At 42.9% G+C, this 142,490-nt stretch overlaps 9 protein-coding genes across 17 annotated transcripts; 4 read left to right on the top strand and 5 right to left on the bottom strand.

Moving 5' to 3' along the window:
* Nucleotides 1-3,969: 3,969 nt before the first annotated feature.
* On the bottom strand, nt 3,970-40,564 carry rai14 (retinoic acid induced 14). 4 transcript variants are annotated; one of them, XM_056432762.1, is made up of 21 exons: nt 40,334-40,564; nt 39,026-39,107; nt 19,960-20,090; nt 18,588-18,676; nt 18,320-18,384; nt 18,132-18,189; nt 17,499-17,569; nt 13,920-14,026; nt 13,530-13,714; nt 12,739-12,764; nt 12,260-12,346; nt 11,344-11,433; nt 10,461-10,598; nt 9,921-10,022; nt 8,401-9,123; nt 7,622-8,097; nt 7,165-7,333; nt 6,903-7,070; nt 6,570-6,740; nt 6,386-6,451; nt 3,970-5,889 (listed from the first exon to the last, which is right to left on the bottom strand). In XM_056432762.1, the coding sequence occupies exons 2-21, from the start codon at nt 39,059-39,061 to the stop codon at nt 5,803-5,805; spliced, it is 3,045 nt and encodes a 1,014-aa protein (XP_056288737.1). In that variant the 5' UTR covers nt 39,062-39,107; nt 40,334-40,564; the 3' UTR covers nt 3,970-5,802. The 4 variants fall into 4 exon arrangements, with proteins under 4 accessions (XP_056288737.1, XP_056288738.1, XP_056288739.1 ...); XM_056432763.1 differs by lacking the exon at nt 12,260-12,346; XM_056432764.1 differs by lacking the exon at nt 11,344-11,433.
* Nucleotides 40,565-41,873: 1,309 nt separating this feature from the next.
* scarb2c (scavenger receptor class B, member 2c) lies at nt 41,874-50,676 on the top strand. Of its 3 annotated transcripts, XM_056432935.1 has the most exons (13): nt 42,043-42,117; nt 42,599-42,708; nt 42,800-42,957; nt 44,264-44,408; nt 45,096-45,287; nt 45,479-45,570; nt 46,007-46,126; nt 46,927-47,105; nt 47,217-47,335; nt 48,003-48,076; nt 48,512-48,563; nt 48,719-48,871; nt 49,401-50,676. In XM_056432935.1, the coding sequence occupies exons 2-13, from the start codon at nt 42,658-42,660 to the stop codon at nt 49,437-49,439; spliced, it is 1,374 nt and encodes a 457-aa protein (XP_056288910.1). In that variant the 5' UTR covers nt 42,043-42,117; nt 42,599-42,657; the 3' UTR covers nt 49,440-50,676. The 3 variants fall into 3 exon arrangements, with proteins under 3 accessions (XP_056288909.1, XP_056288908.1, XP_056288910.1); XM_056432934.1 differs by lacking the exon at nt 42,599-42,708 and having other exon boundaries at nt 41,874-42,117; nt 48,719-48,862; XM_056432933.1 differs by lacking the exon at nt 42,599-42,708 and having other exon boundaries at nt 41,875-42,117.
* Nucleotides 50,677-52,009: 1,333 nt separating this feature from the next.
* LOC130205437 (liver-expressed antimicrobial peptide 2) lies at nt 52,010-54,096 on the top strand. The gene is made up of 3 exons (XM_056432810.1): nt 52,010-53,091; nt 53,257-53,396; nt 53,740-54,096. The coding sequence occupies exons 1-3, from the start codon at nt 53,026-53,028 to the stop codon at nt 53,804-53,806; spliced, it is 273 nt and encodes a 90-aa protein (XP_056288785.1). The 5' UTR covers nt 52,010-53,025; the 3' UTR covers nt 53,807-54,096.
* Nucleotides 54,097-58,067: 3,971 nt separating this feature from the next.
* LOC130205820 (AP-4 complex accessory subunit RUSC2) lies at nt 58,068-66,301 on the top strand. Its single transcript, XM_056433372.1, has 9 exons — nt 58,068-59,324; nt 59,828-60,107; nt 60,251-61,246; nt 62,331-62,407; nt 62,539-62,713; nt 62,841-62,946; nt 63,051-63,097; nt 63,609-64,236; nt 64,371-66,301. The coding sequence occupies exons 1-9, from the start codon at nt 58,068-58,070 to the stop codon at nt 64,489-64,491; spliced, it is 3,687 nt and encodes a 1,228-aa protein (XP_056289347.1). The 3' UTR covers nt 64,492-66,301.
* Nucleotides 66,302-66,321: 20 nt separating this feature from the next.
* cimip2b (ciliary microtubule inner protein 2B) lies at nt 66,322-69,228 on the bottom strand. The gene is made up of 6 exons (XM_056433373.1): nt 68,994-69,228; nt 68,382-68,590; nt 67,631-67,785; nt 67,088-67,214; nt 66,712-66,924; nt 66,322-66,593 (listed from the first exon to the last, which is right to left on the bottom strand). The coding sequence occupies exons 1-6, from the start codon at nt 69,101-69,103 to the stop codon at nt 66,505-66,507; spliced, it is 903 nt and encodes a 300-aa protein (XP_056289348.1). The 5' UTR covers nt 69,104-69,228; the 3' UTR covers nt 66,322-66,504.
* Nucleotides 69,229-70,932: 1,704 nt separating this feature from the next.
* Nucleotides 70,933-74,638, top strand: si:dkey-106l3.7 (uncharacterized). Its single transcript, XM_056432945.1, has 6 exons — nt 70,933-71,604; nt 72,958-73,119; nt 73,302-73,476; nt 73,639-73,715; nt 73,869-73,963; nt 74,195-74,638. The coding sequence occupies exons 1-6, from the start codon at nt 70,978-70,980 to the stop codon at nt 74,265-74,267; spliced, it is 1,209 nt and encodes a 402-aa protein (XP_056288920.1). The 5' UTR covers nt 70,933-70,977; the 3' UTR covers nt 74,268-74,638.
* Nucleotides 74,639-75,245: 607 nt separating this feature from the next.
* Nucleotides 75,246-82,941, bottom strand: rnf208 (ring finger protein 208). Of its 2 annotated transcripts, none has more exons than XM_056432581.1 (2): nt 82,392-82,941; nt 75,246-77,396 (listed from the first exon to the last, which is right to left on the bottom strand). In XM_056432581.1, the coding sequence occupies exon 2, from the start codon at nt 76,381-76,383 to the stop codon at nt 75,604-75,606; it is 780 nt and encodes a 259-aa protein (XP_056288556.1). In that variant the 5' UTR covers nt 76,384-77,396; nt 82,392-82,941; the 3' UTR covers nt 75,246-75,603. The 2 variants fall into 2 exon arrangements, with proteins under 2 accessions (XP_056288556.1, XP_056288557.1); XM_056432582.1 differs by lacking the exon at nt 82,392-82,941 and adding an exon at nt 77,600-77,695.
* Nucleotides 82,942-88,126: 5,185 nt separating this feature from the next.
* Nucleotides 88,127-94,457, bottom strand: slc5a1 (solute carrier family 5 member 1). Its single transcript, XM_056432463.1, has 14 exons — nt 94,386-94,457; nt 94,078-94,182; nt 93,814-93,873; nt 93,601-93,705; nt 93,394-93,499; nt 92,883-92,963; nt 92,545-92,753; nt 91,882-92,017; nt 91,635-91,742; nt 91,391-91,541; nt 91,142-91,310; nt 88,715-88,930; nt 88,492-88,597; nt 88,127-88,409 (listed from the first exon to the last, which is right to left on the bottom strand). The coding sequence occupies exons 1-14, from the start codon at nt 94,452-94,454 to the stop codon at nt 88,195-88,197; spliced, it is 1,836 nt and encodes a 611-aa protein (XP_056288438.1). The 5' UTR covers nt 94,455-94,457; the 3' UTR covers nt 88,127-88,194.
* Nucleotides 94,458-99,956: 5,499 nt separating this feature from the next.
* On the bottom strand, nt 99,957-103,465 carry LOC130205341 (uncharacterized). 3 transcript variants are annotated; one of them, XM_056432643.1, is made up of 8 exons: nt 103,356-103,465; nt 103,203-103,257; nt 102,635-102,777; nt 102,168-102,296; nt 101,873-101,968; nt 101,307-101,392; nt 100,987-101,038; nt 99,957-100,320 (listed from the first exon to the last, which is right to left on the bottom strand). In XM_056432643.1, the coding sequence occupies exons 4-8, from the start codon at nt 102,207-102,209 to the stop codon at nt 100,039-100,041; spliced, it is 558 nt and encodes a 185-aa protein (XP_056288618.1). In that variant the 5' UTR covers nt 102,210-102,296; nt 102,635-102,777; nt 103,203-103,257; nt 103,356-103,465; the 3' UTR covers nt 99,957-100,038. The 3 variants fall into 3 exon arrangements, with proteins under 3 accessions (XP_056288618.1, XP_056288617.1, XP_056288616.1); XM_056432642.1 differs by having other exon boundaries at nt 103,180-103,257; XM_056432641.1 differs by lacking the exons at nt 102,635-102,777; nt 103,203-103,257; nt 103,356-103,465 and having other exon boundaries at nt 102,168-102,620.
* Nucleotides 103,466-142,490: the final 39,025 nt, after the last annotated feature.

A 142,490-nucleotide genomic window follows, 5' to 3' on the forward strand; every position in this document is an offset into this window, starting at 1 on the left:
GGCAGGACTTCTGAGAGCAAAAGCTGAGTGGACATTTAGGAAAGACAGAGTGTTGACATGGAAGATGGTGTGCCTAACCCAACAGGAAGATAAAACATTGCCTCAGATTTGTTTTCAATTCACCCAGTATTTGAAACTCAAAGTGTAGACTTCTTACTTAGATTCTGGAGGTTAGTAAAAGCATGCACAGAGAACAAGAACAGGATCTGCTCCTTAGATCCCATTCTATGTATGTAAAGTATGGAGGCTATGTATTGGAATAAATTAAAGTAAACAATAAAAATAAAAATAAAAAGTGACCTAGTAAGGTGTTGGACCACCACGAGCCACCTGAACAGCTTCAAATGCTTCCTTTGCATCCTACATATCTGTGTACTGGAGGAATAAAACACCATTTTAATAAAGATGTTCCTTCATTTGGGATTTGATGATGATGTTGGTGGCGAGTCCGTCTGTGTCCGGCTCAAATATCTCAGAGGAGTTCAATAAAGTTGAGATTCTGGTGAATATGAAGGCCCCCATTCACATACTTGCCATACTCATATACACACACATATACACACACACGCATATACTAATTTTATATTATTTTACCATTACTGTTTACCCTAAATGTATACTATTTATCCAACTTGGACTATGTATCTCTGTTTATTTTTTATACTATATACAATCAGCCTTGTGAAAGGGAGGCTGTTATCCAAGATTTCCATTGGCTATACCTTCTCTGATACTGTTGAGCATATGACGACCAATAAGGAATAAACGATCACATTTGGTCAAAGGCTGCCACCTAGAGGTCATGTCGCACCTGCTCAGTCTTAAAGTGTCCATGCACTTCACACACGTGTCACACAGCAATTCACATACCTGAGTGAACACAAAATACAGTTTCTAAATGATCATTACATTTATTGAAGGAAAACGTAATCCAACATCCTCCTGTGAAAAAGTAATTGCCCTCTTAGATACTCATTAAACCAATGGATACAACATAATTGAAAACTGGATTCAATTAAACTTGACAGTCATGCTTAATTACTGCCAACCTTGCGTAATCTTAACATAATTTGGAACTTAACCAGCAATGGGAAGTTAGCTAAAGGGTCTAAACGAGCAGCACACAATCAAAATAGATATCTTGCTCTGGAAAGAGTTACGAAGCTATTTCTAAGCGGCTTCCAAAGGGACTCCAGCAAACCATCAACTCCGGTTCCCCCCACCATCATAAAGACATGCACCGCAGCCTCACCCCGGTTCGTATGGATGTGAATGAATGTTGGTGGTGGTCGGAGGGGCCGTATGGGCGCTGAATGGCAGCCACGCTTCTGTCAGTCTGCCCCAGGGCAGCTGTGGCTTCTGATGTAGCCAATTACCACCACCGGTATGACTGGGTAAGGGGCGGTTTTTCCTACAGGCGGTATAGGCGGCCGCCTAGGGCGCCATTCAGAGGGGGGCGCAAAAAAATGCGCCTTTTTGCTGGGCAGTTTTTTTTGCACCCCCATCTATATCTCCAACCAATATTTTGACGGCAATGACAGCCAGCAAACAACAACAAAACATTAAAGCTGCAAGCAGCGTCGAACGGGTCCTCGCTCATCTGCGCCGGCCGGAGACTCCGACCGGGGTGAGGCTGAGAGGAGCAGACTCTCCTCTCCGCTCCTCTCCGCTCCGCTCCTCTCCGCTCCTCTCCGCTCCTCTCCGCTCCTCTCCGCTCCTCTCCGCTCCTCTCCGCTCCTCTCCGCTCCTCTCCGCTCCTCTCCGCTCCTCTCCGCTCCTCTCCGCTCCTCTCCGCTCCTCTCCGGAGACTCCGACCGGGGTGAGGCTGAGAAGAGAAGAGAGGAGAGGAGCGGAGACTCTCCGCTCCTCTCCGCTCCTCTCCTCTCCGCTCCTCTCCGCTCCTCTCCGCTCCTCTCCGCTCCTCTCCGCTCCTCTCCGCTCTTCTCCGCTCCTCTCCGCTCCTCTCCGCTCCTCTCCGCTCCGAAGACTCCGAAGACTCCGACCGGGGTGAGGCTGAGAAGAGAAGAGAGGAGACTCTCCGCTCCGCTCCGCTCCTCTCCGCTCCTCTCCGCTCCGCTCCTCTCCGCTCCGGAGACTCCGACCGGGGTGAGGCTGAGAAGAGGAGAGGAGCGGAGACTCTCCGCTCCGCTCCTCTCCGCTCCTCTCCGCTCCTCTCCGCTCCGCTCCTCTCTGATCTCCGCTCCTCTCCGCTCCTCTCCTCTCCGCTCCTCTCCGCTCCTCTCCGCTCCTCTCCGCTCCTCTCCGCTCCTCTCCGCTCCTCTCCGCTCCGCTCCTCTCTGATCTCCGCTCCTCTCCGCTCCTCTCCTCTCCGCTCCTCTCCGCTCCTCTCCTCTCTTCTCCTCTCTTCTCTTCTGCTGAAAATCACTGCGATATACAAACTCTGTTTCGCTGCTCCGTGACGTCACGACTACGAGCGACGTCACCGCATCAAAGCGCAGACTGTTTCCATGGTGACTCAATGACGTCACGGAGAATGTATTGTCCGAGAGCGCGCGATTAACATCCGCCAGCTAAATCTGCCAGTAGGTGGCGCTTTGAGTCTGTGAACATATTCATGCATCATGTGTCCCTTCGTGAAGTGTAGACCACGTCATGTAAATTCAATGTAAAAAAAAAAAGTGATGAAAAAAGGCGGTCACATTATTTTGGGCACCACGAGGGAGTAAATGTGCACCGTTGATCAGGGGGGCGTAGCCGGAGCGTAGTTCAGCACAGATGTGACATTTTCTCAGGGATTTTGTTCTTTATTTAATGTTTGTTCATTGTTGCGATCGTTGTTCTGTTTATTTGAAAGAAATTCAGTCTTGCAGGGCAAAATAGCGTTTGAAAGTTGAAATTCCGTTTTCGTGCAAAATCTTTTTAAATTTTTTTTTCTGGGGGGGGTGGGCGCCACGAGTGAAGCTCGCCTAGGGCGCCAAATGTGCTAGGGCCGCCCCTGTGTGTGTGTGTGTGTATGACTACTGGACTCTGGACTGTAAAGCGACTTCGGGTGTTTTGAGAAGCGCTATATATATAAAATAAAATGAAAAAAAAACGAAAAAAACAATGAGAGGCATTTTCTGCAAATGGAGAACAATTAGAAGAGTTGTGAACCTTCCCAGTGGGGGCCAGCCCACAAAACAAATCCTCCAGGAGTGCATTGACGACAGGAACCCAGACAAACATCGAAGGAACTGCAGGCCGTGCTCGTCGCCCTCAATGTCAGCGTACATTATTCCACCATCAGAAAAAGACTTGGCAGAAAACACAATGATGAACCTCCAGGCCTTTTGGGATGATGTCCTGTTGACTGATGAGTCAAAAGAAAAACTTTTGGCCCACAATAAGAACGTCCTACTTAAAGTCAAACATGGTGCTGGAGGTGTGATGCTGTAGGACCTGGTCCACGCACACGCTACGAGTCCACCTCCGCATGGCTCAAACGACACACAATGAATGTTGGAGTGGCCGAATAACAACGTGAAACCAGCTGAGATGCCGTGGCAGGACGTTGACCAGGTGCTTCATTCATGAAAACCCTCCAATGGGGCTGAATTAAAGCAATTATGCAGAGAAAGGTTTTCCAAAATTCCTCCACAGCCACGCGAAAGACTGAGTTTGGTCTCAGCTGTTGCTGCTTGAGGTGGTACTGAGTTATGTTTAACGGAGCAATTACCTTTTCCACATGGGTGATAACGGTGTTGGATTACTTTTCATTTAATAATTGAAAATGAATATCAAAACAATATTTTGTGTGTATTCAGATCTGTTCTTTAAGGCATTGGGCTGGCAGACTATTATAATGGTATTATGCATGACACAATGACACATTCCAACCAGGCTATGATGAAATAATAATAATCTTTAAAAAGGTTTAAAATTAAGTAGTTAGCTTTCCTAAACATGAGTTAATTTTCACACGTTTTGATAAACAAGAGATGGGAAACATAAAACAGACACACACCGGTACAGGTTTTTGAAAATGTATTAATGTGGGCAACAAAGCAGTTGGCAAACAAGTATTTGTTTCATGTCACTTCAAAAACAACCAACAAGAGAGTTGTGTGTTCATATTACCTTTTGTGTAACAAAACATGTCAGTCAAGGCCTAGAAAGAACGAGTCAAGTGATTTATGATATTATACAACCTGTGAAATAAAGCAAGCGCTCTACTTAGGGTATAAGAAAGCTCAGTCAATCATGTCCAGTAAAAAAAGTTCCTGAGTGAGAAACAAGGCTGAGTTTGTCCGTCATATACACATGAATGTAATCTAACGTTTAACAGCATTACCGTCGGTGTGTTCTCAAAGTCCTAAACACTGATCAGATAAGGATGATATCTACGTGCGTATGGCTCTCGTATGAAGGCGAAGGAGTGTGATGTGAGAACAGTTCAGAAGACACGATCAAAGAAATGCATTTGAACCGTTTCCTGCACAGTGTTTATCCGTACCTACAACGAAAAACTGAAAAGAGTATCACAAATAGTAAGATGGAAAACATTCCCGTTAATGTTAATAAATTAATAAAGAAGCCTGGTGAAATTGGCATAGGTGACAATTGAGAATTGCTGATATCTCAAAAGATAATTCTCAGTTGAAATGACTGCAGAGCCAGAAAGATGCTGCGTGACAGCAGCATCAACCATTTGCTCTCAGCCAACAGTTTGCATGCTTCTCATGGAGGAAGAGGAAGATTAGACGAGGACACACATATTGAGCCCGTACTGTTGGGCATTCGTTACAAATGAAATGTTTTCTGATTACAGTAGACAATCAGATTCAACCCTAATATGTAAAATATGAATAATAATAGGAAAATAGACTAATTCAGGTGTCAGAAGACAAAATAGTGCGTTTTTATACTTATAATTAACTGTGTTCACACAAAAACAAGGCCATCGTATATGAAATATCCGATATCAAACCTCTTCAATTGAGTACAGAACTTTAGAAAACATGGCATGTAATACAATTTAGTAAAGTACTTTTTTTTTTTATGTTGTGCGAATATGAAAATAGCAATACAAACAGTCTCGTGCATTTTCTTCAAAGAAGTGCGGCCAAAAAAACCGAAACATTTCTTTGTGATTTTTGGGCTGGTGATGAGCAAAGTCACATGCATCGTTCAGAGAGCACCAATAATTTACACTGAAAATGTTGACAACCATGAAACCTTTCGACAACAAGTTAAATAATACGAACACAGTTGTATCATAAAACGGATACGACCAACCGCAGTGCCACGTGAGTCTTTTATTCCTCCGAGCGCACATTGTAACCAAAACCAACCACATGAAGCGTACGGTTTTCCGTGGACTGATTAGTACGCACACACACTGTACGTGTATGTTTATGTCAGAGTACACATATGTTTGCATTATCGCGCCGGTCCAACTGCATGTGGTCTAAGGTTACTGCACATTGACAGTGTCGTGTCAACGTGCACTTACTGAGATTACACGATGGGCTCGAACCGCTTGGTTCTCTCATTCATCTGAATTGTCAACTGGCTGATGTACATCATCTTAATGCTGGGCTGTATGAAAATAGCATTTTCCATCACAAGATTGATGATATTAGTCGCTCAAAATGACATTAGCAAAGGCAATGAACATGGTTGTAAACCTATTCCTCAGCAACAGATACTCAAGGTTTATCCAGAGGCCCCAGATGTTGGCCTGGCTCGCAATCACCGCGAGCAAAGTGTGCATTCGGAGGGGAGGACGAGTGGCGACGGTGGCGGTTCATTTCACGTTCGTCCACAGCGGGCTCTCGGGGGGGAAACCGGGCCCCGGGTGTCTTAGCAGGCCTCCTTGGCTTGGCTTGGCATCTGGCACATCATCAGGATCTGCTTCAAGGCTTTCTGGACATCCTCGTCCATCTGACCCTGAAAGAGCACAGCACCGGTTCAGTTAACCAACTAAAAGAATAGATACACCAAAAGTAAAAACCAAGTTACTAAGGGATTTAAAAAGTGCAACCGCATCTATATATGAAAAAACATTATTTCTCAAATCCGACACTTTGGACCTTAAACAGGTTTCAGTGGAAGTACTTCCACATACGCTGTAAAATATTTTAAAACTAATTTCCCCGTCTCTGCCTCCATCCCAATTTGATGTCTGTAAAGACATTATTTTTCAAAACTGTGGCTAATTAAACCAAAACTACGTCCATGCATAGCTACCACAAGTGGTAAGTGAGAAATAACATGTTTCCTCATGCTGAGGTGAACCGTTTGGTTGTTCCCTACAATGTGATACAAGAAGATGGAAATGAGGTGTTGCGTATGAGTTTGTTAAAAAGGGGAAACATTCCTTTCAAAGTGTCATTGAAAACCTCCCTTGCAGGCTTTCAGTAACAACTACTGGATGGACTTATACCTGGACAGCGTAGAGGAGGTGCATCCTGTAGACGGACACGATCTCATGGTGCTGCTTCTTTGACTCCTACAAAGAAAACATCAGGTAAACACAACGAGCTTTCACCTTTACATTTAAGAATTCAAACTACTTTCAAAATGGTTATTGCGTGTTCCATCTCGACGACATGTTGACCAAATCTTACAGCGAGCTGATACTGTAGTTGTTTGATCTGTTGCTGCATCGTCTCAATCTGCTGAGTCAGCTGCTGGTGTTGCTGCTGTCTCTTGGAGGGAGAACCAGAGCTGTAGGAGAGCTGTGATAGGCTGTTTAAGGCATCCTTCAGCTTCCCCACTTCCCGCGACAGGTCATCTATCTGATGGGGGAAATCATAAAACATGCATTTCAAGAAACCAATGAACTTTGTAGAATAAACCACAAGGTCCTGATAAGACTGTCCCGAGTGTTTCCAGAGTAGAACGCTGGAGAGACACGACTGAAATGTGACTTCTGCACTGGCAAACAGAGTCGCCCTTACCCTCTTGTTTTTCTCTCTCTCTGAGGCGACGTGGTTCTCCACCAGCTGTTTGAGCTGACACACAGCATCCAGGGACTCAGCCAGCCGAGTGGTCAGCGTCTGGTTCTCCTTCTCCCTCGACATCACCACCTCCTGCAGAGACTCCCGCTCGGCCCGATTCTCCCGTGCCTGATGGATGGAATACGAGTGTGCAGAGGTATGTTTTAAGGAATACAGGGTGTGGACGAATAACAATCCATCACTGTTTGAAGTCTCATCTCACCATCTGCCATGCGTTCGCAGCCTCCAGAGCCATCTCGTCCTGCTTTCTGAGGGCCCCCTGGAGGAGCTGCGTCAGGTGGCTCACCTCGCCCTCCAGCTGCTCTTGGGTCGTCTCGTGCTCAGCGCGGGAGACAGAATCATCTGGGCTGACATCTTTCTCTGCTGTAAGCCTGATGTGGAATAGACACAAGAAAGTCGTGGTGACCGTGAGAACTAAAGTAGAAGAAACAATCTTCATATAAAATGGCCTTTTATCCCCCACACACTGAACTACTTATGGAGTAAAAAGTACAACATTTTCTTCTGGAATGTCACATAAAATGCTTAATAGGCACCTCATGATTGTACATTGTTAAAGTTAATGCACTTAAACTATTTCATGAGCCCCACCTCCACATCAAGATGTCATCTCAAGTACAAGCAGAACAAAAAAGATGTGTCGACCACATGTTCCTCACCTGCTCTGAAGAGCCTCCACCTGCAAGATTTTCTGGTGTAGCTGCTCTTGCAGTGTCTCCAACTGGCTCTCCAACTCTTTGATGGCATTCCCCAGGGATGACATCACCTGCGTGTGGTCGGCGAGGTCCACAGAGCTCTGTGCCTGAGCCTCTGCTTCCTGCTTCAGCAGTGAGATCTCTCCCCGAGCCGCCGAATGCTTCTTCTCCGTCTCGGCGAGCACCGTCTGCAGCTCCTCCACCTTGCCGCTCAGCACCTGGACCTGCTGCTGTTGTTGCTCTGAGGAGGCAGATGAGGCTCCACTGCTCTCCGCCAGCTGCTTCTGCGCAGCACTTAGCTGACTTTTGGTTTCGCTAAAGGAGTGTGAGAGTTCCAGCAAGCGGCGCTGCAGCCCAGCAATGACCTCACTCAGCTCAGCCTTCATCTCTTCAAAGTCTTTGGCTGCTGCTTCCACTGGCACGGTGCCCCTCAGAGCCTCCTGAGCAACAAGACGGGACGAATGTTACTCATTTGAAAAGGAAGTGATGTACGGCAACGTAGAATACAATAAAGAATCATTTGGAGATAATTAATAGATAAATCAATGTGGAAGCGATATCATCTGTTCCATTTCTATGTATTCAGAGTCCTTTACCAATTTAGTGTTGCACTCACAACAGACAATTTGGGCTTTTTTTATGAGCATTCCCCGAGACCTGTAAACAGACTTTGATGTGTACAATCTTGGAGTTTCCCTTTGAGTCACACAGAAGTTCAGAGAGAAAAAGAGGCCTATATTCACCTGGAGTATCCTAATCTCCTCGTGTGCCTCCTTGTGCAGCTCCTCAATCTGTGCAATCTTCTGTTCTTTCTCCTTGACACTCCATCTTTCCTCCTCCACCCTCCTCAGGGCCTCCTCCAGCTGTCTGATGCGTTGAGCTGCGTTCTCCTGCTCGGATCCCGATTGGACGAGCAGCGCCCTCAGCTGTTTTACTTCATGTTCAAGTGCGGATGATGTACTTCTCTGGACCTCCTGTTTCTCCATTAGCTCACCTCCTCCCCTTTCCATCTGCACCCTCAAATCCTCCACCTCCTCCACAGCTTGGTGGTATCTCTCTTGAGAGTCTGTCAGCTTCGCCTGAAGCTCCGCGAGACTCTCCATCAACTCTTCCTCTCTTCCTTTCTCCCTCGCGCTCTCATCCTCTTCTCTTTCTCTCTCTCTGCCCCGCTCAGGTTTCAGCTGGGCATGAAGCGAGCGGTTTTCCTTTCTGGTTTCTAGCAGTTTGACTTGAATGCTCTCTAGCGCCTGTCTCAACAGTATGATCTCCTCTTGGCTCCCTCCTCTCCCTCCTTCAGCCTCTTCTTCCTCTCCTCTGGCAGAAACACCGCTTGGACCGTCTTCCCTTTCCTCCTGTGGCAGGGATTCAAACTCATCCTGCGTGGAGTGGAAGGAGGAGTTGGAAGCCATGCTGTTTGGACGACTGCTGTCCTTCAAGTCTTCGCTCACTTGGCGGGATGCCTGTCTCTGTGAGGTGAAGGAGTCAACACATGTAAATCTCACTAATAAAGTACAGTATGAGTTAAAGGGTGGTGACTGTCATTACACGGCGAGGAATCGAGGCAAAGAAAAGCAGCACATTCTCACACTCAGTTTTGCATTGTTGCTCAAATTAATGATGTAAAAGATTACTCGATAATCAAAACTGTTGCAAACAAATGTTCACCGAATCAAATCACCAATAAGTCTTTAAATGCTAGTCTTGTTTTAAGTTAGACTGACTTGAAAATACACTACCGTTCAAAAGTTTGGGGTCACTTAGAAATGTCTTTATTTTTCAAAGAAAAGCACTGTTTTTTCAATAAATTAATCAAAAATACACTCTATACATTGTTAATGTGGTAAATGACTATTCTAGGTGGAAACGTCTGGTTTCTAATGAAATATCTCCATAGGTGTATCGAGGCCCATTTCCATCAACTTTCACTCCAGGCTCAAGCACTGGTCTCGCACAGAAGGGGTGGGGTGGGGTGTGTGTGTGGGGGGGGGGGGGGTAGGGTTCTCTGATACATACACATGTACATACATAAATACATGGTGAACTAATCTTACATTAGGTTGTTCAGCTGTAGTAAGACGGCATTGAAGGCCTAGGTAGAAAATGCACGGCCCGCCACTGCTTGTAATATCCAAATACAAACAGAACTTTAAAAAGTACTGTGTGAGCGGTTTGCTGTAGTTTAGCTTCTTCTATCCAGTGCCCTTACCCCGTCTGTCCATGCATTGGTTTATGGCTCATGAGCGTGACTGGATGAGTTACATACCTTGTGTTTGCTTTTAAGTTGCTGGTTCTCCAAAGTTAGAGCAGTAATTTTGGCTTGCAGAGCAGAAAACAGCGCTGCAGATGCTGTAAAACTGCGCTCGACCTGTCAACACATACGTTCACATGAAGAGGCACCCAGAGACAGAAAAGCAACGTTAAGGACCACTAGCTACCGACTGAAAAATAAAAACGAGTCGTGACACGTCTGAAGCTTAGGTTAGACCTCCTTCAAGAATGCCCAAGGTGAAAAGATTCAGCAGTACACAGCTGTGTGTTGTCTGAGTATTGTGTTACACTCACAAAAGCAATGTTGATTCAAGAACCAGAAATACTTTTAGGAGAAGAAAAGCTATGAATTAATCAAAATAAGTCAAATATCTATATTTCTAGCCCAAGGTTATCTTAATCAAAATAAAGACATTTTACTTTAGAAGATTCATCGACAATATGTCTATTCACCAATAATTATAGTCAGCGCATGAGCTCTGCTTTTCAAACTAAAAGTCTGACATCATTTACTGCTCTTCTGTAATTAAGTCACCTTTTTTTCCAGTTGGGGCCCCGTCGCCGTCTGCTCCCCCGACTGCTTCAGGTCTTCGATGGTATCCAGCAACATGCTTCTCTCCTCATGGAGCTTTTCAACCTCCTCTCTGAGTGTCGTTTCTTTAACCTCATCCTCCTTTGAAATGAGGAAAGAGGAGGAGTAGCGGGACAGAGGAGTGGGAGGAGAGCAGAGAAAAAGATGGTCAAGGAAAGAGAGTAAAGGTGAGAGAAGGGAGGAGGAGGGAAAGGGTGTGAAGGTTGAAGGCAAGAATTTAGCTAATGGCACATGATATTTACTGTAATACAAATCATAAGATAATTAGCAACAGAACGTCTCCGTCTGGAGTTAAAATGTGAGAATGTTGCATATTTGTCATCTTTGCATGTTTTCAATCAACATTCACACCTGAGGAATAATTGTGCAAGCCTTTCTTGAACAATACATCTTTTCATTTACACAATATTAATATATTTTTAGGGTCGGGAGTAGTTATCTATTATTTTGTCGGATTCTCTTGTAGGAAGTTAACCAACATATACATGTATCATATTGTATCATGTAGTAAAGCCTTTTAATATTGTTTTCAAACTTATCATATAAATTGAAGTTACTAGATACTATGCTGAATTTGTATGGATTCTCAGAGTCTCCTTATTCTCATTATATTACCACCGAGTTTGGGAATTATAGAATATTTTTATAATTATATTTTTTTCTTTTTTACTATCTTTACATATTGATTTTATTAAATTAGACTATTGTGGGCTAAATAAACCGTGTTGTTGATTAAACAACACCTTATGGAATAAGGTATGCCATACCTCTGATTGGTGTTATTATATTAGTTATGTTGACTGTTTATTTATATGCTTTATTTTACCTTGAAGTTGAATTTTTTTGGAGTGTCACTTGTGTCGGATCCAGAGGTCCCAGCAACAATAATGGCCGAAGGGGAAGGGGGTCTGGAGCTCTGAAGATTGGGTAAAGTTGATTAGTTTCTCATATAAAATGTTGTTATGATTTGGCCGGATTCAAATGTCAAGATGTGTTCTTGAGCAGCTTGAAAAACAAATGTGCAATGTGTTCAAGATTAAAAACATTAGTGTCCCGTTACAACAATTAGGTGTCCTTGATGTTTTGTATGAAGAACCGTTTTAAATCCTCAACTCTCGAATACAAAGGGCAGATTAGTATATAAATCAAATGAAAATACTACATGATATTAAAGCTTTGTTATCCTTCGGTAAACCATCTTATGAGAGACGGGCTGGCGGAGAGCACAGAAACATAACAGATAATATGATGTACGAGTAGCCAGGCACGATAACTCATTGTCTTGGATGATACATTGTCCCAGAAATAATTGCAGTAAAATATATTAGTCATTTAAAATAATGTATTGCTACTAATATAATAGCACACTAATGAAATTTAAATATTTAAAATATCGTCGTTAAATAATAAATAAAACCACACAACTAAACCATTAATAAGTTGGACTCTTAAATGTCCAATGTCTGTGTAATGCCCGAGTCTGATCATGGAAAGGGAAATCCCTGCTGAATATCATGGCATTATGTTTGTTGAAATGTCAGTGACATTCTTTTGCAAAAAATCATCCATGCAAACACAATATCTATAGTACGATAAGCCAGTGACGTAATTATTGTGACAGGCCTACAGACCAAACCCATACAGGCCTGACTACTTATTGTAAGAGTATACTGCAGACATGCATTAATATGAAGAGTGGCATACTGACACAAGCAGACAGATACATAGAGACATGCGTTTACCTGCGGTGGGCTAATAGGAGGTGGAGGTGCTTTTCGTTTTTTTGGGGTTGTGATCCGTTCATCACTTAGTTTAGCTACTTGATCATGCTGAGGAGCCAGCAAAGAGACAAGAGAAGAACGGCAAAGGAAAGAGAGAAGGAGGAGGGATTCAGTGCTCGTTAGTAAGAGGAGGGTCAATCAATGAGAGCTACAGTAAAACTTTTTGTTTTCCCAAAATAGCAAATATGAGATGTTCTAGAAGCTGAATTTGATATTGACATATAAGAAAAGCTGATATAAACGACCATTTTGTGTTGTCGCTACACAAAATAGATTTGATGATATTTGGGTTTTTTTTCACTATGAATGACATTATAGTACTAAAACCTAATTTAGACTCCATTAATAATTGATGGTTGTTTTAAATCCAGATGTTTTTGTAACTTTAATTGCCTATTTGTTAGGGCCAAAAGTCTTTTTATTTTTAATCTGTGTGTTACCTGAGGACTTCTCGGAGACTTTGCATCTGTGAAACAAAAAAAAGGAAGACATGAGGAACTGACAAACTTAGCAGAATCAAGTAGAAGGGATAATTATAGCTCTCCCTTTAGATACTTCACATTTCCTGCGACATGTGACGTTGCTTTCATTGACAGAAGCTTACACCAAGCATGGACAAGAGATCCCCTCCAGGTGGCAGTGTTGACTTTGAAACCAGAGCAGCACACATCTCTGCCACCCAGAGGTGGTGCAGTTGTGTGCATGTGTGTGTATTGGAAGGAAAACAGCTGGTCATCACAAGATCAACCATTAAAAAAGTGAGATCCACTAAGACGCAATGTAAGTCAATGCAACATCCTTAAAGGTTCTCTGTACGATATTCAGAGCATTAATATAGCATTAAAATACTATTTGCTGTGTAGTGGAGTAATGTCTACCTAATCAGAGACATCCCTCTCCTTCTGGGTGTTGCAATCCAAGCTTCCGTGTGCTTTGCTTCCGTAGCCGAGCCGGCTCTCTGTGCCTGTTCGTGCATGTGAGCGTTGTCCTGGAGGTGTTGCCCCCAACCTCCAGTCCCCCTTCAGGTAATCAATGTTTCGTCAGCACTTTCTCTGTAGTTTGCGCCGCTCGCTGTGAGCCACAGGCTCGCTTTCGACATGTTGAGAGCCGTGCGGTGGCAACAGATATGCTGCGAGTGTCGAATTTAGCACCGAAGTAAGTTACAAAACGTGCGTATAAGGCACAGAAAAAGTCCCAATAATGTAAATACACATCAATATGTGCTTCTTACCAGAGGCCTGCTGTCTGTTTAGGGCAGCATTGAGGGCAGTTTTGACCTCAGAGTTCTCCAGCAGCTTGGTGTAGTGTACGACATCATGGCCTTGTGAATCTAGAGCCGACAGATCTGCTCCTCGCTGAACCAGGACTTCAACAACAGAACCGGCGTTTGCCTCGCTAGCCAGCATCAAGGCCGTCCTGTAATGGAACACATATGGATTACCAATGCAACATCCATAGCCATCATCCAAAACGGGGCTTTAAAGTGCTGATTTCACACGGCTCTCGATATTAAGCTGAGTGCTCACTGCAGAGCAGATGCAATGAGAGCTCAGATGCACGACGAGGCACCGGTGGCTGCACCGGCATTACTGAATGTTCAGTGCGTCTCGACTGTTTGTACCTGCCACTGTTGTCAGAAGTGTTGATTTCAGCACCGCAGTCCAGCAGAGTGCTGCACACCTCAGCATGAGCATGTTTGGCTGACAACAGCAATGGGGTGAGCCCGTCCTTTGGAACCAACACACATTATACACATTAGATATGACTGAAATCATCCTGTGGAGGGACTACAAACCAGCATAACACACACCTACATAGCTTATCTCTTGTGACATCAGGACATGGGCCTGGACATGAAGTATGGAAAGTGTTTGTGGGGTGAGAGAACTCTCAGATCCATGTGAAAAAGGAGTGGATGTCTCTTAAATGAATTCCCCAGCAGATAAACCAAAAGCCAAAGTTGTTCCATTTCCTGGAGAGGCTGAGGTTTTTCCGAAAATCCCCCCAAAAACATAGATTTGCAGTTCGAAATGAGGGGGCTGACTCAGTAGAGTTTATTACCCGGTGTGGGAAACTGAGGCAGCATGTAATGCAAAGTAATCCACATATTTTGAAAGATTATAACCCCAAGCACGACATTTAACCAAACCGTAAACATCTATCCAAAGCATTTGATTGGCTGGGCCTGTGGAGGGCGTGTGTACAGCCTGGAAGGAGCTGCTGCCACATCATCTTCACGAAGATGACATTATAACTCAATTATTTAACTGTAAAAATAGACATTCCCGCAATTAATTTGTATTCAACAAAAAAGGGGGTAGAAAATCCACTATAAAAGAGCAAAAGACTGTCAAGAAACATGAAAGTGTGTCAGCATAGCAGTGTGTTTTGTATTACTCGGCTGCTGCTGCAACACACCACAGAGAACACAGCTATGTTGTGGCTCCTCTGAGCTCAGCTGAAGACTTTAACAGCCCTGTGTCTGCTCTGCTCCGTCTGGGTTTCTACTGAACAGTTGCTTTTCTGGAGTCTAAAACACAGAAATATGTTTTTCAGGGCAGGGTAATAGATGTAGTGCCTGTGTGGATTAAAGCGAGAACACAGGTGTATACATGTTCGTCTGCACTTGGGTTATGTTGGCAACTTGTTGCCGTCTTGTCAGTTAAAAAGGCAGAATACCAAATATGGGCAACACGGTAAGGAGTTGGTGAAGCTGACGTAGAGCTGCCTGCAACCACGGCTAAGTGTGATCACTTGAGAGGCCTGTCAGTCAAAGAAAAGGCACACAAACATGCCCGTGTCTGCTTAACACACACACACACACACCTTTATAATAAAATCAACTCTGTGTTGAATGCTGCTCCATTTGGACTCAGATACTGCACATACACCAGCACGTCTGTGCTTTTCACAGCCTTGTGAATGAACATGTCATAAGTGAATGAACATGTCGTAAGCACAACATGTGACAGTCTTTTTTTTTGTAATGAAAAATGACATGCGAATGTAACTGAAAGTGTCCGTTGTGCTAGCTCCATCACTCGATGTGCTGCTGAACCAGTAGGCTGTGGGATACTGTGAACCCAACCTCTATCGCATGTGACCCTGTAACGAGAAGCAATGTCTATTTGTGACCCCTCCTCATGTTGCTCATGTCGGTGAACCATTGAAACAAAAAGTTAATCGGATTCGTTTAAATAATAACGGCGGCTTGAAGAGATAAGACTGTTTAAGTATATTTGTTTTCCCTATTCTGTCTCGGTCCTCACTGCTATGTTGGGAGTCATTTCTAAAAGCTCCATCCGAATACCATACGCTTATATTTCAGTACTGGGGAAAGTAATCAATCCCCAAACTACTTCCTAGTTTGTGCATGTCCACATACAGCCTCGTCATTCAGTCACGTAGAAGTATTAAAGCTATGATTCACAATCCGACGACAGCACACTGCAAACCGTTATTAACAAACTATGACATCAACTCCCACTGAGCTTGACTTCAATTACGTCGTTCTCTCTGAGCTACATGACCGCCAACATTTTGAATAGTGCCCTGCTTTCCCTGTGTACTACGACTTGAATTCGGTCGTATTTATTCAACACTCTTTTGGTAGAGCTAGAAGGATATTGTGCAGTGCAATAAATTGGCCAATATTAGCTGACTGCTGATACATTTAACATAAATTACTCTTGCTGGACATAACTTTATGGGCTCCATATCATCCTTAAAGTATTGTTAGGACTATACTTTGTAGATCTTCAGCTATATAACTCATGTTCCTTCTGTAGTCTTCCACTCAAATCAAACACATCCATGCCGAACCGTCAGCAGGCCACGTCTGTGAATTGTGTCAAAGCCGACTTTCTTTGAAGCAAGAGAGAAATCGATTTATTTCCAACTGAAAACATGAGGAAGCATTTTCACTTCATAGTATCACTGTCTCCGAACAGAATTTAAATTTACATTTACTTGATTTTCTCTAAACATTCTTTGTTCAGCATATAAGATAGATAAGATAAGATAAGATATATACTTTATTAATCCCCAAGGGGAAATTAGTTCTCTGCATTTAACCCATCCTTAGTTATTAAGGAGCAGTGGGCTGCAGTGATGCGCCCGGGAAGCAACTGGCTGGAGAAGCAAATCGTGGCGAGTTGTCTGCGTAAGAACACATAAATATACGCTTTGATGACCACGTTTGGGGTGAAATGCGACGTTAGGGTTTCCTAATGGGACAGACAATGCAGCATTTTGCATAACAAGTTTTTGGATTGATTCGGAAGCAATAGTTATAGATCACATGTAAATGTCAAAGAGAACCTAAAAAGCCTTGTTGCTCTAATTACAACAGGATTTCATAAACATTATACTTTAAAATCCTGACAGCCAGGGGTTCAAAGTGGGGGCATAAACAATGTCCAAAAGCCACAACTTGTCAAAGGCTTTACAATCTTGAGGAGGAAATACATGGACATATTTTAGAAATAAACACAACATCTTAAAGACCACTCTGTGTGTGTTTATCTCCTTGAGGCCAGCTGTGCAATGATAATAAAAAAAGGGAAATAAATGGGCTACACATTCTCCTCTCCATTTCTTTTCCCCCTCTTTCTATTACACGCACACAAAATATCACACTCACACACCCCAGTTGTGTGAAAACCACAGGCATGGAGCGTCACTGCAATGGAGACCACATGTCTGCGGCTTGAGAGCAGAGTGCCCAAAGTACACTGACCCCCTGCCTCACATACACACATGCACATACAATGTGCATTAATCAATCATTAAACGGAGAAGGACCAACAAGAGGAAACGTCAGCTAATGAGGATGCTTCATATTATAGATGTTCAGCTGGGAGCGACAAGACAATTCAAAACAATATTGTTTCACGTCTCTAAACACACATTAATAAGGGCATAAAGGGACGCAGACCAAACTATCACAGGGAGATAAGATATTGGACAGTAATGTATTCATTATATTGCAAACACAGGACCAATAGACAGCTAAGTATTTAAGAACAGGGATCAACCTTTCGAGAGGAAATTGTTCTCTGGAAATAACACAGTAGAAAATGATATGAATGACACTAAATGGAGCGTTTCTGTGGTTGTTATCCTGAGCCCCCGCACAACCCTGCCAGGAAAATTAAGTCTGAGAAAGAAAGAAAGTGGGAGTAATAATCTAAATACATACGGCATCTTTCAGGTTGATGGGACTTTTCTGTTCACACAGCAGTTGGACGGTCTGGACGTTCCCACTGGCAGCTGTGGATTAAAAAGAGTGAGAAAGGCCGTCATGGAGGAGCATTTATATATATCTTTTAATGTTATTCCTTTATTTTGGCACGGCAATGGTGATTAGTAAATAGTTTGTGTTAAATACTGGCTATGGTACCTTGTGTACAACAATTCAATGCTACAAAAAAGGTGTTTAGAGATAGCAGGGTGGTCTAGATAAGTTAGGATTTAGTTTAGAGAGAAATGCATCTCATCTGCTGCACTATCTCACTTCCAAAAGACCAAACATGATTGGACAACAACAAAAAACAGATCATGGTAGTTTTACTGCTGCAAACACGACACTCGTGAAAGTGGCTGCATCCCTAACACAGTGTTCGGTTTGAATAAAAACCTGCAAGAGTTTTATGGGAACTTCTGACTGACATTCAAATCACGTAATTCCAAATATTGTAGCAAATTTCATCTGAATAAAATCAGAGCTTTAAGTTAATCTCACAAGACATTTTCCCACGTTCTTGTCAAAGCAGACTAATCTCTGATAAAAGCACTTCTGTTTGATTAACCCTCGGGGCCGTGAGACACTGACCAGCGTGATGCAGAGCAGCCTTTCCTGAGCCGTCGACAGCATCGATAGGACATTTACTCTGGAGGGAAGACAGAAACATTTCATTAGACGCGTAGTCACTGAGGCACATTACTAAATGCACTTAAATACACTTTTTTTGGTGCAATACATGTTCCGTCATACAGCAATTTTAAGCCTCCTTAGCTTACCTGAATGAGCTTCTTGCAGCACTCGGTGTGATTGTTTTTGGCAGCCAGGTGTAACGGATTGGAACCTGAACAGCATCAAGAAAGACCGTAGTTAAGAACTTCACGAGGCCAAAGACCTCTGTGACTAATAGAATGAAATGAAAAAGGAAACAACCTCAAGAAAGCATCTTTAAAAATGCAGTAAAAGTACAGGATGTATTCAACAAATTATTGCATTCATCAATCCCCCATGTGTCCTATCGTTATTGTATACAACTACAGAACGTACCTGCAGCGTCAGTGATTGACAGGTCAGCTCCATGGGACAGGATGACAGACAGGCAGTCTGCCAGTCCTCGTGCAGCCGCCACATGAAGACTGGAGACAAACCCCAAGATAAGAACAACAACATCATCACATGTCATCACATCCCAACCGCAGATATGTTTGTACCATAGTCCTTTTACATATTTGAAGGCTTTCAAAGTAACATAACACATCTCATTTGGGAGAACTCCAACTTGAAAATGGCTTCCTTGCACACGCTCATACAGCAGACCGTAAAACCACACATCTTAGTTAATTTGTGCTTTGGTGTGCAGTGGACGATCAATACGACCCCTTTCCAGCTCAGCAAGCAGAATGGAAAAAACACTCCACATGCCCAGCATTCCCTTGGTGTGTGTGACCCACATGCCTTTCAATCAGGTGTTATCACCATAGCGATACTGTTGACTCCTCCTTTATGCATCCTGAAAAGATTAGAGCGTTGAGATCCGACCACATTTATCGTGATTTACAAAAGCTGTGAGGATGCATATGTTTCTGTTGATGAAACAAAACAAATGGTGATTGTTTGAGCGTGTGAGAATCGTTTCTCCTTGCATTTGTTCTTGTGTTTTGTGTCCCTGGCTCCGCGTGAGCCGCTCAACACATTGAGGTTAGCGGGTGTTGTGTTTCAGGGGGAAAGAAAGGAGGTCAAATATTAACACTGAGCCACTGTGTTATCAACAATCTTAACTGGTGAGGCAACGCGCGTCATGGCCTCTGCAGAAACGATCTGGCTCTCAAAACCCTGAATGTCAGGGAGGCTGAATGAATGGTTGAACATTTCAAGACATTTCAGGAAATACAAAAAACAGCTGTGTTTTTAGAGTGGCCATTCATTTTGAACATTGTGCTGTGGAGCGGTAGAGTCGTGACATAAGCCCAAGACGTGGGACTTTGAGCATGTGCTGCCTCCATATGCAACTCTAAGGACACAGAAATCATCAAGACTGGATAATGTTTGCCTCAAATGTATTACGCCCATTTTTATCTCACCTCAATCACACTATTTCTTATCACATATTTGTTATTAAAGTGTGAGCCAAGTCCCAGAGTGTGCCTGAAAACCTGCACAGTCTGATAGTCAGACACCAGGCTGCAAACTGGAGAGACTGGACATTTCCTTCCACACAGATCTTGGGTCTGCAGCGCCGTCAGTGAAGCGGATGTGAATAAAACGTGCTTCTCTTTTTGGATTGCGGCCGCTTTCCCCGAGCGTCCTACAAAAGCCACTGCAGACGATCGTCTCTGTGCTAAAAAGTAAATTCCCTTGATTGCTACATCTGCACCACATTTTCTTTTATAATTAAGTAGATAATAGTTCGGATGCTTACGCCGATTTGCCATCGCCGTCCAGCTTTACAGCGCTGGAACCTTTCTTGGCAAGAAGTGATGCCACCTTCTCCGCCTCGCCGTGCTCCACCGCAGCAAGCAGGCGCTCGTCGTTTTTGTTCCACTCATTGACCTGGAGGGGATGATTTGTAAAAAAAAACACAAATCATTGTCATCATCTAACGCAGAAAACTTTGAGAGTTGTCCACAACAGGAAAAAACTTTGATTATTAAAACACATTTCTAACTAGAACGGGCACTCGGTAGAGCGCATACCTTCGCATATCACAAGATCGGGCATTGCATTATGAACATTTTGGCATTAGTTGCATGCCAATTGGATAAAAATTGACCGCGCTATGGTAAAAAGAAGATTTTGACCTTTTCATGACCTTGACCTTTGACCCGATCGATCCCAAAATCTAATCAAATGGTCCCCGGATAATAACCAATCATCCCACCAAATTTCATGCGATTCGGTTTAATACTTTTTTAGTTATGCGAGTAACACGCATACAAATAAATAAATAAATACACGGCGATCAAAACATAACCTTCCGCATTTTCAATGCGAAGGTAATAACCGTGTAAAAAGGACAATGGACGCAAATTGTAATCATCAACAATAAGGAATACACAAACGAGGAAAGAAGAAGCTACTCATTTGAAGGAACATGCGTGTAAAAAAATTTTTGTTAAAAAACAGAGCATGTTCATGAATAAGTTTCATTAACTTGTTAATAGAGTAAGGAGGAGAACAAAACATGTGCATCCCGAGCATGCTAGCAGCACAAGTTCATTATCCGCTCTCCCTGAGGCGTGCATATAAGGATGCAGCACATTATTATATTTGACCCCATCCCCTACTGACCTACACCTGATAAGGGCGCTGAACTCTCCGAAATACTTGTGGTGGCAAACTGTACTCTATTTTCAGAGCGCAACACGCCGACATAGCAATACATGGTGCAAATAGCCGCCGTGGCAAACACCCAAATGCAAACACTGCAATACATTTAGCACAGCTGGTGGAAAATTGCTGAGCTATAAAAATCCCTTCCATCACTGAAACAGCTACGATGACCTTAGCCAGTCATTAATGTGGACCAGTGAGGAAAATAAAAAATACTTATTTGCTGGTGTTTTAAATAATAATTCAATAAAAAAATATTCTTGCTTATTTAAGCAAGGAGCTCTGGAAAATGTTTTCAGCTTTGTGATCCAAAGCTTCAATGCACTAAAGCAGGAGGTGATGCTATTTAGGAGGAGGTGTAAGATGAGAAAGTTCTCCGACAGAAATAACAGATTGGATATAAAAACACTCAACACAGTGACAGACATGTGAATAAGATATATGGATCCACCAGGTGCCTCTCCATGTCTGTGATGAGCATACCTCACCAAGTGTTTTAGAGTTACTACGAAATAAATGCCGGATCGGGAAAAACCTTGCTTTATAACACAGTGGTAAGAATGTCAGTAACACACCGGGAAATTTGAAACCGGTCGGGACCAAATCATTCCCAAAAGCTACAGCCTTCCACTGGCTGCAAGTCAAAGTGGAACAGAGAAGAAGAAAGTGTGTCTTTCCGTATATATGATTGATGTGAAGTGGAACATGAGACAGCAGGAGATCGCTTAAGCTATAAAAGAACACATCCGACATGGTGCCGTGGTCAGGATTCAGCGGTTTCACGGAGATGAGCTGGATTTATCTCCAGATAGACAGATAGATTTAGAGGTGGATAGATTTAGAGATGGATAGATGGATGGATGGATCTACTTTATTCATCACCATGGGGGGATTTGTTTGTGACAGCAGCAAACAAGATTACAGAGTAAACATTTTTTTAAAGTATGAAGAATTCTCTATATACACACACACACACACACAATACAATAAAATAGCAGAGCAGAACATATTCAATTCAAGACAATTAAATAATGATGTATACAGTGTATATAATGTATAAACAGTGCAATAGAAGTATATATGGTGAAATAGAATAGGTATTAAAGTAACAAACTAAACGACCAAAGCGGTGCTACGGTTTTTCATATGTAATTGAAAGGAGGATCTGGCCAGAGGGGATATATTATAAAGTCGTATTGCAGTTGGCAGGAATGTTCTCCTGTATCTGTCCTTCTCCAGGTCTCATGCTTTTCATATAGCCAGTCATGTGTTATCCAAGCGGCATGCAGGGCACTGAAGCGAGCAAATACTCAAGATAGTTATACTTTCAAGATGGAGAAAGATGAAAATATACAACTGAGACATAGCTGAAGAAAACTGTGAAGCAATATGAATGTCATTGAATGTGTTTGAACTCTAATCTGTCCTTCTGTCCACATGACATCTCTTGCACCTGTCCATCCTGGAGAGGGATCCTCCTCTGTTGCTCTGCTGAAGGTTTCTTCCCTATTTTCTCCCAGTGAAAGGTGGTTTGGGAGTTCTTCCTGATCCGATGTGAGGTTCTGGGACAGGGAAGTCGATGTGTACAGATTGTAAAGCACTCTGAGACAAATTTATAATTTGTGAAAATGGGCTATACAAATAAACTGAATTGAATGGAATTGAACCCTTCTTCTGTTGTCCGAGTTTTCACCAAAAAAAATGTTTTACATGCAAATGAAACTTGGAGAGTTGTTTGTTAATATTGTTCAACAAGTTACGAAGTAGTTCTCTTCTTATCATGTTGTGTGGGCGTCAGGAAGGGTGTAACTTGGTGCAGTAATCGAGCCTTTATGATCCGAAAACAGCAGCAAAACAAACCCACTCCTCTCCGCGACGTATTGAAGAACGGGAGCAGTCACAGATGGTGAGATGTCACTTATTAAGAGTTAATTCAGACTTGTCTCTGTACCTTTTCATAAAAATGTAACTGTACATGTGGATGTATTGCAGCCTTGCCTGTTCCAGGTTCTATTGTGCAGTATGAGTTACTGAACATGCTGATCTCTGGGAGATTTTTAAAACCCATGAATTATTCTTTCCCCCATGGCGTTTGACGTCAAAACATTTTCCACTCAAGTAGCAAATATTTAAATCCGACTATGAAATGATTTTCAGAGTTGCTTAACCAGAGTGGCATATCACACAAAATAAATGATATTTGTGCAATGCCAAAGTGGAAGTGTATTCACTTTAAATGCTGGGGAAATGTCTCAAAGAGCAAATATACAGGCTTTCAAATGCACCATGCCATGAAATCACGACCAGTGTTTATCCTTAAGATGCACCAACCCCTAATTTACAGAAAACCCAGAGGGGACCGAGCAGAGTTTCCCGGATTGATGGTTAACCACGCAAACCTGTCCAACCTAGAAGGGCAGTGAGAGGAGCAACCCGGCAATTAGTACCTTAGAGTTTGATTCACGGGGACAGAAAACAAGAAAAAAAAGGTTTTAGCTAATGCAGCGTTTTTTAAACTTAATTCCAGGGATCAGTTCTGTATATTCTCTTGGTTCAGGGCTTTCTGCCATCATTAACAACACTGCCAGACAGTTCTCTATATATTTGCTTCAGTAAAAATGTGTTTATGCTGTGGTTGGTTGTCAGTTGTTTTGAATCAAGACACTACAGCCCACTACCCAGTGTCTACCTTACAGGGAAAGGTTGCTCAGCTATTGGAAAGCTTCATGGATAAGCTCATTCAGGAACAATGTTCCCCGTATGACACAAAATACAGAACAGTTAGTGTGTCAGAGCTCCCCACAACAGCATCTACCTCTGGTGAAAAAACAGTTTCTCTGAAAGTATGCAACTCTACAAAAGCTTTTACCCGAGCAGTTACCTCGACTGAACCTCCACTGTGTCTACAGAGTAGAGTCAACACTGTCAACCAGAAATATCTACTGTTTCTGCCGTTACTACCATCACATGTATTATTACCCCAAAGGGGTTTTTTATGACAGAGAAACCAGTTTCACAACAACTTGCACAACATTGTTTACTTTAAATGTTTCACACATCTGTGTCTCAGAAGTGCACGTTCTCCCGTGTTCATGATTCACTTCAGTGGTTTCATATTGAGCAGAACTTCCTCTTTGTACACTGAAGCATCTCGCTGGTCACGCTCAAACTCATTTTCTGTGTTTTGATCTATCGGTTTGCTACAGCTCTATAAATATATATTCTGTAATTCAGCTGTAAACGGTTTGTGGGTCGGTCTTATTTTGATTCTTAGTCACTGTAAAAGAAAGACTGTAAAAGAAACATCTCTATCCGTAAACTGCCTGGTATTCGCAGCGAATGCTCCCGTCATGGTTTCATTAACAAGAACTGCATGTGGGAGAAAAACTGGAACGGTCTTTGACGCTTTACCAACCAGCACTAATCGAAAACATTCCAGGGGAAACCCTGATGATCCTGCCTCATGGCTTCTGTGATTTTAAAAAGGCTGAACAAAAAATGAGGCGTGACATTGATGGCACTAGACGAGCGGACATCGTAATGGACAGGTTTAAGTGGAGCGGAATGCACTGCTCCAGTTCGGCCCCACACAAGTTTCAAGTTTCAAGTTTCAAGTTTCAAGTTTTTATTGTCACATCCCCTTTTATACAAGTATAATCAAAAGAATAAGAATGAGAATAAACTATACAATATCCACACACAAAAAAGAAGAAAGTATTAACAATATATATATAAAACAGTGTAATAGAATATACATCATGACAATATATATATATAAAACAATGTAATAAAATATACACTTTTTTGAGACTATATATATATATATGTATATACATACAATATATATATACAATATATATATATATAAACAATGTAATAAAATATACACAGATATTCACAGAATAAGTTCTGGTGTATTGTGTGAATGAGGGTCTCAGTCCTTGTTCAGCAGCCTGATGGCCTGACTGAAGAAGCACTTGATACTGCGGTATCGCCTGCCTGACGGTAGAAGGGTGAACAGTTCAGCATCCGTTTGGCCCTGGCCACGCACCGCTTGGTGTATATGTCCAGGATGGAGCAACGATGTACTGTGCCGACCGCACCACCCTCTGTAGTGCCCTGTGCAGTTCCCGTACAGACGGTGATGCAACCTGTCAGAACACTCTCGATGGTACTGGTGTAGAATGTTCTGAGGATAAATACAGGCGTTGTTGGGCCCTTTCACCACGTGAGTGGTGGTCCATGTGAGGTCCTCCTCTACTGCAACTCCGTCTATGGAGATGGGGTGTGCTCTCTCCGCTTCCTGTAGTCCACGATCAGCTCCTTGGCTGTTCTCCTGGCCCCACTGTACCAGTGATCCAACCTCCTCCCTGTAGGCTGTCTCGTCTGTAAGGGTGATCAGCCCCAACACTAGCAAACTTGATGATGACGTTGGAGCTGTGCATGGAGAGGGCTCAACACGCATCCCTGAGGTGGTACCGCCATCCTCACCACCGACAGGAAGTCCAGTATCCAGCTGCACATGGTAGAGTGCAGGCCTAGACCTCTGAGCTTGGTGTCGAACAATAGTGTTGAACGCTGAGCTGTAGTCCACAACCAGCATTCGCACACAACAGTTCCTCCCCTCCAGGTGGGAAAGGGCGGTGTGAAGTGCCATGGCAAATGGTGTCATCGCAGGGAGGCTGATGAAATAATCATGTGCTGGCAGAGGTGGTGCAGAATCAGCACAGTCCTCGGCTCCAGCAAGAAAGAAAAAAGGTATCTTCATGTCAACAATTTTAACAATACACTACCGTTCAAAAGTTTAGGGTCATCCAGACAATTTTGTGTCTTCCGTGAAAACTCGCTTTTATTTATCAAATGAATTGAAAATTGAATAGAAAATATAGTCAAGACATTGACAAGGTTAGAAATAATGATTAATATTTGAAGTATAAATTTTGTTCTTCAAACTTCAAGCTCAAAGGAAGGCCAGTTGTATCGCTTATATCACCAGCATAACTGTTTTCAGCTGTGCTAACATAATTGCACAAGGGTTTTCTAATCAGATATTAGTCTTCTAAGGCGATTAGCAAACACAATGTACCATTAGAACACTGGAGTGATAGTTGATGGAAATGGGCCTCTATACACCTATGGAGATATTTCATTAGAAACCAGACGTTTCCACCTAGAATAGTCATTTACCACATTAACAATGTAGAGAGTGTATTTCTGATTAATGTTATCTTTATTGAAAAAACAGTGCTTTTCTTTGAAAAATAAAGACATTTCTAAGTGACCCCAAACTTTTGAACGGTAGTGTATATTCATACATTTTTTAAGCAAAAGCAACAAAACAAAAAAAAGACAAACACTACCTAGTTCCTAGTTTACAGTTGTGAGAATATGGTGCCTCTTTTGGTCTTATGCGAGTGTTCATTGAAGATCTGAGGGTTTTAGATTGTTAGCAACACTTGCATTCACTTGGAGTCGTGTTTCTGATCACCAAAGGAGAGTCCAATATTCACTCTTTCAACTCCGTTTTTGTCTCTACCAACCCCCCGAGGGACATATCAGTCTATTGAGCTGCTGAATGCTCCACCTTGTTTACTGGCCACTATCCAGGCAACATCGATGTTGGACGTTGTATGATAATCTGTAGGTATGGATGGATTAAGAAACCACGGAACTACGGATCGTATCATATCAATACAAAGTTAATAACAGAGACTTCACGCAAAGGTTCTGGCTAGGGCCCCTGAGCTCATGGGCCCCTGGTGCGCCGGTGTAATCCATCCCTCAGTAGGACTATTACATGAATGACTTAAGCCTAGCATATACCGCTCCGCGATCGTGTCATATCATCATATTCATATCAATACAATGTGGCCTGGGCCCGTAGGCCTGTTGTTAATCCATCCCTGTCTGTAGGTCCTCCATTCTGGTGATCGGGCCCTATAATAATAGTTAATTCATGAACCAACTTCCTTTTTTTTGGCGTGAACAAGTCTTCAAGTCTTGAGCTCTGCTGTTCCTCGAGTCTGTTCTGCCTCTACCTGGTTGTCACGATTTTATACCATACCTGCCATAAATATCATGATACTGATACAATACAATAAAAACAGTATACCATAAATAAGACACTGGTATATTTATCTATAATAGTAATAAATAAAATATCTGTATGGTTCACTTTTTACCAACTTTTTCAACACTTAACAAATGGCAGTAATATTAGTATGAGCCTACAAGATATTCATGAAACTACATGGAGCCATCAACCAGATGATACAGAGTTCATCAGGATGAGCAGCTATAGAGTTACAGAACAGACTGAACTTAAACATTTCACTTCTGGCATCTTTTTATTTTTATTTTTAAAGCCGACAATTCCGCCACTTAACGCCTCCTGCCGCGCGCGCCAAGTGTGCAGATTGGCCGAGACGCTGACCGTCCCATCAAAGATGTTCTATTGCGAAGAGCACACTCATTTTCTCCGTGTCCCACTCCAATCTCAAACGCGCCGCCGCCAATTGACCGCCTACCCCAAAACTGTTTTCAAACGCGAATTTTTCGCGAAAGGTGAGGGATTCTCATGCCTGACTATCTATCTGTGTCTGTCTGCTGTTTGCTGCTGAGCAGGTACAGTGTACTGATTGTACTGTGGGCTTTGTTCTTCAGCTGAACAGATGAATCATGAACTGACAATCACTATAAAAGCTCAGTAAAGCAAAAAAAAACAGGTCAGATGCAGATGATCATTCTCTAAGTTCACCACTAGGAGCGACCCCCTTCACATAGAAGAAACACTGTTACTATAAAATACTGATCACAGCCACTTTCATGAGAACAACGGATAGTTGTAGTCCCCTGATGATGTTAAATCTGGACACAGAGCAAATGACTTCAAATACTGTTCAAACACCACAGATTCAACAACGTCTAAACCAGTGTCCAACACATTAACTCTCAATGACTTTGTTTGGACATCATCAGCTGGTATTGACGACTGTTGGCTTAGCCTACATTGGCTTGCACTAGACAGCATGGGTTTAGCCCACATTGGTTTGCACCAGCAATAATTCATGGGTCACTAATCCTGTGATTATAAACCAGTAAGACCACCGTTGTTCTGTGTACCACCAGGAAGGGAAAAGGATCTTACTTCCTCCAGTACTCCCCGACTCTGTCTGTCCCTCTCGTTCCGTTTCTTGTGCCGTGATAAGTGTGTTTACAGTGGGATCAGGGTGCGGACGGTAGTGTGTGTTGTCTCTCGGTATTTAGCCTGACAGTCATTAAAAACACACACAGAGCCGGCTGATAACACTAAGTGTTTCCTGTTTGTCCAGGCGTGCGGTTCGCTGCAAGGAGAAGAGAACAAGGAGCAAGAAAGCTGAAGAAGTGAGGAAAAGAGAAAGCAATTGATCAATTGAGACCTGCCGAGGCAAAAAGAACCGGAGACATTGGCCTGGAATGAATCATCATCAGTGTATACAATCTGCATGTTGCAGTCATATTCTAATGAGCCATTGTCCCTGCGTTCCCATCTCCCTCGAATGTCTCACATGTGTTCATTTGTATCCATTTGAAAAGCCTTGAAAACACATTATGGAATCACACCCTCAAACATCCAGTCATTACTTGAGTTTTAGAATTAATTGCAAAGAAAACCGATGCCCGTCAAGAGCGTGTGACCGTTTGTTGACCCAATGGTTTTTGCACAAATACGCTCGTGGGTGTTTTTTTTCTGCCTCTCTGAACTCCCTCAGTTCTCTGAAGGAAAAACAAACTCAGATCGGAAAGAAGCGATTCCTCCATCACTTTCTGTATGTTTGTACAGTTCAGCCGCTCAGAGCAGGTGGAGTTTAAGTGAAAAAACGTTTACTTTAGAAGACCTTTAGTTTTTCCTTCCAAAACAGGGAAAGAACATGTTTATTTGGTCTACAGATAAAAAGGTGTTTGTTCATCTTTGATTTTCTGGGGAGTCCCTTTTGCCTTCACTAAGTGGAGAATACGGCTATTTCAATGCAGCTGCTTATTTACACATTTTAAACTAAGTTAAGACGATAAGCAAAGGGCACAGCAGGCCCTGTATTATTACTTGCCAATGAACTGCATTTCCCAGGAAATCTAAAGATTAGAAACATGTGGGATGTTGTTTGAGGGTAATTTGATCCAACGGTGGCAGCAGGAGATGAAAAATAACCATCACAATTTTCATTGTGATCAGAGTAGTAATTGTGAGGAAGTCTTCCTCTGGACTGAAGTGTGGAACTGACCACAGACCAACTGGGCTTGGTTGGGAAACAAAAAACAAAAATGAAGACATAAAGAGAGAAAGAGAGAAGATACGAGAAGGAGAGGTGGCACAGAGAGGAAGTATTATTGCTGAAGAAAATACACAGAGATTGATTTCCTAAAATGGTTAAGCATGGAGAGGAAATAGGGAAAGGAAATGGAAAGCGGAAAAGGAAATGCACAAAGCAGCAGAAGATTATTAGGATAGAAATGCAGAGAAACTTTCATGAAGGCCTTTTTTTATTATTGGTTATCAGACATGACCACACAGCAGCATCCCCGAATCCAATTCACACACTAATACAAATAATGAAGTTGTCCGTGGGATTACATACAGAGATGGAGGGAGAAAAGTAGGTTAGCTGGGAGGTAAGATGAACTAACGACAGACAGACTCAACTCCGGAGGGAAATAACATATGTACAAGTTACGAGACTCTACTTTGTTTCAGAGACAGAAGAGGGCAGTACGAACAGGAAGCAGAGGAGAGTGAACCATGTTCAGGACAAAAAGGAAAGATTGACACGTGTACAATATCTCTGGCCTTTGATCAGCAGTGGCTGTTAACTTCAAACCGTTATCTGCAACAAAGCTCAAACAATACATCCTTTCTCTCGGGCCACAGCTGAAACTGCTTACTGCCCTCTGTGCACACGCACACACTCCTGCCCCTTCATACTCTCTCACCCCGAGCCCCGACACACACACACACACAAGAGTTAGGAGACAGATCTGTTAAACAAAGACCAGATGGTTGCTCTCATGATGAACGATTTTGCCATTAATTTCACAAGACTGTCAATCCTGGACCACACGTAATGAAATACATTTAAATCATCAGAACTTTGTTTTCATTTGGCAATGTTTTTTTTTTTCGATTGTCGGCAATTGTCTTGGAACCTCCTTCTCCCCATAAGAATCTATTTTACGCTCAAACTGGAGAACGTTGGTGGAGTTGGTATATTGTCCGTGTATGAACGCCGGCACGATACAGAGATATTTATACTTTTGTATTCTTCCTTGACAAAACCTGGCAGCTACATTAGCAACAATGCAACTCAACAAACAACAGTTGGATACACGATGCTGGTGTGTTGTGCTATTTTTCACATGAAGTTGTACTCTCCACGATCTCTAAAGCGATCTCTTAAAACATCAATAGAGTTCCCCTTGAGAAACACGATTAAATAATAATAAATAATAAATAAATAGCTCCCTTGTTAACACTTAAAGTCTGCCAAGACTGCTTCTTTACACCTTTTTGGTCAACACCAGAGACTGCCAAGGAGAAGGTCATGCCCATTAGTTTGCAAACAATATGCCAAGAAATAAATTGAATATAATTCGACATCGTTTGTCCCAGTTACATTTTTTTGTTATACTTTCCTCCATTGAGTAAATGCCTAATGAAGTCTTGTTGAGGCTCTCAGATACAAGAACTATGAAAACAAATACGCACTGTATTCATGCTTCACACTATTTAAGAATAAGACTGTTCGGTCCTCAAGTCTATATATATATTTTAATTGATTTTAAAAAATGATAAAAAGATACTTTGTATTGCTTTAACAGTCTCTCTCTCTCCCTCTCCCTCTCTCCCTCCCTCTCTCTCTCTCTCTCTCTCCCTCCCTCTCCCTCTCTCCCTCCCTCTCTCTCTCTCTCTCTGCTGTACAACTGATGACTTGGCAGCATCACTAAGACTTCAGAGAAAGGAAAACAAAACTGTCAGCATGTCATCCTTCAGCCCTCTTCAATTCACTTCAGTGTCAGAGCTTGAGAATACTCCCATTAGTGGGCATTTCCTTTTGACCTTTTCTCATTACCTCTTGTTTGACTGCTTTTACTTGTGCTCCTCTCGTAAACAACTGGCGTAGTTACAGGAAAACCCCGAGGCCACCGTGACTCTGGGAGTTGTGAAGACACGAGCCCGACTGCACGGACACCATCTTACTGCTCGACCTCTTTACAGACGCACTTTGACACCGCTCTTTTCATTGAATACATTTCACGCAGAAGTCCGGCATTAAACATGTGTGGGTGCAAGCAGACCTCCAGTAAAAAAAGACTTCCTCTAGACACAAATAGCCTTTCCTGCCCTATAAATAAACACTGTTGGACTTGGAAAGTAACCGACCTCATTACACGTGAGGTCTGCTCATGAAGCCAGTGGAGTCGGGCAACAATATAGTGAAACCTCTGTCAGTGGACACAGAGTCAAAGTAGAGTCAAATGAATATACACACACACACACACACACAGTGTCACTGATCCAGGGACACGCCTTTGTGAAAACAGTGACCGTCGGCCTCCTCTACTTTAAAGTTGTATCCATAAAACTGCCTGTCACTCTTCCATGAATTAAATCACAAGACAGAACTAAAAACACACAATCATCTGCGAGCAGAAACAGCCCTTGGAAGTACCCCACAAATCAAGAGATGCAATGGCCTCTCATGAAGGAAAGTTCCCATGGGTTTTTTTCAGGTGAACTGAGTCTCACCCTCCCGCCATCCATCTCCGAGCATGAATATTGTTCCAGTTGTTCGGCGCAGGCCAAACTAAACAACCCGCCTCGGGGCGGGGGAGCCGGACTGACCTCGGCGCTCATATAGGGTTTCTTTCCACCTTACTTTCATCCCAACTCTCTTCTCCGTTATCGAGTTCTTCATTATTCCTTTAACTCCGTCTCCAAGTTGCTATTATTCTTGACAACTCCTCCCAATTTTCTACAACCTTGTAACTGAACTCTCCTCATCCACCTTATCTGCTTTTGTGCATCTCTCCGATGCCGTCATCATCATCATCATCATCATCATGGATTAGTTACATCTCACACCATTTCTTCATCTACATGACGTACAGATGCATATTTTCCTAAGAACTCTAAACTCACACTGATAAATATATATTCAAATGTATAATTACCATATATACAGATGCTTACATGAAGCAGCGGCCGAGGACCTTGCAACATGTCATCACACCCACATCAGTAAACAAACAAGTCCATGCACAAACACACACCCACACACACCCACACACAGATGAGCGTACGGACGCATGCACAGACACCAGGATCTCGCCCGTCTGCTTTTACCACGCTCAGAGCTTCATGTATTTGCTGACGAGCAGGTTTCCCGACTGTCTTTCTGAATGTACACACACACACCGGCAATAAGGAATACACATGATCCCATGGGCAGTTCCTGCTTCAAATGCATCCATGTTTAAACAGGTTGGGAGCCATTTCCCTCAGCCTTTCCCAGGATTCAATTAAACTCCTGTAAGTGTGTGAATTCATTTTTCATTTAGAAACCCGTGGGATCAAAATCGATAGTGAAACGTTAACGACCACAGTGGCTAGTGAGACAGCACCAGTAGAAACCCAGAGGCTGGACTCTTCAGCGAGACCCGATCCATGTTATAAGGAGTCAAAAATAACATTTGGCAGGATGACATTTACTTTCTGCTAATGCCAAGATTGACATATTGAACTTGTGACAACAGCTGCTGTAATACCTCTGAATGTGCCATGAAAAGCAGTGGAGAAGCTTAATAATTAGGAATGTAACCAGTCGTCATGTAATGTCACATGGTGCTGAGATGATTAAATAAGGTATTTGGTTCACACAAGCTTAAGAGATTTGAATGTTTTGTTTTACTACTTTGTCAGTAGATACCCCTCTTGAGGTTATGAAGCTTTAATAATGTGTCTTTCAAAAGGCATGTAGCTCATAAAGTGGCTAAATGAGACTAAAAAACAGCACCACGCCGACTGGTCCGCCTCCACTGCCTTGTGCTTGTACTCGCGCTCATGCGACCGTGGTGCAGTTTGATACGGCCCCGTTTTTATTTCTGATGATTGCATTCATGTTTCAAAATTCCTAAAAGTCTTATTTTGAAGATTTATTTGTGGAACAAAAATGTGTACGTATCATAAGCGTGTGTTGGCCACAGATCTTATTTTCTGCAATACTCCAATGGAAAGATCCCATTGGCTTTTTGTCTCGAGAGCCAGTGCTTCATGGGATGGCCTACACCACTGTGTCCTCCCTGCTCCCCTCCCACCACTGTTGTCTTGTCAATACAATGTTGAAGGGAATTATTACTCAGCACAAATTTCCCACAGACCAAGATGATTTCTCCAAAAGTCTTGTTTTCTTCGACCAACCGTCCAAAACTCAGAAGATGTTCAGTTTACAATTATATGCAATTACCAAATGGAGAAACACAGCACATCTTCCCATTGGAGAAGCTGGATCTATACAATGTTTGTAATTTAGAAACAATTAAACAATGAATCAATCATCAAACTGGTAAATATATGTTCTGACTGACTGACCTATCAAGAACTGAATTGTTTCAGCTTCATTTCTGTTCATGTCATGGGTCTGTACAACAGACACACACCCTTCCTCCACCTCCTCTCCCAGAGTGATGCTGGGCGGTCCCTGAGGTGTCACCGTCACTACCCAATACTGTTTCACTACACCCAATCATTCCATGACAAACCAGACAGGGCCAAACAAAACACAGCCAGGTAGCCGGGCTTCAGTTTAAAGGAACCTTCTCCCCCTCCTGTCCTGATTTGTGTTCATCTTGGTTCAACCAACTTTGTTTTGAAAAGCACTTTATGAATAAAGTATATAGTTATCACTGTATAATTAAAAGGATGCTACATTATTGTGCTAATATATAATTATTGTTAATTTGTGACAGTATGGTTTCAACTTTAATGGAAAAAGTAGGTTGCAATATGTGTTGCCCAATGTGCTAAGAAATATAGTTTAATGTTTTCAACCACAAGTGAAAAGTCAAAACAAATTGTTAAATGTCTTCAGATGATCTTCATGTGATTTTGTTTGCAGTGTTGCTCCAGTTGACACAGCATACACATTTCATAACTCATAACAAGGACTTTGTTCCTCCAGTGTGCGTCTAGCTTCCTTTAGATTATATTCATTTAAATAATTGCCAACAATTAAAAACAAAAGGCCAATGTGCAGTTTAGTTTCCAGTGTTGTGTAGCTCAGATTAATTGACGCCATGAAACAGCTGTGTTGAGAGAGGAGACGGAATAATCCACACTTCAATTAGACGCAGGGAGACCGGAGGCGAAGGGACGGGTGTGTGTGTCTGCCCATATGCTGTGGATACCCGTCTATGCACATGGATGTGAAAGTGTGTGTGTGAAAGCCTGGAGTAATCCTGCTTAGTCTAGCGACTGGGTGGCAGGTTTATGTAGTGAGCCAGTATGAGGGGCTGGGTGAGGGTTTAATACCAGAACCACTCTGAACAACATCCGACACACGTACTAACGAGCACAGATTGTGTGTGTGTGCGTGAGAGCAATGCGCTTGGGGGATGGTCGTAGATGGCTGAGAGTAAGATAACTGTGTCAACAAATTAACTCATTTAGAGCAACTCCGCTTAAAACAGCAGGGACACGGTCGTTAATGTGGTCTCAAAGGGGCCACGCACATTACAACATCTAATTAAGGTTTCTCAAACTAATTACACATGACTGTTTTTACGACGGTGAAGGTTGTTTTAAGAAAGTTATTATGTTGGTAGAGGGATTTTCTACATTATAAAATGGGCTTTTCGTTGTTTTACAGTACTTCATGTGAAGGATTACTGAGAGTACTATTTAGGGCTGGTTATCAAACCTACAGAACTTCTTCCTGTTCTTCTTCGCTTCTCAACCAAAATGGGTCCTTAACATTAAGCATTGAAAAGGACCGAAAGCTAGAATTGAACTTTCTGATTTTTAGTCTTAACAATGTATTATTTGATGAGATTGTTCCTAATTTAAATCAACATTTTGACACAATTGTTGTACAGCTGAAGTTACTTCCAACAAAACCCCTCAACGCACTAAATCTTTGTATTCCAACCCAACATTTAACAAATGAGGCCGAGTTTGAACCCAACAGAGAGAAACATCCACATTAACATTATTGTTCCAGGTCACAGCAAAACCTCTCTGACAGCTGATTGTTCAGACATGGCTGAAGCAAAAAGCCTGCAAGTCTCCCAGTGGCTGATCTCCAACCCCATTCCCAGAAACCAGATTACAGCGTCTGCTTGTCTTAAACACTGTGCACACACAGACACACACACACACTCATGATACCGACAAATGGGTTCAGCTGAAATGATCCACAAAAGAAACCCAAATTGTCAGGGATGTATTCCAAATACATATTCCGGCTGACAGACAGACAGAAACAACACTCAAACGCAGACACAGAGTCTGGCAGACAGACAAACATTTCAGAACACACAAAGACTTGCAATAATTCCTCTGATTCACTTTGACCTTGCATAACTACAAAACCTGCTGATAACGAAACAATGGTGGTACTTTAGCGACTGGCATGCAAAGAATTTTGACAGATTGAATGTGGAAAAAGTCCCACCACAACACAGCCATAATGACCCCAGTGCAGACATATTTTTTTTATTACTATTGCTGTATAATCTGAGAACATCTCTCATTTGGTTCTTAGCCAATACTTTCTGTACAGTTAGAAGATAGTTTACATGGTATTTCTAAGGCCAAGCATAGATGTGTATAACAATCAAATATGCTGGAAGGTCAAGCAAGTATTACAAATTTAAGAGAGGCCTGAGAAAGATCTGTTTTTGAATGAGAAAAAAAATAATAGCGATCAAGTGAGTAAGATTGCGTCGGTTAGAGGTTGAGTCGTTCATTAGCTAGTGTTAATGACACTATGGTTTGGATACATATGCTTCATCTCTTTCTTAGTAACTGTAGTCCTAACTGTATATTGAGTTTATCATCCAAACCCCAAGATATCATGTATGACTCTACCACTGCATCAAATCGAAACTTCTAGATGTTTTTTGCATACATCAGTTACACATTTTCCTGCAGCTCAGTGTTCAAATTCAGAATCGTATTAAATTGTGAACCATCACCACTTAGTTTAAAACTTACATAATCAAGGCCATAGCATCCAGCTCAACAATTAGTCCTTCAACCGCCTGTTTCACATTGAAGTGAGAGCACTTTTATTGTCTTCCAGGGCTCATGTTGTACAGAAGGTGAGTAAAGGTTTGGCTGCCTGTTGCATTATGGTCCCTGAGCTGGAGGTGGGTCCCCAAAGGGAAGCATTTAGAACAGATTCCATTACACACTATTTGGAAATGTCTTTACTTCATAGTTCAGCAATGTACAAAGACATTATGTTTCTGTTATTTTGTTTAAAAAAAGGAAAAGGAAAAGCCTGTTTTGGGTTTGGGGGTAACATTCCTGAGAAATCGGTCACTGAAACAGACAGAGCCTAAAATAGAACCACAGACATATTTGCTTTCTATTATGGTTGTTCAGAGTTTCTATAAAAAGCAATGGAATGACGATTGGCTCAGAGTATTAACATGCTGGCCTGTAAAGCATTTTTCCTGCCAATCTTTATGATTCATTTTAATTAGCATGTGTGCGCTACAGTACGGACATCATTTTACCAAAGTTTCCTCCACATCCAAAACGAATGTGTACTTCACTGTTACTTTTTTTTTTTTTTTAAGAATGATCTTTGGAAATTGAGAAGACTAAATCATCCAAACTTTGAATATAATTGGTAGATATGCTTTTAATTTGAAATAAACATGCTTTTGCAGTCAGACTTTATGAAGTTACTTTCCCTATAGCAAAAACAATAATGCCTCATTACGGTCATTTTATTATATGAGCGTTCAGCTCGAATTCAAGAGAGCTGGTGCATCAATTAAAATGTAAGCGTTTGTATACAGATCAATTGTTTCCTTTCCCCAAACAGTATCATATCAACGCACAAATACAAAAACAGGGACTCATCAAAAACCATAGATGAACCGTGGAAGTAATGAGACATCAAAGCTATCAATGTGTGTGGGTGTGAGGTTTGCAAAGACACGCACGACTGCGATTGAATTCAGTCGCGTTTCTAAGCAACATGCACATCCACTGCTCTTCCCTTTCTTCTCTCATGCCGCCTACGACTGGCTATTTCAGTGGCGACCAGCATTCCACTCCAAACGCATCCATCTCAAACACGTTGCAACTCTCACTGCAACAACGCTGGTTTCGACAGGTAAACACCAAGAAAAGGGTGAGACGGCGACCGTCCACGTTACGCACTCAGGAGGAACTCCTGTGACCTTGCTGCCCAATTCTGGACTCAACATTGTCTCGAACAATGGACTCTATTGTACTCCCCCACATAGCTGAGTGAATTTGCAATAACTTACTAATATTAGGCTGTAGATCCATGTAAAATGTATATATATTTGTGTGTGTATTCCTGATAAATAGTTGCAATTCTACATGTGGATGTTATTCAGGATGATCTCTTCAAAAGCAGAGGTACTGCTCTCCACACATACTTGCACTAGTTATGCCTTGCAGTATATTGTGGCTGTAATTGAGTAAACGCAGGGGTGTACTCCACCTAATTCTTCCTCTGCTGGACGGTATCTCTCTCAACAGAGCATGACATTTAACCAGCGCTCAGCATCCTGCCCTGCCACACACTCCTAATCTCATGGAAACTGTCCACATAAACCAAGTATCTCATTTAGTAGGCATTCTTCTCTCAATTCGCCAACATCTCTACTTCTGACACTCCCTCATCCCATAAAACATATCCCTCCAGCTTTTTCCTGTCTGGCATTTGACTCTGTGTCATTACAGTCACTGTGACAACAGATGAGTCAGACGCTGTGGAGACGCCTCACTTCCTGTCAGTGTCGAGTATCTTAGACTGTGACCAATTAATGACTGAACCGACGTTGAGTAATTACTCCCTAAAGACTGATTGAAAGGGTTTTTTCTATTTCTTGGGAGTTTTTCCTGATCTGATGTGAGGTCCTGGGACAGGGATGTCGTATGTGTCTGGATTATAAAGCCCTCTGAGACAAATTTGTGATATTGGGCTGTACAAAATAAACTGAATTTAATTGAATTAATTCACAGTCAGTAGGATGAAATCCTCATCTGGAGCAATGCAGAGTCAAAGTATCTCAGGAAAAATGGCATCACATGTGAATCACCTTCCAATGAGACTCAACATGTCTGTATAAAAGGTCTGTGTCATCTCACTGATGTAACACCCTGTTCCGTTTCTCCTGTGTTCTCTGTCTCCTCTGTGTCTTCTCTGTCTTAATTGTTTAATTCCCTGCACCTGCCCTCAGCCACTCTTGTCTCGTTACTGTCTGATATCGTACACCTGTTTCCCCCCCTATATATTTGTCAGTCTTTCCCTTGTCTCCTGTCGGATTGTCGTCTATAGTTCCGTGTCCTTTTCCTGTCGTCCGGTCCGTGATCCTGGTTCTGCCTGTTTGACCCTGCCTGCCCTGAACCTGGATTCTCTACCTTTGCTTTTTTTTTGTAAACTGTTTTGCCTCATTAAAGAGTGCCCTTTTTGTTATTCATATTGCGTCCAGCCTGTCTCTCTGTGCCTGAGCCTCACCCAGTAACAAGAACCTGACAGCTGACACCATTGATCATAGTTTATCAAGCTCATAATTCTGTTTTTATATCCTAAAACTCTCATGGCACACGCAACCAGAGCTGATAAGTTGTCATTTAAATTGAGCATGGCATACTGTTTACAAGAGCGTGGGGGAAGCTCTAAATGGATTGCACAGACCTTGTGATTACAATCTATGCATTTTATTTTCCCAGCTTATTTATTGTTCCAAAATAGCTAAATGTCAACAAGCAGTGGGGTGCTGCTGACCCAAGGTTGAGAAAGTCTGCCATAAATCATCCGCAACTGCTCAAGGCATACATACACAGACTCTGACTCAGTCATGCAGACGTACGTATGTGCACACATGGTTGCATGAACAAGGGTTGCAGTACTTACATCAGTTTTCCTAAACTTTGCTTTGAGGCTCTTCATGTTCAGTCCGGTCCATGCAGTCACACACTCAATCACTCAGTCAAGGCTGTGAATAAAAGAGAGAGATGTTTAAACTCCACCGAAGTGATGTCTGCCTCCATTATACATGGGATGTTGGGTTTCAGAAAGACTAAACTACATGATTTATGTGACTATATCCACACAAGTTACAGTTAATATGAGGTTTAAATGTGCAGCAGGGACTTACAGTCTCAGTAAATCAACAGTTGGATACCGTCAAAAGCAAACGTGTACAATGTTTTCATAATGGGTTTGAAGATCACAGCCCTCTCTATTTAATCTGGAACAAATTTGAAGCACTTTTACATTCAACGATTCCTTTGCAATGGGCAGTTTTGGGAATGCACTCTGCGTAACACATGCACTTCTAAGTTAAAGCCAATATTGGGAATGGTATATGTCCCTGTACTGTTTTTAAATGACCACAGAACCAGTGGGGATGTCTGGTGTCTGTATTTTTGGGCCACAACTGCCTTTAGCAATTTCCCTTTTGGCATGTCTGAAGTGACCTCATCAGTGATTTACTCCCAACATATCAAAATAGCATTCCAGTCAATATTAAAATAATATATGCACTCACACATGTTTTGCAGACACATTAGAAAGAGATATTCCGATTTGAAAGAGTATGGTTGTATTGTCGGTGGGTGCATGAAGGACAGCCATGTATTGGCTCCTCTGGCAGCATTCAAGCCAACGAGATTTCCATATTACATGCAAAATATTCATATTCTGTAAAATAAGCGGCCCATCAAAGACAAATGGGCTAAAAACAGCGGTAAGAAGTGGCGGTGGACAGCGATCACATCAGAGGCGGATTTAATAAATGTGAAACTAATGTGTTGTCTCGCGTTTAGAAAGCAAACTTAACGACTGAATCAAATGTCAAACTATCAACTAGCCCCACGAATTAAGTCAACTACCAATAAACAATTCAGAGCACAGCGTATCAAGAAGCTACTTGTGCATGCTGTACACCTCAAACAATGGAAGTTATGCGAATGCATGCACAAACATGGGTAAGGCTGCAACTCGATTCGTACAAAAAGTATCGAATGCGCGCGACTTGCATCATTGTGCACAAACAATCGGATTTGGCACTTTGTACCAGGAGCTTCACGCGTTTTATTTTTGACAACGAAGGCTTACAAACAGTTAGTTACGTGGCTTTCTTTTTTTTAAACGGCGAGCCATCATTTCGACCAACAACTAATGTTACTTACGTGATATGAAATTACTGGACACACTTACCCCCGGTTACGAGTTGCAGGCGAGCTGGACACATAAAAGAAACTGACACACAACCGCGTTTTGTGCCCAAAACAGAGCGGCTACGGAACCGGTGAGAAAAAACAGCGAGCCGTTGTTGTCGAGCAGCAGGAGGAGGACGCATAAAGGAGGAGAAAACAGTGCGCCCCGACACACTGGCCCGGCTCGGCCCGCATACATTAACGGTTGTTCCCTTACTCCTGCCTGTCTCTCGCTTTCGGGACTCAACTCATAGGCTCTTGCCCGGTTTAGGAAAGTGACGTCACTCCCCCTGTGCTCTCGTGACCGCGGCGAGCGAGCACTCTTCTTTTCTCCATTGTGTCCCATTCACGTTCTGGTTAAAGGGGTAGGGATTTCCCACACAACTCACACAGGCACAGCTACAAGACAGGGAATTTGAACATAATAGAACAAATACGTCGTATTATTTTACTGACATATCTTTGTTGGGGGGTCAATTCACCGCAATGTGTGTTTCAGATTTTGGACCAGACCCCTAATCTCCCATGAGCCATTAACTTCAAACTTCCAAGCTCCAACACGTTTGTTCATACTTGTCCCATAATGCAGCTCCGGCTTCACAATAATGCACACAGGATCCTACTCAGCTTCTTTTTTTAAGGCTATGCAGCCTCCTCACGGTGTGAGAACTGGTCTCTACGTGTACATCTGTGTGTCATCTCTAAGGTTGAGAAACTAAACAAGTCTTGTTGATGATATGTTGCTGTTGCGATGCAACTTATTAAAGCAGGTAAGAACGTGTCTGAGCTGTGTGCTGTTGATGCTTGAGATAATGACACCTGGTCCACCTCACTGCCTGTGTGTCTGGTATAATAAACACAAATATGTCTTTAAAACATTCAAAGCAAGTCAGGCGATATATATTTCAGTGTGAATAATTAATGAGAGGAAATAATCGCTCTAAGGTTATTCTGATAAATCAAGGTGTGGCCACCTTTATACGAAATGTGGACTCAACAGGTTTGACTCCAGTTTATAGACCAACAAAGGATGTTTGCAGTGGCAATATGTTTTTATTAAATGTTGAGACAGTGACATCTAGTGGAGGAGCAATGCATTACATCGTCGTTCTGTATTATGAATAAGGTGAACGTTAAAAGAGTAATACAATCCACACAAACGAAGGCAATATGCATAGGCCTTTCAGATACATAATAATAATAATATAACATATATACATACATCAAAATGACCTATAAAATACTGAGATTTAATGAAAGACGTCACAGTCATGCGATTAAAAAACAAAGAGTAGCTGATCTGCAAGACATATATGTGTTCTGCATTTGGCCTTTAACAACGCGCTAATGTTGGGGACTATTTTGTCTGTTTTTTTTTCTCGTGGATGTTAAAGCGCTGTCGCATTTTAACATCTTCAAAGACAACTTGCGTGAAATGAGCATTTCTAAAAAACACCTAATTGTATTCGTCCCGGCTGCGCGCTCCAGGAAGCCGTGGACTGTCGAAGAAAGCGGAAGTGGGAGGCTTATCGGGAAGTATTTCATTCCGGATGCGGCTCTTTGCTCCAGCGAGAAGGTTCCTGGGCCATCAAAACAAAAACAGCACTCAGGCACGGGCAGTAGCTGTTGTCATTGAGAGCTACTGCCTTCTGCCGTGTCACCATGCTACTGAAAACATGTTGCATTTACAGCATCGGAGTTTTTTCTAATCTTATTTTGATCTCGGGCATTGCTCTGGTCTTGTCTGACGTGTTTCCGCGTCTCCTAAAGTCGGTGGTTGAAAAGGTAAACATCATATTTTGGATCACGTCTTATAACAACGTTAGATAAGTCGCTAAATAGATTATCGCCTGATTCTTTGGTCACATTTCATATAAGAGGGCTCGATTTGACCAAACGGCAAAACACAGACCGCTTTGTTTCTATTTCGCCACTAAGTCTCAAATTGAAAATGGTTGTCAGAAAGCTTTGATGCGCGGTCTTCAGCTGTTTTATAAAGTTACATGTTTTACTCAGGACAATTACATTTACGTAATAGACATGTTGTGACAGCCAGCTCCTGACAACACAGTAATAAACAGATATTTAGCCACGATGAACACGCGTTATGCTCAGGTTATGTAGAGAGTGTTGGGGCGTGGTGTGTTTGCGGTTTACACAATGACATATATTGTGATTATTTAGAATTTCACGAGCATGCACAATATTACATATAAACGTATTTGGTTTTCTAGATTAAAATATGTGATGGTACCACTTTTCACAGTCTATTCCTGCTGTGTGATATCACTTTTGGCCTCATTTAATGTCAATTGAAGTGATGCCATGACAGCAGGAGAGGGATTTCACCACATTCACTGGAGTGTGTCATATGATGTAAGAACAGCTAAGTCAGCAGCAAAGTCTGAAGTTGCACATTTTTCTCACAGTAGGCTACAAATAACTCACTTTGCTTTATCCTCCATAGGAAATAGTTTTGAAGAATGGTACTGAGGCGTTTAAGGCCTGGGAGAATCCACCAGCCCCCATTTACATGCAGTTTTACTTCTTTAATGTGACCAACCCCCTGGAGGTGCTGGAAGGGGAGAGGCCTGCTGTGATAGAGATTGGTCCATATACTTACAGGTGAGTAAGGAAAAGGATAGAGTACTCTCCTTTCTCTCTTCATCTATTTAATTAAACAAAAGTGCAGACGGAACAGTAAAACAAAAACACAGATCTGAAAGCGGGGGATGCAAACAGTGCTGCGATCAAGATTCCTCTTTCAAAACTATCATACATGAGTGGAATTGAACTGCAAAAGCCAAGTAAATTCAGTGAAATATTTCAAAAGCAACTTACTCTCTGATTACAGATCAAACAATGGAACAAAGGCTGTTATCTTTCAAGGGAGAAAAGTGCAAACTCACCGATGATTAGTTTAACTGGAACACAAAAGAAAGGACCTAAAGATAGATGTCAGTGTTGAACGTGACAAAACATGCATTAACAATACACTATAATACAAAATGTAAGTTTCAGTCTACAAAACAAAGCATATATTTTCTATCAAGAATTAGTCAAATAGCTTGATGTTGAACATTGTTCTTGACTTAAATACATGGCCACAACATGAAGCTGTTGAAAGAATTACAGCAACAACTTTTACAAAAGTACATTTAGATTTACATAAATAATTTGACTGACTACAGTGCATCTTTAGGGGAAACCTCCCTTTCACTCCTACGGTTTGTGCATTGAGACAAAGTCCTTACGGTGAATAGGGGATAAAATAAAGCTTCTGCCATTGTTAAATTACTTTTTTTACCAAGAAATGTCAGTGACAGCTTGCAGAGGCCCAAAGCTATCTGTGCAGCCCTGTCTGGCTCTTGCCTCTCACCACGGACCGACAGTAGCTTTGAACAGATGCCACATTTTCTAGCTGAAAATAATTCACCGAGATATTTATAATTTTCTTTCCTTATTTCACATAATGGAAGCTCAACAGTTATATTTGCCCATTTATTACCCCAAATAACCCTATGATCCTTTTGCACACATGTAGAATGTTGACTTAAAGCCCAGATTTGGTAGTTATCCTTACCTCTTAAACATTAATATATAGCTGTGTAGAACATTTGAGATTCACCTTCTGAGCATCACAGTAGCTCTTCAAGTGTTATCAAGAAAGAAAATTACTTTAAAATAAAGCTGTTTTTCCTGCAATATGCTACATGTAAGCCAAATATATGATTTTCTATGTAGAACTTTGTAATTATTTAACAATAAGAATCCATAGTCTGAGATGCAGATACTGCATGTTCAGTAAATGTGAGATTGCAGCCAACGGTTTAAGGTTTCTATTTCTTAGAATACTTGTCTTTAGCGCTGTAACAAAGTGAACAGTTAACTTATTTCAACATTAACCCAGTTGTTTTATTTTCCTGCACAGAGAGTACCGGCCCATGGAGCAAGTGGACTTTCAGGAGAATGGCACTAAAGTCGCCGCTGTCAACATTAAGACCTACATATTTCAGAGGAACATGTCCCGAGGTCCTGAGAGTGAACTCATCAGGACGGTCAACATTCCTGCAATGGTGAGCGATATCAATCTATGAACTACTACAATAGTCTGATAAAACATTATTGAGCCTCATAAATCTATGAACTACTACAATAGTCTGATAAAACATTATTGAGCCACATAAATCTATGAACTACGACAATAGTCTGATAAAACATTATTAAAACGGTAGTATTATTTTCTATTTATTGATTTTATTGGCAGCAACATACAAACGAGGAATGTGTGTTAATTATATATATATAATTGTATTAATGAGTATTTAGTATTTTCTAATACTTTAAGGTAAGATATTATATTTAAGGTTTATGATGTTTATAATTCACAATATGTTTTTCCCAGTTTCTATTGATCATTCAACTTTATTTGACACAGAAACTTATTTCTACACGTTACAGTTCGGTACATATCTAGCAGTTGTTGTCTTATAATCGTATTCTGTTCTCTCAAGCACTAACATCTACTTTTGCTTTATATTAGTTGTGATTTTCCTTTTATGGTAAAACAAATATAGTGAATGATTTATTGTACCACAGATGTAGATAATATGCAATGTTGTGGTGCTCTCATGTGAACTCTGATGGAGAAAAAAAAGAGTGATTTAAGAAAATGATTAATTCTATCACATAGTCCACTTTATGGAACTTGTGCCATTGAGCTTTGTACACATCAGGTTGTCTTCCCTTCTTGTTCCTGGTAGACGGTGATGGAGCAATTCAAGGACCACTCAATGATAGCCAAACTGATCTCCGCCTACATGAAGTCCAGCGGAGACGGCTTGTTCACCACGCGCACAGCGGGAGAGCTGCTGTGGGGATACAAAGACGGCCTGCTCACAGCTCTCAAGAAGTTCAAGCCTGATCTCGATGATGTTTTCGGACTCTTCTACAAGGTTTTATTTGAGCATATGAATACATTATTATACATTTTGTTCAGACTGGAGTGTTTATTCATAACGGCTTCTAATATAACTGATTAATATATAAGATAATTGCACATACACTTTGATCAGAATCACGTAAAATCAAGTTTCTTGCACGAGAGCAGTTTGTTGAACAGCTGTTTTCTTCTTTGCCCGTACAGAGCAACGCTTCCAGCGATGGTGACTATGTCTTCTTCACTGGTCAGCAAAACCACGAGGACTTTGCCAGAGTGGATACGTGGAACGGTGACAGGTGATGGTCTGCACTCACCAGTAAAACACATCACAGTGAATGTGTGTCTTTCATCAGAGCTATTCATGTCAGAAGGCTACACCAATGTTAATCCTCTGTAAATGTTTCAGGTGACAGGTATCGCAGCAATCGTCCATACTGGACTTGCTAGCTCGCTAGCTTTAATAGTAGCTTGATGCTTTGGGAAAATTCACTTATCTGCTCTCTTACAAAGATTTGAATGAGAGGATCAATGCCGCTCTCTTATCTTGTTTGTTTAATATAAAGCGTTTATCAAACCTTTTATATTTAAAACACATTTACTAACAATCTAACAAAGGAAAAACATTATAAATGCCTGAAACTCCTGGGTTTAAAATAATCTTTTGACAAAATGATACAGAACACTATATTAAGTTGTGTGTGTGTGTGTGTGTGTGTGTGTGTACGCATGCAGCAAGATGAGTTGGTGGACGTCTGATGAGTGCAATATGATCAACGGAACCAACGGAGCATCTTTCCATCCAGTGATCTCAAAGAATGAGACTCTCTACATGTTCTCCTCTGACCTGTGCAGGTGAGTAGGCGGAGGACCATGCTGCTGCAAGTGTGATTGGGCATGCACAGAATCATTATATATATTTACCTTTATACATTTAGACAAAACTCAAGGCAATGTTCTTATACAGTAGAGTTCCCAAATCTCTCGGGCTTTTTAAAGGCACATATACCATATGAGTCTCGGTCACATTTGACCCCTAAACTTATTCCAGAATTTCTTTTTTCAAAAACGTTAAAGCTTTTAATTTGTGGGAAATTTGAAAAGCAGTTTTGTGCTCAACAATTAATTTGATCATTCATTTGTTTTGGTTCCTTATTGAGATTAGCTGACCTTCATGTAGCTTTAAGTTCCATATAATGGATTTAAATTAGGCATCTGCTTCTTATGTTCTGGTCTTATCTGCTCGGCTTTAGTTTGGCTTGTGAAATGTGTCTCCCCTCAGTTATGATAAGGATGTCTTCCCTCAGCATTATTTGTGTCTGGATATGGGATCAAGAATACCAATTCAGCCAGGCTGGTTGCATGGCTGGTCACTGTTGGCCTCTTTAATGAGGTCACTGTGAGATAACTATATATTTAGTGCAGCTTTCTCATCAGAACTGAGAGTGCAGCATATGCCACCTAACGGACAGAGAGCCACGGTTGAGAAGGCGGGAACATGAGACAGGACAACCTTTTATAGTCTTTGGTGAAACCTAATTGTGCTGCTCAATACATACATAGGTCATGTACGTCATGTCTTTGCTGCCCTTCCAGCTTTACATACCTGTGTTTGTGTCTCCAACGATTAACCAGCATCTGACTCTGTTTGCAAGGTCTCTGTACGTTCTGTATGAGGAGGAAGTGACGGTAAAGGGGATCCCTGGGTATCGCTTCATTCCCCCCAGCAAGGTCTTTGCCAATAAGACCCTGAACCCGGCCAACGCGGGCTTCTGTGTCCCCGCTGAAAATTGCCTGGGCTCTGGCGTGCTGAATGTCAGCCCGTGTAAACAAGGTAGGCCGTGCAGTCAGCATGTGTCACTCTGGGAAACGGTTTCATCAAGTAGTCTTTCTGACTTCAGTATCTTTCATGATGGTATTGTAACTGAATCTTTTATGTGTTTAGGAGCTCCTATCATAATGTCCTCGCCACACTTCTACCAGGCAGATGAGAAATATGTCCAGGGTGTATTCGGCATGAGGCCTCAGAAGGAGCAGCATCAGACGATGATTGATATCAATCCGGTAGGACTTTCAACTTAGTATGTTGACAAATCCTCCCACAGTATGTTTCAGGACATATAAAACAATGCACATGTCATTATTACCAGTGAAAGTCAAACATAAAACTTAAGTAACAATAATCAAAACACATTTTTGAGCGGAAGGGGGACTTTAAAGATGTCGTTTTGTGTTCACCTTGTGTTGAGCTGTCACCAAAGATAAGAGATAAGCTCTCGAGAACAGATTTATTTACCCCAACCTAAATTCAGTCTTTGAACCCAGTAAACAAGCTACTGTTTTGACTGTTCCGCCTCCCCCTTGCTCTGTAATCTCTGCCACTGCAACCTCATGGGTAACGCAAACCACCTCCGCTGCCAGCGTCAGGGCTGTGCGTTGAATGAACCTGCAACTAAGGTGCATGCAGATGCATCTCTGTTCCACCTTGCGTAGGTTAGTGAAATAGCCCTCAAATCATTTCTGCCAACTACACTCATAAAATACATTCACTGCAAAACGTTTGCAGCGCAAAGATCTTGAACATAATACAAACACGGTCTTAGAAACATGTGGTCTTGGTGCAAAATATGCTGCAATGAGGCATACATGCTCACACAACAGGAGTGACAGGTGTGTGTCTAAATCAGTGCCGTGAAGTTTCTCTGAAGCAGAGTTTGATTCTGTTTTGCAGCTCACGGGGATCATCGTCCGAGCAGCAAAGCGGTTCCAGGTCAACGTGAATGTTGAGAAAATCCCCGTCTTCGAGTAATCAGCTCATTCCCTTCATACTTCTCCTTTTGTCATCACTCACACTGTGTTAGTCTCAGAAGGGTTGCCAGTGTAAGATAAGATACGTGTGAAGCAATCATGCCACCATCATTAATACCAGTGAACTTTTGGACAGTCGTGGCTCACTTGTTGTTCGTCTATTTGGCATCCGAAGGAACAAACTACCTTGATATAATCTTGAGTTCAGACCTAACCGATGAACATGTGGTCAAACCTCATGTCGACGGATTAAACGTGTGCTTTACATGAACAGCATGCCCACAGATGGAGTTGTTGGAGGACATTAACAGCTGTCTGTACAACCAATACATTAAATCATCAGTGCATTTCTCAGAATACAAATAAAGAAAATTAATGCAAATATAAATGGTAGTGTTGAACACATTTTGAATCATCTTATTTCTCTTTCAGACAAACAGGGAATGTGAGGACAGTGATCTTTCCTGTGGTTTATCTCAATGAGGTACAAACACACAACACGCCAGATTGTCTTTCAGTCATAAATGAGTCCCTGAAATGGCAGAAGATCAAAGCATTGTTTGTTTATCTGCCACTGGCACTTTTCTTTGCTCTTTTATGTTGTGCTTCACCTCTAATCTCTCGCTGTAATCTTCTCAGAGCGTCGTCATTGATGACTCGTCGGCCGGGAAGCTGCAGAAGATTCTTGCCCAGCGGGACGTTGTGGTGAACATCCCCTTCATGCTGATTGGTCTCGGCATCATTCTGGGAGGAGTCTTCATGTTCCTGATGTGTCGACAGAAGGTCTCCGTGGTGAGCGTTCGAGATAGACGTTGATTAGTTTGTGAGGTCATTAGAGTTGCAACAAACAATTTATTTTCCTTAATAATCAATTATAATTGATTATGTTTCTCTTTAACAGATTATTTTCTTATTCCATGGAACGTCAAAACAAATAGTTTAGACTGACTAACAGTACTAAACACAAATATATTGAAGCTGAAATATATTAAACACAGGAAAACTAGTTTCTTCTGCTTGATTAAGTTACTGTAATGTTAAGCCAATTATCACAGGGTGTTAATTCATTATTGATATTCTGATGATTGACTAATCGATTGAATACAAATTATTATTTTGGCCAAAAACTTTAAACATTTATTTGAAATACAATTAGATAATGTAATAGTGGCAATATTCAATGTAAATACGTGTCATTTTTTGTTTGTATATTGTACATTAAGTATGTGCGATATCTGTGTATGTACAGTATGTCATTTATTAGATGTGCTTTTCAACGATCTCTGAAGTTAACATGCTTGTGTCTGGTTTCATTTTCCAGAGCACTGCCACTGAACGGCAGCCCCTGCTCTCGTCATAGCACCAAATAGAAAGAAAGACGGAGGATATTTACAGGAGAATCGCACATTTCATGGGTTCTATGGATCACCCCCAAGAAATAGTTTCCATTATAAACCACAAGCCCACATTTTAATCCATTTTTTTAATCCAACGGTTTTAGAAAACACAGTGAAAAGGTTTGTTACAGGGATGAGGTCAATGTCTTCCTGTTTTAATGATCATGAAAATAACCCCCTATTTAAAAACTAAATCTTAAATATCAAATATTGTAATTTTTGTATTAAGTTGACTACCAAATCAGACTTACATGAATTCAAGTTCACGTGTCATTGATTTAAATTGCTTGCTTGTGTCTATATGTTTATGTGTGTGTGTGTGTGTGTGTGTGTGTGTCTGTGTGTATGTCTGTGTGTGTGTCCATATGATGAATGGCTATAGAGCTGAAATAGGTATGAAGGAATACTTTCGGCGTGTTTTTTTTGTTTTTAGCACGGTTTGTTGAGATTGTTGACGCAACAATAAGAAAAAAGCTGTTTCATTCAGGAGAAAGATCAACATTTCACATATTTGTATTGTCTCAAAACATAAGCAATGTGTAAGCTGTGCAAAACCACGGCATAATGTTTTATTACTGATCGTGAATCCGTACTGACTAGGTTGCTAACTGCAGTGGAAATCCAGTAATCCGCAATATATAAATAGTGTAATGTGGACTCACATGCAAAAGTATTAAACAATATCAGTATAAGGGACACATTTTTGTTTGGTGCACAGTACGATGTCTTCTACTGATATTATCCTAAAAGCCATGTATGAACAGTCTCATGTTACTGAAACTTCTGATAAATGTGTTGAGGAATAGAAATGTGTGTTATTCCTTATAACCACTAGGAATTGTTCATGATGTGTATGGTTGAATGCTGCAATTTTTAACAGCTGTGTATCTGTTTATTGTAATTTTATTTAAATGTTTTTTGAATTTAGTACAACTGATTAGCTTCAAATGAAATAGATGTTTTCTCGAGAAATAGATTGTTTTGTAATATCCGATTTGAAAAAACATTATTTCACACACTAGCCTACTGACAGATCGCTTTGTTAAAATGCAACAGAAATGATTGTTTACACTACTAATCCGACATAGTAAAATCAATATGTATTCACTGTTTACGTACTCTCAATTGGTCACATACAAAACATTTCACATTGTCTTGTCACTTGCTCCAACTTTAATAAACAGACTGTGCTTCACGTTCTCTGGAGGCGTGTTTGTATTTCCTCCTCCACAAATTACAAAATGTTTTTCTAAAAAGGTGAATAGTTTGTATAATTGCCTCCAGTAAAGCATGAATCACCTTCTGACTGACTTCAGGGGCTGGTCCGACAAAATGACACACACACACACACACACACACACACGCCTCTTGATTTCAACAGATGACTCATTTGGGCTAATAGTTGTACATTGCACTATTAACCTGCTGTATATGTAAATATTGACCTTTTGTTCTTGAGGGGAATTTTAAACTCAATTACCCTCAAATGTTCCTCTATAATTATAACTCTTAAGAGAGCAGTGTGCAATTCAGCGTTACACTCCTATATCATTTAGCGTTTTCATTCTATGCATTCTCCTTCCAGGTCAGAAGCTGCTGCTTACATTACCCACAATGCATTAGTTTAATGTATTGGAGGTGTGTTATGCTAGTAGCTGCTAGCCTAAAGCAGAGGAGCTACAGAGGTCTGGGAAACTCAACTCTTACTAACTGCACACCCCCAGTTCTGTTTTTAATTTTTTTTATGTTTGATTCGTCTTCAGTGGCTTCCTCAAGTTGCATTAGCACTGAGCTACATCACCATAGATTATAGAGTATGTTCAGCAGGCACGTGCACAGACATTTTGGGGGGCAGGTGCTCAAACCAAAAAGAAGGGCACCCATCGGCAAAATGATTTTTATATTGATCGCTGTAACTTGAAGTTAGCAAGTAATTAAAACACATTGTGTCGTGAGAAGACATGAGAGCTAAACAAAATGAAATGTTTTCTATTAACAATTACAATTCGTTTTTATTTACAAAATGATAGGAGCGAAAAATGCCATATAATAAACAACTTACTAACCTCGACCGCTCGGTCATGCCGGGAAATATCAAACCTCTGTATAAAAGTTATAAAGCCTCAGCCTGATATTTCCCGGCATGACCTCACTCTGGGTTAGTTAATACAAGTGTTGTTTTTTCTTGCGTTTACTCTTTTCACCCTCTGCAATGCTCATACGAGATTGATCTTTGTAAAACTGGAACAGACAAAACAAAGAGAAACATACCACAAAAAACAATGTGGTACAAGCATGTCGGGGCGAAATTCTCACAAGAACTCAAATAAATGCCCCGTCGGATATCAAAACACATTTGGGGGGACTTGATGACAGAGAGTCATTTTTATTCTTAAATGCTGATGAATGAAAAAAAAAAGTGGCTCCAGCAGAAAGGGCCCTTTTCTCATCCAGGGCAAAAGGGCTGGTGCTTGAGCACCACGAGGGCTCTATCTGTGCACGTGCCTGATGTTCAGCATCATGGCTTGTCCATTTCCACTGCTGCTGAGAACAAACGTGTAGGTCGAAATGTTCAACTAATTATATAAATAAATGCAGATTAACCCCCATGTTCAGGGATACTGATAACTAAGTGAGGCTGTCAGGGAACCCACAGAGACACCTTGAGGTCACTCACCCCGCCAAAACATAGGCTACAGTATTTCTAGCAGTAACTTCACATAGAATAATATTTAGTGTTTTCATCGATATGTCATGTTAATGAGCAAACTTAAGACATTGTGGTAGGTGTATTTCTTCACTTTGTATAGAGGATATCTTTGTGAAGCGAACCGTCTGCTGGCTATAGCTTCATATGGCTTTCATATATTCATATAGCTCCATGTATTTCTCTTTTTATCTAGGTCTTGGCACAAAAGCAAATAAGCAGATTTCCCAAATTGTCTCGGTATTTTTTTAACAATGTTTTGTCAAACTGAATTCACATTCATCTGCCAAGCTTTCTCTACCATTCTCAGGTTGCAAGCTGGCTGAGGACTGCCAGCCTTCAAGAGATCGTATCGACAGTGAGGTTGCTGAGCGGGAAGCAGTCACATTATGTGGAACCTCATGTTGTGTTCAAAAAGATGTCCTTCACTTTCCCCCCACAATCCCAAACCATGCAGTTCAGATGAATTGGAGCCTGCAGGGGTGAAGTAAAGAAATGGATGGATCCATTTCTACAGTCCATGACGCATGTTCGAAACGTGGAATTGTCCTCACTCCAGGGTTAAAGTGTACTTTGACTCGGTGCAGATAAACTCTGACTTCAGCTGCCATTATAAAACTGATAAGTACCCCTCATCAACACGTGAGCATCGTTGGCTCTGATCAGCTTCTCTGCCAAACCTCAGCCTCAATCCTTGAAGTAACAAATTGAATAATTAATCTCTCATATGTGTCACAGGCTAACTCCTCCCTGACCCAGATAAAGCTTTTAACCCAAGTGGCGTGGGACAACGCAACAGCTCCACGGCAGAACTGCTTCTCTCTTGAACTTGATCTGCACTCATGAAGACTCTTCAGGAAAAGATCATCGTCCTATCTGTTTTTCTGACTCTGACCTGTGTCATTCAGGTGAGTTAATAACACTTCTGTTACTGCACACTTCCTGGGAGTTTGCGTTGTCTTGCTTGTGCTCACAGAGAACATGTCTTTTGATGTTTAATGGGATTTGATTGTATGACATTTAATCATGAGGGTGATCTCAGTTCTTAAGGCATCTTGTATTTGCCCTCACAGGTGGATTCCCTGCCGGTTCCTGAAGACTGGATTGGTTTGATCCAGCGGACCAAGCGGTCCCTCCTGTGGCGCTGGAACAGCATGAAGCCTGTGGGCGCCAGCTGCAGGGACCACTTGGAGTGCGCCACGAATTACTGCAGGTATACAGCTGAGCTTCTGAGACATGTTGGAACCTACGAAACATTTCCAGATAAGAAGAACAATGTGCTTCTTAATTCATTTAATTTGTTACTTTCGGAGCTTTTTAATATTAATTTCTGTATTTAAAAAAAGATGATACCATTATAGTCAAAGAAGATGTGTTCCTTTTCGATTGGCAACCCATGATTTGAAATAGACATGATGTGCCTCTCCGTGGGTTTCACCGACTCAATGTAATAATACCTCTGTCCTGTATTTGTGCGGCGTGGGAAGTTTTGTCCACGTGCATGTTGCATGGCGTCACTCATAACACTGCAATAAAGTTGCTCCTTATCTTTACAGGAAGAATGTCTGTGTCTTCTGCAACGCCACTTGTAGAGGATACACAAACAAAATGTCATCAGGGTGACAAAACATGAATCTACCTTATGGACCAAAACCACCTGCTTAAAAATGAACCCTGTATAAAGATATTCTAGCTTGATTGTAAGACCTGTCGTCACTTGATTGTGCATTCAGTGAAAGTAATATGTTCTGTTCAACAAAACAAAGCTGTAAATGATGCATTTATATGTACAAACAAATGGCTCCATCTATAGAGCAATATTGAGTTTTATCATTTGAATTTCAAACACTTGCAGGACACCTGACAAGTTGTATTTAATTTTTTTAAACAAATATAAATATCCATGCAAAGTTTTTGAGACACTGTGAGTTTATTGGTTCATGTTATTATCATATATTTATTTGTACATATTGTAAACAATGTAGATTTTCAAATATTCTTGACTTTTATTTTCTTTAAAGAGGTTGTATTGGCCAATTTGTTTTACAAATTAAAGTATTCCTCACACTTGGAGGGGTCCATTATGGTTTCTCAATATGTCCCAACTATAAATCACACCTTTGCCAGTAAATAATACAGATAACTACATGACACATATTGTACCACCGTCCTTGAAAACGTTTGCATCGATATCTGAACTCTGACTTCTGATCTCGGCCACTAGAGGGCAGACTGCGGCAGACTGAGGCAGGTTGTTTTGGCCATATGACTCTGCCACCTTTGCACATGTGTCATTTCACCTCTAGATTTGACCATCAAACTGTAGTATTATATAATTACACTACTCATGGCTCCATTGTTAAGGCATTCACACAATTACACTGAATAGTTCTACAAGCAAGCTCACATTATGTACTGATGTGGAAATTAATTCTTCTTTTTACATTATTTCATTCAATGTAGATTATTTAGAATGAGATAATTTGTACAATTATAATAATTTGGGATTTTAGATAACAAAATGTTGAACATGTGTAAGGATTGATATATATCTAATACACTTGGCATAATGCTAATGTGCCAACATCATTATGTATGAGTTCATAGTTGACTCATCCTTATGAACTACACATTTGTTCCACACACTGATCGACGTGACCCTCTCACACTGAACTCTTTCACCCGGCATCTTGGATGCTTTGAGTGGCGGCGGACCCTTCTGCCTCCTCATTGGCTGAGGCCTCCGTGACGCGGTGTCTCTATCCGGCTGAGCGGTGCTGAAGCAGCGGCGTCGGGACTGCTGTGTCTGTTCGGACCTCAACGTCGGACCGGTTTCATATATCTATCGCTATACATTCCAGGGGTGAGCTCTTGATTTTTAATTTCTTTTTTTTATCTCGGTTATCAGGAAATAGAGCCGAACATATCAGCTTTCTAATGCGTCTTTGACGTCAGAGGTGCGTCGAGCACTCGCGTGATTAAAACAACAACAAAAAAGAAGATTTATTTGGGGTCCAACATTTGTATATCACATGGAAGAAAATAGGATAGACGTCGCTTTTGATTCAGTCCTGCTATCAAGTAGGTGACACTATTACATGATTTGAGGATATTTGCTGGTGATGGCGCAAATGCACGAGCGCTTATTTTCATGCTTTGCCTTGAAGTCAATTATTATCCAGTCCTGGTTGTAATTCTTTGTCTATACTTTATTTACGAGTTAAGTCTGTCTTTGTGTGTGATATAGCATGTGTGGAAGAGATAAAGAGAGACTCTACTTCATCCATGGGTGTTCTTTTGTCATGCATCTGACTTCAGCCACTTTGAATATTTCATTTCCATCATACAAACCAACACATATACTCACATGTCCATTGCCATGTCGTGCAGTCCCCATCTGTGGTCTTCCTTTTCTCTCTGTCCATATGCTGCACATAGGTCGAGCATCACATCTGATCATGTTTATGTAATTGAGTTCATACTGAAACTTTTCCACTCATGAATATAGACCTTATGAGCTGTAATGATGTCCTGATATTAGAGAGGCATCGCCGATACTTATCAGCATCGCCATCCGTTTCTATTTTCTAAGCACAGCATCAACAGTGGACCGCAGACTCTTAGCATCATAGAACCACACGGTCCCGTCCCTCACGTGAGAAGAAGGCGGTCTTGACCTGACAGACATTTCCAGTTCATCACAACCATTTCAGTGTGCTCCAGTGCCCAGAGGACAGAGCTGCTAGTGAGGGGACCTCCTGCCCCGCGGTAGCCGATGCAAGAGTCGTATATCCGCTTCGCAGTGAAACTGTTCGTCCTCTGCAGACAACCAGCCAGTCATACTGGCCCAGTTGTGTGGTACTGAACTATTACACTGTTGAAAGTAGGCATTGACAGGATAAATCGAGACTCAATGCAATGTGGCCCCGAGGCTATATTAAGAGACACTGTTCTTAATAATCAAACTAAAGCGTATTGATTTTAAAGGATGTTGTCAAAAGTGTTCAGCAGGACTCCCTCGACTGAAATGTGTGTTATGTTGTGTGTAAAGTCTCTTTGGATGAAAGCAAAAATCAGACAGTTTCTGCCAAACATGTACAGTTAGACTTCAGTGTATTGCTTAAGGAGAATATCTCCAAGATTAAAGGCCCACCTTTTTTTATGTGGAGCTATGCAACGAGGTGCCAAACATTAGTGTGTTTTTAAAATGTTGCTAAAGCTGAATGGATAGCCACATTTAAATATAAAATAATGCAATTTATTTCGATCAAATCTAGACTGCTAGACTAGAAATAGTAAATGAAATGTATGCGTTTGCCAAAAATAAAAGCCTGGCTCCGGTGTTGTCACAGAATTACAGTACACAGTATTTTCCACAGCTAAACCACATCCACTTTTTTATATTCATCAGACTGATATGTCTACCTTTGAGCACATTTTGACGTGTCAACTCCTTGTGGTCATAGTATGAATGTTGTTTGTGATAGACATGTGATGATAAAAAGGATTACCTCCTCTCCAACAGATGTTGTTTGTTCACACACGTTATGCCCATTTGGTAGCACAGCAATGGCGTCTCTGGTGTGTGACATAAAGAGCCTAACAATGTCAAAAGACAGGGACGTTGCAGCTAAAATATAGAATTTCTAAACATGGTTTTTAGTCTTGTTTAAATTATCAAGCACCAAGACTGCTGACAGCAGATATCAAAACATGTTGTGTGGATGTATCCGAGCAAGCAGGAACATTGATTATCACTGATAAACTAAAAGGATGATTTCACAAATGAATGTCATTCGTGTTTAAATGTTTTATGTGCTTTGTCATAAAAAAATGTTCTACTTAACTTTGTGTTTTATGAAGGGTGTATGAACATCATGCTATTTATGTGTATGCCTATAAAACCAGGAGCAATGTGTCTGAAGTGGAGTGAGATACTGAAGGAACTAAACTGATGTGAAAGTGTATTTAATCTTGGCGGTGCCAGACGAGCATCTCTGCAGTGCAGCTGCCCTAGTTACCGCGCAGCTGAGTAACTGTGAGAGACTGTGGTTGGCTCAGGCAGAGAGAGGAGGAGTTTGATAATGGTTGACTGAATTATGGAGGGTAAGCTGGGCTGAGGGCCAGAAGCAGAACACACAGTCGGACTTTGAGTGGAGGACCAGTGGTGTTAAGTGAGCAGACTCTAACAGCACGCCGTTTAGCTTCATGCTTTTTTCTTTTTATATTCTGTTGGGTTGCTTTTACTCCAGAATTAAAGCTGCACAATGAGGTCCCTGAGGCTTTCAGCATTACAGCCAGGAGGGAGATAAATATAAACGCTGTATATGTAGACCCCACCATGAGACATACCAATGTACCTTGATTACATGAACATTCACATTTAAACATGTCTATATGGTCCAACTGTGCGAAATTGTATTATCATTTTCTCAAATTCAGATTCACCATATTGGTATCTCTTTTCTTCGAGAAGTCTTACAACTTACCATACACAAGTGCTGATATTGCTATTTCAAATTTACTCTATAGATGCATCAAACAATACCTCAACATAAAGTCAAATACTTCTCTGTTGATTTTAATAATTCTCTGAAGAGTTTTTCACCACTGATATTGTCTTAAAGGCAAATGTGTGATGCAATACTTCATGTGTACACAGTAATTGTGGTAGTAATTGATTGTTTCATGTATTTGTGTTCAAGTATCCATTGTGGTCTTGTATGCTTCCTCTTGCATAGTCATGAATATGTTTCTGCACCACTAATAACATTAAAAGTAGAGTCATCCTACTTATACAACATTGTATTCTCTTTTTCTTTCTTTCAGGATTTAATGTTAGAAACATGGAGACGGTTTCCATGGCTCAGCTTGATCCAGCAGTATGATTGCAGCCTCCAGTCTCTCAGGGGACACCTTGATAACGTGCCACTTCCCTGTGGTTCAGCTTCCCACTTGGCAACTTAATGTCCGAGCCCTGTGCAGTTCGGCGAAGAGACCCGGCCGGCTGTCCTCAGTAGGCCTGACCCGGGCCGTGTCCCTCCCGGAGCGAGACTCGCACAGCCAAGAGCATTCTTTGGCCGGTGGCCGAAGACCTTTCTCCAGCAGCTACGGTCGTCTCAATGAGGACCGAGCGGAGGAGGAGGGGGGCAGTGACAGCAGCGGGAAGTACGACTCCAACTCATCACCGGAAGAGACGAGTTCTCATCTGAAGAAGGAAAGCTCCGGAGCTAGAGACAATCTGCGGTCACACAACTCCTTCCTGGCCAACACAGCGCTCGACGGGCATGAGGAAGATGAAGACAGTGATGGAGATAACCTGCACAGATATCACGAGGACTCGTCTTTTGTCTTGCATGGGAATTCCAACTGGCCTCAAAGCCATGGTGCCATAAATCACCCCCATGGAGACGTGGACAGTGCATGGGGCAATGAAGGGACCGTGTTGGGTCTGCAGAGAGGCCGAGATTGGCTCTCTAACCCGCCTCACAGATCTGGCAACACAGTGATGGAGCAGGATAACATGTCCCGCTGCATGCACAGCCAACTCCAATGTTCCCCAGAGCAGTTTTCCAACAGTCACAGAGAGTATGTCAGTGACTCTTCCTGTAACAGCTCTGATGGAGTCTTGGTTAACTTCTGCACTATTTATAACCGGAGCAACAACCCTGCCACGCCGAATGACCTCAGCAGTCCTGCAGTTCACCCCTATCAGCCATCTGAGGGGTCTGTGTTCCTCAACCTCCAACCCGTTCCTCAGACTCCAGCTGAGAACCTCCAACATGACGACATGACAGTTCGCCTTCCCTCTAAAGATGAGGTGGACATGACGCCATCCGCTGCTTGCTGGTCTCCCCAGGGCCTCGACTCGAACTGCAACCTTTATTCCCTGGAGCCGCTGCCAACGGGTCTCTCCTCGCTGGAGGTATCAGACCTGGCCGCCTGTCTCCAAAGCCAGGCCACACTGGCCATGGAGACCAACCAGAAGTACTACACGCTTGTGACTTGTGACCTCTCCTCCCAGTCTCCCAGTCCAGCCTGGTCCAGCCTTGAGGGTCAGAGCAAAAGTAGCCCCTTCCCTTCCTTTGATCACCTTTTTGTTGATCATAAGAAAAAAGGACAAGACAAGGAAGTCAAAAAGGTAATGTTCTCCGAGATGATATGGGTTTGTTAACTATTTAAATAATAAAGTTGCCACTGTTCAATGACAACTATGTACCTCCAAATGTGGTGATATTGAATTATTTTATATAAACTTTCAATTAAATGATCCTACCTTTTGAGCGATATTCACTTTGGTCAGTGCCTTGTGTATATAGATGTTTTCCTCTATATATTTAGTATTTTAGTATTAGTATTTAGTATTGTTAATGTGTTTTGTGTTTTATTTTGATCTTTTATTTTTATTAATGCTCTAATGTGCACCCGCTGCTGTGATCCTGAAATGTACCCACTGTGGGCCTGATAAAGGATTATCTTATCTTATCTCATCTTATATGCGATTTACAAACCCCATTAGATAATCAGAAAAATATTGTACACTGATTTTTATTTTTCATGTTATCGATCTTATCTTGAGTGAAAATACATTTGTGATTTGATTGTTTAAACAAAGCAGTTATTTCTTTTCCATATCACCATCAGGAGAAGGAGGATCAGCAGAAGGAAAAGAGGTTCTCCTCCCCACAATGCAGCGTCGGGTTTGACTGTTGTCAGTGTCAGACGTGTGATTATCGAGATGCCACAACCTCCACTGAGAAGAAACACAAAGACAGCATCCAAAACCTGTCTCACACACGCTGTCCGCTGTGTCCCAGCAAGTGTAGCCCACCTGGCAGCAAAAGCCCAGACACAAGCGCTGCGTCCACACAGCCATCCGAGAATCAGCCCCAAGAGCACTGTGACACTGATGCTACTGAGAAGGGTAGGTCATAGATGGTTCTGTTTCTTTCTTTTACAAGCGAGAGAGCAAAATATGCAAAGATAGAATACCAGGAAGAAGAAAAAAAAGTTAATTATTATGTGAATCTAACATCTGTATTTCTTATCCTTGTACTTCCTTCTCAGGAGCATGTTCACGGGAAGAGGCCGTGGTGCGCTACAGTAAGGCCCAGAGACCAACCTCGCTGCCCATCCAGCCGTTTGTTCTAGTCCCAGCAGGCAGACCCCAGACGGAGCATTTGGGCTATCTTCTGGACCAGTACATCAATCAAAAGAGCAGCAAGTCTGTTAGCTCCCAACCAGGCCTCAACTTCAGCATCAAAAGAAGTCGATGCTTTTCTAATCTTCAGCCATCCGTAATGGCCGACCACTGCCCCATCTTTCTGGAAGCCGCTTCGAGCTCCGACACCTGCTCCACCTGCACGCCGAGTCCAGAGTGTTCAGCCAGCCGCAGACACACATGGAGCCAATCCAGCAGAGGCCAAGGATACCTTAGTCCATGTGCACCAAAAAGCAGCCTGGATCCAACTCACAGCTGCCCAGAGCCACAACTGGGTCAAGATAAAACAAGCCCATACTCAAGCAAAACTCAAAATGCTTTTTCTAATCTGCTTTCAACCCCAAATCAGACAAACTGTGGTAAGAATCCCACCTGCCAGACCCTTATTAGCTTCACTCCTGAGGAGAGCCATGCCAACACTGAGCCTCAAAGTCTCTATCAGTCCCAGACCCACACCTCATATGATCCAATATTCTCTCATACTCATACACCACCGACTTTACTCTTAACTACTGACGCCCACCACCCAAACCTGCTGGTGTCCCTGTCTCCTCCCACCACCGTACAAACGGAACATAAGTTCCCTCAGCACCGGGCTGCAGATGCAGCTAGCTCAGGCTTTTTTCATGGTAGTTTTAAAGCTCCTCTCTCCACGTTGAGTTGTCTGCTTTCATTGGCTGCTTCTGGGCTGCAACTCCAGGACTCTGCTGGGCCCAATGGGAAGCAGAGTCAGAGTCAACACAGTGAATCTCTGATCCTGAGTGACAGGCCGCCCACAGAGTTCTGCCTCTCCCCCGATACATCCTATGAGTCCATGTCGATCAGCCATCTTCAGAGGAGAGGTGAGACCAATGGATGACTGACAACAGTTTGAGTAAAGCATACAGTATATACCATACATTCAATTCAATTCAGTTTATTTTGTCTAGCCAAATATCACAAATTAAAAATTTGCCTCAGAGGACTTTACAATTGAATTGAAATCTGAATGCAGGGGAATTGTGACCTAGTAACAGCAATGACTGGATACCTCCTCGATTGGATTGTCGATCCAGTCATGAGCTGTAAAGAGCAGCAATACAAACTGACTGCTGTAGCAGCGCCTTCAATACCCTGAAGGGGCTTCCTCTCGAACATGACCTATTTTTAACTCTCCCTGCACAGGATTGGCTGAGCCTCCTGCTCTGTATCCCATGTGTGTGTGGCTGCAAGGAAGAGAGGATGAGAGAGGGAGAATGATGCAGTAGGAATAGTGCTGAAGATCTATGAACACACCTAATCATTGTGTTGTGCCACATGGGTCCCTTGGTGCAAATCGGATTTGATAAATGTGAGCCTTTTGCAATGAGTAATCAACGTAAGCAGACATTGTGGTGAACAGTCAGTGTGGTGCAGCATCAATGCATAAAGAATTCACCGTGGCATTTGCAGAGGCTAGCCAGTATGAGATGAAGAAAGCAAGTCAACAAGGACTGCTGCTAAAATGTACTCTTTCATCTTCAGGTCACTTTAACATTTGCATTTCCACAATATGATAATGAACCCTGACATTAAGCTCTCATATTTATATGCACTGACCTAGTTAGGATAGGGAAAATCCTATTGAGCAAGTTGTGTTCACTTACATGAATCTTAGTTTCTTTGAAAACATCTGACAGTGCAGATAAATCATTTCAACATGTCTCGAATACAAATCACTTTGTTTCAAGACTTTTCTAGAGATCACAAGACAGACAGTAAGAGGGAAATTGCTGCACTAGAATTGAAAATTCAAGAACAACTGCTTTGTTAGATCCCCTTATTTAATGAAAAGATCACACTGAGATGTCATAAGATGGGGTTTTACAAAGTCACGTTTTGTATCGTACTATATCAATGTTTTGTTTCTGCCCATGATTTTCCTCTCACCTCGTCCAATGTCTCTAGGCTTGCTGAGGTCCGTGAGCAGGGCGGTGGATTTGATCATGGCTCATTTTGGCAGCAGCAGAAACCCTGAAGTAAAGGTATGAATTTGGCTTGAAAGATGCACCACAATGGAAAAACACCTTAGGCCTACTGCTATTTTAGGGCTGGAGTCAAATTACTTGTGTCAGCAGGAAGTGTACTGTATCATATTTATTTCCTTCTGCGACAGATACGTCTGGGTAGCAGCTCTCGCAGTCCCACGATAGCCGGTCTCGTTCTGGAACATTTGTGTCCAGCGATCCAGAATATTCTGGAGGACGGTCTCAGGGATCACAAACTGGACCTCGTCATCGGGCAGCGACGCAACAACTCCTGGAGTGTGGTGGAGGTCTCGACTAGGATGGGTAAATGTAACCAGAGTGATCGTGTTTCAAAGGAGTGTCCTGTCTTGATGTACTGGTGGAGCAGCATTGCTCGTGATCCACTGTTTGTTGTGCGCTCTCATGTATTCTGGGTCACTCTCTGCAACAGGTCCATCCACCAGGGTCCTTCACAGCCTGGTCTCCAAAATTAGACAATGTCCCCAGCTCACCAGCCACTGCATGAGACTGAGAGCCTTCATTATGGGCCTGATTAAGTGAGTGATGACATTATTTCTGATACATGATGGTAATGAAATGACTGCACATACAAGAGTTCATTTGTGTTTAATTACATTATTATTTATTTTCTCTCTTTCAGCTTGAGAGCTTTGGAATTCTGGCTCAGTCACCTTCAGAGTCTCAACGGTGAGCACACAGTCATTTCACTCCACGACAGCATGGCAACATGTCAAATGGTCCAAATATCTCAACAACTATTGAAAGAACTTTCATGAGATGATAAAAGCCCTACTAATATTCATGTTCCCCATGGCAATAATTGATAAGGCTGGTGATCTCCTGGCTTTTCTGTTCACTCTTTTATTCGTTCAAATTCACATTCGTGCGATACGTTTGTTGATCAACTCTGTGTTTAGTGCCAATTAGCAAATGTTAGCATGCAAACACGCTAAACTGAGATGATGAACAAACACTGCTTAACACCAGCCTGTTAATTTGACAAATGTGGTCATCAAGTGCATGTCAGGTGTAGCGCTGAGGAAAACTGTGAGATGTGGTTGAAAGGTCTGAAAATGGGAGACTTTGAGATGCGATTGTTGCCGTCGGATACGTGAACATATTGCCATTGTGACCGTGTTAGCATGCTAATAGTGTTCAGCTCAAGAACGGATTATTATCGCTATTATTATCTCCACAGATGTGGTGACAACATACTACCATTCTTGGGGGTTCCTGCCCACGTCACTGGGTCAGTGTCAGCCCTCGTTTCAGGAGCTGCTACTTCTGCTGCAGCCGCTCTCTGCGTTGCCCTTTGACCTCAACTTGCTCCTGGAGCCCCGACGGTTACGCAACAGACAGCTGCGTTCTGAGGAACAGGGCGTTGCTCCGCTTCCGCCGTGCTCAGCCCTCCTAGTGACCAGCTGGCCACGACTGCACGCTGACAAGAAGGTCAACAGCAGTCAGACAGGTCTGCATCACCGAGAGTCTCTCAGTTCCCAGAATAGCGTCAGGCCGGATTGTCGAGGGATGCAGGCCAACAGGAGTCCAGCGTTAGCTCCGGTTCCAGAGTGGTGGCCCGAGGAGCCTCGCCTCATGGATGAAGGGGAGGACTGTCGCCTGAATTATGCGGATACTTGGTCTCAAATAAGTATGGACAGCCAGCAAGAAGAGCAGAGGGGAGAGAAAGACAACGAGACACCGATTGCATCCCCTGGTGTCCAGGCTGAGAGTCCAGGTCAGGCTGGGCTGCGCTGGGCCAAACTGTTCGGAGCAGCTGATACCACCAGGACGGAGGCAGCTTCTCAGAGTAGAGCACAACCCAGAAGGTGAGAACCAGCAGTGAGCAATGACATCAAGTGGCCTCCTGAGTCTACTTTATTCTTTATTTGATTTACAATCTTGACTGAGTGACTCTCTCTCTCTCTCGCTCCGCATAACAACACTGTGATGTCTTTCATAGGTACAGGCGACTGAGGCGACCATCCCAGTGGCTGAACTTCGACAGATCACAGCTTGGACTGCTGGCTCAATCCATCCGGTCGATGAAGCTCGGAGGAGCTCAGACTCACAAAGACTGCTGAAAATAAAGCATGTGTGGGAAATGGCGATGTGGGAAATGGCCGAGACACCGATTCACTGTCGTAACACAACATCTTACTGGAGCCGCATGATAATACAAACACAGTGCTGAAGAGATCAGAAAGCACAGCGCACAACACACTTTGGCAATGGGCCCTTATTCATCAAGCTTTGCCTCGCGCCATTTGTTCACGCATGTGTGGCCTTTGTAAGATCTCAGCACCAGCGAGTTACCAGCCGTAACAGTGTGTGGATGGTGTTGTTTTCACCGTGTAAGTCTAGGTGTGTGTCGTCAAAGCAACGAGTGGTCCCGGAGACACTTACTGTAGCTACCTCCCACAGAGGAGGTTTTCAGTACTGCCTGTCACCACAGTAGCATCACAACCATGCAAGATGCAGTCCCGAAACTTTACCACTGATAACAATTAAAATGAAGGTCACGTTTGAAGATGGCTGTGGTCGGGGAGGGGGGTGCAGGGGTCAGTGGCACCCCTACTTTACGCCACTGGCACACATTTGGCATTGTGGCTGATTAGATCCCATCACGAGATGATCTCGTTTCACAATAAATCAGGTGGCAGCACTAAAGAAATGTCTTCATTGGTATTCCAATGTGTGAGGAAACATTTAGGATGGTGTCCAACCAACTCTGTAAACAAGTCGCTGAAGCAAACGGCGTAGCAAACTGAGCATAACTGTAAAAAATATAATTAAATAAATTAAAATAGTAATTTTAGGTTTTCTGTTATGTTTATGAAATCTTTCCAATTTACTTCACGATTTAAAAACATTCAGGTATGTCGTCCCTATTTCATACCATGTGTTACGATTCAATCTAAACAGGTCATATGTCAGCAAACTGCATATAGTTTGTTTCTGTGATTTATAAATCACAGTTTCACCTGGAAGTTACTGATTTATTGAATTTAATCTAGTGATGCAAACATATACATTTAGTAAACACCTACATTATAACTGGGTTTAACTTTGGAGCAGCTGTTGACTGGCTCCTAATCTTAAAAATATCCCTTGGTTGTTGCTTTATTTGTTCTTTCGTACTTTGTTGGTTGAGAGATAAATCTGTCTGATTGTGGTCAGAAGAGGCCGGATCACTTCCTCAGATCCTGAGCTGTTTTCCACAAAACTGCTTGATGAATGAGGGCCAATCTACAGTTGCACTCTGGAGTAAATCTCCTTCATATTTTCTGTAGAAATCAATCATTAAATGTGAATATTGACCTGCTTTAGACTGTTTGACATTTTCTCCATAGATGTACCTTTCATGTTTAGGCAAAAAAAGAAGAAAGCGATGCATTCGTACTCGTGCCAAATATGCTAGACACCAGCCTTGTGGATATTCAGTGATGTTTTGTTTCCAGTAACTTGCTTTCTTACGCAAATCCCTGCATGGATTTACTGTTGGTGCATGAGTTATCAAACATACAGTAGGTGCTTCAGTACCTTCTACATCTGTTCACCTCCTTCCTTTTTTAAATGTGTGCAATTGTTTGGTATATTCAGTGGAAAGTCTTCCAGTGAAGTCAATTGAGTTTGACAATTACAAGCCATCTTGTGGCTGCTTCAGGTATTTAAATATGTGTCAGATATATTTTGGTAGACTGGTGGTTAGATAATAGGATGGGGGAAAAAAACTGAAAATAGTTCATACTTAATTTTTTATGTCCTGCAATTATGTGAAGTCTGTGAAATATTTTCCCCAGCATTATTTATTTTCTCAATGTCTGAATGCTTCCTCCGATGCCTAGTGACAATCAAAGTCTGTCAATAAAGACTTCTTCTTGTATTCCATGACACAGTGAACAATAACAACGCACAGTAACAATCTTTATTTATGCGTTTCATGTTTTTGTAAGAACTTCTTGATACGTTGTCATATTTGACTCACAATGATTATTATATTTGAAGTGTATCTTACATTAATATTACATGTAATTTAGCAGACGCTTTTATCCAAAGCGACTTACAATAAGTGCATTCAACCTCACGGTTATTTCCTATGTCTGAATCCTCCTCTTGATGTCGCTCTGTTCCAGTGCATTCTTGGAGAGTTGGCCAAAGGTTTGTCCGTACATAAACTTGTATCCTGCAGGATGGTGCAGAGCAAGACATGCTTGATCTTGATGTTAACTGATTCATTTCACATCAGTAATTTTTTTTAAAATTCCTCGCAAGGCAAATGTGTTGCTAACTTTGACACCGACCTGGTATGTGTCCGGTGAATGACGGCACCACGCCACGGTTTGATGGATAGATAGTGGGCATGGGAGAGATTGTACTATCCCTCCTCCCTGGGATGCCTTGTGACGTGAGGACAGTCCGCTGCTGCTTCCCAAACTGGATCAGTGCCTGGTTGGTGGTGACGGGGAAACCTTTTCCAATTAGGAAGCGAGATTTTGGCACATGCCCTGTAAAACCTGTCAAAAGGTATCACTCAGTGAGCTCGGGATGGGTATGCAAGGGGGAAACAACTCTAAAAGCCAGTATCGCCACTGTATATCTATACAAAAATAGTTTGTGATTGCAGGTTTAGGACCAGATTAATTTAATGGGAACAATTGTTAAAGTTAACAGTTGTACCTGAAATAAAGTACTTGTGCGGGTTATCATCATCCATCGAGTATGGTTTCCCAGTGGGGGTGGAGGACTTCAAGGGCCTGCAGGTAACCCCTTTGTTAGAGATGGCTGTCAAGGGGGGTCTCGGTCTCTCAAAACACAACAGAGAACCATTAGAACATGAATCTATACTATAATTTGATATATAGATATATATATATATATATATATATAAATATATAGATATATATAAACATGTGTGCCATAGGAAATTGATTAAACAGCTATTAATTCATTTTAGTTATTTAAACAGGTTCATTTATGTGAATCTCAGAGACAGAATTGATGAAGAATCTGTGGTTAGTTTTCTGGAACGCTGACCAGTTCTGCCATTCTGTCTTCTGTTGGGTGGATTACATTACAGTGAACTGACACTGACGTTCCACTATAGATAATTAAGAGTGGACCTATTCGGAGGTGCCATGTCAATACGTGTGTGTGCAATAGAGTGAGAGAGAGAGAGAGAGAGTGGTAGAGCCAGAACAAGTGTGTAATAGAGATAGTTACTTCAAACTGTTGGCTGTTATACTTTCCAACAGCCGGCAGGTCTGTTGATTGCCGTTGGATCTTCACACACTCGTCCTGGTAAAACTCAGACAGTGCTTTACGACATGTTTCAGAATAACTGCAGGCAAAGTAGTTCTGTCTTTTTGGAATGAAGCCTAAAACAGCAACAAATGATGTTGTAAGGGTCCGTTCAGCCGAATGTGTCATGGTGTCTATGAAGAAAGTTTTGGTTTTATTGACTCGAAACCAAAGCTATCTGACTACATTTTGTTTATGTGTTTTTCATTTGGGTGAAGTGACCGTTTAAAATGCTCGACAAGAAGGTGTGTATGTGTGTGTAAAAGCATTGTAAACATAAGGAAATGGGGACTTTAACTTTGAAGTGTTGAAAATCATCCACCAAGACATATCCTCACTTCAAACATTTTGAAGTGAGGATATGTCTTGGTGTATGATTTTCAACACTGTTCAACTTGACTGGTCGTTTATAGTTAATAATTTAGCAGTTAGACACAGATTAGTCTCATGTTTTCAAGGTCTCATTGTTGTGCTGTGAAACTATAAAAAAGCACATTGCCAGATTGGACTTATAACTTACAAATACTGCTAATTACCAGTTGTTGTATACCATTACTCGGTCATTAAAAGCGTGTCCATTTCAATGTTCGCACATTTTCTCCCCTTATAAAATCATTTTCCATGAGGTGTTCGGTTACTTTGTTGACCCAGTGTATTAGTGTGCGATACCAACCTGTGTATCCTGGTATCATCTTCTTAAAGTTACATTCAGGGATGCTTCTCAGTGTCAGACCAACGTCCGACTCTGTGGAGGGGATGTGACCCGTCTGGAGGACCGGCCTATTGGAGCGTTGCACATCAGGACTGGTCAGCAGCTCCGCTGTGAGCTGGCCATATGCCTTCCCCATATTGTACTGGAGCTGTGGGCAATACCCAGTGTACCTGAACACATGGGGAGTCTGGCGTAAACACACACTCCAGCATCCAGACGGGTCTCAGCAGCTTTTCAGTTGGAAACAATAAGATATACAAGAATGTAGTTACATTGATAGTATCAATTATGTAGAGTTAATAATTATTCTACAGGATGTAGAGGACACATTAACAGGAACACCGTACACATATACAATATAACGATAGCAATGACAAAAAGTATCAAATAGATACAAAAAATATATAACTTTATTATAATGTCATATTGTAAACCATTATATTCCATATGCTCTATGAATTGGAATAGTTAGCGGACATTATAACCATGCGCAGTTATGGTGCGTTTATATCTTCAGTATACGGAGGGACAGTTATTTCTTACCGACTCTCGTGACAGGAGACGTGCACTTACCCCGGTATATAATGCGGTTCAGGTGTCAGCAGAACTTTGCTGAATTGAGGGGCGTATTTCTCCATCTTGGTCCCGTTTGAGGCTGAACCGGGTCGCCCTCCGGAGCGCATGTTTGCTGGTTGCTACAGAGAATCACTTACAAACACACTGGAGGACCTCAGTGTCACGCGCACCGACAATGTGTCTGCGAGGACAAACATATTGTATTAGGTTACTTCTTCAGAACTATTCGATAAGTGCCTAACGACGCTCCCTGCAACGTCCTGCGCGATATTTTCTTCACCAAAAGCGTTGCGAAAATCCCAACGCTTTTGTTGTGAACGCAGCTTGAAGAGGAAGAACGTTTACAGCCAATAAGAGGATGTGAATAAACAAAATAAATATTTGAAAAAAAGAAAAGAACGAATTAACTAATATATATCACCCCTTTTGAAAAAATATTCTTACAAAAATTCATTACATATTTCTTATTATTAGCTGGAATGTTCACAAAAGCCTTGAGCATCTCCTAATGTAGAGACTTTTAGGATCAGAGTTATGGTTCTCTGTCAAGTGAATCCAAAAGTGTTGACAGGTTTCTTTCATCAGATTCATAGCCGTCTGCCTCTCAGTCACACAGGTGCTTCACATTAAGCTAATCAAAGGCGGATCGCAGACTAACTCCTGTTTATAAGACATTGTAAGCCACACACACACAGATGTGAACGGCCAATTCATTTAATTATTCAACCTTTTCTTTCACATAAATGTTCTCTTACAGGAAGGGATATACTTAACGGACAGTGTTTCACAGTGTTCTCCACCCTTCCAGGAATATAAATATGTGTAGAAAAATCACAACATTTCCAAAATGTTAGCATTAATATGAACATGTGTGTTACGGACTTGAAAACATCTGAAACCATCCTGTTCTTGCACATATATATGTCAATAAATTGATTTGGTTGTGAGACATAAAAACATTTGTTTAAATGTTTTTAAAAATTGTGTATTAACACAGACACAAAAAAATACCTGGGTATAAGATATTGTGTCCACACATAGGCATATATACGATATGATGAAGTATGTATCACTAGTAGAAGAAAAATGTATGCATGGATGAGTACATCTGTTTGTGAAAAATAATATAAAAATAAAGTCCATAAATAAATTGGAGGAATAGTTCAACCCTGGTTAACTATCATCAGGACAATAACAGATGTAACTGTGAGCACAGATTGGAAAACAGGTCTTTGTGTTTTGTGTTTCCAGGATTGTGAATGATCGTGCTTTCTAGCCGATGTTACCACTTGCGGAATGTAGATCACATCTGCAGACAGGAGTGTCCACTCTACACATTCATGCCCGAGGAGATACATATGGGTTTGTTGAAATGACGAAACAGCGTTTACTGTTTCATCTTCACACACATACTATAATGCTGTTTATCCACTGAGGTGTTTGAACATGTTAAGTTTCACTTCTCATATACTCGTCCTTATGAATGAATGGGTTAGGCATGTTAAGGCCTAGGTTATAAAAGTGAGATGTGTTTCAGTATTCTTTTATTTTTACTCCCATTGCAGCATCTCTGTTTGTGAAAAGCAATATATAAACTGAAGTGTATATCTTAATTCCTTCTAAGTACTGTCTGTGGATACACAGGTAAAAGTCAATGCGTACATGTCACAGCTTGTTCTTCTTATGTCGAGGATGTCTAGAGGTATGGGGACACATCAAACATTTAAAATAACAGATGCAGATGAGTCACTTTTTTTCCTAGAATTTAGTGACAGGAAGGAGCTCGTATGAACATGCAGCTCAGCGCTCACACACGACAGAGGATGGGGAGAGGCGTGGCGAAGGAGCAGAGGCAGATCAGAGAGGATGTTTTGAATTCTCCTTTACCAGTTCAGCTCAGCCGACGACTGCGTGGGATGTGTCAACTGGTCTCTCGTTCACTCTCCAGTTCGGAAGCAGAGTTGTGAGAGACAGAGGGGAGATGAATCTATACCAGAGCTTTGGAAACCTTTTGGAGACTTGGGTAACTGATGGAGACCAGTCCTCGGACACAGGAAATAATGACAAAGGCCTTCTTACACCTTCCTCCGATGTCGGGACAACTCTGCGCTCAGAATCGGTGGACTCTGGAGTGGAGACAGCCAGCCCGTCCGTGTCCTTGCCTTCCTCCATCTCAACAGACACCACAGAAATAGACACATTGACACCAGAAAGAGATGGACTCCCCTCGCCTGCCTCACAGTCTCCCATCCTCTCTTCTCTTCTGTCCGCCTCTTCTTCCTCTCCGCACCGCCGTCCCAGCAGAGCAGCTCGGGTGGACCCCACAGCCTTGCACTTAAATGTGGAGAAAGCCTTACAGAAGACCGACTCGATGAATCTGAAGAACCCCCGAGAGCCCATCACAGTGGATGAGCTGCTGGGCCAACGGCCTCGAGCGTTTGGACCCAAACGGCACGCGTCTGATGTCGCGAGAGGTGAAAGTTCACCCAGTTCAGCCCTGAAGAGGACATTCATTTACACATCGATGCCCAGGAGGAAGATGTCAGAAATGTGCAGACGGCCACTTTCTACGAGTTGTGACAAGCGGCCCGCTCAGACGAGCTCAGAGGTGAGATAAGGTTCATGTCACAAACCACACGGTGTTCCGACGTTGTCTTAGTAGTTGAGGAGTTTCAGCATGACACAAGTTTCACAGCAACAAGTATCGTCTCCAGCAGCACAGGTATGTCAAAAGTAAAGAAAAGCCTGAATTCTAACACAGTGTGTAATTGTATCTCACTTAAAGGGTTGCGACACAAATTCACAGAGTTGCTCTCCAATTTAAAGTAGGTGACACATGTCATCACTCACAAAGACTCTCTTTCATGCTCGCAACCTGTCAGTCTGCGGCGTGAGGATCATAAACCAGTCTGCCCAGGTGTCCTGATGCTTGCAGGCACGAGAGGAATGGACAAAGACGAGCAGGGGAAGCCGAGCATTCTGTGTGGTTTTGGTTAAACATGACAGACATGTTGTGAACCAAAATGGAAAATAATCTAAGGACCTTCGATGTATTCTTAGTTACATTTGTTGTGAGTTTGTGAGCTCAGTTCAGTGTGGAAATCCATTTATATTGAGTGCACACAGATGTGTCAACAGAAATATTTCTACCATTTGTATTTAATTAGAGCCTCAATGTTATCTTAGCATCTGGGTGTGTGTGCATTCGGTTTGTTTCCTTGTATGAGGGCAAGTGGTAAAAGGCTTTGATGACAGAGAGAATACCGAATGCAGATATAATTACCCTATTATTGGTGCAATTAAATGTAATTATACTGTCAGAATTCTTTTGAGAAAGGAAAGTGCAGAAAAGCATCTGTGAGTCAGACAAAGATGGTTGTTACCCAATACAATGTGGATTTCCTCTTGTGTCTTAAGATATTGATATTAAATACAAAACTGATATTAAATACCGAATTATCCTAGAATATCTGGTGTTGATATCTTCTTTTTAATAATAGCAATCATATTATATACAGTTATCTAGAACTCTCTGTAACTGGTATGTGTTGTTCTCCACCATAGAAAGTGCTTATATTAATTGTTTATATTAAGAAATGTTTGTTGAACATTTGTTGGTCTGACATTCAATTTAAAATCTGGGACAGTGATGGATGTTTCTTCACAATGTTCAACTTCTGATATTTATAGAGAGAACAATGATTTGATAAAAATAGTGAACAGATTCATTGAATTGCTGACGTAATTTTATTCTATTCATCAAGACAAAGAGACTTTGAGCTCGATGCTGACATGATCACAATGTTTACCATGTTCATCATTCACTCCGTGAGATTTGTCCCACATTTCAAAGTCATGTCAATCCATCTTGTTGAAAACTTTAAATGTAACCCAATGTGTATGTTTTGTAATGTAATTGTATGCACAAGGTAAATCTTTTCTTGCTTCTGGATCTGTGCAGGACCTCGGTGAGCAGGAGAAGACGCGACTGAGTCCCGGGCTCCGCTACCTGGAGCAGGTGTGCCAAATGTTAGAAGAAATTGCCAGACAACAAATGCACGGCCGAGCTTCACAGATGGAGACGAATGCCCTGCAGGAACATGGAAACACAGAGGGGATAAAGGTGAAGACATTATGCGTGACATCATTGCAAGGCAATTGAGGAGTCGCCACAGTTTCCACATGTCATAAACCTTACACGAGCTGGTCCAACTGGTTAAGACAAGATGTCCTCTTGCAGCCGGAGGGTTCTTATGAATTAAACCACAATAACAATCTTTTCCCCATGACTTGACTCTCTTTCAGGCTGCCAGCGCTTATCAGAGTGACTCGAAAGCTGCTGTCGGGGATTTCTCTTTTCGTGAGAGTCTTGATCCAGAAAATGAAGAGCACAGTGAACCCCAGCCACGCAGAGAATATCCAAAGATGCATATTCGGCAGAGATCTCTTTCTGAGGCAAATATTTCAACACTGCACCTAAGTGAGTCAAAGTCCACCGACGGCTTTCCTTTTTCACCTTTTGGGATTTTGTATACATTTAATATATTTGTATATGGAAATATGTTGCGTGTCGTGTCTGTTCTGCAGATATGTTATTGTGTGTGTGTGTGTGTGTGTGTGTGTGTGTGTGTGTTTGGTGCAGGACCGTTTCAGGCAGACTGCAGACATCTGAGTACAGACGACCAGCTGGAGAAGATTGAGGAAGACCATGACAAGCAGGTAAAACACACTTACAACATATCATTTGTAAATAAGGAACAAACACAGCTAAAGAATAAATACATTGTGTCATTTGCATTGAGTTATAGTGTTTTTTCCCTCATAATATTCTCTTATTTTGGTCCACAAATGTATTTTTTGGTGTATTTTCAGGGTTCTGAAAAAGGAGCGATGAGTCGAATAAGAAACTTCAATATAAAAGCTGGCTCTTTGAAAATAGAGAAGTCGGCAGTGAGAGATGCAAAAGGGTGAGACATTGCAACTGTAGCCTCTCAGTGTTATGAATGTCCCATGATGCATGTGTGTGCTGCTCCAACATGGCAACAGTGGTCCAGAGCTAATGCACAGTGGACTCTGCAGAGCCTTTTGGTTCTGGGCTTCTGTTCCTCCTGAACATGTTGTCCCTTTCAACAACAACAAAATAATCCTACATGTTGGCTTGCTTCAGCTCCTGTTTAACGTTTTTTTTATCTGCACAGCCAACATGAAAGAAACTCTGCCCGACGACGGCTGAGCCTGCTGTTCAAGTGGAGGAAAACTCAGCCGGTGTAAACGGACCACGGTGTGTCTGTCACGATGTTCTGAAGAGGAGGAAGCTTTTCTTCAAAGATTTGAGTGTAACTGCTTTAAAAATAACTTAATATTCAGCTCATGAGATGGACCAATATGCCATGTGTATTTTGTATCTCCTGTGTACTTGCCTTTTTAGTTTTTTACTGAAATAATGAGATTTTGTGAATGAAATTTCACAAAATCTCAATGCTTAGTTTTTTTTACAAACATCAAACTTGTATCTGTAATAAGCTGTTGTTGGCATGCACTGTACAGTATATATCACTATGTATAACATATAATGTGAATATTTCAATTTTTTGCATTTGATGTTGTTTTGTCCTTCTTGCAACATAAAATAATGTTTCATAGCCCTTGAATTATGTGTGTCTACATACAGGACAGTAAGAAAGAATAATCGGATATGACTGCAGCGCATAGGCTTTCTATGAACAGCGTATCACACCTCTATGTCCAAAAAACACAACTTTTCAGAGCCAACGGTGAAGTCGGCAAATTATTTGTTTCTGACCAACAATTCAAAACCCAAATATAATCACTTTACAGGGATATACTTGTAAATCTGAGGAACTGGATCAAATTTTTGTTGTACTTTTGCTTTATAAATTACATATCATTACATTGAATTACTTTACTTTTTTAAGAAGATTGGAAGAAAAAAAGCAACTTTTTTTTGACGTAACAAAGCCTGATTTTTCATATTAATTGAAAACAATACAATATGAATTCAGAGATGGCCTTCATGTTAAAGGAGTTTAAAACTATTCAAATCCTCTCAAACCGGTTAGAAAACCAATTAGAAAATACCACAATCCATATACTATGCCCTAATATAAGACAACAAAATAAATGGATCCATCCTCGCAGTGCAATAGGCTTAATGTGAAAAAGGAAAGCCATCATTTTGCAATCAAATCCTTTCTGCAGCTTGACAGATCAAAAGTGCAGCCCACACAGTTACTTTTATAATTTATTTCATCTTTATTCACCTAGGTTGGGGGGATAGACCTCCCATGTAAAGAGATGTCACTGACAAACACGTCCAACCAAACGAGAGAGGGTGAATAGGATTCCAGTCCATACATAAAATACATTTATTTACTATTTATTGAACCATTGGCATCCATTAGTCCCACATAGCATCCATCTGTGCTATTAAATATATAGAGATAACATCTGTGGAGGGATTTATTTACTGTGTGTGTGAGAGGGAGTTGGCAGACAGGGTAGAGCTTATAGACGAAAAGAGTGTGTGTGTGTGTGTGTGTGTGGGGGGGGGGCAGCGTCAAGTCATGCCTTTATTGTCCCCCCTTGTCTACATGATGCCACAGGAGGACAAGGGGTTGGCGACCTGGCAAGTGCAGGCGGACTGGCAGTACTGGCGCACAGTCTGGTAGCAGCTGCGGTCGGCCTCCCCGCCCCACTGCACGGGCCCGTTGGGGTCAGAGGGCAAGCGGCTCAGGATGCTGGTGTTGATGGCCAGGGCAGCCAGACCGTAGTCGGTGAACAGCACGGTCTCGCGCCTGCACGTGGGACAGGAGATGAACTTGTACTTGGGGCAGGACTCGTAGAGGATCTGCAGGCACTCCTCACACACCGAGTGCAGGCAGGAGAGGATGCGCGGACGCTTGCCCGTGAAGTTGTAGGTGTGACCGCAGGTGGGGCAGTCCAGGGGCTCGCAGGGCATCACGGCTCCCGATGAGGAGGAGGAGGAGGCGGAGGAGGAGGAGGTGGAGGAGGAGCGCAGCACGTACTGGTTGACGATGACGTCTTCCATCTTGTAGTGGAACTGGTGGTAGCAGATTTCGTTGGCACTGGGTTTGCGCTGCGCCAGGAAGCTCTGCTCCCTGCGCGTCACGGGGACCGAGGGGGACACCATCTGCCGGGGGGACCCCGCGATGTCCGGGGTCACGTCGCTGCAGGCCTGGTTGGCGATGATCTCGCCTTCCCCTCCGCCGGCCCACGCCACTCGGGGGGGTGGGGCATAGCGCGGCTGGGTGATGGGGACGGGGCACTCTCGGGGGAACTTCTCTGACTGGATGATCTTGACGGTGTCCATGGGGATGGTGACAGGCTGCCGCCTGAGGCAGGACATTCGCACGTTTTTGGGGGCCGGAAGAGAAAGGGGCTGTGGCTCTAATCAGGGCCGGACACCCCTGCCTTCTTCTGGGCAAGGGGAACACGACGAGGCTCTTTCTCTGGAGTCAGCCATTCGAAGGGACATGGGGACGGATGGTTGCCTCCATGTTTCCCTCAGAGACCCCCCCTGGTGGGCGTTACTGTCAGCCTGTGTCTTTATGAAGGGATGATGGATAGAAGAGCTCAGTCAGAGCAACGCAATCTGAAGCTCTTATTCCGTCCCCGTTGATATGTATGGATGATTTAACGGTCCAGCTTACAATATCTGACCAGTGTTGACTACTTAAAGGTAGTTTTTTGTTGTTGCTGATGTTCCCGTGCCGTCTGTCTCTGATGGCTATTTGCAGAAACGTATATTCACATACAAGGTCAGTTAGTACTTTAGCACAAAGATATGTTCTCACTCAGCGATGACACCGATAAATAATCTCAAATGCACACAGATGTTTACATATATACATACAGTACAGGTTGGTTGGATGTCTGCATTCACAACGTGGGGGGGGGGTTGAGTTCAGGCAGTCCAGAAAGGTCCAAGAGGTATTGTCTTTAACTATATCCTGTGGCCTGCCAAGGAAACTCTTGTCTTCTCAAACTAGCCTTTACACACGGTTCTTACTTAGCTTAACTTCCTGTTTTTGGCTGCGGGAGTGTTCCACGTCGACTAAAGTGCAAGAGAAAGAGAAAGAAAGAATAACCTTCCGTCTTTCTCTCTGCTCTCGGTCCAGTTTTGTCAGGTGACCCTGTGTGATCCTCTCTCAGCGTCTTATTGATAAGAAACTCCTGGAATGAATCCTTCAAGCTGCAACCAAGGCTCCTGAATTCCTCAGAAGTGGGAGTGAAGGGTTTAACTTTCAGACGGCCCTCCCAACTGAGCGGAAGACGTGATAACAGTCTGAGGGATGCCTCCGTGCTTGCCTCTCCCTTTTCAGTGAGTCTGTGTCCTCAGGTTTCCTTTGGTCCATCTACCTGTGAAAACAGTAGGGATTCATGAAATACATTAAAGTATGCTCTGTTTCAGATTGAGTGAATTTGAATTACATTTAACATGCAATATTAATGAAATACAAGTTGGTGGAGAATGGGTCATCTTTTCTTAAATATATAAAACAAGTATATAGGTAATTATCTTTTTTCATGTTTGTTTGTTAGAAAGAATATAGTTGTGAGACCTTTCTAGTGTTTGATTTAACGGAAAGAATCCACTGCAGCTGCGTGAAGATCAGTTTCTTCGTGTGTATCTGATGACGGAGTCTGTCAACTTTGCATTTTGGCCTCAGCCCAGGTGTGTTTCTGAAGGAGTAAGATAATAATCATGTTGCCACATGCTTTGGGGAGTAGCGCCAAGTACGCCTCTCTCTAAACACAATTGGTGTGCTACAAAGTCTGAAGGTTATGTTGGCGTGGTGCGAGCGCCCCCGGTGGTGAGAAAAGCTAAACACCCAAAGAGTCACATATGAAACGTATGAAAACATGTTAATAGCAGTAAAAGCAGGTAAACAATGCTGAAGACTCAAACAGTAAATACACCTGACAGGTAACTGAAAGCCAAAGCCCGCCACACTGTCCAGAGCAGGTGACCGTGACACATGCTCTTGTCATGCTTCCTGCTTCCTGTCAGCACGTCACATCTTGTGAGTTGCGTCAGTTCGCCTGCGTGGGAACCGGTTCTACTCTGCATGGAGGGTTTGTGTCAGACTGTGTGTGGGTTTAGGGAGAAGAACAAGTGCATGGATGAAGCTTTTGAGCTTGACAGCAACAATTGCTGCCAACCAGGAGATGCGGGAGGATGACACATCTGTTGTTCTTTTCAGCGGGTGCAACAGTGATGATTCATTAAGAGAGAATAAAAAAGCTTTGCAGAGGAGGTGACCTACATGGAGAAGAAGAGCGAGAGAGAGAAAGAGAGGAGAGGGAGCTCAGTGCTGGTCCAGGTTTCTATTCATGGTTTGTTTATCTCTGCACTTCTCTGTGGTTTCCTGCCCCCAACCCCGACGGAAGATTCACACCGAATGAGAGAAATGTACCCAACAGGCGGAAGTGCTTCAGTCCATTACTTCCACGTAATAGCCTACAGCGAGCCATGTTGGGCAAGCAGGCAGACATTTATTTCTCCCCTTTGCCGTCTCTCAACGAATCTGTAGACATGTGTGTTCGCCCCACACTCAAACACACAGAGCTGTGAGACAGAATGTGATGTTCCTGAATGTGCTTCAACACTTCTCCCAAAATAGGCTCTGTTCCTTTTTCCTCCTCTTTCACAGACAGTAAGTATTCACACACGCTTAATAAAGATAGTGACATAGTTCAAGGGCAATGTGAGAAATGTATGAAGCAATCATCAAGAATGTGTATATGACATTCCTTACGAACGCAGGTATTTGTTATAGATACGATTATATATTTATAACATGAGAAGGAAAATATGTTAAAAAAAGGTAATAAGAAACATGACAAATGAATGAAAAGACATCACAATAATGACAGTTTTTGATTACATATATAAAATTGTCTGACACAATATGGGATATTAGATATAGTCTTGGTATGTGTAGCTACACAAACATAAAACCAGCATTAAACTATTTTAAATGATACCCTGCGTCATACTATACTATATCACATGGAGGTTTCACAGCGCTATAACTGACTATATTACTGCAATAGTGTGAACTTAAGCCTGGATGGACTTACTGCTCAACCTATAAATCTGACATTGTGATATATCTGCTGATATTAGTATAATAGTATACAGGACTGTCTCAGAAAATTAGAATATTGTGATAAAGTTCTTTATTTTCTGTAATGCAATTAAAAAAACAAAAATGTCATGCATTCTGGATTCATTACAAATCAACTGAAATATTGCAAGCCTTTTATTCTTTTAATATTGCTGATTATGGCTTACAGCTTAAGAAAACTCTAAAATCCTATCTCATAAAATGTTAATATTTCCTCAGACCAAGTAAAAAAAAGATTTATAACAGCTGAGTGTTTGTCAAGGCTCAGGAAACCCTTGCAGGTGTTTCGAGTTAATTAGACAATTCAAGTGATTTGTTTAATACCCTACTAGTATACTTTTTCATGATATTCTAATATTTAGAGATAGGATATTTGAGTTTTCTTAAGCTGTAAGCCATAATCAGCAATAAATCAGAATAAAAGGCTTGCAATATTTCAGTTGATTTGTAATGAATCCAGAATGCATGACATTTTTGTTTTTTTAATTGCATTACAGAAAATAAAGAACTTCATCACAATATTCTAATTTTCTGAGACAGTCCTGTATATGGGCCAAAGATAACAATACAAAATGGAGTGCAGAAATGCCCAAAAATATCTTGGAGGTCATTTTGATTCTTACATCAACTGCTGAGATCAAAAAATTCCCGCATAAAATCGGCCAATATTGGCCTCCAAAATCAGTTTGGCTCTTGATTGAAACTAAACTAATCATCTCCACTTCTGACAGGTCGTATATGTCTCGACACACTGAGGATATAAACAGCTTTTGGGAATAAGTGCCTGCCTAGTAGCGGTCAGCGGTCGACTTGATAAAGCATCCAGGCTGCATGAGGGGCCTTTGGGCCTGGGGGAGATGAAGCAGCGACAATGACCCTCTCATTTGGTGACAGTGCTCTGATAACGGAAGCAGCCGGCCTGCTGATGGCCCAGCTTTTGGCGCAGCCTCTTCCTCATCGACGGAGGCCTCTCCGATTATGTAAGGAGCTCATCTCCGACCCAGTCACCATATTAACACGGTGCTTCAGCTCTCCCACAGTCTTGACATTGAGTGTTCGGATCCTCTCCCTGCAGAGGAATTATTACACTAATGAAATCATGGCAAGCATTTGACCTCGTCATCACAAGCTGGAGGAGAGCTGACCACAGAGATGTCAGAGGAGTTTGTCTCGCTGCAAATTCCTCATAGCATTAAACACACACAGAGCTGCATAGACACACACACACACACACACACACACACACACTGAACATCTCACCCTCGGACGACTCCCCATCATCGTACTCGGCACCACCCTTTTACATTCCACTGGACACACAAACTAACGGATAACAAACAGATAGAAGCCTCGAAAGGGAATATCTCTAATCAGTCATGCTACTGATTAAACTGACACAGACACCTGAAGAGGGAGAAAAACACATGGCACCACACGCCAAGAAAATTCCTGTCCTCTCCCACTCTGTTGCTTGGTCTGCCTCACATCGTCACAAACACACACACACACACACACATGCAGACTCAGGTCCTCATGATCACACAGGATACATTCTTCCTGTGCAGATCGGAGAACACCAGAAGGGCACCATGTTCTGGATGAGTCATAGAGACCCTGCCCATCAGTCTGCCTCTCTCTCTCTCTCTCTTTCACCTCACTGCAAATCTGTCTCTATCTATCCATATTTCCACAATCTGGGTTTCTGTGCCCCGACACCACATACCAGCAGTACGCCAGGTATGCCAGCTATGTTAAGATGCGTATCCACATTCATGCCTCGGCTGCTAAAAAGCTTCGCTACATATCTCCACTCTGACCTGCGTGGGATATTATGTTTGTATTATGATGACATAATGTGCTGTGACCTTAACTAGATCTGTGGACAAATCCCCAGATTTACTGCATGTTTGGTGGCTGCAGATTCTCTCAGGAAATCATCGCACTGACCGGGTTTCAGCGACATTCAAACACAGGAAGATTTGCTTCTGTGGCATATTTGACCATTCTAAAAGTATATTGTTGATATAAGTATTTGAGAGTTGTACTGCAGATGATGGATGCATCTCAGTGTCTTGCTTGCTTTTATGATCCTGTTACAGCCAAATATATATTCTTTTTCAAGAAAAAGTTTTTTTCTCAATGGGCTTTTGCTTTCAATCATTTTCTGAATCAACATAGAGTAGGTCAATATCAAACATCGTTTAAATTAGATTTGGATCATGTGCTTATAGTGAGTGAGTGGGGAGGTGTTGTTTTTAAGAATTCAGCTCACTGTCATTCATGGCAGACATCGGCCATTTTGCCTCGCAATTCCTTCCAGCCAAGTGCTCTTTGTTCCTGTGTGTGTTTCTCCCACAGCAACATGGCAGAGCGGCACACAGGCAGCAAACGGAAAGGCAGTAACCACCCATCTGCCAACAGAGACTTCATAGAAGGTTTATGACGGGAAAGGTTCAGTAAATGCCCATCTCTTCAATAACAACAGTGGCTTGATTGATCAAGGCCATTGATTCTTTCTTTCAGGAGGCTGTCTCAGCACAGGTTTAAGGTGAATGGCCTTGTTGATACCATGTGAGCTGAGACTCTGGGGGGGGGGGGGGAGGACTGTGGGATGGAGGCGAGGCGGACACAATATTGGGACCGTGTGAGATGGAGCGGCTTTAGCATGTGGGAGGGGCGTGTTCGGGAGCAGCAGTTATGCAATAGCAGCATGGTGTACCCAGCACTCTCACTGCAGCGCCAATGTATTGCCAATATGGAGATGCCTTAATGCTGCTGACAGCTACAGAACAGGCAGTTCCTGCCCCCCCCCCACCCCCCTTTCCTCCGGCCCCGACTGCCTGTCTGTGCAGAGGTCTGTCAAATGTCATAACCAGCTGGAGACATGACCCTGAAGATACCATCTCCACCCAGACTCACACATCATCGAGGTCTATTCACAGACTCTCAGCCCTGTCTGTGGTCAGCAGAGAGGTCAGCGTGCAGGTGTTTGTGTCTGTGCCTCTCCATTCATGCAGCCCTGTGTGTGTCTGCAAAATGATGCAACAACCATGCCAATCCCGGCCTGACAAAAAGGCAAAGATCACCTTTGTCTTGCACAGAGACAGCGAGCAAGAAGGAGTCGGAAACATACACAAATGATGTGTCACACAGAGAGAGAATATCAAGATAAACCTCTGAATCTTCTCCGTGGAACAGATGAACAGCCACGTCTCATCCTCACCTGTCCACCTACGCACTTCTCTTGTTCCTGTCCTTTCTGGCTTCCTCGATCCTGTTCCAGTTGTTTGCTGTCGACGTCGTCGGTGATGTATTGAGAAGGTAAACTGCTCAGTCTGTCGGTTCAGGGGGATGTGTCGCCGGAGGGAGGATGCTCTCTCCTGTCCATGCGATTCTAGAAGGATGAACAACGCGCAGCGGTGGAGGGAGGCAAACATGGAGGGCATGTAAGATGGAGGGAGCTGGTACAAGGTGGATGCGTCATGTCCAGCGTTGGTATCGTTGAGCTCCCCATCCCTCCTCTCCTCTACCCTTGTCCTTTCACTCTCCCGCCCGTGATTCTTTTCCGCCGAGCTGTGGCTGCGCGTCTCCCTTTGGTCTCTCTTTCTCCATCCCTCTTCCTCAGCCCAGATTATTCGGTTTATTCCGTGCGGTGACCTGATCTCCTGCGCTGCGTCTCTCGGCGCGTCTACGTCCCTCTTTTCTTCCTTCCCGTCTCTCTCTTCTGGTCGCGTCGGGTACACCTATCCGGCTCGTTCTCTCCCTCTCTTCTGCCGTTATCTCTTCTCGTCTCAGCTGCCGCTCATTGCTCCTCGTTCTCCTCCTCCTCCGTTTGCTCCGCTCGGTGCGCCTCACAGTCACACATGCGCAGTGTGTGTTCACACACATACATGCACACTCACACTCACACACACTCACACTCTGTCTCTGTGCCTCTGGCTCCCTCCTTATGCGTGTGGCTTGTTTAGCTTGCCCACCCCCACCTCTCTCTCTCTCTCTCTCTTTCCTCTCACACACACGCTCTCTCTCTTCCTCTCTCGTTTGCTCTCCCTCGCTGCAGCACACACTGCAGTGCCTCTGCAGCCAGGATCACGTTTGCTAGTTGCCTGAGAAAATATTAACCTCCCCCTCCCTCCTCCTCTCCCCCCCACACTGAAACACGCATACAGGCACATAGACACACATGCTCATTTATACACACACATGCACACTGTGTGCAATGTTTGTGCATCAATGTGAAGGATTTGCAACTTGGTGATGAATCATTAATCACAGGCTACGCCAGTTCAATACAGACACAATGCTTATTATATTACTTGTTTCTATTTTATTATTCGTTTATCAGTGAGCTATACTACTGTGATCCTGTAATTTCCCCACTGAGGGACTAATAAAGGAATATCTTATCTTATCTTATCTTATGGTTAAGTCGACAGCCAGGCAAACAGGAAGTACAGGATGCTGCTTGGAATAGATCTAATCGAAAGGAGTGCAGCACATCTGACAAAAAAAGCTTACATTTGACTCACTAATTAATTTTCTATCAGGCTGCTGATTTGACAGGTTGGAAAACATGCACTCTTGAGCAGGTTAGAGAGTTGAGTGATTTCATTTCATTTATTTATATATTTGAACAGGGATCGTACACATCAATCAACCCAGGGGTAAATGTGTCAGTCTTAGCTAAGGCTAAATTTCAACCGTAGTCCCTGTGGCCAGATATTACAAGCCTTCACTAATGGAGAAAAATGTTATCACAGAACCATCATAAAAAGCAATAAACATACAGGTATCATGATCTGTTGTGTTCAAATGATTCTGGGAGCTTTTTTGAAAATACAGATCCATCATATTCAACACGGAGCTTGTGTATCTTACTTATGTTTGCAGAAGTGGATTAACACAAACAAGGCCTCAAAGCAAACATGTCAACAACAAAACACAGTGGTGTCACATGTGCTCATTCTACCTTGACACTTTGAAAAAAAAACGATTTGACTGCAAAATATGACATGCTGAGTTTCTATAAACTTAAAAAAACAGCATCCTATAAGCTCCCCAGACAGATCTGCTTATTCAGTGATGTTGCATAACAAGGATTTTATATTATAAGTTTTGTATCTGCTCGAGCCTTCATGCAAACCAATAAATAATCCTCAGATCAAAGTTGGGGAAAAAACATAATGTAATTTTTCAATCAATGTAAGAGGGTTATGCTTATATAACATGTTTATCGGATGCATAATGTAACGAGAGATAATCTGAACACCAAATAGTTTGTGTTTGAAGAGCTTTTAGCGGTGAGTACTGTATAAACTTGCTCTTGTGTTAGAAGTTTCAGGAAGATTCTGAGTATTTGCTCAACACATGAATGATGCAATATAAGTTCCTCAAACATCTGGTGTGCAGTTTTCTTCAAAATCCTGTTGTTAAAGTTCATGAATAGTTAGTAAAGTATTTATGAGGCCTCCTTTTTTAGTTCCAAGAGTAATTGTTGACATTCTAATTATGAGTGCAGTTAATAAGAAAAGGATTGAGGTAAAGCTAGCATTCATTAAAATTATGAAAGCAGCTCCAAATTCATCCACAGTTTGTAAATGAAATGCCAGACAAACAAGTCCACAACTGAGTCAGTCAGTCAGAGGAACACAAATACAGAAGATCTAGCCAGAACTGGTGAAGGAACAATACATGAAAGAAAGATCAAACTTTTTTTTCTTCCGCTGAAGTCATGGCTGACAGATGTAAGAGATATGAAAAGGAAAAGCTGCAGCGAAAATTGTTTGTTTATTTAAGAATAGATGCAGAAAACTGTTATCATTAACTTTTTGTAAATGTCAGTGAACCCAAACATTACACAAATGTGTGTGGAGGACTCAGTTGGCCGTGGTCTAAGGTTGTACGGCAAAGTCACGGTATTTTTTTCCTCCTTGAAGAATTTTCCCATTGCTTCCTTAAGAGGTGACCTGCAGTTCAGAGGAAGCTAAACACAACTGAGACATAGCTGCAGAGACAATGAGTCAGTGGACTGAAGAAGCAACCAACCGGCGGCGCAGGCGACCTTTAACCTTGGCCTGTGCTTCCCTTCCTCTCTATAGTAACGCTTATGGAGAAGAATTAGTACTGTCATGAGCCAAGACTGTTTAAATGAGAGAATAAATATTGTTTCACTTTGCCTGTGCTGGGGTTTGAACTTTCTCACGTCTAGAATCTGCTGTCCAGCTGCTATACTTATTGCAATGGGTTTGTTCCACCAACCGGTCCTGAGACAAACTTATTCCAACAAGGCCTTCATTCTGCTTTACTTGTGAGCCAGTTGTCATCTCAGTGCAGGTTGAAAAGGAGATAAATCACTTTCTGTCATAGAACAAAATATGGGTCACTTTTAGGTATGTATATGTATTGGTAAGGTCGGATCTTATTTTAAACCTGTAAACAAAGACCAAAATACACAATATCATTGCTGCATTTACTTGTACAGTACATGTTAACTATAGCAGTTATTTTAGAGTATGCACGACTATCACATTTTCCGCAGTTGCATACCTGCCTTTTATTATATATGTTTTATTTTTTAGCAAATATAATTACATGCACATTTACTTCTGTGTGAATCTGGTAAGATGCTAAATTGCATTCAGTTTCTATGGTATTTACTGTGTGCAAATGCATAAATTAGATACTGTCTTTGCAAGGAGAATAATGTTATTACAGATATATAACTACAACATTATTTATTGTATTAGGATGATTAAAATTCCACTGACAGCCATGCCTGTACTTATTTCCATTGGCATTATGCCATTTTTAAAGAAACACAAACCATGTGTCATCAGAATAATTTTGAATATGCTAAATAATATAATGTACTTAGAGACACTGACCATGATTACAGTTTGTTATATTTACATACACAGGGAGACATCCATACTCACACCAAGTCTAAAAGGTATGTTGTGTAGAATACAACAATCACATTTTGAGGTACATAAGTAATTGAACTTACTTTTTAGTGGAGATGTGAGCAACTGCAATACATGTATTGGGTACCACAGCTAGTGGCTTTCATATCTGGACAACTGGACCTGAACATGAATTGCTGATAAGTTAACGAACCAGAGCCTGAGTAGCTTGTAAAGGGTTTTTAATTCATGGAGTTATGCAGTAAATTGTCCTTTATAATGAGGCTCTTGAGCCACCAGGTGGAGACTTCTAGCCAGCTTGTATTGCTCCATGTACTGTGTCACATGTTTTACTTTCTTTTAGAGGTTCAAATGTTGCATGTTTCATAAACATGATTGTGATTTTTTCTGAAAAGTGTTTGAATTCAGATAGAACAATTCACTATTTTTACACTCATTAATAGTTTGGATCACACATATTGTAGAGTCATCTTTATAATTATTTGGATATACATATTACACTGTGATGAGACTTAATTCAGGACTTAACATAAATGGCAATACATTCATTTAATTTAGGCTATTCTGCTGTCAATGATAATCAACTCAATCTTTAACGTTTTCAAATAATAAAAAACGTGTCTTGTCTCTGCACTACTCATCACTGTGAATAATGACAGACAGGGTTTAGGTTCTAGCCCTAAAATAAAAATATCTCCTCTGACTGTTGACAGTCTCCATGTTGACCTTTGACTGGCTTGTTGTACTTAGTCATCACGCAGGCCAGCTGAATCCCTTACAGACATGTTATTCAACACAATTAAGTCAAACGGTAAAAGAGATAAAACTGCAGAGAAGAAGAGCAGATAATTCACAGCATAAATAATAAATCATTCAGGGGTACACATATTCAAGGCCTACATTAGTGCACATTAACCACAGTTAATGATAAAAGCAAGATACTCAGTGTGCCACCATGAGAATGACTAACAGTACAAAAGCCCTCAGCATTTATGAACTAAGTACATGACAAGACTACATTTACCTCAGTAAGAGCAGATTTCACCAGAAAGTGAATGCGCAATAAAATAAACATACATCTAGTGTCTTACATGTTCAGCAGTGAACCACGAGAGGGAAGCAAAGAGAGTCAAACAATAGTTTGTGTAATTCCCTGAGATGTGTGTATTCCTTCACACCTTAAACAACGCACAGTAAGATGCTTATTATTTAAGAAAGGACAGCACTTATGGACTTTGAGCACATATGAGGGGAACCCGGAAGACTGAGGTAGTAAAAACTAATTACCGTGAATCTGTTATGTATTACAAGTTAAAGAGGGATTTTTGTTTAGCATCTCAAAAGCCTATAACAAATTAACTTGGGTAAATTCACTTCCTCGTCCCTTACATGTAAACTACAACATGCAAGCGACAATAAAGATGTATATGTATGAGTAAGAATAAATAGTTGAGTTGACATAATGGGCATTATTATCACATTGTAAACACATTATTGCTTCAGCTAAAAACAGTCATAGTATTGTATCAATTAACAAATACAAGATTGTCCATTATGACAGCAGATAGCAGTGAGAGTGGACTCTTTCCGATAAAGACAAGCGTGAGTCGACCTGCGGCTCCGTTAATGAGCTGTTCTGATTCACAGAGCAACTTTGCCCTCTGCCATGTTTACAATCACTTAAAGCAAAAGCAAATATGGGGAAGAAAAGTCATAGTTAAGACTGGAAAACCTACAATTGTGCAGGCCGTCAGAAACAATTAGATGTGTGAATACTCATGCACAATATTAACATGTTTTAAATGTAATACATATTACAGTGCGGTTTACTTTTAACATGCACAATGCACACCAGACCTGTGTAGAGTAGTGAACCATTTAAAAAGGTTTTCTACTTGAGAACAATATATCTTGTGTACTGGAGGAGTTGAGTCGCCATTCACTGCATGCATACATTAATAATGATGCTGTTTGGAAAAATGTCTGCCATTCATCTTATTTAAGAGGGTTGTGGGAAAACAGATGATGTGGTTATGAATTACATTCATAAAGAATCACTTCAATATAAATTATGCAACAGCATTTGGGGCCAGTCAAGTTTCTTCAACCAAAATAACCATGAAAGAAAACAGCCACACACAGGAGGATGAGGGCGTTTGCGTTGACAACGTTCCTCCACAGCGGCACCTCTGATGTGTCTGTGAGCTTCTTCTGCAGCTCGGCCTGCTCCTCTGGACTCAGCGGGGGGGCCTGTTGCTGCTCCAGGCCACAGAAGCACATCACCGCCTTCTTGCAAAAGCCTGGTTCCTCCTCGGGCTCTGTGATGGAAGAGATAAAGACGATGAATAAAAGCTGCCTGGGTGTGTGTTCACACGTTAATATTGCACGTCTGCTGATTACCTTCTATCTCCATATTGTTGGACTCTTGGTTATCAATCCAATCATCCTGCTCAAGGTCCACCCTCTCCTCTGTACGGTTCCTCAGGACCCAGCACAGTCGATACAACTAGACAGGAAACGCAACATTGAATTACATGAATCATAAAGTTGGTTGTATCTGTGCCTTCCAGTGATGTTCGGGGATCAATTATTGATCAAGCCTTATCTCACAGCGGTCACGTACATGCTTGTCGTCAATGGGTTTGGTCATCAGAGAGACTCCCAGGATGATGACACAGGAGACAACAAACAGGATGATGGAGAAGTAGAGGTAGTGGACTCCACAGATGATGGTGGGACAGTTACTGGGGTTAATGCAGCTGCCTGTCCCAAAGGCAAACTCAGCAATCATCCTGGACAGGCCGATAAGAAGGCCGATTGTGAGGCCGTAGAATGCACCCTGAGGAAAGAAGCAGGACACCCTCTCAGTCGGCTGCATGTATTAGGGAAGGGTCTACTGAAGTGGTGCTACATGCTGATCCTAGCATGCTAACATGTCCGCGATGTCAAAGCTCAGCTGTAGATTTAAGTGTCATGTTCACTTTGTTCACCGCTTCATGCAGGTGTACGATCTGACAGCTGATTATAACCAACCAAACACAAAGTCCAGCTGAGGCTGTCGAGAATATCAAAATAGATTTTGGGTCATAAACAAAGTATAAGACTAAATAAAAATCATATGATTTGATGATGACACCTGATAAAATGATACTGGGTGAACACTTATGGAACATTATTGTAATTCAGAGGGACGTGAATATGTGTCGCCTACAACATTGCATGACAATCCATCCATTAGCTGTCGAGAAAACTGCTGGCGCCGCGAGAGGAAAGAGTCACTGGGCTTCTGCCTCTGAGGGACAATGGATGTCAACGACTTTCATGGCAAACCAACAAGTAGTTGTTGAGATATGTCGGTCTGTAATTAAGAGAGTGACCACGCAAAACTAAATGAATCCCAATAGTCTGTAAAGCATTCTATTGGGCACAGGCACGTGCACAGATAGAGCCCTAGTGGTGCTCAAGCACCAGCCCCTTTGCCCTGGATGAGTCAAGGGCCCTTTTTGCTGGAGACACATTTTTTTTATTCATCCGTATTTAAGAATAAAAGTTACTCTTTCTGTCATCAAGTCCCCCAAAATGTGTTTTAATATCCGACGGGGCATTTAATTGAGTTCTTGTGGGAATTTCGCCTAGACCCGCTCCGCGGTGCTCACGAGCACCCCCCCCCCCCCTCCCTCCTCCACTTCCTCCTCTGCGCAGTGCTCCTCACGCCACCAAACGGCTGCACCTCCTTCTCCTCTGACCCGCAGCACCAGACACACAGGTCCTGACGGTGTTTGTCCCCTAACGTTGTTTTGTGATAAATCAACCACAACATTAGCGCTGCTGAAAACATGACGTCACAACTGGTCCGACGTTTCCTAAAAAAATAAACAAACAAAAACTCAGTGATTTCAAAGCCTCGTCCAGCTGTTTACTGACGTTAGTTATGTTTAGAGAATAGAGAGAGGGAGAGAGAGAGAGAGAGAGGGAGAGAGAATTCAAGAGAAAAGAGAGAGAGAGGGAGGAGAGAGAGAAAAGCGAGAGAGGGAGAATTCTTATTCCGTTCTATTCAACAGGGGCTTGTCTAGGATTTGCGTGGCCAGACTGAAAAAAAAATCATACGGCCTCTCTTGTTCAGAGGGCCGGGCCAAATGTGGAGGCGGGCCGTATCCGGCCCGCGGGCCTTAGTTTGAGGACCACTGCTCTTGGCTGTTGATGTCTATCAATATCGCTCATTTTGAAAATGACGTAAGAGGGCAATACGGATCCGTGTCAGACCAGCGAGGAGGGCAATACGTGGCATGACGCCCATTAGCCAATCAGAATGCTTGTACTGTTGTTGCTATATAATAATTCATCTTTATTCATAAAGAAAATGTAAGCTAGCTGTCTGATGCTGCCAGAGGAGACGCAGGTTGAGGACAGCATCATCAGTGTATTGATGCTTATGCTTCAACTCTGTCAGAATTTTTTTTTGGCATTGGGTGCCCTTTTTTTGGGTTTGAGCACCTGCCCCCCAAAATGTCTGTGCACGTGCCTGGACACATAACCACCACAGGACTATGAAGCAGCATACAGCAGACACATATAACTGATATGAAATGGACATCATGCAGATTGCATGTGAAGTCATGGCAATAATGAACAAAAAACCAGGACAGGCGGAAGCTGGAGAAATATGCTGATACAGTACTAGCAGCATCATGAGGGGGAGGGAGTTGGTGAATTAATGACTGACAGATCAGCTGATGACATCAGTATTTTTCCGAAGCTAATATGACAATCATGTTATTAAAAACCATATCAACAGGAGGTCCATCGTCACGCCACTTCCCAGTCTTTTAGGACGCTAACACGCCAAACTAAGATAGTTAACCTAGCAAACATTGTACTGGCTTAACATCAGCATGTTAGCATTGTCAACGCTCTAACCACCTCAGAGATGCAAGCATTGTATAAGGCTCTTGTTTATATGCAACACACAATAGATTGTTCTCTCGAGAAATGTGTAAAATAATGTAATCGGAATGTCTAAATAAAGAAATGAATCAGGTGTAAAACTCACAGACTCGTTGACACGCTTGCAGAAGATGGCAAGCATGAAGACAGCTGCAACAGGTGGTGTGAGGTAGCTGGTGATGGACTGGATGTAGTCAAACAGCTGACCACTCTGGGCCGATTGCACCACAGGGATCCATGCTATGCTCACACCAATCAGGGCCACGATAAACACTCTATGCACAGACAGAGTTAGTGGCACGAAACTCTCTCATCATCCGAAAGCTCAAGAAACGGAACGCTAAATGTCTTTTACCTGCCGGCAATCATGAGTTCCTTTTCACTGGCTGTGCGGCGAATCTTAGTGTAGATGTCCATTGTGAAGAGAGTACTGGCACTGTTGAAGATGGAGGTAAGTGAGCTCATCAGAGAGGCCATCATCACCGACATCATGAGACCGCGCAGACCTGACACACGAGAGAAGAACAGATTCAAATGGGAACACAAAAAGGCTGCTGTTCGTATTCCCAGCTCACAAGAGAAGGTCTTCAGCCACACACCGTTGGGCATGAGATCCAGCACCAGTTTGGGATAAGCGATGTTGGTGCAGCCCACACTGGCACCACAGTATTTCTCACATTCAGTTGGATCCACACATGCCACCGCATCTTGAAGGACATGAACAAGATCAGCAGGAGGTTAAGGAAGACATACATCCCCCATTATGGTAAGATGTGCATGAGCTACATGACGTTCAGCCAGTGAGCTTGATTCCAACAACACCAGTCACATCTCAAACTCACTCACCTGTATAGAGGATCCTGCTTATCATCCCGGGGAAAACCATGAGGAACATCGGGAGCAGCTTCAGGTAGCCGCATAAGATACAGCCTGCCTTAACGTGAGATAAATTCTTAGCTGAGAGGCATCGCTGGACAATCACCTACGGGAAATGTCACAAACGGGAAAAGATCAGTAGTGCCATGATGCAATCAGAAAACGGGGTGGGTAAAGGGATGTTTGAAAAAAACCCAGTTATAATGGACTCTGAAGCTATTGTCTCTATTTCAGGTTAAACATATTTGCAGAGACAATACATCACTAAAGCCATCAAAGCCAATTTGCTTACTGATACGTACTCTCCTCTGAGCGTTGATAAAGGTGAACGATAATCTGTTCATCTGTGTGCTGGATGTCAACGTTTCAATTTGCATCTACTTCTGTGCCAAGATCCAGCAATGGTATGCTTGATAATCTTATCTCAGTCTCTGGGAGTGCTTAAGAAAAAAACTAAAAAACATGTCACTCCTCATTTTGAAGGCACCTCAGACCGCTTCAGTGAGTCTGGCAAAAACAGGAAAGATTAAGGAACTTCATGTCCGTACAATTGTGGGGCAACCAATTGAATGAGTCTATGGGTGTGTGTGTGTGTGTGTGTGTGTGCGGGGAGGGGTCATATTGGGAACTGACCTGATCAGTGCACCAGTACCAGGTGGCCTGAATGGTGAGTCCGAAGACGAGGCCAGGCCATGGCAGGTCTCCCGTAATCGCATTCCTAAAAATGTGGAAGGCGTCGGCCCGAGGCTCGTAGCAGCTCGCACTGAAGTTGCCCGTGATGGAGGGGACGGACTCCATGTAGCGATGCTGGAAGCTTTCATAGCCTCCCACCTCATTGAAAGCTGCACGTGTGTGTAAGAGACTGACTTCATAATCGTATTTATTTACTGTCACAAACAGTGTTTTTCTCATCACAATGAATTAATACAACAGAGGATAAGGATTTTTCTAAAAGGAAAATACAATATTACCAAAGCCCATGAGGATGAATGATCCAACGACCATGACCACGGTCTGTAAGGTGTCTGTGTAGATCACTGCAGCCAATCCACCTGAGATATAGTATGCAAGGTTATCAGTTTATGTACATTACATTCAAAATTCACCCATTTTATCAACACTAATGTACAGAACTGAACTTAAAGGAGAGCACTTGGCACATGATCCAATTCATCGCAGGCTGGGTGATTCAGTGGTACGCTTGTTTTGTGTGGTTATTCTTTGTAAAGCTAAAGTTCAGGTGTGTATGCGTTATTTCAAAACAGCAACAGAAGGCCATTTCCTGCTTATCGCATACCATGGGTAATTAACCACATTAACACATTAGACAGAAGGAGACAGTGTGTGCATGTGTCTATCTTCGTCTCTATATATGGTCTTCAGAAGACTTTAGCCCCATTCATAATGCCACCAAGTAGATAAGACTTCTGGCTATGATTTATGAGTTTGTTGGAAAAGAGAATGCACGCCAGGGGAACAGACCTGTCACAGTGTACAGCGCAGTAATCAATAGCAGCATGATGACAGCAAGGTAGATATTCAATCCAAGCGCCTGGTTGATAAAAATGGCACCAGAGAACATGTCTGCCTGAGTGGAGAGGAGAGGGGAAAACCCATCATTTCAATCAACAATGTAGAATACAATGTTGACATAGAGGACATCATTAAGGATACGATGTGGTGACTTACTGAGATCTTAGTGAAAACATACAGGAAGAGGGACAGCACAGAGAGATAGATGCGAATACGCTGTCCTCCAAACCTCTTCTTCAGGTACTCAGGCATGGTGATCACCTAAAATCATAAAGAATAAATTAGATCTTCATTTGTGTTTGTTTGACTAACTTTTTTCCTCTCATGTTGCCGTTTTATAAATCCAACATATGAGTGTGTTTCAGTTACCCCGGCCTTAATGTAGATGGGCACAAAGATCCATCCCAGAATGACGACCACTATCAGAGCCTGCAACAAGGACACGAGCAATAAATAACAAATGCTCCTCAAAATGCTCCTTTAAAAGATAAAGCTGACTTCTGTTGTTCTGTTTCCTCTGCAGGGTGAAACTCCCATGATCACCTCCACTTATCTCATTTGACAGAGATAACTGATATCATCGGTGACGGGTGTTGATCGTGTAATGGTGGCACATCAGACACGACAACTCACGTTCCATTCAAATCCACCGATGGCGATTCCCCCGGCTGCAGCAGTCCCTGCGATGCCTACAAAGTGGCCACTGCCAATGTTGCTGGCAAACAGCGACGCTCCAATCTGCAGAGTGCATAGTTATTATTATCATGAATCATTATCTCTGAATAATTTGCATCACTTCTAAGATTCACAGCTGACTTCTCTGCTATGCCACGTAGTTAATAGAATATGAAAGATACTTTTGTTCAACCTGATGTATTATGTTATACTAGCAAAGAGCGCAAACAATAAAACCCTGTAATCAGTGAACAAGAGATACCCACCGGCCACCACACCATACTCCTCCCCGCAAGGAAGAAGCCCCCGACTGTGGATCGGTTGGTGCTGACCATCGCCTACAGGATCAGGGCACAGTTTAGAAAATCCAGAAATACATTTGTGCAACACAGCAACAGGCTCTCTATTCCAAAAGTCTTTACACATTTATTATTGATAGCATTACACTTTATATGCAGCTGTGATAAAAACTCAATCACAGCATATAACATCGCAGTAGCAGTGCTTCTGATATATGTATTTAAATATGTGCATTCCCTCAATGTAAAGAAATCAGGCCTGGAATAAAATACTGTAAACCAGGTTGTTGAGTTAGATGTTGTGATTGACTAATATGAGTCAACTGCATATTATTTATTCCAAAGTGCAGTTGGAGTGGTGCTAAAACACAAGGCCTCTGTTCTAAAAGTGAGATGCCTCGTGTATCAAAACATTAATGATTATTATCCTGAATTTTCCAACCAAAAGTAAATCAGTATATTTAGTCTCATGACTCAATACAGACTTCTTCTTTTTATATCGACTGAAAAACAAACTATAAATCTCACAACTGTGAAACTGGTGAGGAGTTAATTATTCACAGAGAAGAGGCATTTTGAAGAACGGTCAGCTGAAAGACTGAGAGCCTCACCCATATTCCGACAGCCAAGACAACCAAAAAGTAAATCACAATAACGGAGATATCCGCTGGGTTGTTAAGAGCCACAGTGGTCGTGCCTGTGCCATTTCTTGCATTGTTCCTTATGAAGGAGAATCCAAAATAATCCTGAGACATAATGCCGAGAGGGTGACCAGAGAACAGCAGTGTTGTTGAGTCGCTCCTCTTTGACCGGAGCACCTGTACAGACACTTATGCACCTTTGGAGGAGGTGTGTTTGAGTATTTGGAGGTGTGTTCGAGTATTTCAATATTTTATCTAATAAAAGGTCAACTATTGTGTTTGGTTTAAAGTTTATTTGGATCTGAAAACATAACCTTGCTGACACAATACAGTGTTTGTGTATATTGGTAACCTTTCAGCAAATACAAAAATAAATGCTGTTAATGATCCACCCCTGAGGAATTACCACAAGTAAAGAAATATGTGGATCGACAGGTTTCATCAGCACTGCAGCCAAGTTCAACTTCATCCAAATCAATTCCAAGACAAACATTTACATATCAAACACAAAAACGAAAGAAAAAAAGGAAATCATACTGTTCTGTAGAATAAACCACAATTAAAGTGTGTAATCACCTGCACCAGCTATATATATATATATATATATATATATATATATATAACATGTTGCCATTTATTTTTTATACACTAACAGATTAATCTGCAATAACTGCAAATACTATCATCAATCTCATAAAGTATTTAAAGCAAAGTGAGGCCTGTATTTTATTTTGTATATCTAAACAAGTGTGGAAATATTCTCTCATTTACTGTAATTCTTGTAGAAATGAAAGGCACTTAACACTAACTTCACTCCACCAACAGTGAACACTACTTTATCCTTTCAAACAAAGTGGTTATTTGGGTTAATTATTAGACGAAAGGCAAATGTTTGAAGAAAGTTACAGATGAGACAGAAGAAAAAACGTGTTGCTTGTCATATGATACAAGTTAAAGAATGTACAAGCAGCCACTAGATGTCTCTATAGGACAGTGAAACTAATCTAATTCAGGGGACCATGAGCTCATACAGATATTTAAGAGTATACAGTAATATTCACCGTGTTTACTTGTACTTTACATTATATAATACTTTCTACAGCAACTTCCATTTCAGACGGATGTACATTTTACTCAACTACATTTATTTGATCATGTTAGTTACTCTGAAGATTCAAAAATAATATCTAACATATCATCACCAATGGGCTGCATGGTGGTGTAGTGGCTAGCACTGTCGCCTCACAGCAAGAGGTGCCCGGGTTCGGGTCTCGGTCTGGGCCGTCCTTCTGTGTGGAGTTTGCACGTTCTCCCCATGTCAGTGTGGGTTCCCACCTTGTTCTCCGGCTTCCTCCCAGAGACATGCAGATCAGGTTAATCAGACTCTAAATTGCCCGTAGGTATGAATTGGAGCGTGAATAGTTATCAATATGTACCCTATGACAGACTGGTGACCACTATCATCCAATGTCAGCTGGGATCGGCTCCAGTTCCCCACGCTGAATGTGATAAGTGATTTGGATATGGGAATACCAGCAACTATTTTATTCAGATGAACTATACTATATTACAATTCAGACTCCTAAATGTGCCAGTTACTTTTAAATTCTGATACTCTGTACATTGTAACACTAACTTTGTATTCTTTCTAAAATAATATTGCTGCGCATACTTTTTACTCATAATTTGGACACCGACTTTTACTTTTACTCTAGTTAAAATGCACAGCGCTTCCCCCGCCACTGTTTGCTCCTCAAACTTGTTCTGCATCACATCTGAGAGACAAACCTAACAGTCGTCCCTTTTCACAGGAGTCGTTTTGACAAGTTGTCGCAGGTGTGACTGATCACATTAATTATGGCCCTGTGTCATCGAGGTGGACCAGGGCCCTGGTATTGTTGTGCATGCTGGCTCACTCCAATGGTGTGACGCACTCACTAGAATGGGGCCATCGTTAATGTGATCAATTACACCTGTGTCAAAGCCCTTCACAGTCTATCCACACAGATGCTTTTTTTAAACTTTTGAGTCCTGATTAGACTTCTCAAGTGGACAGGCATGACAGCTCCAGCACTCTCATGTGGCATAACTTACACTGGTGTCACTGTTAGTGCCTTGTATAGTTCGGTGACACCAGGTCATCCCCGGCGTGGCTCCATCCAGCTTCAACTGACTGGAGGTCTAATTAAAAACACCATGATGTACCTGTTGTGTGTACTGGGTGCTCACTCAGGGTCCCAGCGTGCAGTGGAGTATAATTGGAAAAGTATTGTTCTTTTGTCTTAACATTTACATTTTAGTTACACAAAGTCAACAACAACAATAACAATTGTTATGACATGACAGTGATGGTCAGTATGTTCCCCTTTTTTTTATTTGTAGCCTACATATGGTGGTTCTATTGGACACACAAAGACAAAGAGAGAGACAGACACACACAAAGAGAGAGACAGAGACACACACACACACACACACACAAAGACAGAGAGAGAGACAGACACACACACAGAGAGAGAGACAGAGACACACACACACACACAAAGACAGAGACACACACACAAAGACAGAGAGACAGACACACACACAAAGAGAGAGACAGAGACACACACACACAAAGACAGAGAGACACACACACACACACAGAGAGAGACAGAGACACACACACACAAAGACAGAGACACACACACACACAAAGACAGAGAGAGAGACAGACACACACACACACAAAGACAGAGAGAGAGACAGACACACACACTGTTAGAAGTGGGACAAATAAATGCGAATTTTTCTGGGATTAGCGAGAATAGACCAGGCCGGGAAAAGTAAATGCGGAATGTGGGTAATAAAACCGATCAAAGGGGACCCCAGTTCCATTAGACTACGACAATAGGAAAGCAACAAGGAATCCATCATGCCGGCCGACAAGGAGAGTGGCTGTAAAATCAGATGAAAGCATCGAGGCCATCGCTGGGACGAAAAGCAGAGGGCCAGGTGTGACAGAACAGGGGTCCTGAGAGGTCAGCGGAGGCATTTACAACCGGCTCGACACGACTGGACCATGGCACCTCTTGTGATATTTAAATGAAGACCTGGTTGATTGTGTGTTCAGGAGCCAAAATCCTGACCAAATGGGCCAGAGAGGAAGTTACTACGAAAGTGGATAAACACGAGCCTGGATTCATGTGTGTTAACCTGCCTGTAGATCAATGGTCATTGATATGATAATGTGATATATGTCTCCCAATATGTTCGGTATCCTAACCCCCGGTTAGAGAGTGTTTGATGTCACTGGCATCGGGAAGTCTCACCAGGTCTGAAAGGATCATAAAGCGGGTACCCTAAATGCCTGAGAGATAAGAGAAGACAACGGTCCCCCTCTTTGAAGTGGGACAGAGAGTCTCTCCAGAACCTCTCAGGAAGAGAGGGAGGGGGGGATGAACCCCCCATCAGCACCCCAAAGAGGGGGACGGATATCCGGTAAAAGTGGGAGGAGCCGAGGGCATAAAGGTGACGATCAGAAGAAAGAGGAGGCTGAAGAAAAAGAGTTTTTTAAGTTCTTGTGACTTTTGCGTCAGGCTCCCGAGAGGGAAATCATTAATAATTGTACTTTGTTTATTTCTTTCTTCCTTTTTTGAATAAAATACTTGGCTGCCTTGCAGTCTTAAACTTTACATTCGGTTCGTGGACCTACTTTTTTGTGAGTCCTATTTCTTCACCCGTCAACCCGCCCGAGGAGACCCAACGAGGAGACCCGAAAGCGGACCCCCGCCGCCCCCGAGGTGAGTCTGAGCGACATCTGCACGGCTACACCCACTGATCTACGTCACTCAGGGCACATACTGATTCCTCACACACTGGTAACTGACATTTTGTACTGACGAGAGAAATCGCTGCAGCTGGTAGACCTCCGGCTCTCGGCCGAGCCGTGGTTGGCTCCGGGACCAAGAGAGGGACTCATAACACTTGAGTCCTCGTCGCGGAGTTTGTCCTAAGAATAAGAATATTGATAAGTGTCCTGCCAGCCGCTCTACGAGCCTAGTAACCTCGAGCGTGTTTGGAAGGAGACTAGATTATTGAATACCCAGCATTTCTCTCCGCGGAGATCGATCTGACATCATCCGGGGTGCCGCGTGCCGGGAATAACAGCTACCACTGTCTATGTGCACGCGCGTCATTCATCCAGTAGGGGCGAGATCCCCCTAGCGACGCTGGCACTCAGTGGCACTTGCCAGTAGTTGCCACAGCTACTCAGTGGCAGTTGCCGGCAGTTGCCGGCAGTTGCCGGCAGTTGCCGGCAGTTGCCGGCAGTTGCCGGCAGTTGCCGGCAGTTGCCGGCAGTTGCCGGCAGTTGCCAGCAGTTGCCAGCAGTTGCCACTACTAGTCAAAAAGTGCCACTACTAGTCAAAAAGTGCCAGCAGACGGAGGGTCGGCCAGGCGCGTCTGCGGCATGTCTGCGCAGTGACGAGTCTGCGACGATTTAGTGACAAGCTCCACTGAAGTGCCCGGACAGCGGAATAAATTACTTTCATGATCACAAAATGGAGGAGCTGCGGTTTAGCTAGATAGATAGATACACAGATGGATATATATATACATATATGTATATATAGAGATAATTTGTGTCTTTTTGTAGACTTACAATATGCAATAAGATAGTTCTGTACATTACTGCTATACTATATTTAATATTAGTTTGCTTCTATATATTTGTAAGGTGCTGTGATGCTTGAGTTAGGTTTATAAATGCAATTAATGTGATGGTTATTAATTGAATACTAGGCCAACATTAAATTACACATCAAAGCACATATATTTGCTGAATCAATAAAGCTACAGTTGTCATGGGTGTGAACAGAATATGAAAAGAACGAGACGCAGAGAAAGTCAGGAAACAGTATTCACGGAACGTATTTGTAAATATGAAACACATTTAATAAAACAAAACACAACATGTAAAATAATAAACTCTCATTACGCAACTAATCACAGTGCTTGAATGACCCATCCACCTTGTAACCCTTGTCCATGAATTCCTCAGAAAACCTATTATAATCACTTTGATATTCAAAGTTGAAATCAAAGAGTCTTTCAGCTCCGTCGTCTTCTTCTTCTTCTCCCGCATGTGCTTTTCCGATGGCCAGCTGTTCTGATCGGCCCATTAGCGTCAGTGCGGGTAATGTCACCTTCCCCTTCAAAGGCCATGTCTGGCACCACTTGGCTGCCAACAGAGCATGCTCAATTTTTTGGAATTTTCCAGAATTCTGCATGAGAAGAATATGAACATTACAAAAACACACACCATTTATTTCAAGTACATTTCGTTTTTAAGTCACTTTGACTATACAATATGAAACAATAGCTAAATGTAATTAATTAAGAAAGAAAAGCGATACATTTGAATTCTAAATCAGCACAGTAATACTGTAGGAGCTATTTATTTTGTGTTAGTATTTAGTTATTCTATTTGTAAGTATTCTTGTTTAATTATTCTAGATGTTTGCCTATTCAGAATATACATATATTTGTTAAATTAAGCCATTTGTCGTTGTTGTCTATGTATACTTAGTCTTTGGTTTGTTCCTTTGTTTATGAATTGGGTAATGCTACTGATTTATCGAACAAATGGCCACTACAAATACTATTTCAAAATGTCTATAGTGATCTGCACTTAATGCTTGTGTACTGTGGCTGGAGTTCCTTGAGCACCATGTATGTTGTTTCAAAACCACAAATGGATGGATGGAGTAGGTGGTAGAAGCAGGATTTCACTGCAGTGTAAATAATATGGTGGTACTCCAATTTGGAGTCCACCAGCAAAGTATGTACAATGTTCCTAGAGTTCTTATATAAAGGAGGGAGACTTTATCCTTTTGTTTAACTGTGTAATTATTTGTTCAGACATGATATATCAGACTTTTAACAATTACCTGTTGGTCTGTCGGCTCAGGTGCAGGGCTGTCGTTTTCCTTTTCTCTTCCACTTGAAATTAACAGAGAGTAAATTGTGACATTACTTTCACGATTGACTTTTCTTAAAATGTCACACTTTACAGAGAGTGCTGGATTATTATGGCAAACTGATTATAGGCATACAGTTAGCTGTAGAAACACAATTCTTCAAATACATATGAGAAATTGCATTTCCCTTCATCACTAAACCTGTTAGTGTTCATAAAAATGCATGAAATCTACATTTAACACACAAAAGCAAAGGAATTACTTAGATCTCATAAAGAAAAAGGTCTTACCTGTGTGCATCTTCCTGTTTTAAGAGGAGGCTTTCTGCCTCGTGTCTCCAAAGACCCAGTGTTTTTCTCAGCCACTGAATTGTTACCTTAAAAGCAACATAAATTCACATTTTGTGACCACATTTAAGTTCTGTGTGTACAAAGTTGTGAAATCAAATTAATCCAAGATGTAACAATTTCACCAAACCTTTACTAATGCGCCATTTGGGCATACAACTATCAGCAGGGCCACCAGAAAGCTTGTTCAAATGAATACTCCTGACTTATTCAACAAAGTATGGTCATGAAATCTATTTTTGTGCTGTATGTTCATTTATTACACCATTATCGAGAGCAAATATATGAATAGAGTCATGCAGTTTATGCTTATGGTTTATGCTTGTGTGTTTTTAGAAAAAATAGCACACATTCACTGGATAACAGTAAAGCATGGGTATATATAAAAAACAACCAAAGTGACAGTGTATTTCACACCAAATACCATTTATTATTATGAATGTGAGGGGTTTTTCTCTCACAATTGATGTGTATATAATATTTATTTTAATAAATACTATGAATCCTACCTCTGGCAGAATTACATCTTCCAGGTACATCTGCTGTTCTAGCTCGTTGCCCGTTACAGGCAGGATGTTCTTGAGCCTTTTGATCATCTCTGAAGTCTAAAACATTTTACAAATGATAGTTATTACATATGAACTCCAAAGTACAGACTTTTTTCAGAAGCTTTGATGAAAATGTCATGCTTCTGTTTTTTGACAAACATTATTAGAAATACAGGTCATACTTTCCTAACGATTAGAGACAAAGAGAAACATGTCTTGCAAGTTACGATGAAACATGGCAATGTTTTGAGCATACCTTCAAGTCATCCAACAATGTGTTGTTGGATGAGTACATCATTTGCAATGCCGGATAAAACTCCTTGTTTTTATGGAGATAGTGTCTGTTGGAAAGAAGCGTGCCATCTCTGATCTTTTGCTCCAGATCCTGCAAAGAGCATAACAATTCTGATGTCATGTATTTCTTTTACCATCTCATGTGAACAAGTTAAAGTATTGATAGCCCAAAATGAATGGGAGTACAAGTACAAGGCACATTTATAAAAGCTGTTTAACACAGTTTAGTAATTTAAACTCTAAATCAGAATAATTTACTGAAAGGTTTGGATTGTGGGTGTCACTGCATTTGAGAAGTTTGACAACCATCCATGTAGCCAACAGACTGCATTTCCAAATACTTTGTCAACATAACAATTATTGCATAATCTTACAAATGTAGGAAGGAGTTATTAAAGACATTTATAAAACTTGTAGTTTTTTTGTTACCTTTCACTGGCACCGACAACTCAGCGGCAAGTGCCGCTCGGTGCCAGTACTCAGCGACAACTCAGCGGCGTGTTTGCGACGAGTCGCCGGCAGCAACACTCAAGTGGCAGGACAGCAGCAAGCGAACGACACTCGCCGAGAAGCTGTGGGTGGAACAACCATTGTTGTTACGACAGATCAGCTGCCGTTAATCAGTTTTATGATCATAGATTGGAGGAGCTCCAGGTTTTTTTATTTACAATTACACTCATATACCATCATATGTATAATATACCCGCCTTTTTAAAATAATAATAATAAAAAAAGATTTGTTTTTTACCATGATCATAGGCCTACTGTTATACCCCCACTATGATACTCTACTCTGAGGAGATGCCACTGTTAGTCTAAAGTTTAATATATTACGAAGTGAAACGTAGTAGAAGCAAAACAATATTAAATATTGTACAGCAGTAATGTACAGCACTATCTTATTGCATATTGTCAGTAAGTGTCTACAAAAAGACAATTATATATTATCACTCCCTCCAGGAATTAGACGCCACCTTTGTTCTTTTTATTTACTGACAGATGTTTATTGGATGCGGGCGCACTTCGCCATCCACCTTCAATCCACCGTCGAACTGTACAAAATACATTTAACAAGGTTGACGTTGACATTACGTAAAATACAGTTGACAAATATATGCGACGAAAACATTAACATAAAACATAAACGTACCTCACTGGCTGCACATAAACCACGAGGGAATGGGTCCACTTTAGACATGTATTCTTCTCTTACTTGCACTTCCTAGCTTCACTTACTTGCACTTCTAGCTTCAACCACATGTTCACCTGAGATTGTTACAATCAAATGCGTCCCAACGCAACACAGGACGCACAAATAGTTCCGACCAAATACAAAACAAAAACAACCATCATTAAATAAACGAGTTGTACAAATAATATATATTCAAGCAAACTTATGACAAATGACATAAATAACATTCATGGCAGTTACATATATATATATCCATCTGTGTATCTAGCTATTTTAGCTATCTATCTATCTAGCTAAACCGCAGCTCCTCCATTCTGTGATCATGAAAGTGATTTATTCCGCTGTCCGGGCACTTCAGTGGAGCTTGTCACTAAATCGTCGCAGACTCGTCAATGCGCAGACATGCCGCAGACGCGCCTGGCCGACCCTCCGTCTGCTGGCACTTTTTGACTAGTAGTGGCACTTTTTGACTAGTAGTGGCACTTTTTGACTAGTAGTGGCATCTGCTGGCAACTGCTGGCAACTGCCGGCAAGTGTCACTGAGTGCCAGTGCTTACACTTTAGACTAACAGTGGCATCTCCTCAAAGTAGAATTTCATGGCGGTATAACAGTATGACATGGTAAAACAATAAATGATATATATATATATATATTTAAAATTATTATTAAAGAAAGGCGGGTACATTATACATTTTGTAGCGACCCTGTGAAGTGGCTGTCAATCACAGTGTGGCACCGTGCGTGCTGGTCGAGGGGCGTACCTGTGATTGGCGGAGTAGAGGGGAGGCGGGGTTAACCTGTCGGAAAACGGAAGTTAAGGGTGGTTGACGGGAACCGTTGTTGTTGACGTTCGAGCTGCTAAACTGAGAGGAGCACGCTGTCTGTGTTGGTGGATGCGAGCACGCTGTCTGTGTTGGTGGATGCCCAATAAAGGGAGGATTAATAACGTCGTCCCGTCTCCGTGTCATCAGTGCCATAACGTCCGAGACGTTACAATATCATGGTATATAAGTGTAATAGGTTACGAAGTGAAACGTAGTAGTAGCAAAACAATATTAAATACAGTACAGCAGTAATGTACAGCACTATCTTATTGCATATTGTAAGTAAGTGTCTACAAGAAGACTATATATATATATATATCCATCTGTGTATCTAGCTATTTTAGCTAGCTATCTAGCTAAACCGCAGCTCCTCCATTCTGTGATCATGAAAGCGATTTATTCCGCTGTCCGGGCACTTCAGTGGAGCTTGTCACTGAGTCGTCGCAGACTCGTCAATGCGCAGACATGCCTCAGACGCGCCTGGCCGACCCTCCGTCTGCTGGCACTTTTTAACTAGTAGTGGCACTTTTTGACTAGCTGCGGCATCTGCTGGCAACTGCTGGCAAGTGTCACTGAGTGCCAGTGCTTAAACTTTAGACTAACAGTGGCATCTCCTCAAAGGAGAATTTCATGGAGGTATAACAGTATGACATGGTAAACAAATTAATTATATATATTTTTTATTAAAGAAAGGCGGGTACATTATACATATCATGGTATATAAGTGTTATATATTACGAAGTGAAACGTAGTAGTAGCAAAACAATATTCAATATAGTACAGCAGTATTGTACAGCAATATCGTATTGCATATTGTAAGTAAGTCTAAAAAAATACATTATCTATGCAAGTCTGTGGCACTTGCCACAGACTTGCCACTGAGGTGCCAGTGAGTTGTCGCTGAGTACTGGCACCGAGCGGCACTTGCCACAGACTTGCCACTGAGGTGCCAGTGAGTTGCCACTGAGGTGCCAGTGAGTTGCCACTGAGGTGCCAGTGAGTTGCCATTGAGTTGTCGGTGCCAGTGATTGCACTCGCCCTCTCTCCATTCATCAGGCCCGAACGATCGCGGAATCATATAGAGGGAGTTACTGATCTCCGCCTCCTCTCCCCCTTAACTCGGTCTTCGCCCTCGCTCGAGTTTCCCGTTCCCCCTCGAAGCGTACGGCGCGGAGACCGTGACCGGGGCCGTTCGTCAGAAGAGAGGGACAGGGCATCGTGACCCGTGTGGACCCGTGTCCTCTCCAGTGCGACAGGTTAGCAGCCGCGCGGTGACGCGCTGCGCCTGGGCGCCGCCGACGTGTTCTTAAAGACAGTTATCTACACGTCTGTCATTAGAGCACGATTATTTCCCCTCAATAAAGTACCCGGTGTGAGCCGGCTCGCACCTCAAACCTTTCCCCCCCCTCCTCTCCATCTCTCCTCTCCCGTCTCGTTCCCGTTTCCCCCCCCCGCTCCTCTCCTCCCCCGGTTTCCCCTACCCGAGAAGACTGCGGCGTGCCTTTTCTTTCCGTCTCTCACCCGAGGCGACAGAATTCGGTTCACGTACGCGTCTCTCTTAACATGGCGCCCGAACAGGGACCTGAGAGGTAGATAGGCTTGTGTATGATACCTTAATTAATCAATACGCGGTTAATTAAATGGAAAATAACGATTCAAGTTTGAAATCTTATTTTAACTTCGAGCACAAGGAGCGGATTCTTCTCTCTCAGGTTAAAACACACGAACCCTCCCCGACGAAAACTGTATGAAACCAGTGAAAACGAACTGAATTGATTTATTTACTGAGCCAGAGAAGGTAACCGGTGATTTCCCGGGGAGCATTCGGACTAACTGTATGTTCTGCACCCGTGCCGGCGAACACCCATTATCTGCCCTCTGCCCTACTCACCGAGGCACTCCACCTGTTTATCGGGGCAATCGAAGCCCGTAATCTGGCCGTCCTTTTCCCTGGAAAAGGAACCGTCCATTTAACGCGGTACCGATCGATTTTCAGAGTTTTGGTAGTTCCGGAGAGGAGGAAATCCTTTAAAACTAGAAGTACTTCACGAGAGGGCGTTTTAAAGGAAGTTAGCATGGAGTAAATAAATCAGTGCGCAATAGGTTGAAGAGTACCTAGCTCGTTGGAATAACCCGCTTGGCGAGAGCGTACATTTCTACGCTCGTCCCCCGTCTAAAACCCAGCTTAACCCTAAAAATGCGTTATTGGCACACAGAGAAAGCCGAGCTGAGCTGATCCCTTGGTGAGATAAAGGCCGAGGAACTGAAGAGACGAAAAAAGGCACAAAAACTCTCCTAGTACTTGTAATTAATATAGTTTAATTACAAAACTTTAAACACAAGCCGATGAGTTAGGCTCCCCGCTCGGAGATAGCCGTCGCTAGGCATGTGTGTTTAAATAACTAACCGCGAATGAACAGAGTGAGCGTATCACCATTTATTCCGACTGACGTGTGTGGGTGTGATTGGATATAGTGACGCCGTTCTAACCAGACTGCGGCTGTAACAATTAATTTAAACACTATAGGGGTCGAAATCCTTCTGGGATTTCCCCTCAAACATATTCCAAGAGGTGTGTGCGTGGGATCACAGCCTTTTTATTTGGAAGAGATGTGCGCGGTCTGAGCGGAGGCTGAGAGGAGGTAAAAGGGGCCGGACGACATCGTCACCACGGCTGGAAGTGACGTCCCACTCCCCTAGCAGATGGACCGTCCAGATACTGGTCTCCCTCTTCCATTATTGTGCATATTGATGTGCAGGGTGGCGTGAATAATATTGTAATAACGGCAGTGTTGTTTTGACCATCTATGATAAATCTGGCAGTGTTGGATAAACAATCCTTGTGTTCCCCCAGGACATGTGGAAATAAATATCTGACTAAATCCCGATAGGAGGCTGCAGTGTGTTACATGCTGGAGCTTTGTTTTCATTGTTTCCCCCCCTCTTCCCAAACAGGCTCTTGTCAAATGCATCATGCCTCATCCTCACGACATCACCGAATATAGCAGTTTATGGACACTCAGACGTCCTAGTTAAACAAGAAAATATACCAGTAACCTAGAATAGGATAACATATCCTTCTTTTATTTTCCAAAGCGAGTTGGACTACCTTGAACAGGTGTGATCCTCCTAGGTGGTGAGTGTTCGATTGAACACATTATTGACTTTAATTTAGTTGATAGTTTACATTAAAATAACCGAAGGACTTTAAGTTGATTTATCGAGTTTAATTTGATGCATTGAGTTTGATTTGATTTATTGAGTTTAATTTGATTTATCGAGTTTAATTTGATTTATTGACTTTAATTTGATTTATTGAGTTTGATTTGATTAATTGACTTTGATTTGATTTATTGACTTCATTCTTATGAAGTGTTTTTGTTCAGGTTGATCCATTGATTGCAAATTATATTTTTGACCGTTTTAATCAGTTGCGACATAACTACTAACGTTCAAAATAAAACTGACAGATCGTGAAACTAAATAAAAAGAGACACTAATAAAAAGAACAGGCTGGTGCGCAGGCACGGCACAGACAGCTGAAGTAAATGCCTTTTTGGAAGGCCTCTTAGTAGAAGAAGAAGACCAACACTTCTAAACCAGGACTTGTAACTGACAGAGATTACTGTCACAAGACAGGTACTCAGGAATTGGAGTACTGGAAACAAAGAGATTTTACAAATGAAAAAGGCGAACCACTCGCCCACGCACATTTGTGGAGTCGGATAGCAGAAATAACTGGTTCTATGTACCTAGATTGGAATCATGTTAATGGTCACACCGACGTTAGAGATTACGATCAGAAAGGTAATAGACAAGTTAACCTAATGGCCCAGACACGACTCAAGGTGGCCAAACTCTCCCTGATATTTCCACCGGGATGGAAGGGAGAAGACGCATTCACTGAGGTGCCGCCTGACGATGCCTATCAGGTGGTCACTGAAGTGCACGAAGGACTAGGGCATGTGGGTCATGAGAGGATTCTAAAGGTTCTGAAACATGATCGGCATCCCTGCTCTGAACACACACACAACACAGGTCAGATCACGATGTCAGCAATGTGCCGTGGTCGATGGGTTTAAGAAAAGCTACGCTGTAGCGACTTAAGATATTGTGTAACAGACACATCCAAAACTAATTTGGAATGGCAAGTCCTTATCCCATCAATCCTGAACTTGAACTTGACATCGGTGACCTGACCACACACACAACACAAGCCATGTGGATGCTCAGCTGCTCGGGGGACAAAATCTGGGTCGGCGCAAGCCTGAGTAACTTGACGTTGGCCCTGAAAGGTACCATTGTTTCCAATTGGGAAAGAACTTGTCGCTTGCAGTGGCAAAGATACTACCCGGGGACGTGCGCAGCATGTCAACAACCCGTCTCGGGATGTATCTGGCAGGGCGACCCCGAGGATCGCCCTGGCAAATTTCGATCCCCAAATGCCGCCAAACCCCCCGTGGGTTTGGCCAGAGAGGGTCTTCCTTTCTGTCGCCTGATGTTCTGTGGGCCTTGCTTTACCGAGTACGGCCTCAGAACGACCATGGGGCGCTATGACCATCCGGTGGGGTTCAGAGGCGACTGCTCGTGTTCAGCGACCAGTGACGGCCTCCTTCCCTGTTCCGCGACCACTAAGATTGGCCTATGTAGCGGCCTGTCCCTCCTACGAGGAGGGAATGATCTACACCCTTCTGACTCAGAGAGGCTGGGGTTCAGAAAAAAGACACGAAAGGGGCAGGACTGGGGAATGTACACCTCCACTCCCGATCTGACCCCAAACCTGTCTCCTCTGCAGAGCATGATTATGAGCCAGTTTCCGTCATGCAGAGAAGAGCGCCCTAGCCATTCAGTTGGCACTAAAGGTGACTCTATGGTCACCTTGCATCCGCACCCTGTGCGTGAGGCCCTTTTCCCATTAATGGCCAGCAAGAAATCTTACGAAGTTGAGTTTCAGAGTGTCGTCCTCCAGATGGTGGAGGGCACCTTTGTGAAACATGCAGTCCCATACCTGGGGCGCAGGCCGGGAAAAGGAGAAATGGATTGGGTGACACTAATGACTCCGCAACGTGACAGAGATATTACCTGTTGGGTGAATGAAATAACTCTACCCTGCTCTCACCCTCAGACTTTTTCCCCACTACCCCAGTTCCAGCTGACGGTGAAACTGACGTTGGTGAGAGGTGACCGCGGACAGGTTAGGACCGCCCAGGTGTCAGTGACCAGCCAACCACTAGAGGACCCGGAGAGTAGCACTCCTCAGGGAAAAAGAAGACTATTCAGGAGCCTATTGGGAAAATTCCTTAGGCTCCGAGGTAGAGTAAGCAGGTGTACTTGACCAGAGTTTGTTGTTATTCCTCGTCCTGCGTTTTGCTCTCTCCTCCACAGGAAAAAAGGAAGGGGGGAGAGAAGGGCGGGATGACGGCAGACTCGCGACCACCAGGGAATCTACCTCAGACTGTGGACGAACCGACGATAGAACAGAGACCTCTAGAGACCAGACGACAAGAACGGTACCAACTGACGCAATCATGTTTGTTTTGTGGTTTCTACATACTGGCCTCCATTGGGATCGTAGCCATAATCCTCATGGACTATGCGGAGGTCACCACATACTCTCTGCGCCGATGGGAGGTGTGGCAGGTGACTATAGAGACCAAATTAGCATATGCCACGTCACACGTGAGTTATGTACATAGGTTTCCCTGCACCAGCGCCTGGACCGACTGTTCAGATGCATCTTCCTGCGGTGAAACCAACAAAGGTAAATACAGAACACATATGGTACGAGAAATGCAAGCCCGTGGAGTAGACGTTCGTTCATTCCATACTTCACGGTTCATAGTAGATGGTGAATGGCCCGAATTCTCCATGCCCCATGAAGTCTGGGTGTTCGCTAAGATTAATCGCATGATAGACACCTTACTGAATACCACTGAATGCAGCTCTTCTTGGCATCAGATTGCCAAGGACAAACCAACCCGAGAGGAGGTTCCAGACGAATTATGGGTGGAACCCCGGACATATGCCAATGACACACACATAACTTCGACCTATGGTTGGTTAGCCCCGACCAGAGAGGATTTCACCTGCGTCAAGGTGCTAGCTAATTATACAACCTATTACTCGGCCAGTGCATCATCCGTACGTCGCCCCATGAAATCCTTATCGAACTGTTCTTTTAGGACCTATAAAGACAAAACATTGATGCGGAAAAGGTCTTTCACAAATCCAATAAGTGTCGTAAATGACGAAGAACTTGCCGAGCTTTTTAATAAAACCAAGAGGGGCAACCCCGTCATAACCTTGTCAATACCATCTGCATCCAAGGTGCACATCCAAGAACTCTTGGATGTGTTATTTCCCCCGACAGGCTCTCCAGGAGCACCTGCTCATACACCGGTCATAGGACAACCTCCACCTGCAGTAAACGAGAGCGTCAGTGCAAGGAGGCAAAGACGCTTCCGCCGTAGAATGGAGGAGAGATCTAGTCATGTCATTCATGAGATGTACCCTACCATGTTTGGTTTAACTGACTTTTCCCTCTTAAAGGAGCGATTTTTTCCGTGGGGCTTACAAGTGCTCCTGTCGCAATATCCCCTGAGGGCCTACCCGAGCGGCCTTAACTGGCTGCAAAATAAGACTAGCGGCAACCTGGTAATGTATTATATGTGGGTTCCTGACTTCGAAAATAAAGATAATCAACGATGGGTGGAGACTAACGGGGAAATAGCCATGACAAACTTTCTAAGGTGCGTCAACCACACGTTGATCAAACCTTATGATTTATCAATTAAAAGACTAAGAAGAAGAGAGATAAGACGATCCCGAGTATGAAAACGGGCAACAGTTACAACCTTATTGCTGGATCGAAGGGGAGTATTTAGATAACCAAGGTACCACAGGGATCAAGACTGACTGTGGGACGAAGCACATTAATTTAATGTGGAGGGAGATGACCTTCACAGACAATCATCCAGGTAATGTAAAAAGAGGATTCGACCGTTATCATGGGTTGGGCCTGTTACCGAATGAGACAACGTTATTAGGACCATGCTTTGCTACCAATACCTTTAATCCATTAAAAGACCCCATAGGCTCGCAATTAGAAATATTTCTCAAACAACAATGGGCCGCTATTCATGTTGGCCATCGGTATGATCTGGTTGACCGGAATCAACTGCGTGCATCTAAACAAACTCCCTCGTTGGAGCTTAGATTATGCAAGGGATGTCTGGCGCCACCTGCAGTCCTGGCTAAACATGTTGACGAAGGGGCGGAACCATTTATACATTATGAACTAGGCCTAGTAGGCACCTTACCAAACCAGTACAAAGCCCCGGGTGTGAAATATGGTTATTTTGGGCGACGGTTTTGCGCAGAGATCGACAACTATGAGCACTGCTATTCTTACGACGAGTACGAATTCTTGACCATGATAGAAGCCAGAGAGGTAAATCGAAAGCTTAATTGGAGCCGGAGGTATCAAATAGCAGGAAAGATATTTAGGGGTAGAACTGTAGAGGAGCTTATCCAAGAGTGGAGTCGGTCTCCCCCTAGAAATGCAAGTAATCACCTGTGGGTTATGGCGCATACATATTTCAGTATGGCTAGGCCGTATCCCTCACGTAAATTTTCAAACCCTAGTGTACATAACGAAAACCACTTTAAAAACCGACATGATCTGTGGATTTCAAAGAAGGCCGATCCCACTTTAACCGGAAGATCGACTGCATTTCCTGAGGCGTGGCCAGAGTTTCATCAGGTTTCTCCGTCCGAATTACGTATTGCCCGGACCAGCTGGGTTAATCAGGTTGTTTGTCGGGTCGAAGTAGGAGAAGCCCCGGGTACGCAGCTAGAGCTCGAGCCACTGATCCATAACTTAGACGTGCGCCTACCCTGGGGACCTTCTCGTAGACCTGTCAAATTCGAGGGGTTTGATATGAACATGTTTTGGCCTGCTAGCATGCTAGCAGAGATCGATTACCACAGCAGACCCCACTGTAAAAGAGGATACCTGCCAGGACCCTTTGAAGGGGGCTACGATGGGGCTATGGGTAATTCAAGTGACAGACTTCGCCCTCCCATTATGACCATTTGGGGAGGGGCAGCCGGGAGCATGTGGGGCACCGTAAAAAATTGGGGACAGCAGACCATGGGCGGCCTGAGCGGAGTGATATCAGGATATTTCTGGTGGCTGAAATATCTGATACCTGTTCTGATTGTGGTGGTATTGGGGGCCATAGTTGGTCTGCTGCATAAATTAGGTTTGTTACCCTTAGCCCGATACATCACGGCTAAAATTCTGAAGGGGATATGTTATGTCATCAAACACACCATTATCATACTGTTCCGTGTGTTAAAATATTGCGTAGTGGCTCTAGCAAGGGCACTACATTCAACAGGTGCGAGCCCGAGGAATCGGCTCGTGCGGACCAGGGGTAGGTCTCCCAAGGTGAGATTTGCACCTGGTACTAAAGAGACAGGTAGGAGAGCGCCTCCCACAAATGTTCCTTAAGAACAGAACGAGGGGCGCAAGGAGAAGGAGAGAGGGTGTTAGGGGAATGGCGGTTCTCTTAAACAGGATCTCCTGATGACAGGTAAAACAACAATTTTTTGACAGGTTTTTAAGACATTTTTAACGAACTGACTGATCGACTGAATGTGTGGATTTTTGTTTTTGTTTTTAATTTTTTATCACTTTTTAGCCAGTTAATGGTAAATGTTTAGACGGGGTAACTCTTTTGTTTTGAATTTTGGGGACGGGCGACCTGTTGACCTTTTTGTTTCTCTCACAGGGTGACCTTGTCACCTGAGGGGAGTTTACTTTTGCGCCCGTTTGACCTTTTATCTTTTTGTTTTGTTTTTTGTTTGTTTCTCTCACAGGGTGACCTTGTCACCTGGGGGAAGTTTACTTTTGAACCAGTGCATGTCCCGCTATATTTTTCTTTTTGTTAGTTTTTCCGTCACATTCCACGTGATGTCGTTTAATAGAATTTCAGTAAATCATTGATGCTGGCGCGGCTATCTAATAGGAGAGCACCGTGAATTGGAAGTCGCGTACAGAATCATTTGCTCGCGCCATACCTGGCCTTAAAAGGGCCCTGACTGTTTAAATGTTTAAATTTTGAAATTTAAATTTTTAATATTTTAATTTTTTATTTTAATTTTTAATATTTTAATTTTTTTTATTATTTCAACAAAAAAACAAAAAAAAAAGTCTTCTAATTTTTATTTTTTATTTGAATTTTATTAAACTTTAAAAAAAAAGATTATATTACATTACATTACATGTCATTTAGCAGACGCTTTTATCCAAAGCGACTTACAATAAGTGCATTTCAACCTAGAGTACAAACTAAGAACAACAAGAATACAGGAAGTAACATTTCCTCAACATAGTCGAACTACAAAAGTATATTATATGTGTTATATATATTCATTAGTCCAACAGAAGGTTTCTATAACGAGCTTTCTGTTTTTCTGTGATATATTAATGTTTGATTTTAATTTTTAAATATTTTAATCTCTTTATTATTTTAAATTTTAATATTTTAATTTTTTTATTATTTTAATTTTTAATATTTTAATTTTTTATTATTATTTCCATTTTATGTTTAAAAAAAAAAAAAAAAAACTTGCATTAAGTAGTCCAACAGAAGGTTTCTATAACTAGCTTTCTGTTTTTCTTTGATATATTCTTTATTATTACCTTTTGTGTTTATTGTTTTGACCTCACATCACCCATCGGTACTTTGACAAGTTCAAACCCTCCGCCCAGAATTCAATTCAATTCAGTTTATTTGTATAGCCCAATTTCACAAATTACAAATTTGTCTCGGAGTGCTTTACAATCTGTACACATAGACATCCCTGCCCCAAAACCTCACATCGGACCAGGAAAAACTCCCAAATAACCCTTCAGGGGGGAAAAAAAGGGAAGAAACCTGCAGGAGAGCAACAGAGGAGGATCCCTCTCCTAGGATGGACAGATGCAATAGATGTAATGTGTACAGAAGGACAGATTTAGAGTTAAAATACATTCAATGAATATGACAGAGTGTATGAATAGTTCATAGTAGGCATATTCCACGATGGAGACCTCCACGATCCATCAGGCAGATGGCGGTGGGGAGGAGGAGGGCGGAGTCTCAACAGGACAGTGGCGTAGTCATGAGCAGGAATTCCACGACCCAGACGATCCATCAGGCAGATAGGATCTATGCCGTCTCATAGGGTCCGATGACCCCATGAGACGTAAAGTCAAAAGGACTTGCGGGAGAAAGCAGAGTTAGTAACGTGTGATTGAGAGATGAAAATTCATCCTTAAGGAGAGAAAAAGGAGATAGGTACTCAGTGCATCCTAAAACGTCCCCGGCAGCTATAAGCCTATAGCAGCATATCACGGGGCTGGACCAGGGCAAACCTGATTCAGCCCTAACTATAAGCTCTGTCAAAGAGGAAGGTCTTAAGTCTACTCTTAAACGAGGTGACTGTGTCTGCCTCCCGGACTGAAATTGGAAGCTGGTTCCATAATAGAGGAGCTTGATAACTAAAGGCTCTGGCTCCCATTCTACTTTTTAAGACTCTAGGAACTACAAGTAGTCCCGCATTTAGTGAGCGTAGCTCTCTAGTGGGGCAATATGGTACGACAAGCTCCTTAAGATATGATGGAGCATCACCAATCAAGGCTTTGTAGGTTAAGAGAAGAATTTTAAAAGTGATTCTTGATTTTACTGGGAGCCAGTGCAGAGCAGCTAGTGCAGGAGTGATGTGATCTCTTTTCTTAGTTTTAGTGAGAACACGAGCTGCAGCATTCTGGATCAACTGGAGGGACCTAAGAGATTTATTAGAGCAGCCTGCTAATAAGGAGTTGCAGTAATCCAGTCTCAAGTAACGAACGTGAACCAATTTTTCTGCATCTTTTGAGACAAGATGTGCCTGATTTTTGAAATATTACGTAGATGAAAGAATGCAGTCCTTGAGATTTGCTTTACGTGGGAGTTAAAGGACAAGTCCCGATCAAAGATAACGCCAAGATTCTTTACAGTGGTGTTGGATGCCAGGGCAATGCCGTCTACAGAATCCACATCACCAGATAATTGATCTCTGAGGTGCTCAGGGCCGATTAAAATTACTTCGGTTTTGTCTGAGTTTAACATCAAGAAGTTGCAGGTCATCCATGTTTTTATGTCTTTAAGACATGCTTGAATTTTACAGAGTTGGTTGCTCTCCTCTGGTTTTATCGATAAATATAGTTGAGTGTCATCTGCATAACAATGAAAGTTTATGGAGTGTTTCCTGATAATATTGCCCAAAGGAAGCATGTATAAGGTAAATAAAATTGGTCCAAGCACAGAACCTTGTGGAACTCCGTGATTAACGTTGGTGGTTATCGAGCGTCATCGTTTACAAATACAAACTGAGATCGATCTGATAAATAGGATTTAAACCAAATTAGTGCCGTGCCTGAAATGCCAATCGACTGCTCCAGTCTCTGTAACAGGATGTCATGGTCAATGGTGTCGAATGCAGCACTAAGGTCTAACAAGACCAGGACAGAGAGGAGTCCTTTATCTGCTGCCATTAAGAGGTCATTTGTAATTTTCACCAGTGCCGTCTCGGTGCTGTGGTGTTTTCTAAATCCTGATTGAAATTTCTCAAATAAACTATTATGATGTAGAAAGTCGCACAACTGATTTGCGACCACTTTCTCAAGGATCTTGGAGAGGAAGGGGAGGTTAGAGATTGGTCTGTAGTTAGCCAATACCTCTGGATCCAGAGTGGGCTTCTTCAGGAGAGGTTTAATAACAGCCACCTTGAAGGAGTGTGGTACGTGGCCTGTTAGCAGAGACACATTGATAATATATAATAGAGAGCCGCCAATTAAAGGCAAAACGTCTTTAAGCAGCCTCGTCGGGATGGGGTCCAAGAGACAGGTAGACGTGTTCGAAGTAGAAACCGTTGAAAATAATTGGTCACGGTTGATAGGAGAAAATCCTCCAAATATACACCAGGGCATACAGCGGTTTCCAAGGCCATTCCACTTGAGGACAGATTGGCACTGGTTATGGGCAAGAGATTATTAATCTTGTCCCTAATAGTTAAAATCTTTTCATTAAAGAAGTTCATAAAGTCATTACCACTAAGGTTTATAGGAATGCTCGGCTCCACAGAGCTGTGACTCTCTGTCAGCCTGGCTACAGTGCTGAAGAGAAACCTGGGGTTGTTTTATTTTTCTATTATTGATGAGTAATAGGCTGCTCTGGCATTACGGAGGGCCTTTTATATGTTTTAAGACTATCTCGCCAAACTAAGCGGGATTCTTAGAGATTAGTTGAACGCCATATGCGTTCAAGCTGTCGTGACGTCTGCTTCAGTTTGCGGGTCTGAGGGTTATACCAGGAGCAAACCTCCTCTTCCTCACTGTCTTCTTCTTCAGAGGGCTATCGAGTCCAGTGTCATTCTCAGAGAGCCTATGGCACTGTCAACAAGATGATCAATCTGGGACGGACTAAAGTTAGACCAGGAGTCCTCTGTTATATTGAGACGTGGTATCGAATCAAATACAGAAGGAATCGCTTCTTTAAATTTAGCTACAGCACTATCAGTTAGACATCTAGTGTAGAAACTTTTGACTAACGGAGTACACTCCGGTAGTATAAATTCAAAAGTTATGAGGTTGTGGTCTGACAGAAGAGGATTCTGTGGGAAGACGTTCAAATGCTCAATGTCAACGCCATAAGTAAGAACAAGATCAAGCGTGTGGCCAAAGCTGTGAGTGGGTTTCTGTACTCTCTGACAGAAGCCAATCGAGTCCAACAAGGAGATGAATGCAGCACTAAGGCAATCATTATCAACATCCACATGGATATTAAAATCTCCAACAATAATAACTTTATCGGTTTTAAGAACCAAACTTGATATAAATTCTGAGAATTCAGATATAAACTCTGAATATGGACCTGGTGGGCGGTACAGAATCACAAATCGAATTGGCTGTAGTGTTTTCCAGGTTGGATGTGAAAGACTAAGAACAAGGCTTTCAAATGAGGTGTAGTGTAATTTTGGTTGAGGATTAATTAATAGGCTCGATTCAAAGATGGCTGCTACTCCACCTCCTCGACCGGTGCCTCGAGGAATGTGAGTATTAATATGACTTGGAGAGTCGATTCATTCAGGCAGACATATTCTTCATGGCTCAGCCAGGTTTCAGTTAGGCAACATAAATCAATGTGATTATCTGATATTAAATCATTCAGTAACACAGCTTTAGATGACAGAGATCGAATATTTAGGAGACCACATTTAATAGACCTATTTTGTTGCACTGCTGAAATAATTGTGTTAACTTGTATAAGGTTATTGTGTACGACTCCTCTTCTGCTTACTTTTGATTTATTTAATTGAAGTGGCCGTGGGACAGACACAGTCTCTACTCTAAAGTCAAGGGTGGGTAACTGCTCGAATGGAAGAGCAGAGAAGGGTGTTAAACTACAACTCTGCTCCCGGTTCCTGATCTGAACCCTGGGTTGTCATAGATTAAGTCCGGTGATCAACTTGGTCATATTCGCAGAAATGAGACGCGCTCCGTCCAACGTGGGATGAATGCCGTCTCTCCTCATCAGATCAGGTTTTCCCCAGAAAGTCTTCCAGTTGTCTACGTAGCCCACATTATTCGCTGGGCACCACCTCGACAGCCAGCGGTTGAAAGACGACATTCGGCTATACAATTCGTCTGTCTGCAAATTTGGGAGAGGGCCAGAGAAAATTACGGTGTCCGACAACGTCTTGGCATAAGCACACACCGATTCCACATTAATTTTAGTGACTTCCGACCGACGGGCTCGGGCGTCATTACCACCGGCGTGTATTACAATCTGACTGTATCTCCGCTTATCCTTAGCCAGCAGCTTCAAACAAGACTCCACGTCGCCCGCTCTGGCCCCCGGGAGGCACACGACTCTGGTCCGTGGCCGCTATTTTCACGTTCCTGACTATAGAGCTCCCGATAACCAGGGTGTGTTCCTCAGCGGGTGTGTCGCTGAGCAGGAAAACTGGTTCGAAACGTGAAGTGGTTGGTGCACAGCGGGCTTCTGTGTAGACTTACTACTCCTGCGAACAGTTACCCAACCATCCGGCTGCACGGTTACCGCCGGGGCACAGCTAACAGCTGACTGTAGCTCCGCGCCGACTACGGGAGAGGGCGGGCTAACTAGCATAGCTGTCTGAGCTTCGATAGCGCGGAGCCGTGCATCTAACCCACTTAGACCTGCCTCCAACCTAGCAAATAAACTACACTTGTTGCATGTATCGTTATCATTAAGGGAGGCAGGGGGATAACTATACATGAGACACACTGAGCAAGAGGGAGCGGGAGGGAGAGAAGAAGAAGTCATGCTCGCTGTTCAGCTGGCAACCAGAGCTTACCGGAAGAGTGAGATGATGCGTTCAGGAGCAGCTGGGAAAATCAGACTCACTGTCTTCTGTTTCCTCAGTCAGTGACTTCCTGTCTACTCCTGCGAGTTACATGGGAGCACCATGAATCCCAATGTCAAGCAGGTCCAGGTCTGTTCGCGTCATCCACACAGCGAAGCCTGGATCTGAAAGATCGAGAGAGAAGCCCTGCATGTGCATCCTGTGACCAGAACCAGTGATCCGTCTTCCTGAAGACCGAGCAGCGCATGCAGTGACGTTCCGACCTCTACCTGGGGATCAAGACAGACTGTCACGGATCCCACCAAGGCCAAAGGCGTTTCGAGAATCCCCCGAGCTGACCTGCCTCTTGGAAGCAGAGCCAACGGACGTGGCACTACCAGGACCGCAGGGGAGCAGCAGAGATCGAGCAGTATGAGGCTTCATACTGGGGGCCCGACGTTGACAACCAGGGTCAACACTACAACAGTGTGGGCTCCACCCACATTGTTTTTCCACAAGCAGGACCGGGGCAGACGCGTCCCGGTGCTGACCTTTTCGAACTGAACTGTTCGACCGGGGGGACTCAACTGTAATTCGTACAGAGGGTTCCCCCGAAGGAACTCAATTGCACTCTGTGCAGAGGGTTCGAAGAAGAGACCCGGCTGTACATTGCACAGCGGGTCAGGACAGTTTGTCTACGAACGGAATATTGGACTTGATGGGTAATCATAACTCATAGACATTTGGCGGTCCTGATTTCTGGACTATGTGGATTATATGGTGACAACGATGCGGAAGAGACACTGGGACAATGGAGGAGTACCAAGGTGATTGAGCGTGAGTAACATGGGAGAAAAAAGAAAAAAAAAATATGTGATATGACTTGTATTGAGGTATTCATTTTATGTTACTGATTTCAAGGTTTTCAATGGTTTATGTTGTATTTTGTTTTTTTATGAACATGTAGGGGTTTTGGTTGAGGCATAATTCAGGTTGTGATGTTAAGTATCTGTGGCTAATCCGAGAGAGGGTGTGAGGAGTAGTCGGGTTAACACAGATAACTGATAATAAGGGAAACAGATTAAGTGCCATTTGCATAAAAGTAATTGGAATGTTAAAGAGGCTTGGTTTATCAAAATTCACAAGAGAGGGTGTTAGAAGTGGGACAAATAAATGCGAATTTTTCTGGGATTAGCGAGAATAGACCAGGCCGGGAAAAGTAAATGCGGAATGTGGGTAATAAAACAGATCAAAGGGGACCCCAGTTCCATTAGACTACGACAATAGGAAAGCAACAAGGAATCCATCATGCCGGCCGACAAGGAGAGTGGCTGTAAAATCAGATGAAAGCATCGAGGCCATCGCTGGGACGAAAAGCAGAGGGCCAGGTGTGACAGAACAGGGGTCCTGAGAGGTCAGCGGAGGCATTTACAACCGGCTCGACACGACTGGACCATGGCACCTCTTGTGATATTCAAATGAAGACCTGGTTGATTGTGTGTTCAGGAGCCAAAATCCTGACCAAATGGGCCAGAGAGGAAGTTACTACGAAAGTGGATAAACACGAGCCTGGATTCATGTGTGTTAACCTGCCTGTAGATCAATGGTCATTGATATGATAATGTGATATATGTCTCCCAATATGTTCGGTATCCTAACCCCGGTTAGAGAGTGTTTGATGTCACTGGCATCGGGAAGTCTCACCAGGTCTGAAAGGATCATAAAGCGGGTACCCTAAATGCCTGAGAGATAAGAGAAGACAACGGTCCCCCTCTTTGAAGTGGGACAGAGAGTCTCTCCAGAACCTCTCAGGAAGAGAGGGAGGGGGGGATGAACCCCCCATCAGCACCCCAAAGAGGGGGACGGATATCCGGTAAAAGTGGGAGGAGCCGAGGGTATAAAGGTGACGATCAGAAGAAAGAGGAGGCTGAAGAAAAAGAGTTTTTTAAGTTCTTGTGACTTTTGCGTCAGGCTCCCGAGAGGGAAATCATTAATAATTGTACTTTGTTTATTTCTTTCTTCCTTTTTTGAATAAAATACTTGGCTGCCTTGCAGTCGTAAACTTTACATTCGGTTCGTGGACCTACTTTTTTGTGAGTCCTATTTCTTCACCCGTCAACCCGCCCGAGGAGACCCAACGAGGAGACCCAGCGGCCCCGCCGCCCCGAGGTGAGTCTGAGCGACATCTGCAGCTACACCCACTGATCTACGTCACCCAGGGCACATACTGATTCCTCACACACTGGTAACTGACATTTTGTACTGACGAGAGAAATCGCTGCAGCTGGTAGACCTCCGGCTCTCGGCCGAGCCGTGGTTGGCTCCGGGACCAAGAGAGGACTCATAACACTTGAGTCCTCGTCGCGGAGTTTGTCCTAAGAATAAGAATATTGATAAGTGTCCTGCCAGCCGCTCTGAGCCTAGTAACCTCGGCGTGTTTGGAAGGAGACTAGATTATTGAATACCCAGCATTTCTCTCCGGAGATCGATCTGACATCATCCGGGTGCGCGTGCCGGGAATAACAGCTACCACTGTCTATGTGCACGCGTCATTCATCAGGCCCGAACGATCGCGGAATCATATAGAGGAGTTACTGATCTCCGCCTCCTCTCCCCTTAACTCGGTCTTCGCCTCGCTCGAGTTTCCTCTCCCCTCGAAGCGTACGGCGCGGAGACCGTGACCGGGCCGTTCGTCAGAAGAGAGGACAGGGCATCGTGACCCGTGTGGACCCGTCCTCTCCAGTGCGACAGGTTAGCAGCCGCGCGGTGACGCGCTGCGCCTGGGCGTCGCCGACGTGTTCTTAAAGACAGTTATCTACACGTCTGTCATTAGAGCACGATTATTTCCCTCAATAAAGTACCCGGTGTGAGCCGGCTCGCACCTCAAACCTTTCCCCCCCTCCTCTCCATCTCTCCTCTCCGGTCTCGTTCCCGTTTCCCCCCCCCCCCTCCCCGCTCCTCTCCTCCCCCCGGTTTCCCCTACCCGAGAAGACGGCGGCGTGCCTTTTTCTTTCCGTCTCTCACCCGAGGCGACAGAATTCGGTTCACGTACGCGTCTCTCTTAACAACACACACAAAGACAGAGAGAGACACACACACACACAAAGACAGAGAGAGAGACACACACACACACACAAAGACAGAGACACGCACACACACACACAAAGACAGAGAGAGAGACACACACACACACAAAGACAGAGACACACACACACACACAAAGACAGAGACACGCACACACACACAAACGGGAGAGCAGCAGCAGACACAGTGAAGGGACGACTGGCAGGATCCTAGAGGATGAAAAAAGTGTATTAATAAATAATGAAAATGAGGACATTTTGAAAAAGATGAATCCAAACTGAATTGATGATGTTCATATCTCCCTCAAGATGAATGTAATAACTTTGATGACGCCCTGACACCCGTAGGTGCCGTCATCGGTCCACCTTCACGTGTCAGACGATCCTTGGTCGACTCCCAGACTACCTGTGTCTTCATCATAGCAAGATGGCGCCGTGCCAACGGCAGCCTGTTGCAGTAGCTGCCCATTTGCTTTATTGTTTTGTCTTTTTTTTCCACTTTTCCTCTTTTTCTTTTCCTTTTCTTTCACGTTGGTCTAAGTTACGGTCGGACAATGGACAGTAACTACTTTTTTTGCAACTTTTCCCGTGGCATTTAGTTCACTTCGTCGTGTGTATCGGAGAGCCACAACAAACAATGACGGGGACCGTGGCTTACTCGCGCACTCAGCTGATCGCGCTGTGCAGGCCGCAGCTTCTGCCTGGAAACAGACCTGTGAGAGTCACTTTCTTTGACTTCTCCAGTGCATTTAACACCATCCAACCACTGCTGCTGAGTGAGAAGCTGCGGGTGGTCGGTGTGGACGCGTCCACCATCTCCTGGATCACTGACTACCTCACAGGCAGACCACAGTTTGTCAGAATGGGCCGTGTGCTGTCTGGAGGTCAGTGATGTTGGAGCCCCACAGGGAACTGTTCTGTCTCCCTTCCTCTTCACCCTGTACACCAGTGACTTCCAGTACAACACGGAGTCATGCCATCTGCAGAAGTACTCTGATGACTGCAGTGGTCGGGTGTGTTAGGGATGGACGGGAGGAGGAGTACAGGGCAGCGGTGAGTGACTTTGTAAAGTGGGCCGATGAGAATCACCTGCGGCTGAACGTGGCCAAGACCAGAGAGATGGTGGTGGACTTCAGGAGGAAGGCGACAGCTCCTCCACCTCTGAGTGTCCTGGGCGTGGACGTGGACATGGTGGAGGAGTACAAGTACCTGGGCGTCTCCATCGACAGCCGACTGAACTGGAAGGCCAACATCAACGCTGTGTACAAGAAGGGGATGAGTCGACTCTTTTTCCTGAGAAAGCTTTGATCCTTCAACGTGTGCAGCAAGATGCTGGAGTTATTCTACCAGTCGGTTGTGGCCAGTGTGCTGCACTTCACCATTGTCTGCTGGGGGAGCAGCATCGGAGCCGGTGACACCAGCCGTCTTAACAAACTGGTTAGGAAGGCTGGCTCCATCATCGGCTGCCAGCTGGAGCACCTGGAACAGGTGGTGGAGAGGAGGACGTTGAAGAAACTGCTGTCCATATTGGAAAACACGGACCACCCTCTCCACCACCTCCTACAGGGACAGAGGAGGACTTTCTCCAGACGTCTCCTCACGCTCCGCTGCCACAAGGACAGATACAGGAGAACATTCCTGCCGACGGCTATGAGGCTCTATAACAGATCACCTCTTGCCAGATCGCAATAACTGCAATAATAACTTCATATCCACACTATGTTGATCTGCACTTCACACATTTCATTTACTTACACTACACACATACACACACACTTCATTTTCATTTACACTATACACATACACACACTTTGCATTTTGCACACTCTCTATATTTAATATTTTTATATTTAATTTAATTTGTCATTCGTATTGTATTGTGTATTGTGTATGCATATATGTTGTATATATACATATATATTTTATTTTACTTTGTATACTTCTTGTATACATCTTTATCTTTCATCCCTGTTTTTTATATTTTGTTTTTTATTCTTGTGTGTTTAGTTTATTGGTGCTGCTACTGTTACGACAAATTTCCCCTTGGGGATTAATAAAGTACATATCTATCTATCTATCTATCACGCGGAAAAGTGTCAGAAAATCTACTTTGGTTTCTCAAGTCTTCCTGATGCTCACCGTCACAAAATGCCAGAGCGGAAATGGGGAAACGTTTTTTGGGTGAAGTCTGCAGCCTCATCCTGGAAAATGTTACAGAATAATTTAAAACTCAAAAAACTGATGACACCACGCACTGCTTTTAAATATAAGATGAAAGAAATGGAGGCAGCTTCCCAAACATGTCAATGTTTCTTAGAATAACTCGGTGATGTCACCGTCTCTTAACTTTTAGTTTATTTTAACTTGTTGTTGTTGTTGTGTATTTTATTCAGTCAATCATTGCAATACAATATTATTCTATATAATATAGAAAACAGAACGATTGAAAATGTATAGGTAGAAGCAAAAATGCTTATATATTCCTATCCTAAATTATTATAATCAAATAAATCAGATAATTCATCTAAAATAAAGAAAAAGAATAAAGAAAATAAAAAAATAGCCACATTTTTCTTTATTTATCAGCATTTAAGAATAAAAGTTACTCTCTATGTCATCAATTCCCTCAAATGTGTTTTGATATCCGACAGAGAATTTATTTGAGTTCTTGTGAAAATTTCGCCCCGACGTGCTCCTCCTCCACTTAGTGCTCGTGTGGCAGCCTGGACATTTTAAGGGCAAATATTGAAGTCAGAATTGTTATTGAAGTGTATTGTGTTAGTACCTTGCCCCCATCATCCTTATTATCTTGTTATTATCATTTTAAACGCTTTGTGTTAACTTATAACTCACCTGCTTTCACCTGAAGTAGCTGCAGGGCGATACATGTGTTCGCCAGTAGGTGGCGGTAGTGAGTTTTGCCATGACTGGCGCCGTAATTCTTAAACAAACAAGTTAGACCAGCACAACACAGACAGTGACACAGCTATTAATGTGAGACTTGGTGTCTTTACAGGTATGAAGAGTACACAAGTGCCATCTATATTAATGTTATGGTCTCTCGCTTTGGCGGTGATATATGTTGATGGTTATTAAGTGTGTAGTAGTTAAAGGGAAGACAGTTAACTAAGGCTAGCGCCGTTTAGCTAGCGGATGCTAATCGCGCGCTAGCATGTTAGCATCAGTAACCTGAGAATTACATTGTTCCATGACAGATCAGATAGTTACATGTTGTGTCCCGTGACAGATATAAACAGTAGTGTGTGTTGATGTATAGTTTCTGAGGTTATCTGTTCACAATTAATGTAATTAATGTCTTAAACAAACAATTTAGAACAGCATAACACAGACAGTGACGCAGCTATTAATGTGAGACTGTTTTGTTGTTTACATGTAAGAAAAGTATAAAAGCGCCATATATATTAATGTTATGATCGCTCGCTTTGGCGGTGCTATATTTTGATAGTTAAGTGTGTACTAGTTAATGAGAAGACAGTTAATTAAGGCTAGTGCCTTTTAGCTAGCGGATGCTAATGGCGCGCTAGCATTTTAGCACCATTGTAGCATCAGTAACCTGGCCTGAGAATTAAATTGTAAGTTTCCGATATAAACAGTAGTGTGTGATGTATAGTTTTAGCTTGCCTGTTCACAATTAATGTAATTCTGGTCTTAAACAAACAAGTTAGAACAGCAGAACACAGACAGTGACGCAGCTATTAATGTGAGTCTGTCTTGGTGTGTTTACAGAGCACAAGGAAAACATCTGGAATGCTGAATGGACATCGTCATCCTTCAGTGTGTAATGGTGTGTTCACACCGGACGCGTCGAAATTTCGACGCGTGTCGAGATTACATGTAAAGTCAATGCACAGCTGCGTAGAAGCTGCGTAGAAGCTGCGTATTTTCCAGCGAGCAGCACGTCAGACGCGTTTGAAGCAGCACGAACAGAGGCAGGGTTTTTCCTGGGTCAAAATGGGTCTTCGGTGCTCCCAAAAAAATGTGTATGTGCTGCGCGCGCACCGTCTATTCGGACACGAAGGGCTGTTGATTGAGTGATCAGCAACTGGCCGCTCGGTCAAGTCGCGCACCTCACAGTTGCGTATTGATCAGACAAGAAGACACGCTTATCAACTCCAGTGTTTCCCCTACCATTAGAACAGGGTGAAATCTCCGCACTCTCATTAGCACCCCCCCCCCCCCTGTCCCCCGGCGCGCACACAGGTGCGCACACCTCAGTGTTAAATTAAGCTCAGGGCACCAACATGGCTAGCGGCACTAGTCCCGCCCCCCTGAAGCTGTAAACCATGGGGAAACACTCGATTACGATTGATCCAAACAGAACGAGGGTTCGGCTGGAGCCGACTTGAAACATACTATTGAGAACATATTCGCTGACATGCACGTGATGAACACAGTTTTTTTATTTTTTTCATCGCAGACTTTTTTTTGCCTTATAGTGCGTTCACACCGGACGCGTCGAAAAAATTCTCGACGCGTCTGACGCAGCAGTCTCGACGCGTGTCGAAAAAAGTGTGTTCACACCAGACGCGTCGGGGGCGGAGTAATAAATGGGTCGAGGAACCACAGGACTGCAGAGTACTTCCACTTTTTAGTGGACTGAGCTGCACTCCCACTGCGCTTCTCGCTGCTCTCTCTCCTCTTCTCTCTTTGATACGTGTCTCTGAGACTTTTCCACCTACGGCGGCAGATCTCCTCTGCCATGAAACACATATGCCGGCGGTTGGTTGATAGTAAAGTACAACAAATAGCGAGAATAAAAGCAAATACATACATTCAAAACTTACCAGGTAGTCCCACGGCTTCTCCGACCTTGTTCCACGCTTTATCTTTATCGCTCCGGTTTCGGTAAGCATAAAGAGTTGTATCGTAAAGTTCGGGGTGCCCACAGACTGCGACAATAATCTTTTCCTCCATTTCTTCAACCGGCAGGACGATGGACGAGCTGCTCAACGCTGATTGGCTGACGCAACTATGACTCACGCGTTTTTGCTGCCCGAGTTGGGAAATTTAAACTCTGGCGTCGAGGAGCTGCGTCTGTTCGAACAGAGCGAACAGACGCAGCTCGTCGACGCGCGAGTTTAAATTTCCCAACTCGGGCAGCAAAAACGCGGGAGTCATAGTTGCGTCAGCCAATCAGCGTTGAGCAGCTCCGCGTCATCGTCCTGCCGGTTGAAAATGGAGGAAAAGATTATTGTCGCCGCTGTGGGCACCCGAACTTTACGATACAACTTTATGCTTACTGAAACCGGAGCTATAAAGATAAAGCGTGGAACAAGGTCGGAGAAGCCGTGGGACTACCTGGTAAGTTTTGAATGTATGTATTTGCTTTCATTCTCGCTATTTGTTGTACTTTACTATCAACCAACCGCCGGCATATGTGTTTCATGGCAGAGGAGATCTGCCGCCGTAGGTGGAAAAGTCTCAGAGACACGTATCAAAGAGAGAAGAAGAGAGAGCAGCGAGAAGCGCAGTGGGAGTGCAGCTCAGTCCACTAAAAAGTGGAAGTACTCTGCGGTCCTGTCGTTCCTCGACTCATTTATTACTCCGCGTCCGACGCGTCTGGTGTGAACACACTTTTTTCGACGCGCGTCGAGACTGCTGCGTCAGACGCGGCGAAAAAATTCTCGACGCGTCCGGTGTGAACGCACCATAACACTCGCGCAGTGATCCTCGCGCCACGCCAAACGGGTCAGCCTACTTCTCCTCTGACACGCTGCATCAGACAAACAGGTGATGACGTTGTACCACAACGTTATTCGACACTGCAGGGAATCGAACCCCATCCCGGAAAACCAGGAGTACCATTACCAGTGTCATTTGTTTTTGGCAAGAAAGGAAGCCCTCCCCCGCCCCCCCCCCCCTCTGAGTCTCTCCCCTCCCCACGCCCACCATCTACATTTCTTGCAAAATGTTCTAGTTCTTCACATCGATCAGAACTTCCAGGTCGTTGTTTAAACCCTGGATGGTTTGTGACGTCTCCGTGTTTTGTAGCATCAAGGAGTCGGTCTTTTTTGTTCTTATGTAGATTTGTGGTCAGAACAATCATAAGACCGTATTTCTAAAAGCTTTGAGGTGTCAACAAACAACGTGGATGTGATGTGAAACCGGATCACCTCGGAGTAAAACCTGCCAGTCTTTTTTTTTATTTTCAAGACGAGCGCCACCTACTTTCTCTGGACTTCTTCGAATATCCCCCAAATTTGTCATGCTTGATACAAGTCATGGCCTGAGGATATCAACGAGCCTTTTTTTTAACTCATTGTCAAAGCGCCGGCACGATTGCCCCCCCCCACCCCCGTCACCCTTTTCACTCTACACGAGTTTGCAGGTATGTTGTTGTTGTTGGTTATGCCTGATCAGAACAGTTTTTTCTGGCTTCAGGGCTTCGTAGTTCTTCTTCACATCGATCAGAACCTCCAGGTCGTTGTTTAAACCCTGGATTGTTTGTGACGTCTCCGTGTTTTGTAGCTTCAAGGAGTCTGTCTTTTTTGTTCTTCTTATTTATAGTATTTATAAAACTGATCTTGGCGTCGCCCACCTTTTCCTGCTGATCGATCAAGGGTTTCATCAAACTTGATCTTGTTGTTATCCATAATCTCAGTCAGATTCCTGACCGAGCCTGTTGCCCCACAAAGGGCTTTGTTGAGTGGCTGAGTTGTCCACGTCCACGCATGGATCAATTCAGCCCACTCTTTGATGGTAACAACCTTCTGATTGATTATGCAGGGGTTTTGCTCAAATGTTTTCGGCAGCTGCATATCTCCAGTATTTTTTTTCTTGATCAACGGAAGCCTCCGTATTTATCAAGTTGATCTTGATGTTTCTCACTCGATCTTCAGGGTTTTATAAAACTTTATCTTGTTCTTATCCATCATCTCGGTCAGAGCCCTGACCGAGGCCTTTGCCCGTCAAAGGTCTTTCTCCAGTGTCTCATTTCTCCTAGCTTGGGTCTTCTGAGCGTCCTCGCTGGTGCTAAACTTCTCATCATGGATGATGCAGGGTTTCTACGTGAAAAGCTGCATTTCTCCAATGATTGTTGTTTGTTGATACATGTCTTCTGTAGCTGCCAGTCTTTTTTTTATTTCAAGACGAGCGCCACCTACTTTCTCCTCTGGACTTCTTCGAATATCCCCCAAATTTGTCATGCTTGATACAAGTCATGGCCTGAGGATATCAACGAGCCTTTTTTTAACTCATTGTCAAAGCGCCGGCACGATAGTCAAAGCACCGGCACAACTCCCACCCCCACCCCTGTCACCTTTTTCACCCTTCATGAGTCCCTTTAATGTAAGGAACTTTGTCTTGAGACAGGAAACCGGATCACCTCGGAGTAAAACCTGCCAGTCCTTTTTTTTATTTCAAGACTAGCGCCACCTACTTTCTCCTCTGGACTTCTTCGAATATCCCCCAAATTTGTCATGCTTGATACAAGTCATGGCCTGAGGATATCAACGAGCCTTTTTTTAACTCATTGTCAAAGCGCCGGCACGATAGTCAAAGCGCCGGCACGACTCCCCCCCCACCCCCACCCCCACCCCTGTCACCTTTTTCACCCTTCATGAGTCCCTTTAATGTAAGGAACTTTGTCTTGAGACAGGAAACCGGATCACCTCGGAGTAAAACCTGCCAGTCTTTTTTTTTATTTTCAAGACAAGAGCCACCTACTTTCACTGGACTTCTTCGAATATCCCCCAAATTTGTCATGCTTGATACAAGTCATGGCCTGAGGATATCAACGAGCCTTTTTTTAACTCATTGTCAAAGCGCCGGCACGATAGTCAAAGCGCCGGCACAACTCCCACCCCTGTCACCTTTTCACCCTTCATGAGTCCCTTTAATGTAAGGAACTTTGTCTTGAGACAGGAAACCGGATCACCTCGGAGTAAAACCTGCCAGTCTTTTTTTTTTTTTTTCAAGACAAGAGCCACCTACTTTCACTGGACTTCTTGAATATCCCCAAATTTGTCATGCTTGATACAAGTCATGGCCTGAGGATATCAACGAGCCTTTTTAACTCATTGTCAAAGCGCCCGCACGAGTCAAAGCGCCCGCACGAGTCAAAGCGCCGCACGAGAGTCAAAGCGCCGCACGAGAGTCAAAGCGCCGCACGAGAGTCAAAGCGCCGCACGATAGTCAAAGCGCCGCACAACTCCCACCCCTGTCACCTTTTTTCACCCTTCATGAGTCCCTTTAATGTAAGGAACTTTGTCTTGAGACAGGAAACCGGATCACCTCGGAGTAAAACCTGCCAGTCCTTTTTTATTTCAAGACTAAGCGCCACCTACTTTCTCCTCTGGACTTCTTGAATATCCCCAAATTTGTCATGCTTGATACAAGTCATGGCCTGAGGATATCAACGAGCCTTTTTAACTCATTGTCAAAGCGCCGCACGAGTCAAAGCGCCGCACGAGAGTCAAAGCGCCGCACGAGAGTCAAAGCGCCGCACGAGCGAGTCAAAGCGCCGCACGATAGTCAAAGCGCCGCACAACTCCCACCCCTGTCACCTTTTCACCCTTCATGAGTCCCTTTAATGTAAGGAACTTTGTCTTGAGACAGGAAACCGGATCACCTCGGAGTAAAACCTGCCAGTCTTTTTTTTTTTTTTTCAAGACAAGAGCCACCTACTTTCACTGGACTTCTTCGAATATCCCCCAAATTTGTCATGCTTGATACAAGTCATGGCCTGAGGATATCAACGAGCCTTTTTTTAACTCATTGTCAAAGCGCCGGCACGAGAGTCAAAGCGCCGGCACGAGAGTCAAAGCGCCGGCACGAGAGTCAAAGCGCCGGCACGAGAGTCAAAGCGCCGGCACGATAGTCAAAGCGCCGGCACAACTCCCACCCCTGTCACCTTTTTCACCCTTCATGAGTCCCTTTAATGTAAGGAACTTTGTCTTGAGACAGGAAACCGGATCACCTCGGAGTAAAACCTGCCAGTCTTTTTTTTTTTTTTTCAAGACAAGAGCCACCTACTTTCACTGGACTTCTTCGAATATCCCCCAAATTTGTCATGCTTGATACAAGTCATGGCCTGAGGATATCAACGAGCCTTTTTTTAACTCATTGTCAAAGCGCCGGCACGAGAGTCAAAGCGCCGGCACGAGAGTCAAAGCGCCGGCACGAGAGTCAAAGCGCCGGCACAACTCCCACCCCTGTCACCTTTTTCACCCTTCATGAGTCCCTTTAATGTAAGGAACTTTGTCTTGAGACAGGAAACCGGATCACCTCGGAGTAAAACCTGCCAGTCTTTTTTTTTTTTTTTTCAAGACAAGAGCCACCTACTTTCACTGGACTTCTTCGAATATCCCCCAAATTTGTCATGCTTGATACAAGTCATGGCCTGAGGATATCAACGAGCCTTTTTTTAACTCATTGTCAAAGCGCCGGCACGAGAGTCAAAGCGCCGGCACGAGAGTCAAAGTGCCGGCACGAGAGTCAAAGCGCCGGCACGAGAGTCAAAGCGCCGGCACGAGAGTCAAAGCGCCGGCATGACTCCACCCCCACCCCTGTCACCTTTTTCACCCTTCATGAGTTTGCAGGTATGTTCAAGTGACTTTGGCTTTTTTTTAACTCATAGTCAAAGCGGCGGAACGATCGGCGGGCCTGCGTTCTCGGCCGAGGGAACCGGCATCTAGCCGGCCCCCCCGACAGAGGAACAAGGACCCACCCATCGCTGCTCGTAGCTTTGATTTTTGAATTATTTTTCGAAAGGGAGGGAGGAAGCCGGATCTACCAGACTACTCGCTTTAAAAAAAAAAAGGAACTTTGGCTTTTTTTTAACTCATAGTCAAAGCGGCGGAACGATCGGCGGGCCTGCGTTCTCGGCCGAGGGAACCGGCATCTAGCCCCCCGACAGAGGAACAAGGACCCACCCATCGCTGCTCGTAGCTTTGATTTTTGAATTATTTTTCTAAAGGGAGGGAGGAAGCCGGATCTACCAGACTACTCCCTTTAAAAAAGAAAAGCTTTTTTTTAACTCATAGTCAAAGCGGCGGAACGATCGGCGGGCCCGCGTTCTCGGCCGAGGGAACCGGCATCTAGCCGGCCCCCCCGACAGAGGAACATGGACCCGCACATCGCTGCTCGCAGCTTTGATTTTTGAATTATTTTTCTAAAGGGAGGGAGGAAGCCGGATCTACCAGACTACTCCCTTTAAAAAAGAAAAGCTTTTTTTTAACTCATAGTCAAAGCGGCGGAACGATCGGCGGGCCCGCGTTCTCGGCCGAGGGAACCGGCATCTAGCCGGCCCCCCCGACAGAGGAACATGGACCCGCACATCGCTGCTCGCAGCTTTGATTTTTGAATTATTTTCTAAAGGGAGGGAGGAAGCCGGATCTACCAGACTACTCCCTTTAAAAAAGAAAAAGCTTTTTTTTAACTCATAGTCAAAGCGGCGGAACGATCGGCGGGCCCGCGTTCTCGGCCGAGGGAACCGGCATCTAGCCGGCCCCCCCGACAGAGGAACATGGACCCGCACATCGCTGCTCGCAGCTTTGATTTTTGAATTATTTTCTAAAGGGAGGGAGGAAGCCGGATCTACCAGACTACTCCCTTTAAAAAAGAAAAAGCTTTTTTTTTAACTCATAGTCAAAGCGGCGGAACGATCGGCGGGCCCGCGTTCTCGGCCGAGGGAACCGGCATCTAGCCGGCCCCCCCGACAGAGGAACAAGGACCCGCACATCGCTGCTCGTAGCTTTGATTTTTGAATAATTTTTCTAAAGGGAGGGAGGAAGCCGGATCTACCAGACTACTCCCTTTAAAAAAGAAAAGCTTTTTTTAACTCATAGTCAAAGCGGCGGAACGATCGGCGGGCCCGCGTTCTCGGCCGAGGGAACCGGCATCTAGCCGGCCCCCCCGACAGAGGAACAAGGACCCGCACATCGCCACAGCTTTGATTTCTGAATTATTCGCTCAGCTCCTTCACCTGCTCCTGAAGATTGTCCTTTGCGAGGTTCAGGGCCACCATCTCTGACTGAAGCACAGCATTTTTTCCAGCGTAGGTCTGTTCGTGGGAGACCTTTTTCTCCAGGACCCGAAGGTTCTTCTGCACAGCTTTGTTCTGCCTGATCAGAGCAGCCTTCTCTGGCTTCAGGGCTTTGTAGTTCTTCTTGACATCGATCAGAACCTCCAGGTCGTTGTTTAAACCCTGGATGGTTTCTGACTTCTCCGTGATTTGTAGCTTCAAGGAGTCGGTCTTTTCTTTGAGAACATCGAACTTCCTCTTGTAGTCTTCTTGTTGGAGGAGCCTGAGGATGGCCTTTGAGTGCGTCTCAAACAACACTCCGTTCTCCTCCACCAGGGTTCTCTCCTTATCTTCCAGGACAGAGATGTTGCACCTGAAATAGTCTCCGATCTCCAGCTGTTCGTTGGCAGCCTGGATCTGCTGGTTGAGACCAGCGTTGTCTATTTCCAAAGCTTCTGAGCGGGCCTGTGTTTCGCTGCCGACAATCGTCCAGAGCTTCACCTCATCAAGCTTCTGGTTTAGGAGCTGGACTTCCTGCTGCAGAGTCGCATTCTGAAGGTCGGCCTCCTCATTGGAAGCTTGTACCACCAGGGTTTCCTTCTTGAATGTTTCTCCCAGCTGGACTTGTGTCTCCAGCTCCTGGATCTGCTGGTTCAGGCGAGCATTGTCTCTTTCCAAAGCTTCCGAGCGGGCCTGTGTTTCGCTGGCCACGCTCCTCCAGAGCTTCAACTCATCAAGCGTGTGGTTGAGGAGCTGTACTTCCTGCTGCAGAGCCGTATTCTGAAGGCGGGCCTCCACATTGGAAGCTTGTACCACCAGGGTTTCCTTCTTGAATGCTTCCCCCAGCTGGACTTGTCTCTGCATCTTCTGGATCCGATGGTTCAGGCGAGCATTGGCTGTTTCCAAAGCTTGAGAGCGGGCCTGTGTTTTTCTGCCCTCGCTCTTCCAGACCTTCACCTCATCAAGCTTGTGGTTGAGGAGCTTTTTCTCCTGCTGCAGAGTCGCATTCTGAAGGTCGGCTTCCTCATTGGAAGCTTGTACCACCAGGGTTTCCTCCTTGAATGCTTCCCCCAGCTGGACTTGTGTCTGCAGCTCCTGGATCTGCTCCTGGATCCGATGGTTCAGGCCAGCATTGGCTGTTTCCAAAGCTTTAGAGCGGGCTAGTGTTTCTCTGCCCTCGCTCTTCAAGACCTTCACCTCATCAAGCCTTTGGTTGAGGAGCTGTACTTCCTTCTGCAGATCCTCATTCTGAAGGTGGGCCTCTGCAATGGTAATTTGCACTGCCAGGTTTTGCTTCTTGATGGCTTCTCCCAGCTGGACTTGGGTCTGCAGCTCCTGGAAGTGAAGTTTCAGTGCGAGGTTCTCTTGGTCGATCGCCTCCTTATCAGCTGTTGAGCGGTTGAAGAGCGCTTCCTCCAAAGCAAACTCTTCTTGAAGTTTCAATTCCAGGACCTTGATGTTTCCATTGATCTCCACATTCTCCTGTCTGGCCTGTTCACAGTCAAGTTTCAGCTGCTGGAAGCTCCTGAACTTCTCCTGCTGTTCCTCCATTTTCTGCATCAGACCGTCCCGCTCACTGTCCATCTGTTCTTTCTCCTCTTTTGATGTTTTGAGGAGGTTCTGGAACATGCTGTGGTTTTGAGCCTTGTCCTGGAGCACCCTGACTTGTTTCTTGAGGGTGTCACATTCTTTCATGGTGGCGATTTTCTCGGAGTTAAATTGTTGAGATCTCTTGTGAACGATGTCCAGTTGTTCCCAGCCTTGGATCTCTACCTGGCTTGTGTGGATGGCCATGCTGAGGGACTTCAGCTGTGCGGCAAGGTTCTTCAGGGTGATCATCTGCTTCTCTTGAGGACTTTCCTCTGGTTCCTCAATTGCAGTCAATCCCAGTTGGACAGGTCTTGCTCCATGCTGATGTAAAGCCACTGGTTCCGGTTGTTTTCCTGTTTCCTGTTCAGGCTTGGCATTGCACCTGGCAATGCCAAGCCTGATATCTCCAACTGGTCCTAGTTGTTCCGGTGCCCTTTGTTCTCTTAGCGGCCTGCATACTTCCAGTTTTGCTCTTGGCTGAGGTAAACCATTGGGCTTTTCCGGTGCCATCTGTCCTTCTTGCTGGCCGAAATGTGCCTTGTTCCTGTTGACTCTTTGCTTTCCGTACAATGCGTATTGTGTGTTCGACATAACTACTGAATGTAGTGGAGTGCTATCGTAAGATAATAAAACCAAAAATTAAGTAAATTATGCGAATTATGTGGAAGCTGTAAAGTCCTGTGAGAAAAGAGCTCCTTATATATACTTCTCAGAGCTCCACATCAAAGCTCAGTGATGTCACGGCAAAGGCACATCAGTGATGTCACATCAAAGCCGCATCAGTGATGTCACATCAAAGCCGCATCAGTGATGTTGTCATAGAGTTAAAAAAACAGCCTCTGGAGTCACATGTCCATGTCACTCAGTCGTTGCCTGGAAACAAGGAACTGCAATGCATTGTGGGTAATGAAGGATTGGAGGAGAACTCTCAAGAACTTTCAAGCTGTTGTAATTCAAATGTACTTTGTCAAAACTATCCCAAATTTCACCATCTTGGTGAGTCATGGCTTCAGGACTTCTGCATATTAATATGAACTTAAACTGGCAAGCAGGATTCTAATAATTGTCTTAATAATAATGGATAACAAATAATTTTCAAACTATGCTTCTACATATAGCTTTCATTAATGGCACAGTGCATTGTTTGTTTGAAGTCACCGTTTCTCTTTCTTCTTTATGTTTCTAGATAATGTGTGTTTTTTTTCTCTTTGATCTTTGTTCCTGTGTGAAGTGTAAAACAATTTTTATATTTGTTCACATGCTGTAGCTTTGCGATCTGTTTTTGGCGGACGAACACATTTGTTCAGCTGCGTTCACACCAAAAGCGTAATGCGAATATTCGCAACACTTTAGTCGCTCGACCAATTGTGGCGTTGCGCTTCACTCGCGAGAGGGGCGGGGCTTATCTCCGTGGAAACGGTTATCATTTCCTCCATCCACCATTAATAACTAACCACTAGTTCTGCTTTATACTTGTTGAGGACATCACACACACGTTGGAACATCTAACGCCCTCGTGTTTGGGTTCATAACAACAACTATATATATAATTAGGCTATGTTGGCTCTCACCGCCACATCTGATTCACTGTCTCTTCCAGCTCCGATTCACCAACGGCGCAGCAGCTCAACGCCGATTGGCTTTCGCACCTCGGTGTCGGGCGTTTTTTTTTAGAATATTCGCAGTGCACATATTAGACTACCAGAGCACAGGTATTATCGCTCCATTAAAATGGCCAGTTAATTAATTGCAGCATCGTTAGTGTGATCAGTTACAGCTGTGCTGCTGCGCCACGTATAGCCAGGTATTTACAGAAACGAAGATTTCTGCCCCTCCGTTTTCAAAAATAACGTCGTACACACAAGGTCGTTTTCAAAAAAGTTTCTGTTTATATGAACCCGCATAAATACGCCCCCGGGCGCCGTCATAACTATGCCAAACCTGTAGTCGGCAGTGTAACGAGAAGGATAAAGACATGCAAACCAATCAGAATTCTCAAGACTCGAGACCTCCGAGAAGTATCCTCATGTCAAGGAGGAAATAACTCGGGCGCACCTGACAACGAAAATGAAGGCAGTCGACACTGGACGTAGGAGCCAGTGTTGCCAGGTCCGCGGTTTTCCCGCGGAATTGGGCTACTTTTGAAGTGTTGCCGCGGGTTGAATTTGTTGTCCGCTGGTTCGGGTAGACCTATTTTGCATGCAAATTACATGAATATCTTTAAATAAAAATCCATATTTTAAATGAAATAATTTATTTATACACAAATCCTATCAAACTGACTCCAGATCAGCACGTACACACATGGACATTGGACACGTCCACATACACACACTTTAAAAGCAGTGTATATGGTTTGGCACGGGCATATTTTGAGTTCTGATATTGGGCTGGTTTTGTCACAGACCTGGCAACCCTGGTAGGAGCGGCCAAACTAACTGTAAACATAGGACGCTCACATGACGTGAAACATTTTTAGTCGCATACTGTGACGTTTGACAACCTAAAACTCCGTTTGACCTAGTTCACACGCAAACACAAAAACTGAGTTTTCAGAAATCTCCACTTTGGCCGGACTTTTTAGAAATGATCGTTTTCCGTGATAAAACCTCAGTTTTTGTGTAAATGAAAGGCCAAAACGCATGAAAATATATGCGTTTTCCCATCGTGGAAACGGGGTCTTAAAGTTCGGGTTTATCGCTGCAGGCGAGTCTCACGCGCCGAACCCTCTGCTGGCGGCACATTTCAGTAACAAAGAATCTTAAAGCATATTCAACCTGCTCAATGTATTCTGTCACTTCAGGGAAATGACAAGCTTTCAAGTTGGCCGATAAAGTCGCTGCTGTGTGGGCGAGTGAACAGCGGAATATTCTACATGTTTCAGACGTTGACTGGGTGGAAGAGGCTTTTCAAAGAGTTTGAGCGGTACTCCAACCACAAAAGACCCGACTGCAAAAGAATAGACCTGCAACCCATTTGTAAACAAACCCGCCCGGTGAATCGAGCCCATCCGAGCTAGAAAAAAATGTGTTCGAGATGCAAATGACGGTGGCCTTAAGGGACATTTCACACAACAACTCTGCCGGTGTTCTAATGACAGCGACCAGAACTCTGTTAGGAGCAGCGTACCAAACACACGTCTGTGTCGCCGTCTCCATTAGCGGCTCGTTGCAGGTAAACAAGCGCACGGCTCACACTAATTCGGCGTAATGATGAGTTGTAGTTTTGGCACTTTATGCCCTTCGTATAATTGTATGACGTCATATTTATTACGTCATTTATATTGCCGGTCCGTGGAAATAATTTCTGACACGGAACCGGTCCGTGGCTCAAAAAAGGTTGGGGACCGCTGGTATAGCTTATATCACCAGCATACAGTGCATCCGGAAAGTATTCACAGCGCTTCACTTTTTCCACATTTTGTTATGTTACAGCCTTATTCCAAAATGGATTAAATTCATTATTTTCCTCAACATTCTACACACAACAACCCATAATGACAAAGTGAAAACTGTTTTTTGCAAATTTTTGCAAATCTGTTAAAAATAAAGAACGAAAACATAACATGTACATAAGTATTCACAGCCTTTGCCATGACACTCAAAATGTAGCTCAGGTCCATCCTGTTTCCACCGATCATCCTTGAGATGTTTGATTGGAGTCCACCTGTGCTAAATTCACTTGATTGGACACGATTGAGAAAGGCACACACCTGTCTATATAAGGTATCACAGTTGACAGTGCATATCAGAGCATAAACCAAGCCATGAAGTTCAAGGAATTATCTATAGACCTCCGAGACAGAATTGTATCGAGGCACAGATCTGGCGAAGGGTACAGAAAGATTTCTGCAGCATTGAAAGTCCCAATGAGCACAGTGGCCTCCATCATCCGGACATGGGAGAAGTTTGGAACCACCAGGACTCTTCCTAGAGTTGGCCGCCCAGCCAGACTGAGCGATCGGGGGAGAAGGGCCTTAGTCAGGGAGGTGACCAGGAACCCGACGGTCACTCTGACAGAGCTCCAGCGTTGTTCTATGAAGAGAGGAGAACCTTCCAGAAGGACAACCATCTCTGCAGCTCTCCACAAATCAGGCCTGTTTGGTAGAGTGGCCAGACGGAAGCCACTCCTCAGTAAAAACACATGACAGCCCGCCTAGAGTTTGCAAAAAAGCACCTGAAGGATTCTCAGACCATGAGAAACAAAATCCTCTGGTCTGATGAAACAAAGATTGAACTCTTTGGCCTGAATGCCAAGCGTCATGTCTGGAGGAAACCAGGCACTGCTCATCACCTGGCCAATACCATCCCTACAGTGAAGCATGGTGGTGGCAGCATCATGCTGTGGGGATGTTTTTCAGCGGGAGGAACTGGGAGACTAGTCAGGATTGAGGGAAAGATGAATGCAGCGATGTACAGAGACATCCTGGATGAAAACATGCTCCAAAGCGCTCTGGACCTCAGACTGGGGCGACGGTTCATCTTCCAACAGGACAACGACCCGAAGCACACAGCCGAGATAACAAAGGAGTGGCTTGGGGACGACTCTGTGAATGTCCTGGAGTGGCCCAGCCAGAGCCCTGACTTGAACCCGATTGAACATCTCTGGAGAGATCTGAAAATGGCTGTGCACCGACGCTCCCCATCCAACCTGATGGAACTTGAGAGGTTCTGCAAAGAAGAATGGGAGAAACTCCCCAGAAATAGGTGTGCCACGCTTGTGGAATCATACCCAAGAAGACTTGAGGCTGTAATTACTGCCAAAGGTGCTTCAACAAAGTATTGAGCAAAGGCTGTGAATACTTATGTACATGTTATGTTTTCGTTCTTTATTTTTAATAAATTTGCAAAAAACTGTTTTCATTTTGTCATTATGGGTTTTTGTGTGTAGAATGTTGAGCAAAATAATGAATTTAATCCATTTTGGAATAAGGCTGTAACGTAACAAAATGTGGAAAAAATGAAGCGCTGTGAATACTTTCCGGATGCACTGTATATATATACATATCACATATATATATATCACCTATATAATATATATACATGTGATATATATATATTATATATGTATGTATATATATACATATATATTTATGTTTGTATATATATATATAGAATGTATTGTGTAGAATGTACAGTAGGTATGGGGAAAGTATTCAGACTCCTTTAAAATTGTTCACTCTTTGTTTTATTGCAGCCATTTGCTAATATCAATAAAGTTCATTTTATTTCTCAATGTTCACTCAGCACCCCATCTTGACGGAAAAAAACAAATGTAGAAATGTTTGCAAATTTATGAAAAAAGAAAAACTATGTTGACCTTAGTCTCCAGGAAGTTCTTAATTAAATACAAATACATAATATGTATGCATCAAAATATATTTAATAGTGTGATCACAGTATCTTTAGTTGTGCAATAAGTGCCATAATAGAGCATTCTTGTGGAAAAAGATCTTCAGAGGAGGTCCGCCATATTAAACTATAGTGCATTCCATCTAAATGTCACAAAAACATCGTTGTGATTATCTCCAAGAGCATAGAATAAAAACTCAGCAGCTATAAACGTCAATAAAACACTCTGCCACTAGGTCAATGTGTATTATCTCCTCTTTTTATGACTTTCTACAGGAAAATCAGAACAAATATTCAGTTTTACGCACCAGGCTGCATAACCATAATCAGCTTTACCAGAATATTAGGAGCCCAAAACACGACGCAGTTGACTTTGAAGCCACGCGTTTTATTTTTAAGAATTGAGCTGCCGATATAGAACGAAGAGACGTTTTCTGTGCAGGTGGTCCTCACACCTCCGTGCTCGCGGCCTCGCGCCATCGCGGCGTGCACCCACTCCGCCTGCTGCTCGCTCAGAGGCCTCCACATAGACCTGAGCTCCCCGATGACGCCACACGTCCAAAACGATGAATTTATGGCTCGCTGCGATGTTATTTGTGTTTATTTATTTCATTTATTTTATTATATTTATTTATTCATTTATTTCATTATTTATTTATTTCATTCATTTAATTTTTGTATTTCATTTTTTATTATAATTTTTTTTTTTATTCTTTTTCTTTATTTTATATACATTTTCAGATTTATTTGATTATAATAATTTAGGATAGGAATATATAAGCATTTTTGCTTCTACCTATACCTTTTCAGTCTTTCTGTTTTGTATATTATATAGAATAATATTGTTTTGTATTGCAACGATTGACAGAATAAAATACATAACAACTTACTAGTCTATTACAATCTCAATGTGTTGCAGGAAAACTGCTTTATTTCTTCTAAATGTTTAACAGATGTTCATTAAAAGTTTTTAATGCTCCTGCTACTGTCATCCGGGGCCATCGGAGACTTGGAGAAGCCAGATGTAAGTTATAGTGTGATTTCAGATTTCTTCCACGACCCACTGAACACAACTGCACTGATGGGCCAGGCGGTGGTGATGCAACACGCAGATATCGGCAATAACTCTCGACTCATGGCACCGAATTAAAGATTGTGTTGTGTAAGTGTTTTTGTTTATTTTATGCAAATCCCTTTTTTTTTTGCTTTTCTCACAGAGATGATCAAACACAGTGGTTGTAATACGCCTCGTGGATTACATCATACATCGTGTGGTCACGCTCCAGAGGGAAACCTCTTTAATGTTCCTCCCTCAGAGGTGACTCAGCATATTTCAGCCGCTTCTTTCATTTCCTCTTTTGCAAAATCTTGACTTTTAAAATATTTCGATGCATAAAAAGTTGCTGATTTTGATGAATGAAATGGAAGGACATAATCCCTAAATTAATGAAATGGGAGGTTCAGAATATCCATATTAACTTGGGAGAAAAACATTTTATACACGTTATATTTTGACTTCCAAGGTGGACAACACAGAACAACCAAACGTTGCTTTATTTTTTTGGTTTATATCATATGGTTTCCTTTTAATTGAAACTATGTTTATGTGGCTTGGATGTTTGTCACATGACCCGTGTTTTAATGTTCCTCCCTCAGAGGTGACTCAGCATATTTCAGCCGCTTCTTTCATTTCCTCTTTTGCAAAATCTTAAATTTTAACACAGTTTCAAAGAAAGTTTTCAAAAAGTTGCTGATTCTGATGAACAAAGATGGAAGGAGGTAATCCCGATAAAATTAATGAAATGAAAGGTTGAGAATATCAATATTAACTTGGAAAAATAACATTTTATACACATTATATTTTTACTTCCAAGGTCGATTACACAGCTTTATTGTTTGGTTTATAGGTCACACGGTTTCCATTTAATTGAACCTATGTGGCTCAATATCAACTGATGTCATGTGACTTGTCACATGACCCGGAGCGTCAATGTGCGTTTTGAATTTCAAGTCATCCGGTCAGAGATCGGTTTCCGATGGGTGTGGCCTTTCAAAATAAAATTAGAAAACGCTAGGGGGCGCTATCAAGCCCTTTCTTTTTATCCAAACGCAAGTAAAATATATAAAATGTTTCACGAGTCCTGATATGAATGTCAACTTTGGGGAGTTTTGCGCTATGATAAAGGTAATTAATAAACTCTTCAATATGGCCATCGGTGCTTTGGCCCTAATAATAAATAATAAAACCTAAAGAATACAGAGAGCGAGAAGAGGTTATTCAACACTCATTTCTTCAACACTGAACACCTCATACTGTTGCGTCTCCGACGTCGTTACGATCACATTAGTGACCAACTGAAAATGTAAATATTCCAGAGATCTGTATGTGTCTAATGGGACAACACATAATAAAACGTGCAGCAACGTCTCGGCAGCGGAGCCCGCAGGCTGCACTGCCCCGGTGTATACATAATTAATAGTAATAATATGATAATAGTAATGTCGCAGAGCAGGCTGGTCCTATAATATATAACATACCTTGTGTTAGTCCAGTTTAATGTTTTTTATGTGGAGCTGCGACAGTAGGAAATGTTCAGTTGAACGTATTTTATTTATTTCATTTTATTCATTTCATTCATTTTATTTGTTTTATTTATTTTATTTATTTATTATATTCATTTATTTTATTATATTTAAAACAACTAAGATGAGGGTGTTGTTCATGTGTGTAAAGAGTCATATCTACGGCATTACTGTTATTTATATTATATTTAACAATTATAATAATAAGCAGAAAGGCACCGCTCATTGTTGGTATTATAAGCAAAGCGGCGTTACAATTTAA

The sequence above is a fragment of the Pseudoliparis swirei genome, chromosome 15 (assembly GCF_029220125.1).
Source record: "Pseudoliparis swirei isolate HS2019 ecotype Mariana Trench chromosome 15, NWPU_hadal_v1, whole genome shotgun sequence".
Lineage (NCBI taxonomy): Eukaryota > Metazoa > Chordata > Actinopteri > Perciformes > Liparidae > Pseudoliparis > Pseudoliparis swirei.

What these genes read in the sequence shown, in the direction of transcription:
- rai14 (XM_056432762.1), bottom strand. Translation starts at nt 39,061, where the DNA reads ATGAAGAGCCTCAAAGCAAAGTTTAGGAAAACTGAT. An exon ending in CTCCTATTAGCCCACCGCAG is followed by an intron (nt 11,434 to 12,259) that starts GTAAACGCATGT and finishes CCCAATCTTCAG; the next exon opens with AGCTCCAGACCCCCTTCCCC. An exon ending in GGCCCCAACTGGAAAAAAAG is followed by an intron (nt 10,023 to 10,460) that starts GTGACTTAATTA and finishes ATGTGTTGACAG; the next exon opens with GTCGAGCGCAGTTTTACAGC.
- scarb2c (XM_056432933.1), top strand. Translation starts at nt 41,995, where the DNA reads ATGCTACTGAAAACATGTTGCATTTACAGCATCGGAGTTTTTTCTAAT. An exon ending in TAAAGTCGGTGGTTGAAAAG is followed by an intron (nt 42,118 to 42,799) that starts GTAAACATCATA and finishes TATCCTCCATAG; the next exon opens with GAAATAGTTTTGAAGAATGG. An exon ending in CGATGATTGATATCAATCCG is followed by an intron (nt 47,336 to 48,002) that starts GTAGGACTTTCA and finishes TCTGTTTTGCAG; the next exon opens with CTCACGGGGATCATCGTCCG.
- LOC130205437 (XM_056432810.1), top strand. Translation starts at nt 53,026, where the DNA reads ATGAAGACTCTTCAGGAAAAGATCATCGTCCTATCTGTTTTTCTGACT. An exon ending in CTCTGACCTGTGTCATTCAG is followed by an intron (nt 53,092 to 53,256) that starts GTGAGTTAATAA and finishes TTGCCCTCACAG; the next exon opens with GTGGATTCCCTGCCGGTTCC. An exon ending in TGCGCCACGAATTACTGCAG is followed by an intron (nt 53,397 to 53,739) that starts GTATACAGCTGA and finishes TTATCTTTACAG; the next exon opens with GAAGAATGTCTGTGTCTTCT.
- LOC130205820 (XM_056433372.1), top strand. Translation starts at nt 58,068, where the DNA reads ATGATTGCAGCCTCCAGTCTCTCAGGGGACACCTTGATAACGTGCCAC. An exon ending in AAGACAAGGAAGTCAAAAAG is followed by an intron (nt 59,325 to 59,827) that starts GTAATGTTCTCC and finishes TATCACCATCAG; the next exon opens with GAGAAGGAGGATCAGCAGAA. An exon ending in GCAGAAACCCTGAAGTAAAG is followed by an intron (nt 62,408 to 62,538) that starts GTATGAATTTGG and finishes CTTCTGCGACAG; the next exon opens with ATACGTCTGGGTAGCAGCTC.
- cimip2b (XM_056433373.1), bottom strand. Translation starts at nt 69,103, where the DNA reads ATGCGCTCCGGAGGGCGACCCGGTTCAGCCTCAAACGGGACCAAGATG. An exon ending in GATGATACCAGGATACACAG is followed by an intron (nt 67,786 to 68,381) that starts GTTGGTATCGCA and finishes TTGCTGTTTTAG; the next exon opens with GCTTCATTCCAAAAAGACAG. An exon ending in GCACAAGTACTTTATTTCAG is followed by an intron (nt 66,925 to 67,087) that starts GTACAACTGTTA and finishes ACCTTTTGACAG; the next exon opens with GTTTTACAGGGCATGTGCCA.
- si:dkey-106l3.7 (XM_056432945.1), top strand. Translation starts at nt 70,978, where the DNA reads ATGAATCTATACCAGAGCTTTGGAAACCTTTTGGAGACTTGGGTAACT. An exon ending in CCGCTCAGACGAGCTCAGAG is followed by an intron (nt 71,605 to 72,957) that starts GTGAGATAAGGT and finishes GGATCTGTGCAG; the next exon opens with GACCTCGGTGAGCAGGAGAA. An exon ending in AGGAAGACCATGACAAGCAG is followed by an intron (nt 73,716 to 73,868) that starts GTAAAACACACT and finishes GTGTATTTTCAG; the next exon opens with GGTTCTGAAAAAGGAGCGAT.
- rnf208 (XM_056432581.1), bottom strand. Translation starts at nt 76,383, where the DNA reads ATGTCCTGCCTCAGGCGGCAGCCTGTCACCATCCCCATGGACACCGTC.
- slc5a1 (XM_056432463.1), bottom strand. Translation starts at nt 94,454, where the DNA reads ATGGTCAGCACCAACCGATCCACAGTCGGGGGCTTCTTCCTTGCGGGG. An exon ending in AAGCAGGATCCTCTATACAG is followed by an intron (nt 91,743 to 91,881) that starts GTGAGTGAGTTT and finishes ATGTCCTTCAAG; the next exon opens with ATGCGGTGGCATGTGTGGAT. An exon ending in GCAAGCGTGTCAACGAGTCT is followed by an intron (nt 88,931 to 91,141) that starts GTGAGTTTTACA and finishes TTCTTTCCTCAG; the next exon opens with GGTGCATTCTACGGCCTCAC.
- LOC130205341 (XM_056432641.1), bottom strand. Translation starts at nt 102,326, where the DNA reads ATGACATCAGAATTGTTATGCTCTTTGCAGGATCTGGAGCAAAAGATC. An exon ending in CATTGTTGGATGACTTGAAG is followed by an intron (nt 101,969 to 102,167) that starts GTATGCTCAAAA and finishes AAAATGTTTTAG; the next exon opens with ACTTCAGAGATGATCAAAAG. An exon ending in CTGAGCCGACAGACCAACAG is followed by an intron (nt 100,321 to 100,986) that starts GTAATTGTTAAA and finishes CTTCTCATGCAG; the next exon opens with AATTCTGGAAAATTCCAAAA.